The sequence below is a fragment of the Aythya fuligula genome, chromosome 3 (genome assembly GCF_009819795.1).
Source record: "Aythya fuligula isolate bAytFul2 chromosome 3, bAytFul2.pri, whole genome shotgun sequence".
NCBI lineage: Eukaryota > Metazoa > Chordata > Aves > Anseriformes > Anatidae > Aythya > Aythya fuligula.
The window spans coordinates 112,770,532-112,884,740 of record NC_045561.1 but is presented as its reverse complement, the minus strand read 5'-3'; the positions used below and the strand labels follow the sequence as shown (position 1 = coordinate 112,884,740).

Below are 114,209 nucleotides of genomic sequence, written 5' to 3'. Positions count from 1 at the left end.
CCATTTTAGCTGAAAAAAGCTGCTATTTAATTAGCTCTCCTGCTGAATGCTCCAACAGATAGAGCTGGAATTGAGCACATTCTCCAATGCAGAAGTTGTGCAGTCATAGAGCTTTCGATTGGGGAACAAGCATTGATCAATATGGTACCAAATACAAGCAGTGCATCAGGACTTACATCAGGACTGAACTTGACTCAAAGGCACTAGAAAGCAGGTGGAAATAAGAACACTCTTGAGTTTTGCATAAACTGTGTTACCCTTTATGCAATAAAAATACATAGTACTGACAGAACATAACCATAGTAATTACTTTAATTACATTACGTTTTATTAAGTATATCCAGACAAAAAAAGAAAGATATCTTTGTTCGGCTGCTAGGCCACAGATACTGACATTATAGAAAAGCAAATATGAGGCTGCATACAATTTTCGGTTGTAGATATCATTGACAGTGCTTTCACAGTGTGAATTTATTCAGTAAATTAGAAGCTGGAAAGAACTAAGATTCACTGAACACTATCTGCTCTTTGGCTAGAAACAGAGCACAGCTGGTTTGTTGTGAGAAACAAAGTTGTGTTTTTGCAATAGAAGGTGTTTTTGCAGTGGAACATTCCACTAACCTTGCATATGCAAGTGATTGTGCGGCATAGCAGTGGGGAGTATGTTAAGCAGATAAGGGGAAAGTCCCACTGTCCCAAAACAAGGAGGATAGCTAAGAAAAACAGGGTGAGCAGTTTGAAATCAGTAAAAACAAAAATCACGGGCCCTCTAGTCATGAGGGAAGAAGGAAAAAAAAAAAAAAAAAAAAAAAAAAAGAAAAGGAGCAATTAAAGGTTGGTCAAATAAAATTATACATATACAGTATAGAAGTGCATCGAGTAGGCTGTGAACCTGTAGTAGTCAGCCAGTGAGGAAACGGAAGAAATCAGGTGTTGGCTAATAGGGAATATAAGGTTATGATAAACTTTTACTGTGCGCTTCTGTTTGCAGGATGCCCGCCATTGCAATCACAAATAAAACAGCTTCACAGAAGACCCTGTCTGAAGAGAGTTATTGATATTTTTCTCACAACAGTTTATCCATTTCTAGAAAATTCCAGGCAAGGCTAGAAAAGAGAACTGATGGGTAAGAATATAACAACCTTTATATACTTTAAAAGACTTCTGGAAAGAGGAAAATAACTATTTTTCCTGTACAGTACAAAGGGGAATAAAACAATCAACCTCAATTACAGAAATTATATTTGCAGTAATGCTTTGAAGTTCCAAGTGACTGAACCATTTCAGTTTGTGTTCAGTGTAATAAATCCCAACTTATTTCACCTTAAAAATTAGCCAAAGACCTGTTCTACTATAACTGATCTGTTTACACTAAATGTTCTCTTTTCTTGGAAGTTGATCTGGCAAAAATCATTATGTTATCCTTCAAACAGTGAGTCACTGAGCTTCCTCTTTAGGAGAACAAATGAGACCAGGGTCACAATAAACTACAAATAATCCCTGCAGATCATGAGTTCTGATTGCTGAATTCCTTGCAGACAATCACTTAAAAACTTCCTTCCACTGTACAAAGGCTCCTCCTGAACAATAAGGAGGCTTACAGAACCTGGACAACCATCCATATTGCTCCTGGTGCACACATTTATTCCAGCACTCCACCATCTGCAGAAAAGCTCTTTTCTTTGAGCCTGTGTATGAGGTGGTACAAGACTTCAGGAGCAGGGGTAAGGCAGTAGTTTAGGAATCTAAAGGACTTGGCTTGCTTTCCACTGCAAGTTCCCATGACACATCTGGAAAAGCACATTTCAGCAACTGATGTTTCAAGAGCAGAATTCACAATGCCCAAATTATGTGTGATTATAGAATCATAGTATCACAGAATGGTTTGGGTTGGAAGGGACCTTAAAGTCCATCCAGTTCCAAATCCCTGCTATGGACAGGGATGCCACCCACTAGACCAGGTTGCCCAGGGCCTCATCCAACATGGTGAAGGTTCCAGATCAACACTGGGATGGTAACCACCAGGAGGACTCATAATAAGGATAAAAGCTTGAAGGCCTCTTTGCTCTTTTCCAAGTGATGGCTTTATGGATTCACATAAAACACAGCAGACAGGCTCCTAAGACCCTCCAGTCCCTAGTAAGGACTATCCTTTTAGATGGACCAGAGAGGTGATCGTCCCCTTGTATTCTGCTCTGGTGAGGCCACACCTTGAGTACTGTGTTCAGTTTTGTGCCCCTCACCAAGAACGAGATCGAGGTCCTGAACGTGTCCAGAGCAGGGCTACGAAGCTGGTGAAGGGCCTGGAGCACAAGTCCTGTGAGGAGCGGCTGAAGGAACTGGGGGTGTTTGGGCTGGATAAGAGGAGGCTCAGGGCAGACCTTATTGCTCACTGCAACTGCCATAATGGAAGGAAAGGGAGCTGGGGGACCTCTTCTCACAGTACCTAGTGATAGGACTACAGGGAATGGCTTCAAGTTGTGCCAGGGGAGGTTCAGGTTGAAAATGAGGAGACATTTCTGTTCAGAAAGAGCAGTCAGGCATTGGGACTGGTTGCCCAGGGAGGTGGTGGAGTCACCATCCCTGGAGAGGTTGGACGTGGTGCTTGGTTTAGTGGGTGACATTGGTGGTAGGGGGATTGTTGGACCAGGTGATCTTGAAGGTCTTTTCCAACCTGAATGATTCTATGATTCTCTCTTTATATATATCCATCTACCTGTTGTCTTGCCAGATGCATGCATGGTGCAGACACGTGTCCATCAGGGCCTTAGTTTAACAGAGCTGGTGGAGGAGTCTGTTGAGATGATCTACTTTAGGGCAGGGTAAGGTGGGAATTCAGAGCATTTCAGGGAAAAGCTGCACCTGGTATATGACATGTTCCTTTTGGGCATGAGATCTGGACAGTGGGGCTCTTACAAAAGGCAGATGTTGCCTTTGGCTGTGTCCTAAGGGGAACACAACATTGTCATTATGTTACATGGATGTAGAGAATTGGCCCTGCCAAGGTTGCTTATTTTCTAAATAAGCTCTTGGTGAAAAATTAGGTGCCTAGAGGTTTAATCCAGACAAGTGTTTACTGTGAAGTGTCTGAGTAATCCTGGGATCGCATGCACCAGGTTACCACTGAAAATGTGAAACACGGAGAAGCAGGCCGCATGCTTCTGCTGTCCCCTTCAGGTCCACGAATCTGCTCTTTTTTAAAACGTAATTTTTGCCCAGCTTGCTCTGGCATGGAGCTCTGGTAGGCAACTTTTGACTGTGCCACTGTGAACACAAGTGGCCTTTTGATGTGATATGTGGGCAGTGTAGATGTGAGGCAATTGACTGCTGCGGCCTGTTGCCATATCAAATATTCCTATCCCTTGGGAGGGAAATTATGTAGATTTATGACTTGCTTGAGTTCTTTGTTTTGGTTATTTTTTCCTGCCAGGTTATTTTTAGTGCAAAATTGTTCCAAATTATGTTGAGAACAGGAGAAGCTGGACTAAAACCACGACTGGAAATGCTGCTGTGTACAAGGGCTGTTTCTGTAGACAGCAAGGGTCAGTAATATGTTGTATTGCATAAACCTAGAGAAGTCTCTAGAAAGCAATGTGCTAACTTCTGTCTTCAGATAGTCCCCAGCTGAGGACCCATTCTGGGGTGAAGCAGCTCCACTGGCTGTAATTTAGCAGCTGCAGGACCAGGTGCTTTGAAGAGAAGCAACCACTTTCAAGAAGTACCAAGGCCCTGTGTAAGGACATGAGCTAGCAGACACTGTCCCATCCCTTCAGCTGCTCTTAGAGAAGGCACAATATTCAAACCCTTAAATAACTTGCAAGCTTGTGCCCTCCACCCAAGACATTCTGTGTCTCTCCAGGTTATTCACTTCCAGAGGCAGAAGCAGGTGTTTATCAGAAATTAATTACCCAATTACATCACACCCCCGTCTGGATGATGGCTTGGGATATAGCAGCATAGATGAATGCTCAGCCGATGTGGTTTTCATATTGAGCTGTCAGAGGGGAAGCAGGTACCTGACAGTTCTTGAAACCTAATTATGGAGCACAACTTTCTCTGTTGCCATCTGCCTGCTCCAGAGACAGCTGTGTTTCCTTCTCTTTAATGAAACAGTGCTGGAATAATAGCCTGCAAATATTTTATCTCTGGAAGCAATTATTAGTTTGTTTTAATAGCTGAGCTAACACTGGAGACTTGTTTATTCTCCAAGCAGACACCCTGTATTCAGGCTATCACATTTCTTCTTACTGTTTTTAAATTGGTGTTGTGCAGTTGTGAATGTAAGGTGCTTCATCTACTACAAAAAACACCCTAATTTGATAATGAATTAACAAAAGAGGAATTAAGGGAGAGGCTTCAAGCTCAGAATATTTGTGCTGGGAAATCACCTCGGTTCCAAAAAAATTAGAAGGCAAACTAAATAATTAAATTAGAATGCAAATTAAATTAGAAGGCAATTAGAAGAAGCAACATTAGAATGTTGCTAGAAAGTCCCAAAGCCACAACTGGATGTTTTTAACAGCTTTGTGTCCACTGTGGGGCAGCGATGGCAGCAGCCACAGCTGGGGCTGGGACACACCAGCCTCCGCTGGCACTTCCAGAACCTTGCTATAGCTCTGTAAACCTCACTCAGGAAGGAGCTGTACAGATTAGGGCCAAGTCTCACTTAGCTTTTGTGAGTGGCCTCAGCAGGACCCAGTCCTCAGTTAATCACCACCCTGGGCTCTAATGATGGTGATGTGATGGCTCATTTTGGGGAGACCACCCCTGTAGGCCACCACTGTCCACCAAATTCAAGGGAGATTGTTCTTTTCTGAGTGACAGCTGAGGATCATGCGAGCTGGAAAAAATAAGTTTTTTTTTTTTTTTTTTTTTTTTTTTTCCTCCCAGGCTGAAGGTTTTTTTCTTCCTTTCCCAGGGGAAAAATGGTGACAAGTTTCTTATCTAGCAATTACAAATTGCAAATCATGTGTCATATCTTCTCTCTGTGGCTATCTGCACAAGAAGTAATATCACATCTTTGCAAAGTGGCAGGATGCTGCCTTATATGTGCAATGGGTGATATTGCCTGAACTTTGTGAGGCACTATCCCTTTCCCCATCAAAAATACTGTGCTACTACCATACTCTGTGACCCTGTTAAATATGTGGGCCAGTGTGATTTTGGGTTCCTCTCTCTCATTAACATCCTCCTGTGGGAGACCCAGACTCCCAAAGGGGACTCGGGACCAGGCAGAGTAGGCTGCAGGCTGGCAGAATGTGGGATGTGTTAAAGCCACCATTATTCTAATCTTTTTTGGCATTTTGGTGGAAGGAGGAGAAAGGACATCAGAAGGGAAATGGGAATGCAGCTCCCCTCCTGTCCCTGCACCTACCTGGAGCAGAAAGCCAGCACAAGTAACACGGTCCTGGTTCTGTTTTCTTCCTTCACTGGGAGAGCCTCAAGAATCCTATCACACAACAGAACTATCAAACTGCTTCCAAAAGGCCATGTAAGAATATAAAGTCAGTTCTTGCAAGATCAAAGTCAATAAGAAATTTTCCCACTGAATTCAATGGCAGTGGGATCAAGTCTGTACAAATAAAATGGAAGATCCAACATCAAAGACAGGCAATAAAAGGGCACAGCAGGAGCTCCTGGGATTGTTTACTACATAACATGCTCTCCACATATTTTTTTTTTACCTTTTGCTTGTATCTTAATTTCCTTTGGACTCCAGACAATGTGCACACTTAAGGGCTAAACCCATTCCCACTAAAATGAGTGGATGTTTTCTTAATAACTACAATGCAGATTAGAACAACTTTTTATCTCGCAGATTTTCCTCTTGAATATTATAATCAGCCATTTTATGCTTAGTTGGATATAAAATTCACTCAGGCAAATTATCTTTATTTCAGAGTGATGTGTATTCTGAACTACCTAATTTTGCTGGGAATACATCCAGGCCTTCTGGCTGCTTTGCCTCATCAATAAGGGTGAACATAACCCAGGCCTAAATGGAAAAACTGCAACGCTGCTTTACTGTGAAAATGTTGAGTGAGGTGGGTGCATAAACCATTTTGATAAAGACAGTCACACACACTTCTGCCCTGTGACAAGCCTATAGCACAGAACATGCATGCTAGTGACATCATCAGGAGACATACCTGTACAAGAAAACATTTTAAAGATCTGAAAACAAACAAGCAAACAAACAAGCAAAAAACAGCCTTGATGATATGAATTGATTACAGTCATCATTTTAATTACTCTCTGCCTCTTAGTCTCTGTGTCAGTCTTCTTGCATCTGCAATGTTTTCTTTGTGCACATGTGCAGCGTATGGTAACAGAGCTCTTCTAACTTGTGAAATAAAGGTCTCAAAAGGAATGGGAAGCATGTGAGTAGGTCCTCATGATACTGGAAGGGAGATAGGCAAATTACGTAATTTACAGGAAGTGCTTTTGGCAGCTTTGCGCCTATGATTTCTATAAATATCTGTTGTAGAAAAAACACAGGGGCACAAAAGAAACTTTGTCAGTATAACAATGATATGCGCTGTCACAGGGAAATAGCATTACTAGAGTTTGCGGGTAAACTACACTCTGGGGCTGTTGTTTTGTGTTTTGAAGGAGGAAATTACAACCTCTAGGTCTTACTGGGCTAAACTGCTCTACTTTTCTAAACTATGTCTGCAGCTGGCTCCCTCTTTTACATAAATTCCGTTGAGTTCTGTACCCGGGCTGAATTAGGACTGGTTTGTTGTACTTCTTGGAATGAAGAATTGCTGCCCCATGCCATTTCCCAGTGTTTGGATGCAAAGTTTTGTGGGGACAGGTGTTACTTTCATGGGGTTTAGCACAGCCTTTTGCCTACAGCCAAGTAAATATATGGTATAAAAGTATTATGAGCTTTTCTGCAGTGCTTCTGGAATGACCTAAGTGGCAGCCATGAGGTCTGGCTTTGATGATCTCTGAGGCTCAGTTTGAGCTCCAGCCCAGACACCTGGAAAAAATTCCTTTCCTATCACAATAATGAATTGCAGCGTTGAAGGAGATAGTAATTTATTAAAGGTGGAGAAGAAAAGAAAAACAAAATGGCATGTTTTACCTTTCCCAAAGTCAAACAATCAACAAAGTCAAACAATTTAAAGTCTTCCTATCTGATTTCACAGCAAGGAAACAGGGTTCCCCTTCTTCCTTAAGCCTCATGCATCAGGGTTATAGATCAGTGGCTTATGTCAGATATAACTGGTACAAAGACCATGTGTGGGGTAAGTCTCCTCTTGAATACTTGTGCTCATTTCCTGGAAAAGGCATTTGTTTGCCCCCCCCTGCGCTTGCTGTATCGGCTATAACTCCTCACCAGCTTCTTCTCCTCCTTCTGACCTGTCTTTTTACCTTCTCACAGGTTTCCCTTTGTGCCTGGAGCTCCTTTCCCTTCCCAGACCGTGGATTTTCTACCCTTCTACTCTAGTACTGCCCTTCTATTGCAGTGATCAGATCCAATATCTGCAGTATCTGAAGTAGGCTGCTGAAGTTAGGATATGAAAACTAGGTGATTTATAAAGTAACCAGTTAGGTGGCCAAAACCAGAGGCTACTAAGCTATGTTTGTGACTGTTATAACCTCTTCAGGGAAATGACTTCAGTGGGTTTTTAAAGCAAGAGGAACATAACCAGTCCTTCAAAACCAACTAACAACTTAAGGCATTTTACAAAGGTTATAGCCATCCCCTACAAATAAGCAAGACACACAGAATAATCCTGTGGATTAAATACCATCTCTTTGGCAAACTGATCCCTTTGAATGGTTTCATGGAGTTAATAAAATGATTACACAATTTAAACAAAATCAAATAGTGTATGTGGAGATGAAGAGGAGGAGAGAAATTGGCATGGGCGGACAGAGAAGCTCTGTTTACAAAAACAACAAACACATGACAAGAGACATAGAGGCAAAGTTCAGGAGTAAGAAATGGTAGACTGTATAAGGCAGTGCTGTTGTAATTACAGAGATAAGAAAATGGAAGGAACAAGGAGCTTCTCCTGTTCTAAGACAAGAAGTTATCACATAAAAATGACATCACGGCTCGTGTTTTTCCTATCTCCCTCCCTGGAGATAGCAAACACAGCCTGGGAGTGGAAAAGAAAGAGATTACTACATCTAATGCATCATCATTTCTAATGAAGCTACAGTGCTGTGACATGCAGCCATGGCACTTATCCTACTACTGCTTTCTTCACGGAACTTGCAGAGCAGAACTCAAGAGCTTCCTTCAGTTCAATATATATATATTCAGTGTCTGCTGTCTGTGGTAGAGGTGAAATTCAACCCTGTGCATATTTTATGTGCCTTGTAATAATACCCACTCTTTCATTACAGAAGAGGCATTCTCTTGCCCTCCTGTGACACTTCTTCGGGACTGCAGCTGGACGATGTGTCACTGGGACTTCCCTTTGTTTCCTCTATGAACTACATGCTACTGACAGATGCTGGATTGGCAGCCTCACAGAAACAGATACTCCAGGCCACCAGCCTGCACAAGTGGTGACAGTTCAAGTGTCTGGCTTCTGTATGGCACCTATCACTTTGCTGCTAGACCACACAGGTTAATCAGCAGCTGTCAAATAGCACTGTTCAAGCATTTCTTCTGAGCTGGGGTGGTAACTCACCTGCTTCATATCATGGGAATACAGCCAAAGCTGATACAAGATTTCAGTTCTTTTATTTATTTATTTATTTATTTATTTATTTATTTATTTATTTATTTATTTTTCTTCTTTAGGGAAGAAGAGCTTCACTCCTTAGCACTGGTCTGCGTCTCTACCTGCCTCTTTAGGGATGCCTTTCTGACAGACTGAAGACTGTCCTTCCTGAAAAGGAGAAGAACAGGGTGAAAGTGGGATGACGATAACCCATTGGGGACTGCAGAGTTATCTAGCTCATTCTGATCTTTACACTGCTGCCACCAGTACTCAGATTTGGTAATGTTATGGTTGCTCAGGCATCTTTGTGCTATATTGCAGTCACTCCTGAGTATTTGGATTCATTTGTCAAAGGCTAATGTGATAGACAAGCCCATGAAGTATAAAGAAAAACATCAGCTGTACATCGACTGTACATAAACCATATTTGTCATTTTGGTGGCTGCATTATATTAGTGGGTATACCAATCACATCTCTCAGATTTTTCTTCTCATTATTTATTATTTCAAATTAGTAAATGCCCACCATTGGCTTAAATGCAGGACCTTGCACTTCAAACTATTCACTGTCACACCAAGAGGCTTAAAATAGTACGAGAGTGGTTGGATTAGGCCAGTACTTTATCATGTTCTTTCCACTTTAAGACTTCCTCTTTAAGCAGCTGTGTCTAGGTCTTGTCTCACTTCTGGGTACATGAAGCAATCTCCAAAAACTTGAACTAAATCTAAGTCTAAATTGTCCAAAATGCAGTACTAATTTTTTTGCACTGAAAATATTTTAATAGCAGAACTTAAAGGAAAAAATAATCCAGAGGTGACGTAAGAGGAATATGTATCCATCTACTCTAATAATGGCATTCATTTTATCAAACTTTAGTCATTTAAGTCTGAGCTAGTTGTGTAGGTTCCCTATACAACTGCCAGAGAGACGATGGCACCTCTCCAGGACAATGTATCACTCATGTTTTAGGCACTTGTTTTAGGATCCAGTGAAGTGTTTCCTATCAGTGCCTGCTTCTTCCTTTCCACTGATTATCAAATGAAACCACATGAGCAGAATAGCCCCAAAGGATACAGTTAAAATCAGGTGAAACGAGGCTTTCTTTACCGTGTTTCAAAATTAAAAACAATATTCCCGTCAGTGACTGAAATGGCTGGGTACTTGAAGGACGATGTGCTGCACTTTTCTGAAAATTATGCATAGATATTAGCACTTTTCTGACCATTATAACAAGAGTGGATTTCGTGTTCCTGTTTCCATTTGATCACCAGCTCTAATATAACTCATGCCATGAGACAAATTTGAGCACTGATAGAAAAACATAGGACATTTGAAACATTTTTTTTTTTTCCAGAAGCATGTGTTTTCCAGAATGTTCCTTACAAGCATTTCTGTAATTTCAAGCAGGAACAAGAGTAAGTTTTGGAATTCTGATTTCCTACAAGGGAGAGATCTGATCAACTGATGTCGAAAATGGCCCTCTGAGATGGGAAACTGCCTCTGGCCAATCCTACATTACCATCTGTCCTTATATCAGACCGATCCTGTTTTGTAACACCTCACGCTGAAAAAATATGGTCTTTTAGCATATTGGTGGGGCTAAACAATACTATTGTTTTTGTGCTTGTTTGTCACACAAGGTCATGGAGAGAGATTGGGAGTTCCTGAGAACAGGAGGAGCTCTGGAACAAATTAAAACTAGAATTTCTAAAAAGGAAGGAATTTGATGGGAAGGGCCAAGACAGAAGGATTAATTAGATTCAAGAAGGTATGCTGACTTTCAAGTAGTCTGGCCTGGAAATAAAACAGACAGGGAAGTGAGAAAGAATAGAAAACATCGTGTCTGCAGACTGCTCTCTGAGTGGGTGTTTTTGGGAGGATGCCAGCTAAAGGACTCAATTTTTGGTAGGAAGAGTATGAATTATCCTCAGCCATATCTATTCACTCACAAATTGGCTGATTAATTGGTTAAATGTTTCATTGGGGAAAAAATAATAATAATCAGTTTTGTAAGTATATCTGGTGATACATTTTTGGTGACTGAGATATTGTGGTTTGAGAATATTCCCAATTTCTGTCACACTTCCCCTTCTGCATTTTCTGATGAGCAAGTGCAATTTCAAACAATACAACAAAAATTACTCCTTATAATTCTCTCTCTCTCTATATATATATAAATATTTTTTTCTCTTACTGTGTACATAAAGTCTATAATTCTTCATGTTTTAATTGGGAAAAGCAGAAAAAAATCTCAGTTCATGGTCCTACTAAAATTGGAACTGAAAATCATTGTATTTGTCAAGACAGATCCAAACTCTTTGCTTTTGCAGCTTCACTGTCTCTGAAAGCTGAATGGGGCTGTTTTTTTCTCCTTCAGGCTGAAATGTTGATAACCGTTAAAGCCGAAATAAAGTCAACATTTTCCACTTGTAGCAAGTGAGTGAAGCAGAAAACCCATTTTCTGTTAAAACGAATAATTCCCAATGCTTATTAGGAGGGAAGATATAAAGCAATAAGGTGCTTCTGAAGTGCTCAGTCTGTTAGGCTGAGCTTGCTGTCTCACTAGAAAACCTGATGTGCATTGTTGGCAGCAGAAACCAGTGTCCCAAGGGAGAGGATAGACAAGCCTGCAGGAATGTAGATAAATACCTAAGTTCTTACTCTGCATGATAATTAAAAAAAAAAATAAATAAATAAAACAGTGAAACCCTCCAAAGCTCTAACAAGGGAACCCCACAAAATAAAGTTATTCACAGTCACAAGTACCTTACTAAGAGAAGAGTATAAGAGAATATTTTCAGACTAACTGAAAATATTTCATATTTTTTTAGATACAGTCAGAATTCTGTTTTTATTTAAACATTTGTTTGGGTTTTGACCCTTTGTTTGGTATGTTTTGGCTTGTCTGGGGATGAGAAAATGTGTGTCCCTTCTTGACCTGGTTATTCTTTCCGTGTTAATGCCCAATGGTTTTGTCAGTTGCAGTTTAGTCGATAACTTTCAGTACCAAAAAATGCAGAAAACTTTTTTTTTTGGGGGTGAAATTTCTTAACGTTCTGGAAATAGTTATAGACTCTTTCAAAAACATCTACTGCTTAAAAGAGCTCATCCCAGAGTTCATTTAGTGTAATAAGGCGAGGATGTGTAATTTTCAGGGGAAGTGGTATTTTATAATAGAATTTTCTAAACACTGTGTGTTTGGCTAATTTGGGTCATTCCATAGATGTCTCTTGGGAATGCTATTTATAAACTCAAAAGAGGCTGAAGAGCATTCACAAAAAGGCTTGTCACTTTCACGAAAATTAATGATAATCTCACATTGGTGATGAAGAGAGAAGAGGCACTGAGTTAAGCTTAAGCACGAAGCAATAGACAAGTATGTTTGCACTCCTGTGTCCTGACCTCTCTGTCACAGATTGTGATATTGATGAAAATGCACTACTCATTGCATTGTCAGCTTAGAAAAATCAATACAGAAAATGTAAACGTAGAGATAATCCCATATCCCTTTCTCCAAAAGGCTCCCTGGAGTCCTCTATAGCAGATCACTATAGAGAATATTGTTTTCATGTCCTGGAGCTTGCAGGGTGGGGCTTTTCTGCACTTCCATTAAAAACAAAACAAAAATAAAACAACAATAAGAGAACAAAACAATAATATTGAAAATAGTTCCCCTAATACAAGTAACACGTGCAGAGTTCCTGCACCTGATCCATCTTCTTGGTGATAGGCTGGTTTGATTTGTAATTTTTAAAATTATAATTGAACATAGTCTAATTGCAAGACCAACCTGCTCTGGAGGCTGACCAGTTCACAGCCTTATAAGATTCCTGCTGGGTTTTCAAGCTGAACTGGCTGAGTAAAAACCTCAGAGAGCACCAGAAGTAGCTCAAGAGCAAGAGGGACAGGAGCAGAAGTTTCATGTCAAGGAGTGACACTTGCCAATTATGGTGGCAGTGAGCTGTTCAACCCAGCTGCTCTTGGCACCACGCTTATAGCACAAAGGGGTAGTGTACGTATCACTGACCGTCATTTGAATATGAGAACACTTTCTGTTGACATTCTGTATCTTATCTGTGGCACAAAATGTACTTTAATATACAATGTGTGATATTTAATAATAATACTAATAATATTTAATGATAATGTGTCAATTACAGTTATGTAAGTCTTCATTATGATGTTTCAAATGGTTTAGTAAAACTTTTGAGTACACTTTCTCCATATCACTGCATTTAGTATTGCATTGCTACTACTGATGGAGTGAAAGAATTACATCTGTAATACTCTATGTTTTGTGTGAAGCATTCTCTGCAGAGAAAAGGCTTCTTTATCCCTTTCTCAGAGCTCATGTGAGAACTGCCACAATAACAAGCAGTTTTTCAGCTACTTTTATTTTGGTAAGACAAAATGGCTGAAGGCCACAGCTGTTGATTTATTCAAATGCCTAAGGAAACCATTAGGCCGTTGAACCCTGAAGATGAGATTTCTTTGTGCTAGTTGTTAATATAAGGAAATTGCAAGCAGTGCCTGCCAAAGGAACTTAATACAAATGCAAAATGCCAAATGTACCTGAAAGGGAAGGAGGGAAGTGGTTGCTTATTTAAAAAAAAAAAAAAAAAAAAAAAAAAAAAAAAAAAGTGAAAAGCACAGCTTTTTTTTTTTTTTTATTTTTTTCCCCCACATTTTAAGTACAGTGTGATGCGCTACCACCAAACCGTGGAGATGGAAACTCCCCTGTATTTAAATAAAAAAGAATATATTTGAAACTACATGAATGGTTATACACATGGTTACACTGTTTATGACTATGTGTCCATGTGTAATGGGTTTTATCAGGATGACTGGAGATGGAGCCTCTCCAGAAACTCCCTGCTGTTTGCAGCTTTGTATTAATTGGTTGCAATTGCCCAATGTAAATGCATCAAATCCTCCAAAGAGATATGGCAGAAAAATGTAATAGCTACCATCAGAGTAACTATTCTTTCAGTTTACTGTCATAATAGCCTTGTGGCAGAAACATGATTAATTGTTGCCCGTACTTAGCCTGTATTTCAAGTATACCCTTGTCCTAATTCTTTTCCTTCAAGATTTCACAGTTACAAGTTCTTTACTTCATACCTGTTAAACAGAAGTGACATTTCTTAATTCAGAATTTTAAAAGTATTTAGTACCTAGATGAGCTGTCATCTACAATAATGCTTGAATCACTTTGTAGGAAGCATTTTTGCACCAACAAATTGAAACAAAGGAATAAGACAGTTAAAAACCGTACTTACTAGTAAAGACTACAACTGATTACAGAGAAGAGAATGGGATTGACTCATGACTTTAATAATAATGGAGGAAATAAGTTAGAAGTTAAATTTCAAACCAAGGACAGAAGAGTTTGTTTACACCTTCTGATGTTCCACAACCTTTTTCAACCAAGAATTTGACCAATAACAAACAAACCATTTTTGTGGTATTGCCACAACAAATTCCACTAAAGACAAATAGAATTAGGATAATCTTCCAGTAGTCGTATTATTTCCTCCAGTTTGGTTGCTTGCTTATTCAGTGTGTGACGATGTGATTGCAGATAGCTCACAAAGCTATTTTCAATTATTTACCACACCAGTTCCTGAGCTCTCATAGATCATCAATTATCCACAAGGTTTGAAAAATACAGTTCTACTGAATAATTTTTTATTTACAATTGCGGGGGAAATGCCACCCAAAATTCCTTAATATCACCAGCTCTCTGCATTAACACAGTATTTTTACCCCCCCTTAGCAATGTTCCACACAAGATAGACTGTGACTAGTTGCTCTTTTCCTGGATGGAGGGAGCTGTGCCATAGCTGCAAAGCTTCCAGCCTTTCTAGGGGCCCTACATAACTGTTAAGATTCCACATAAGGGAGTATCTGTTAGGGGGGTAAGAAGAAAAGAAAGAGAAAGTTGGTTTGCTTCTTTAGTGAAAAAAGAGAAACACAAACACATGCAAAAGTAAATGAAATAATAGAATTAATAGGCTTAAATGTTACTGCGCAACCTTAAATTTTACCCTCTTTGAAAATAGAACTTGTTACAGTTTTTATGTACAAAGCAAATGCTTCCTTCCTTCCTTCTTTTGTTTTTCTTTCTTTCTCTCTCTCTCTTCCTCTTTCTCTCTTTTTCTTTCTTCCTTTCTCTCTTTCTTTCCTTTATTTCTCTCTCTCTCTCTCTCTCTTTCAAAACAGGCAGATTGAACAGGCAAATTCAATCTCTAATGAGTATGAAATGAAGGGAAAGTACTGTGTGCATGCTGAATGAGTATTTCCCACAATTTGTATTTTTGGAAATGAAATGCATCTGCTTCTTCTTCAAACCAGCAGAGGGAGTTTTCTCATCTAAATAGCAGAAAACTGCTTTTTTTTTTTTTTTTTTTCTTCTTTTTCTTTTCGTTTTGTAGTAATGTTATCTTACCTCATAAAAACTGTTACGGAAGATGAAAGGTGAAATTTTACAGTCAAGACTGTTTAACTCCTTAGTGCTAAAGGCTGTATGCTCCCATGCAATTTTTATGGGTATAGTTATGCAAGAAGTTGTTGTTACGATAAACACAATAGTGTTAAAAGCATAAATCTGGACTGTTTGGGAACAAACTATTTGGTTAAAGGACAGTGCACAATTATTGCAGTACATGTGCTATTCATATGGACATAGGACATTAACTTGATAGCAACTGACATGATTTTGTTCACAAAACAAACAAACAAAACAAAACTAAACAAAATAACAACAACAAGAACAACAACAAACAGTTCCTATAATTCCTTGCCCTTTAGGGAGAAGTTTTGAAAGTTTTAAGTTCAGGTTTCTTAATCTGGAAGCAATGGAGTAATTTTACGATTCCCACAGTGGCACAAAATATTTCAAGTGAAACGTTCACTGTAGCACTAGGAAGGAAGCCTATCATTATATATTCCTAGTTGTTTTTTGTTTGTTTGTTTGTTTTCTGTGAGGGAAAAAATAAACATCTCTAGTGATGACAGACCGTATCATTCTTATTTTATTTCATAAGTTTACATAACAACCTCTATGCAATGATCTCCCTTGTAAAATAAAATTATAGTAGTTACTATGTGTGTAACTAAATATTTTATTGATCTGTGAATGTCACTACAATTCATCTCTCAAATGCAAGCAATACATTCTGTTATTCCACTAAACTCAACCACAAAGAATTTAAAATGCTCATCTTTCATTTGTTTCAAAAGTTTTGTTGACTAAATTCCACCTAGGATGAAAATAAGTGCAGTTATTTTGAGGAAACTTATTGCATTGGAAAATAATGTGAAACAAATATGTGTTTTTATGCATATTGAATTCCCCAGAGGCAGAATACTGGGGCTCTACATTCATCTTGAACTGAAAGAAACGACTGAATAAAAAGCAAAAACTAGCTCTAGGTCTATCAATTTAACACCAAGACTGACAGCATAAATACCAATCATTTCATAATATCCATATGAAAATGGCTAATTATCTGTTTTCAGCCTTTGTAAAAGTGGAAAGTGAGGAAATAAATTCAGCTTAGGTGAATTAGGAGGTAATTACTGGTACATAAACACTGCTTAACAGTTGAACCGTGATAACAGTTACTAGCTTAGCACAGATGTGTTTTCCTCACATGTACCATAATTGCCAACTCACATAGGAACACTAAATATAGGCTCCTAATGCTGCTTTAAGTTACACGTGAGCAGACTCCTGTGTTTTTGAAAAACTCACAGCTATGAAGTGTTGACAAACTCAGCGGAGCATGACCAGACACGTGCGAAGGGCCAGCTGTAGGCACTGGTGAAATAGAAAACTGCACCAGGCATTGGTGGATTGGGCAGAAAAGGAGACTTTTGGGCTCAGCAACCACAGCAGCTCCTTCAGCAGCCATCCCATTTCCTTCTCAGTGCTACTGGAAAGGAGACAGTCTGGAAACACAGGGCTGGCTAGATGCTGGTGCAGTATGGTCAGAGTAGCTGGGCTCCAAGTAAAATTCGGTTTTGTAGTCAAGCAGCTAAGAGTATTCAGGGTGATCCAAAGGAAAAAGTGACCCTTAAATTATTTGGAAAGAGCTTCCAGAAAGAAGGTTACACAGAGCTTCTTCAACTCTGCAGAAGTGTACATTGCAAATATTTTATTTATCACCTCTTGTACAGTCACACTGAGCCTTGAGGCAGGTCTGAAAAAGTTAGAGATGGGATCAAATATGGGATCAAATTTACAATTCATCTTGTCCTTTATCCTTATTTAGCATGTAGTTCTTCAGAAGTGGAAAACAAACGTCCACCTAAAGAGAAGACAGATGAGGATAATTTGCCACCATGAAAGTTATTTTCTAAATTTTTGTTGGAATTGACTTCAGACTCTAAGGATGACAACACTGCAACTTCTTCAGGGAAAATCTCACAATGACTTGTACATTTCCATTTCTGCTGTTGGAAGAAATGGAAGCACAATCTGCATCAAAATAGGGTGAAGGAGATCAGACATCCTACTATGATATGGTACAGGCTTGTTTACACCCATATACTCCACATTGTGCTTCAGTACTCATCTGACTCACTTTCTACTTGTATGCCATGAGGAAGATGCTAAGCAAGGGCTGACTCCTGGAAATACTTGGCATTCTTTTTAGGCTAATTTTGGCACCAGCTTGGCTCCAAGTGCTCTTGAGCCGTTCACACAAGGATGTCTGTGGCAGGGAAGATGGAGAATATCAATTTCGGAGAGCCCTGCTGTGTTCTACTCCCTGATTTTCACCAAAACCACACCGTGTTTACTTGTCCTTTTGGCCTTGGGGTCACTGGTTTTTCTTTAAATCAGCTTAGCTCTAAGTAGTCGTTTTCACCCTTCCTGCACTTCCCGCAAAAAAAACCCTAAACAGTGGCAGCCTGATGATGTCGTGAATACTTCTTTCTAGAAATACATCTTCCCTCCTTTCTACAAATACATCTTATTAAAACAAACCACCCTAAACCACTGCAAACCAATGCCCAATCCTACACACGCTCCAAGCTAAAAAAGGGGACTTTCACCCCCAAAAAGTGAGGAGCAGCCTGGGGTGGGAGCGGGTGTACCCCCAGGGGGCTTGGAGGAAAGACCTCAGCGCTACGACCCCACAGCCTGCCCCTCGCTGTGTGTGTGGGTTGCCCAAAACCGCTGTTTTTTGGGGTAAGAATTGAAGGTGGTGGTGGGGGGTGCGGGGGGAGAGTCTGTGTGGAGGGGACGGCGGCGGTGACGTCACCCTGCCTGGCAACAGCGAGGAGGGCGGCGGTGACGTCACCCTGCCTGGCAACCGCAGCAAGCGTGGGGAGGAGATCTCGCGAGATTTGCCCCCCCCTCCCGTCGCGGGTGGGAGGGGGTGAGGGGGGGGGGGCGGTGCCGCCGGTGGCGGAGCTCGCCTGAGGCGGGCAGCGGGGAAAGGGGGGGTGAAAGGCGGCGACGGGACGGGACGGGACGGGACGGGACGGGTCTGATTCGCCCCCCCCGGCCCCGCAGCAGCCCCACAGCGCCCTCAGCGGCCCGCATGGAGCCTCAGTGCCCGGTTTGAGCGAGTACGGCGGGACCCGCAGCCGCCGAGCCCCGCCGGGCGGGCGGGCGGGTGCAGCATGGGTGAGCGAGGCTGAGGGGGTAAGGGGGGGGGGGGGGGACACACGCACCGGGTGCCTGCCCCGCTTTGTCTGGGGAGGTTTTGGGATTTACAACCCCCAAAAAAGGGGAGAGGAGCTCGCTGGAGATGGGTGAGGTGCAAACGTGTTGGGGCGGGGGGCGAGTGCCGGCGGAGAGGTGGGTTTGTGTGGGGCTGGGTCGGCGGCAGGTGGGAGAAGGAGCGGCTTTTGGGGTGTGGGGGGGCTCTGAGGGAGTCCTGGGGGGGTCTTGAGGGGAGTAAGGGGGTCCTGAGGGGTCCTAAGGGGGTCCTGAGGGAACGGGGGTGTCTTGAGGCGTCTTAGGGGGGCTCTGAGGGAAACGGGGGGGGTCCTGAGGGGAGTCTGGGGTCCGGGGGGCTCTGAGGGGAACGGGAGGGTTCTGGGGGGGATCTGAGGGGAGCAGGGGGTCCTGAGGGGACCCTGAGGGGAACGGGGGAGCCTCTGAGGGGAACAGGGGACCCTGAGGGGAATAGGAGGCCTCTGAGGGGAGCGAAGGGGCCCTGAGGGGAGCCTGGGGTCCTGGGGGGCTCCTCAGGAGGACTCTGAGGGGAATGGGGGGCCCAGAAGAAATCATGAGGGAAATGGGGTTTCCTGAGATTTATGGGGGACTCTGGAGCCACAGAGTCCCGCATTGCCACTGGCTGCTCGGTGGAGGAAGCAGGCGAAGAGTAAAAGCGGCTCTGGTCAAACCCAGCCCCTCCGAGGTGGTAGGGTTTTGTTGTTCTTTTTCCCCTCCCCAGCTAGGTTTCAGCTTCACCCATTTTTCCACTAAAGTGTTCGTTAAAAAAAAAAAAAAAAACAACAAAGCTGCAGCTGCTTGAGATAGCTGTATTTTTATAATGTGCCAGATCAGGTTTGTGCTGGAAACAATCGGCTGCGCTCGGCCGAACCCATAACTTAACAGTGTTTGCACAGGGACAAATGAAGGGGTGTTTTAAATGCTGCTCATCAGGCTCCTGTATTTTTATTCCGACACCCCCCAATTTCCATTGTGCATCGTCTCTGTCTCGGTTACCCTCACTTATATGACGTTAATTGCTCACTGCACTGCCCTGTACGATTTTAGCCGCTGAATGTACTTGTGGGGGGTGTGCACGGTGGTAGCTTGCTTGTTTTGTGCCAGAGGCGTGTGTGTACGTCGGCTGCTGTGTGCAAGTCTGCCACATTGACGAGCACGGTTTAAGCTTTTTTAAGTGGAAGCAAAGTTGTTTTTGCGTAGCTTTTCTTCCTCCTCCTTATGTATAAATAGAGGGGAAGAAGTGCATGGCATGCGAATCAAATGCGCGGTTAGTGAAGCGATACGTGCTCCTCCTGACTTGTGTTTCTTGGGATTATAAGGAAGTGATTTCATTTATTTTCTATTGCAAAGTAATTTGTATTGAAAGCATGCTTAAAATGAGGTCTGAAAATATAAAATGAGATCGGTATTGCAGGCTCTGACATAAGCAGAGCTTTAATAAATCACTTTTTCATGGTTCAGAATAGGTAGGAGTTATTATTTTGTACTTTCTGAGCTGCATTGTCATACTCGCAAGAAGTGTTTACATCAGTCATTGCAGCAGACAGCGCTGGCACTGCCTATAATGTAAAGGTTTAGTATGCTAATTAAACGTTTTCAGCCCTGTGTAATGTTGCAATGTGAAATATCTGGGGGTTTCCATAGAGTAGGTCCGAATTATTAAAAGTATTAGTGTGCAGTTGGGAATATTGTCCAAGACTTTTAATAAAGGTCTTGGTCTGGTTTTCAGGCTATGATCACTGTTAAACCATGTTTGATGTAGTTTTTTTTTTCTTTACTCTTCCTTAAGTATGTCTTCTCTCTCTGTCTTTTCTGATTACAGTAGCGAGCACGTTATTACTGCTCCATAGGTGGCTGAATTGAGTGGGTCCATAAACTGTGTCAAGTATTGTTACTGCGTGGATTATTATAACCATAACAATTTGTGTGCCTGTGCAATTACGTTAGAAGTGCTTCTGCCAGAACGCTGGCAAATGTCTGCAAATGATTATAGCAGGATCCCAGAGCCTTTTAAATAGGGTTTTCTATCAAGGTCTAATCCTTTATTCAAAATATTCAGAATTTTCAATTCTTCTGACTGAAAAATGGGGAAGAATATACAGTAAAACATCTCCAAAAATTAGAGTGAAAAAAGACCTAACTTTAGTTGGCACTACACTAGCTGTATTTAGTGATGGCTTTGCATTTATTCTGAGAAGCCATTATTTAATTACTTTATTACTGACGTCATGGTAGAGCTGGCTCTTGATAAGAGATGGTTTGTCTTTTATGCCAGCCTCTGAAGGAGGTTTTGTATGTCAGGGATGGCTTGGAGGAAATCGTGGAGGTATTTGACAAATGCATGGTTTTCTAAGATTCATGGGGAACCAGAGGAGGAATATGATTCGGGGGAAACCAAAAGTGGAAGGACAGAAATACCAAGTGCCTTGAAACAGGGACTTTAATGTTCTTATAATGTTGGAAATGAATGTTGCAGGAGCATGTGAATGATGGCGAGGAGGAGGAAGTTATCGGTGGTGACAAACACAGACTCTGTAAAGCCACCGATGATGCCCTGTTATGTGATTACTCTGTCATTATAATTCTTTGCCTTCTGTACTGCATTAATCATGGGGATTTGATACGTGGTTCTACAAATAGATGGAAAGTAGATGAATTTAAGGGAAAAATGTTCAGATGTTCTAGGGAAAGATCTTTTTATTGATTGAATCATATGTTTGCTACCCATGGTTGACAACCATTTTAGAGGGAAGTAGAGTTGCATTATGACATCTTTCCTGTTTATTTCTATGGCTGGATAGCAGGTAATTTTCCTAATTATAGTTGATAAATTATACGATTATATAATTTGGGCATTATCAAGGAGATTGAGCTGAATTTGCAGTGTACAAATAATTTCTGTGTCTCTTCACAACTAAGAATGAAATATTGTAGCAACAGTTGATACTCTACCGCAGTGATACATTGAAATTTCATGGACTTTTGCTACATGCAGTTTTACCCTTTTTTTCCTTTACTTCATTGGCAAAAATCAGTGCTGACAGATTTGTGGTTCCCAAGAGTTAATATATCTGAATTTGGTGCACTTCATCTTTGGAAAACTGTGTGTAATACTTAAAGAAGCTGGACACGCTTCTTCACTGCTAACAGAATGAGTACAAATATGAAACAGTTTCTGTAGACCAAATATATTTTAAATTTCATTGAGCATTAAACTTGCATGAGGTCTTTTGCTTTCTTTACCTTCCTATTGCAACAAAAAAAAAATCTAGGTCTTTTTTTTTTTTAAGTAGACTGAATGCTTTTAATGTATTATCACAGGGACAGTGAGAGGTTGAATATTCACTAGCAGCATTACAAAAACTAATGAAACATTACTACAATGCTTGTTCTTGTAACTGGTGAAGATAAAAGAGGTATGAGTCCTTCAGTGAGTATTTTTACTGAGAAATGTGTCAGATGCAGTGTGCAGTTGAACTTTATTTACAGTAAGCTACTGAAGAATAAAATGACTTAATCAGAAGTCCAAGATATTGCTAAATGAAGCAGCTTGTCTGTATTACGGTTGTTGCTGCATGTAATGTTGACAGGCTGGCTGGCAATGTTGAGCAAAGTGCTTTCTTATCATTTTTTTTGTATTCTAGACAAAACTGTAAGGGAAAATAAGGGAAAGATGACCTCTGGAAGAGAAATGTCTAAGCTGCTACAGTCTGCTGCCCTGTGGCTGGAAGGAGTTGGTGGTTACAGGGTTTGTGTCATGGTGGAGGAGAAATCCCATGAAAGCCTGCTAGAGGCTGTTGGCTTGGCTCATGCCTGCTTCCCTCCATCCCCAAAAGAAAGAAAACGAAAGAGCTGATGCACTGTCTGTGGTAGGTTTATGAAAAGGATATGTAAAGCAGGTCAGCCGCGGGATCTTCTCCATTTTCTGGCATCACCCATTGCCTGGCTATTACTAATTTATGGACTTTCTCAAAGGTGTTGGCAAGCAATTGGTAACTTTGGGACTTTTTGAAAGGTGTTTGGAGTTTGACTGAATCTTGTAACCCATAGTGACAGACCATCAGGGACTTGTACAAGTGGGGCTGGGAGGAATGTGGCTCCTGCCCTCCACAGCTTCCTGCGGCAGTGAGAGTATTTAACATGAATGGGGTGTGTGTGTGAGGGAATGCTTCCTGTCTGTGTGCATTTTTCCCCTCTCTCCCCTAAAGCTGCTTTCTCAGCCTGAAGTCTCTGTATTTCTTAGAAATTGCAGATTGCTTGCTTGCTGACCTCCTTATAGTTACCTTGCAGGTTTGGTTTTGATCCCCTGGAGCCATTTGTCTTTCAGACTGAGAAATCTTCATGCCTTTATTTTCCTCCTGTGTGAGGAAACACACACATGCTGGTCATCTTTGTGAGTTTTTTAATTTTAATTTTTAAGTTTTGATGCCACTTTAATCTTGTGAAGAGATGTTAGAGATGTTTTGTTCGAGACTAACTCCACACAGGGACGTAATTATATTTGCTTCCTCGGTTTTCTTTTGTTTTCCTAGCAGTTCTTAGTGTTTTGTTTCAGTTAGATAGCATCTTGCCTTTGAAGTCTCTTCACCTTTGCTGACCTCCTTGGCTCTGTTGTCTCCCTGTGTTAGCTTTTTAGTGTCTTTTGGCTGCATGCACACACAAAATACGTGGTTGGGTATGCCGTGCTGTCTGGGGCTAAGCTGGGTGATTGCTCCAGTCTGTCCCTGTCTGGCTGTTGGTGCTGAGCTCTTCTGTCAGTTCTATTTCCGCAGATATGCTATCACATGTGACTGCTTGCACAGTAGTTCTCTAACCCAGTTTCATAAAAGTGACTTATTAGGAAAGAAGAGCAGTAGAAGTGCCTAAAGTGACTCAGGTCAACTTGACAGAAGTAGGTATGATGATCAAATGATTTTTTTTTTTTTTTTGCTAGTGGATCTGGATTATAGCTATTTCTAGCAGAAAGCTGGTGGCTGAGAATGGCTGACCTGTAGCTAATAGAGGGTGTCTGATCTGTGTTTGCAACCTGGGCACTTAAAACAAGTCTGAGCTGTCTCTGTTCCTTTTTAAAGGATTTGAAATAGCCTCCTGTAGTGTAGTTAAATTACATTCAGCTTTTCCTTTCCTGTCTGTAAGCATTGATTTTTCTCTTCTACTCCAAGCTGTCAGACTGTGAGTGATCTGAAAAGTTCCACGTGCCCCACAAATGTTAACTTTGTGCCTTTGCAGTCTCCCTAGACACACAGTAATGAGAAATAGCTCTGTGCAACTTTGTCCCTGTGATGGGGTGAGCTTAAACCTGCTTCTGCATTGCCCTCAGCTTCTTGTCACAAGGATTTTTAGCAGGGCTGAAGTACTAGAACTATCTGCTCGGTCACCTACTTTCTCGAGTGATTGCTTGCTCTGTTAAATAAAAGTGTACCATAATTTCAAAGCTAGCCTTGCTTTCAGCAGGATGTTCACCTAGGTGACCTCCATAGGTTCCTGTCGGCCTAATTTTTTCTGTGATTCTTGGCATAAACTGTAATTTATTTGAATAATATTGTGGCGCCAGCACAAATATTTACTTTCTCTGACTAATAGTAACAACTATTTTGGGCTTGGATCTCATTTTATTGCTCTAGCCGTATGCACAATTGATTTCATATAAAGTCAGTACGAAATGTTGCTTTTTCAGGAAACCTGAATGACTAAAATAATGTATTGTAGATGTTTTTGAGCAGCATATCTGCATTTCCTGAAATAGCTAGGGCCTGTGACTGCCAAGTCCTAAATCAGACTGAAGGAAGCATCACAGTATGTGTCTTCCAAATGAGTTAAATCTTTCCACTTCTGGATAATAGACACTGAAGTAAATATCATGCAAGGTCACCTAGAATATTAAGTTAACTTTTCTTAAAGGAACATTTATTACCTATAATGCAATCAAGGTATAACAAGCTGTTAGGCAAGTTTGCTTTCAGTGCAATCATTTCAAATCTAATATTAATGTTGAAATATTAAACAAATCTCTGCAACCTGATATTTGGAAAATGATAAATATATTTTTTCTGTTGTTGCTAAAAATCTTTGGCTTGAGAATATTTAAAACCAGAATAAGGCATTTTGCTGTTATTTCATGAGTTTGGACAGCACTGACTTGTGATGTTACAGGAGAAGCTTGCAGCTGGAGCTCTGTTGACTGGAGGACGAAGCAGGGATCTGTATGTTCATGTGTCATGGTACCAAATAGCTTTGTGAACGTAGAACTTTGAGTTTAAATTTGACGTTATTTTTTAAGAAACTCAGAATCAATTTTATCACCTTTGTTGGTTCAACCAGATAAAATATACTTTTAAGTTATTGGAATAGCTTAAGCTCGTGCTATTTTCTGAACAGGACTGAAATCACCATGAACGTGATACCTTCTGATAGCAGAGAAATATGCAAATGGCTTTGGAATGAAGCGGCACTGAGCACTCTCTGTATTCTTTTTGTTGCTGCTTCTGCAGCAGCCACATCTCAGCAGCCGTAAATAGATTTTTTTTCTGGACTGGAATTATTATTATTTTAAATTAAGAAAGCAGTTTTTCCAGAGTTCCTGGAAATTTGCCTGACTTACCATCTAAAGAAGACTCTAAGTCATCAATTTTTACCTTTTGGAGAAAATTATTAAGTGGTCAGCCTTAGTCACATGTTTTTGACTGTATATGAAGCTTGAGCATTTTAAACTGGTGCTGAAATTAAGTCTCACCCTTCACTTAGCTCCGGCCAGTGATCATTGTCCTCTTTCCTTGTTTATACAAGCTGAATCATCTGAAACTTCCCTGTCTTCCTGAAATAGCTTTCAGCTAGGCTGGCTCTGCAGGAATTGAGAGGAAGCTCATGGCTGCAAAAAAGAAAAAAAAAAAAAAAAAAGGGATGGAAGCAAGAGGAAGGTGAGGTAGTTACTTAAAGCAGAGTCAGCTGGCGTTCATTTATAGCATTAGCTGAAATAAAGCCTGGTGGAAAGGATTCTTATAACTTGAGTTCAGTTGTATTTATTGGAAACGTATTGATATACCCTAATTTAGCCTATTTTTCTTTTTCCTAAGCCGCATTGTTTCTGCTTTTTTTTTTTTTCAGGAAAAATGCAAAAATAGAACAATGAGCAAACTTGTCAGAATGGTTTGAGTCATTCCCATGCAATGTGTTTTTTTTGGGACCGGGGAGAGAAAAGTCTTCATCTTTGCTGCTCTGAGAAATGAAACCGCTGGTTTCATAAAGCTTTCACTCTTAGTAAAGGCAAATCACATCATTTAACTCTGAAGCTGTATCTCTAGTTGGGAAGGGCTTTGTTGTAGGGCTGACTGGCACGTAATTGGACTTGCTCTGAAAGTCATCCTGTGGGTACAGTTTCGTGCTGTGCCTTGTTGGAGATAACTCCAGGCTGCTGCCACAAAGGGCCGAAGCTTTGCGGTTACTCTCCCTGTCTTGCTTTTGGCTCTGGAGGTTATGAGGCCGTGGTGAGAGCTGATAAGCTGCCTGATGTGGGGGAAACTGCTCTGCCTGGTTTACCGCCCTGTCGGCAGGCCGAATGGCCTTGCTCCGACTGCGCAGTCATTACCTCCTGTGCGAGAGAGGGGGTGGGAATACATTTCAGGGGCCAGGGAAGGGAGAGAATCTCACCTTGTACAGTGTAGCCTGCGGTTACTTTGCACTCGATTCAAGCTGAAACATTTAATTTCTCCTCAGAGTCTATCTTAATCACTCTCCGTAATGTCCATGATCCAGCAAACTGATAATTTCATAGCTCTCTTGTACTTGATTTTAGAAGGCTATTCTAAAACTTCTAGTCATTTTCCTCTATCCATGTTAGCCATTTTTAAGCTATGCCCGTGTCTTTATCGACTTCATAATGGCTTTAAAGGGAAAATACTTCATAAACAACTGGAACTTGTTGTTGAGGTATTTTTTGTTTCTGTGGGTTTGGTTTTTGTTGTTCTCAGTAGTCTGTCTGTATTGAGAAGCAGCCTGAGTATGGCTTGTGAAAGTATACCTCTGTCCTTCTGTGTCTCCTCAGCTGGGCTAAACTCTCATTATTTGAACGTTTTCTGAACTCTCATTGTTTGAACATCCCCATTATTTGAATGCTTTTGTGGAAGTTGGCTTATTTAGCACTGTCAAAAATAGATAAATGTAATATTAACTACCTAAAACTTAAAACATGTGCAAACAGCAGTATAATTTATCTTACCGATATCTACCGATATCTTATCTATCAGTGAAGCTATTAACCACTAGAACAAGTTGCCAAGGGAAGTGCTGGATCCATCACTTCTAGACATGGTCATTCCCTGCCTGAGGACTTTATCAATGCTTTCTTTAATCTTCCCTTCTGGCAGATTTAGTGATCATGTGTCCCTGGGATGATCTAGTAGAAGAAACTGGCCAGAGCTGAATCCAACTGGAAGAGAACCAGCTGGCTGGTTTGGCAGCAAATTAAACCGGCACACCCTCCAACAGCGTGAGACCAGTGCAAGGGAAGAGGCAGTGGTGTGAGAAGTAGGGAGAGAAAGCATGCAGGGTCACTCTATCATCATCAGATATTGTTGGTCTAGTTGTAAGAGTCTATGCTCTCTAAAAAAAATGGCTAAAGCAACTGTTCCTGAAAAGCAGACCCCCATCTGTTTGGTCTTGTAACTGGTTAAGTCTCTTGTTGGGGGATTTTAAAGTACAACTTCACAAATTTAGCTATACTTCCAAGCTGCCTGGGAGTGTCTGCAGCTTCAGATAATCATTGGGAGAGTGGGCCATGGACTGTTGGGAACTTCAGTGTCCCAGGCAAATTAGAGCTTTTCTGAAGTGAGGTAAAAATGGGATTCTGTTTGGAAATAAAAATGCTGTAGGGCGTAAGTACACATTAGGAAGAAGGTGAGTGTGTTAATCCCATACTGTCATAGTTATGGTAGATAAGGAGACCGCAGATCTTCTCCAAAAGTGTTTGCAAACAGCAGAATAAAGTATTTGTGTTAAGCATAAATTATAAACTATGCTCTTTTGCTCTCAAAAAGCAAATATGGTGCTTTATAGGCTTGAGCCAAATTACACGTGATTCTGAAAATACACTGCCTCCTTCAGCACGGGGAGGGAGAGTCTGAAGTGGAAAAATCTTTCAGTCTTAGTGCTGTATTTTTATGAAAGAAAATCATGAAATACATGGATATAATGTAAATGGCTTGTAATGTATGTATTAGAAGAAAACATGTCCCAGTAGGTAACTAGTAACAGGAAGACTCAGGCTTGATGAATAGGAGGTGAAGTAAATCTATTTATAAAACACAAAATGTGCTGTCAGAGTAAGACAGCCTGCCATCTCCATGCAGCGAGAAGCCCATACTGATTTCTTACCTCGTGTCTTGCTGTATTGCAGTTCTACGTAGTGGCTGAAGTGGTAAATCCTGACCTAATTAAAAAAAAAAAAAAAAAAAAAAAGCTGAAGTTATATTGTTCATTGTCTCCACGTGCATTATTATTATTATTATTATTACTATTATTATTTATTGTCTGCATGTGTAATTGGGTCACCAGGGTTGTGCTCGGTAGTTATGAAACACATGGGGACAGTCTAAAGGGATTTCCTGTGGTTTTTGGAATCGGAACTGCTTCTTCAGGAGAATGTGGTGAGGAGAGTGGAGATGATGATAAGCTTTCTATGAACTTGTGCTTAGTTCTCTCCTGACTGCAATGAGCACTATCCTGAGCCCCAGACAGTTTTTCATAACCTTCTGTAATGTCTCTGTTCCCTCCCTAAATTCCTTAAATACCTGCAGTTCTGTGTTACTATCAATTAGCTACGCAAGACACAGCACATGCTGTAGCTGTTTCCAGGCTGCATATTTGATGGTTAGCCAACCAGCAGGTTAAAGGAGTAGGAGTGTTAGGGTAGGGGGGGAAAAAAAAGGTATAACACTTATTTTAAGACATTAATCTGACATGTCTCAACCAAACAGGTATACAAGGGGGAAAACTGGCTGACAGGCATGCTCATGTGAGCTTGATTTTCTCCAAGGTGTACAAGATGATATTCAAGTATGGAAAGCCTGGGGGCAGACCTAACTTCTCCATTCTGAGTGCCTAGCAGAAGACTGGATATAATAACAGCAAGATGAAACTTGTGTTCCACAAAACACATCCTGTGGATACCTAGCAAGATTCTGTATTTATTTTCTAGTTCAATTTCATGTCTTCGTCACATTCTGGGGTTACTCCTCCTTTCTTGATCAGAGGTGAGGAGGAGGACCTGGGGGTATGGGCAGTCAGCCTCACCTCAGTCCTTGGCAAAGCGAGGGAGCAGACCCTCAGGAAAACTGCTTCCAGGTACACGAAGGGTAAGGAGGTGACAGGGCAGCCACCATGGATTTCCAGAAGACAAATGACTTAAACAGCGTGGTTCCTTTCTATGATAACCCAACTGGTTCTGTGGACAAAGGGAGAATGAGCTCTTATATACAGGCAAGGCTTTTGACATTGTTGCCCGTGGCATTTTGCCAAATGGAAGAGAAATAGTCTAGATGACTGCAAGGAGGGAGGGAGGCTGGGACCCAAGCCAACCAGTCAACAGTTCAAGGCCAAACTGGTAGCCGTTGACTTGGTGTTCCTCGGGCTGGTACGGGGCTGGTGATGATATCCAGCTGCCCAGATGATAGGATGGTGTGTCCTCCCCGCACGCTGAGCAAGGAGGGGATGGTTGGTGTGCCCTGGGGGCACTGAGCCAACAGGAGCCTCCTGTAAGTCCTAGAAATGAGTGAAAGAGAAAATCCAGCACCAAGGGGTCAAAGGGAAAATCTGGGACTGGCCTTGCTGGCAGGTGGCTTTGACCGGGGAGTAGCTGGCAGTCCCTGCTGATAGTGCTTGGGGCGCTAAGGGACACCAGTTAGTGGTGGGACTTGGAGGTTCAAGTTGGTGCTTGGATGGCATGATCATAGAGGTCTTTTCCAACCTAGGATTCTATTACCTGGCATTTGCAAAGCTGTATCTAAAATACCACGTCCAGTTTTGGTCCCCTTTCTATTGAAATGCAAGAGGAATGCCAACACACTCATCTCAGAAAGGTACCTGGGTGTGATTGTGTTACCTCCATCCTTTGAAGACTTTCAAGATTGAGCTGGGCAAAGCCTTGAGTGACTTGCTTGGACTCTGAGGTCTGCCTTGCTGTGACAAGTTTGGAGTTAGTGACTTCCAGGGGTCCTTTCAGACCTTTTTTATTCCCCCTGTGATTCCCAATATTGCAAACCATGCTGACTTAAATCATAATCTTAATAAGATATGGTTAAATCCCTTCAAAATTCAAGTTACAAATGAGTGTTTAAATGACTTGATTTCCTGAATTTTAGAACCTAATTGAGCTAACGAAGCAACTTCATCTTTAAAAAATATCTGATTAGGGCTGTAGGGTGCCCTTGAGCGTTTGTGGTTTTGACTGGCTTTTGTAAAAATCCATTGCATAAGGATTTGTAACTGTGCTTTTCAATCAACAATTCAATTTTTATATTGACTGAAATGTTCGCACTAGAAAGTAAATTAACTTCATTAATGCAATAATTAGTGTGGGCCATCCTGACAGTGTGAAGTCAGATAGGAGCACTTGCCTCTGTTCTAATGCTAAGCATATTTTGTGGTTTTTGAAAGATCCCAGTCTGGGACCACTCAGACTATTGCATCATTCCTGTTTTTAAAGCTGAAGAGAACACTTTATGCATGCTCCGAATGATGCTTTTAAGTTTCCATAAGTTTATTTCAAAGCCAGCTTCTTGCCATGTTTGCAGAAATACAAATTGTCATTCTGAATGAGATATGTTCCAAGTTGTAGACTGTGTATTAAAGCATTTTTGCATTTTTTTGGGGTAGTGTGAAAGAAGTTTTCTTTTGGTTTAAACCCAGAAAGCTTTCAGAGACTTTCTTGTTTTTGTCATTTATGCATTTGTAACCTGGAGCTCTGATCATTCTGTCCTTTTTGGCCAGAGGAGTCCTCACAACAGTCTGCAGGAGGAGCTGAAGCTTTTGTAGTATCATGGAGCCCTGATACAGAAGGAAGGAAACGTTTATGTAACAAATACAGATATTTTTTGGTAACTTTGTGAAAAGATTTCTAGCTAAGACAAGCAACTGAACTTTCACATGTATTTTTAAGTGCTAATTAACTATTTAGTGGAGGTTTGGAGGGAAAAATGCTAACAAACCTGGAAATGTGGCGTGACCCCTTTGCTGACCCTGTAGCACTTCTGCTTATTTGGTGCTTAGGATTTGAACTAGATCCGAGTGAGATATGTTTATCTTCTTGCTCAGAGCTTCTTGGCAGTTTTTCTGTAGGCAGATTTTCTGTGACTCACCTTGGATGTTGAATGTTTTACTAAATAGATATTATAAAATTCAGGGAAGGGATAGAGGAAGAGGTGTAAGTCTATATACAGAACAGTATCTGAGTCATGGCTTGAGGATTTTTTTTTATTTCTCAGCACATTTCCCTGTGCCCTTTGAGATCCTTGGTTTTCTGTGCTTATCAGCTTAGCAGCAATTCTTCAGCTGTACTTGTAAAGACGTTTGCTGCCTTTCCTGCAGGTGTCACCTCTCTCATTTCCATGCTGCTTCCTTACAGCGAGCTCTACTCGGACACAGTGAAAGAAACAGCAGGTAACATAAAACATCACTTTCTGTTTAAAGTATTTTTTTTCCCCAGGTAAAACACTTTGTGTGTTTTCACAGGCAGTCCGTGATACCTGCAGTTAGTGCTGGTTTTCCTCTGATGCTTCCTGTCTCCTGTCTTCTCTTGACACATTCCTGTAATGAGGGGTGGGGAGAGCCTGGTAATTCTTGCTCAGAGAGCTTAAGGGAATTGAGAGGGAAACAAACATACAAAACTAAACTCTTATTTTTAAAACTTGTTTTATCTGCTCATACGCAGTGGTAGACACTTCAGAAGCTAAGGGAGAATAGAGTAGGAAAATGAGGCGTGCGGTGTTTGCATCTTTGGTGCTTTGGGGCAGGCTGCTAGGCAGGATTTCTGCTGCAGTGTTTGTATTTAATTTCCTTCACAAAGTTTCTTGCTAATTGTACTGGAGCCAGCTTGAGAAGCTGTCATTTGAGATTTACTGTTAGAATGCAAATGAGCTTCTCGTTACCGTTTTCAGTAGTGCATTTTCCTAATTCCTTCAATATTTATGGTCTGTAAAAATAGATAGAATCTCTTGTTAGATACGTGTCAAGTCGTTTCTTGAAGAACCTACCATTGACTTACCAGACCTGTGCCAAATGCCAGGTGAATCCAGGGTGACTTCTAGATGGAGCAGCTCTGCACAGGCAGAACCAAGGCTCCTGGCTTTCAGCTGTCTCACAGGCAGACTGCTGGTTTTGTTTTCCTGCTTTTTAGGGAAGCTATTGCAGTAGCAGGATTACTGGTCTACACAGAAAGTGTTTCTGGTGGTGGTGCAGCATAGGGCAAGTTGCAGAGAGTAATGAAGACTATCAGACACTTGTGGGGGGTGTGGAAAGGAAAGAAGAAGAAAAAAGCAAAACTACTCAAATTTTGCTTTGTCACTGGCTTCAGCAGTGACTAGAGCTGTCTGGGAATCAGGTTGTCTAGAGATAATGACTGGGGTGTCAGTGGCATAGCACTGGGAATGTATGGGAGAAGTCGATTTGCATTCAGCTTGGCCAACTTCTGCAGAGTTGCACGTCTGTTGTAGAAGTAAAATTGGGAGTGTGAGAAACTTCGTTAAGGGCTCTGACAGATTGTGTGGGTCTCCTATCAGGATGTCTCTGAAAGAGGGTGTGATAAAGCCAGTTGCTGATACATACTTCTCTTTGTGTATATCTAACATTCAGGTAAAATCACAGTACAAAAATTTTCTGTGTTTACCGTTAGAGTGAAACGTTTTGGGACTCCATGCTTTAGAAAAAGAACAGAACAGCTTTTTAGTCTGGCTCTTTCCTTCCCCTCCTTTATTTTTATTTTTTGCCTTGAAGCTCGAAGTATTTAATCAAAATGGGAAGCTGACAGTAGCTGGACTGCTGATGCTGAGATTTGGGCAAATAAAGGCCCAGAGGCAATACTGGATAATGTGAGACTTGCACAGTATGATTGAAAGCCTTTTTTTTTTTTTTTTTTTTTTTTTTTTTACTCTTGTGTGTTTAGTTTGATTTATTTTCATCCTAAAAAAACAGAACAGCATAAAATACCCTTAGCAGTGAAACTCATTGGGTTTCTAACTGGTCTTGCAAACCACCTCATACATTCAGTGACTTCTGATAGTAAAAAGATGCTGTATACTTTAAGAATGATACGTTTTTTATGACATTTACCATGGTTTTTGATTGAAAGGACTTGATTTTTAAGTTCCTCTCTAAGTTAAAGACTTCTTAAAATCTGATAGAAGCAGGGATGGAGCTGGAAGACTGAGGTGTCCAGGCACTGAGCTGTGTGAACGGGAGCTCAGGCTGGGGCCATGCTCTGTCTGAGCTCCTGCACTGGAGGATCTCCTGGGGCTTGTTGAGAATTTGGCCTGGCCCTGCAGCGTGGTGGCTGCGTGCTCGTCTAATGCTGCGCCGAACCTAATTAGCCTGCCCAGCTGCGGGCTGTGTTGGAGTGAGTAAAAAGGCTGTCTCTCCAAATGGAGCAGGCTCTGTCAGATGGCAGCAGGGTGTTTGTGATGCTCCCAGAGTCTGGGTGGTTGTGGCTGAGCTGGTGTTATATGGAATCTGTTTGGATCCAACAGTGTGTATTTATTTGTATGGAGGGGACCTGTGTTGCTGGAAAGCAGTATTTGTTTGTCAGGCATATAGGCTAATAAATGCTACAGATTTAGGTTATCTACCTAGGAAATAAGCCACAAATGCAATAATTATTTGACAGCTAATTGAGGTTCAGTTGTATATACTTAAAAGAAAATGTATGCAGAGTGGCACAGATATCTTTCAATTCCATTGGCATGGTGTTTCTTATTATAAATTAATAAAGAATCCTGATAGCTGAGAGCACTTTGCTTTAAACAAAACTTGAAGTGAATATTTAAACATGAGGCCAGCATCACCTTGAACTGAATACCATCTCCTCTGCCACATCCCTTCCTTGTGGTGGGTAGGTGTGGGTGAGGAGAGCTGCAGCAGCAGGAAGCAGCGTAGGGATGCTGATGGGGAACAAAGTGATGTGGCTGGGATAGCTCATCTGGGAGCAGGCACAGTTGGCAATGGCTCTGCGATGTGTCACCGGTACTTCTGAGGCTGTACACAAGGTGCCCAACTTCCTTCTGGGCTGGTTTGAAGGCAGAAGATCTTGCTTGTGATGCTTAGCACTGAGGTAGGTTGCGGTGACGCAGCTGTTTTGCAAGTCCTTCATGTGGAGCGTGAATGCAGTGGCTGCACAGCTGAGCTTGCTGGAACCAGCTGTGGTTCCACGTGCCATTGCTTAAACCTGTTGGCTTCTTGAAGGCTGCCGTGAGCTGGCCTGGAAAGTGAGGGTCGGCTGCATGGTCTCTTAGCTAAATGTGCTCTTTCCGTGTTCAGTTCTTACCAGCTCGGAACCACATCCCTAGCGTAAGAGCTGGCAGGAATCCAGTGGCTTTGCTCACTTATGCATTATGCTGAGGTGTCGTTTCAGGGCAGCTTTTGGCAATGTGTGAAGCAGTAAGCGGGGAGGGGCAAGAAAAGTGGACCTGTAGGGGAAAACCCCTGGTTTTAGGGACCTGCATGCTTTCAACACCTCCATGTCATCCTGGTTTCGGTCTCACCCCATGGATTTAGTGCTTATTAGTGATTAAAGTTCAATGAGGCTACTCCTGTGATGCCTGTCTCTAATTTAAGTTTCAGTGTGAAGACATCTGAGTTGCTTGCTGTGAGATGGCTTCATGCTGTGAGCTGAAGCATGGTCAGTGAAGGGGTTGGAATTTCGCTGAGAAGCATGCCCCTGATCTGGACATAGCAATGATTAGACATGGATCTAAGTTGGCTGTGATGCAGTCTTGCTCCTCTGACCCTGCAGTGAGCCATCTTAGGGAGATTAACTTGTGGAAAGCTGGGAGTCTTTGCTTGGGCTGTTTACTTCTGCTAAATCAGATAAAGAAATAAATAAGTACTGATTTCAGCACTAAGCAGGAGGAAAGGACCATGTGGATGAGCATGGAAGAGGATGGGATCACAGCATCCATGCATTCAGATGCCTTGAAAGCACAACTTTGCAGTTTTCTCTCTTTCCATGAATGGGCACCATGAGAAGGAAAGAAGGAAGTTCTGTGTTTCCATCTCTCCAAGCTTCAGTCTGCCTGGGCTTCTCATGCTGATGCTTATTGGAGCATAAGAGGAAAGGAAGTACCTGCCTCCTTGCACATGATCCGTGGGCAGAGACATCTCCCTGACAGTGGGAAACTTGGGCTGCTTACCTACTCAGTGTGAGGAAGACTGAACCCACATCTGTACCCCAAGAGGATACTTTAACCTTTGGGGAACTGGTTATCGTGGTCTTTTAGGGTCACTGTTTAAAGAGGACAGTGAATCATGGGGTAGATTCAGAGCACAGAAGAGGGAGCCTGGCTATAGCATGGGGAGGATTTGGGCTGGGGCTCTCCAAAGCCAGGTGCTCACTTTGTGAATGTCTTACCGGGAGAGCTTTGTTGGACAAAATTCATAGAGTTTTGAAAGCAGGGGCTAGAACTTCATGGGCGATGGAGAGTCTGCCGGGTTTCTTTATTCGAGCATATGGGTAGTCGTGTGACTCAAGTCAGCGTGACAGTCAGTTGTGTTATTCTGAGGTAGGGAAAACACTCTTAGAGCACTGCTTGTGTTCAGTGTTTATGGGTAGGTTTTCAGTGTTCAGCATCTGAAGAGCTTTTTCAGTGTAAAGCTTTGTCTTTGGTGGCTGATTGTACGCTATGTTATTACTATACTTGTTTCATAGACCCTTCACCAGCTTTGTATTTTTTTGTTTGGACACAGAGGTCTTCAACTCATTGTAGTCACCTTAGAAACTGTAGGAATGCTTCTGAGGAAAAGCAGCTGTAAAGGAACGTTCTCCTTCAGATTAACACCTGATTTTGAGATAGTTGTGAAGAAATGTGGGATAGTAAAAGGGTTTATCTTTGGTCTGCAGCATAAGCTTTGTCTGTTATAAAAGTGAGTACCTTTGTAACTTTGCGTGTATGTATTCATAGTTTATTAGAGACTAAACTTTGTTTTCTGAGACAGTGTTTTCTGAGATAAACAGCACTATCCTGACTTATACAGCTAACAAGGTTGATTTCGAGCTTCTAGCAACTCTCTGTTCTGCCTTAACTGCAGCTTGGCAAGGCTCTTCTGGAGGCCAGACAACTTTCCAGGCTCGAGGTTCCAATAAATGACTTTTCAGCTGAACTGACCTAAACTCTGCCTGAGGAGACCTCGATGGAGCGTGGCACAAAACTCGAGTTCTCCTTGCAGCTCAATGCTGGGTTTGCCCCTCTAGGCCTGCAGCAGCTTTCAGCAAGGCTTCCTGAATAGCTCAGGACGATTTCAGTTATCCTACCAATGTTGCTGTTGTTTTATCAGCTATTATGTGTTTTGCAAGGGATTTACTTTGTCTGGTTTCTGTCATCTTCTGGCTACTACAGAAAAGTCTCCAAATTCTGACGGTACTGTAATATCCTAAAAAAAGGACCAGGAATGTGAAAACGTGCTTTTTTGCTGCATGTGTGGGACTCTTGGCTATTTCTAATCAAGACACAGACAGGCTCAAATGTCAGTGTATTTTTCAGTCTTTCCCATTATTTATTTGTTGATATTTGTAGGTTCCCAGAGGGACCTATGCTGTAGGCTCCTGGAACAGGTGACTCCAGGAAGAGCCTGTGCAGCTGAAGGCTCCCTTTGTTTAGAAGCAGTGAAGATGGGCGTTAAGCGGTTGTGCTTATCAGGAGGCTTGCCTTCTGCCACGTCCTGGTGCCAGCAGAGGAGAACTGGTTGTGTAAGTTTTAGAGAAGTGAAGGGGTCACCTGTGCCAGCAGAATTGGGATGCTTTGTTTGGGTAATGCAGCTGTGCTGGCCAGTAATGCTCACTATTTTATCCAAAAGGCAGTGCTGTTAAACAGGACGCTTTTCTCCTCTGCCACAGGGAAATTATGTAGTCGGTTGTTGATGGGGCTGACTGGCTTTGAGATATTTGGTCTGTTTTATTAGCAAGCTGTCATCTTACTGGAAATGAAGACCTGAACAGACAAGTCCCACAAAGCCTGCTATAACCATATTTCCCCAAAAGATGTCCAATTGATTATATTTTTTAACTTAGCACTGTTGGTTTAAATTTGAGCCCAACTCAGGTCAAACTCCTCAATGCTCTCTGAGAAAGTTCTGCAGTGACATTGAAGGCTGTCATGGTTGGCTGATGTGGTTGGATGACCGAAAGCTGCCAACAGAGGTGAAACTTGAGTCGACCACAGAATGGTTGAGGCTGGAAGGCACCTCTGGTTGTCTGGTCCAGCTCACACCTGCTCAGCTTCAGCACATGACCACATCCAACTGGGCCCTTAGCACCTCCAAAGAGACACTACTGCTTCCCAGAGAGGTTGATCACCCCCATGGCAGCTGGTGTGTGTGTATTTATAGGTTTGAAGGGAATTTGTTTGGCTTCAGGTGGTGCCCGTTGCCTCTTGTTCCTTTGAAAGAGTGTTGTCTCCCTTCTTGGGGAGCTTTGGTCCTGCTGGTTGTGCAAGAAAAGTGTGTAAGACCTCACCGTGTTCATGCTGCAGCTTGAGAAGACCATTTTGAATCTAAGAGTTGGTCACTGTGGACTCAACTACAAATCATGGATTTGAGTTGAGTTTGAAATTGAGAAAGCTGTGTAAAAAGCAAAAGGAAGGCAGGATAGGTATTTTTGGTGGTTTATAGAGATATTCTGCTCATTGGCACTTTTTGATATTTTTTTTGAAAGCTTTGACCAGCTTCTATTACTACACTTGTTGCTGACACTTTCAGTATCAGGTCTATTCTTGAGTAAAGCTTTTAAATTTTAGAAATTAATTTTGAATTAATTTTTTTAAAGCTTTTAAAAAGCTTTCAAGCGCAGTGTTTGAAACAGGAGTACATTCCATGGATTGATACAACTCCTCATTATTCTAAGGAGCTGTGACTTCTTAAAACATTTTCTGTCACTACTGAGCAGTGTTTTGCTTGGGAAAATAGAATAATTCCAAGAGCTTTCAGCAGACTATGTCTTTCAGTAACTGGACTCTTTTGGCAGTAGAAGGCTTTTCTGCCCACTGTGCTGCAGACTGAAACACCTAAACAGTTCACCTAATGCTACTTGCTAACGTTGAAAAGCAAAACTGGTAAATCTTCCTGATGAAGACTAAGCAGTAAAGAGATTCGTAACTTGTTCCTGTTACTGTGTCATCACTTGAAAAATACATGGGATGAAACTGTCTTGACATTCTTCATGTCATCCCTCCTGCTTAACCAGGCAGGGGAATAGAATTTAGATCTGACTTGTCTACGTATGAGAAAGAGGATGGCATTAAATATCATTGACAAATACAAGAGGAAATTCAACATGTAAATTCCAAGAATAAAAAACTGCTATTTGTGTTTGCTGCAATTTTGCTTTGGAACTCCTGGATGATGACTGGGAGGTTCTCAAGATCCAACTTCAGCTGTTGGCACGACAGTGTCCATGTTTTTACAGTCTGGGGAGGTGACCAAAATGAATGTGCTGTGTATTTCAAGAGCAAATACAGAAAATTCCCCCAAGGAAATAAGAGGCTTTCAAAGGAATTAGTTCATATTGACATAGTGTGTCTATGATTTCCTTCTTCAGACTCTCCTGGGGAAAAAGGACCATGTGTTTGGCAGGTCAAGTCGCAGACAGTGATGTTGTATGCAGTTACAATGCCTGACTTTGTGTTCTGATCCATTTTGCATATTTAACTTTGCAAACTGGTCCTATATTGTGTATTTTGAGATATAATACCTGCTGATGTGCTTCAAAATAGAGTTTGTCCCAAGACAAATACAAAACACAGCTATTTCTTACATTTTTATCTATTTTGGTTTCCCCAGTGGCCGAGTTGAGTTGGTTGGAAGGTGACGTTATTTCCAAACTGCAGGTGATGAATAGCTATTGTCTTTATGATCCATGATTTATTTGCAGCTGTCTCCTTTGTTAGTTGGTGTGTTCAGAACAGTTTGCCAGACAGATCATCCTAGCTTCTCGTGGATTTGTGATACAATCCTGTAGTTTTGATTTTTACCAGGCTGGTTTTCTGACTTCATCTATAGGCAGCAGAGGGACAAAGGCTGCGTTTCAAAACATGCAGCAGCGCTCTTGATAAAAGCTGCCCATGGATAAGAACTGTGCATTGATTTAATGGAGCTGGAAGTTCAATGCTGGGGTGGGGATGGGACACATGACATGACTTTTGCCAATTTGATTCCTTAATTGTGAAGTAATTCTTGTATATTATCATGCATTGATAAAATAAGGGCTAATCTGTTTTTTTTTTTTTTTTTTTAAAAAAAAAAAAGGACAAAAAAAAACCCTCTACAGCTGTTCAAGATTTATCTTTTCAACACTCCTGTGGTCTTGTCTTTGCATGTATATGTTGTGATCTGCAGATTAGAGGGAGGTTTTGGTGAGCGTAGTGTTATGTCTTGTAGCACCTGATTGTCCTTGCTGGATTTATGAGAGGGAAAATTATTTGATTACTGCGGGTTTGTGAAAAGTCCTGGCATAAACAGAATTTCTTGATGAACAAATGAGCTCGTATTGCCAAACAAGCCTTCAGCTGCCAGTAAGCAACTCCAGTGGATATTGTGCAGCAGATGGACAAGTACATAAATATAATGCTAGGCTCCTCTGAGTAAACTTAATTATGTCAAAATTAGAGCTTGCTTGCTTATTCATCTTTTGTACAAAACTAGATGATTCTGAAGGAGGGTGTCTCTTAAATATCTCTGCATATTAAGTTGTTTGGTGCTGTCAGTCGTGCTCTTTCTGGTTTGCTTGTATTAAATTTCTTGGCTCAAACTTGCAAAAGTATTGAATCTTTTTCTTTTGTAGGCATAATAGCAGATATAAGCATGAAAATTAGGAAAGCATTGCCATACTGCACAATTTGAAACCTTCTGTTTGACCCCCAAATATGCATTGAATAACAAATGCCTTCCCTGTGGGCAGTGGTTTGTGGTTGCAAAGTCTTAGGCTGGGACTTGAATTTTGGACAGCTTCCCCCCAGCCCCTTTTACCACATGTGCACACAAAAAAAAAAACCAACCTACCGCCACCAAAATATGCCATATTCCTGGTTTTCCTTGAATAAGTGACGCTTCTATTTTTCCTTTCCAAAATGTATGGGGACACTACAACTCTCAAACAAGCATTTGTTGTTAGGTCTGCCTTTTTGTTCGTGCATAGCTTTAACGTTTCATTTCTGAGTTGCACTCACTGTTGTTTTTTTTTTTCCTTCAGTGGACTATATCGTGGAGTATGACTATGACGCAGTGCATGACGACGAGTTAACGATTCAAGTTGGGGAAATAATCAGGAATGTGAAAAAACTGGAAGAAGAAGGATGGCTAGAAGGGGAGCTAAATGGCAAGAGGGGCATGTTCCCTGACAACTTTGTGAAGGTGAGTTTTCTGCATTGACTTGTTTCTGCTGTGATCATACAGCAGCCTACTTATTACCGAAATGTTAGGAGTTACGTACCAGTTACATTTCTAATGAGATGAATTTTTAATTGGAAGACCTTTCAGCAGATTAAAATTTTTTGGAATGTTCTTGAAAGTCTTTTTTTCTTCTTGGTAACTTCTGCTGTTGTTCTTGCTCACTTCAGCATTGGTCTGTGCCCTTGCACTGTGTATCTTGTCTCCTTGCTACTGCTCAGTTGCCTGCAGTGCTGGTGACCTGCTTTAGTGATACAGATTGACTTTAAAATCAAAATTACCCCTATGGAAGACATCAGGTCAAGAGAGACTTGGGAAATTAGGGTCATGGCCCAGTCAGCTCAGCTGTAATGAAAAACTGCATCCTCAGGCTGTGGTTATGTGGATGCTTCAGCCTGGATTACAAGCAGTTCTGTTTGAAGGACACTCCTGCGCTTGCTACCCTGAACTCCCTCCTTCTGGTACTGCCTTTTTGTGGCTGTGCAAAGGGTGAGGGCAAAGATGGGTCCTGCTAAAGGGTAACTGAAACTGTGAAATCATACAACTTTTTGCATTTACTGTGTGTGTGTCCTGGTTTTCACTGAAATTCTTGTTTGCAGACGTGTTTTCTGTTTTCTCTGGAAGTTTTCTAAACCTGTTACTGAGTATGCAGCTATCTATTAATCAGTTACAATGAAGAAACCTGCAGAGAATCGAGGTGTGCTGTTCCATGTGTCACATCTGAAACTTAGCATCTGGCAGCTCAGCAAACTCTTTCTTAACTACTCACCTGTTACTGAGGTGTTATATACTTCGCTTCCTTATGCTTTCTTCTCCCTTTGAATAACTTTCACAGATTCCGAGGTGTAACTTCAATACCATAAAATATAATCAAAGAGAATTTAGGTATTCCTGTCTTTCTGAAATGAAATTATTATTTGCAAAGCAGGAATTCTCTAATATATCTTATTAACTGTGATATTTTCATGTTAAACCATAAGAGGGAATTTGTCCAGTGTTATAGACACTTTACACTTGCTTACGGTAAATTTGACAATACTTCTGTTTGACTTTATGAAAAAGTGAAGTCATTCCTTTTTATATATTGCTGAATGATTTAGATATCTATCTTTTAGTACTGGTGGAAATAATCCAGTTGCTTCTTAGTGAAGGCCTGCTACCAAGGAAAAGTTTGTAAGATTGCCTTGCACTTGTCTAATATGTTTAACCGATCTGTAGTTCAGTGCAAAAATCCATTTCAGGTTTAGGGTCCTTTATTAATAGTAACTTAAGGTAAAATCAGGCATTGTTTTGATGATTATTGTACTGATTTGTCTAGCACTTTAGTGCCACGTAGCAAGAAGGTGTCAGACACAGTGGTTCTCCAGATCATGGGTCACCAAAATCATCTTTTCACTGGACAGTACAGAGGGGTCAGAACTGGCCTGTTGGTACATTAAAAACTATTTTTTTTTTTATATTGTTTTGCCTGTCTGCAGCCGCAGACCTGTTTACCAACTTTGATTTAAATTGCTTTAATCTTTTTGCATCTCAGCTCCAATTACTTGTGATTGTACAGCTGTTCACCATGTGTATGGTGTGGTTGGATACTCTGGGTTACAGGACCTGTCTCCTGGAAAGCAGAAGAATTTGGAGAACTGAAAAGGAAACTGTAGAAGAAAACCCTCTTTGGTTTAATATTTGGTGAATGACAATGGGGACAAGTTGATTGAGGAGTTCAGTTATGAGGTTGATTTCATGATTAAATTTTTTTGTAAAGACTTTATGCATAGGCTGAAAAACCTGTCTTGCATTGATTAGATGATGGGAAAGCATAAAAATAAGTATTAAGTCATTTTTTTTTTCATTTCCCTTTTGATTATAGTTCCTTCTTAAAAATGTAATCTTAATGTACAGGTAGTGGTAGTTTGAGAGAGAACTTTGTTGGTGCAGAAAGGCTTTTTTTTCTCCATCCTCTCTTCACCTCAGCTTCCTCAGACTGTGTTTGCTGGTGCTCTAGGCTGCTGATATTGCAATACCTGTGAAATGCTGTCGTGACCAGACCACTACAAACATCAGGCCTAAAAACTAGACTTGAATGATCCAGCTTGACAGCTTGGGCTGGTGTGACACATTAAGGGGTTGATGAACTGCAGGAGGGAGGTGGAAACAAGCTGAAGCAGCACTGTACTTTGGCCTCACGAACAAGGAAGGTCCTTTGAGAAATGAGTTTGCTCATTTGCCACCTCACCCATCAGCTGTTCAAACTCTAAATGAGGTGGTGGCTTGTGTGTCTTCTGGGCTTCCTATAGAAAGGGGTGTGTTACTGCACTGAGCAGGAACACCCTGCATCTCCTGCAAGAGCCAGACCCTCTTGGCAGTGGAGAGGTGTAAGAAGTTGGTGTGGGGTAATGACAAGAGGGATGCTGGAGAGGGCCAAATGTTGCTCATGAACTCATTGCCTGTGTGAAAGGGAGAGGAGAGTGAAGCTGTGAGTGATGCAGTGAGCAGGAAACAGCAGGAAGGAAGCCAGGCTAGGAGGATTGGGGGACCTGGGATGCACCTGGTGCAGGTGTCCAAGTGTCTTTCATTCTGTGTGGGGAAGAGAGAGCATGGCGTGGATCAATCACGTCAGGTCAGTGGAAAGCACAACTGGAGGGAACAGATCAGTGTGGACAAGACTAAGATTTACATCAAGTTTTGCACATTTTAATGTGAGATTCTGGGGCTCTGAACTTGAATTTTTATTCATTTCAGAAAGGATCTCTATATTTTCCTGCCATTCATTAGGTAGGGATTTGGTGTGAACTCATTATATGCCTAATTTATTGTGCTTTTGTGTAATATCTATGTATGTCTATTCTGATTTGTTAAGAATTCAATTGAAGCCAGTGTATAACCTCTCCGTGCAGAATTTGGGTGTTAATCTCTGCTCACATGAATAAGACTAGCATTTGAAGTTGAAAGTGCGTGTGTTATCAACTAGATCTGCCTGGCCTTGTCCCATATAAAATATTTTAAAGCGTAATAAATAAATACATGACAGTTTAAATTATGCAAAAGTGGATGCACAATCTTTGATTTCAAATCCTAGATGTTTTTTGGGAAGGTAAGTTAGCTCTTTAAAAGAAGCCTTGGATTTTTGTCAGACAGCTGCAAGAGTGTTGAGGGGGGAAAGTGGTAACTCCAGCTCATTTGGTTTTTGCTGGTTTTACTTTTTTCTTCTTAATTGTCTGACTGCCCAAGAGCTTGTTGCCAGGTGGCAGCTGTGAAGTGTCCTTGGCTGCCAGGCAGCATGCAACTGCCTCTAGCCTGTTTGAAGGACAACCCAAATGTCAGTAGGAGGAGTAGGGCTGTGTGCCTTCTTCGTGTGTTGGGTGCCCCAGATCCAGACTGTATCAGCTCAGCACAGCTCAGGTGGATCCCAGTCCTGTTTTGCTCCCTGCTGCTGAGCATTGCCAATGTATAGGACTTAGTGACATTTATGCCACTCCTCAGGCTTTGACTTGTGTGTTGGACAAACGCATCTTCTTTGAGAGCATGACTAAGTGCTGTCAGCTTCATTTTGAGTTATGGTAGTCTTGCAGGAAAACAGCTTTTTCACTTGACAGAAAATGAAGACATAATCTTTTAAATGTTGCCAAGTATTGATTTTGCTTGCTTGCTTGTTTTTTTTCTTTTGGCTTCTACACCTTTTTTTTTTTTAACATGTTTATGTAGCATCCATAGAAGAATTGGAGGTTGGTGGTGCCTGGCTCCTGGTACCAGTTGAGACAGGGCATTTGTTGCAGGTCCACTGCTCAACAGGTCAAACTGCAGTCTGAGGCACTGTGCGAAATGCTGCAGTTCTTCGTGCTGACTGAAAGCCAAGGGATTTTGTGTTAAGAGCAAGAGAAGAGGTGGGGCATCTGGCTCTCTTCAATGGAGCCTGTAAAGCCTGCGTGGTGTCCTCGGGTGACAGTGTTGGCAAGCGTTTGAACGGAAAGTGGAAGGTAACAGTAAAGGTTGGGAGGGAAGTCGGGGGTGGTTGGGTTTGTCCAAAGCAGTCCTGAAATGAGAACTCAGAGCTGGTGGAGGAGCTTGCAGTGAGTGGATAGTTGCAAACAAATGTCTATAAAAGGTATAAACAATTATATTGCCTGCTTGTGAAGCTAATTTCCTTGAATTCATTTTTTAGTAATAGGTCTTCAGAAAAATGTTCTTTCTGTATTGCGGTGTTGGATTTTAGAGTGCTTTGAGAAAGAAATTTGTTTTTCCTGCTTGCCTGATAACAAAATACACATTTTCAGTTTTGTTTCTTACTCGTGGTTTATACATGCTTTGTTAAAATAAACTGCCTTTTTCTCTTGATGTTGTGTAGTTCTGTAGGCATGTGGGTTTCCAATTTAATCAACAAATTCTGATTTAAAATTCCAGCTTGGATTGTGTGCATATACTCCTGTAGTGAGGTTATAATATTTGAATTGGAGGTCTTGTTCCTGACATCATTTCTCTTCTTTCTTCCTATAAGGACCACTTAAAATAAACAACTTTATAAATTCCTGAAAGGAGTTAGCAGTGGAAATCTAGCAGCCTTCTGTTGTTTTCCTTGACGGTGGCTTATCCTTCCTAAAATTTATCAGAGTGAAATGTGCACACAGCCATTCAAAACCAGTATGGGTTAGAGCAGTGCGTAATGCTGCTAAATTGAGTAACTGCACCTGTGTGCTTTGAGATATTAACATTTGTAGTGTGTGGTGTGCTTTGTGTGTTATTTTTTATTAGTTGTATTCACTTTCCAACCAACTATCGGGACAGCTGAAAGTGATGATTTATATTCATTCTACTTGATTTAGATTTTGTTTTTTGTCGGTACATAGCTAAAAGGTATTTAGTGTCTTAAAGATTGCTTAATTATTGCTATTATTTCAATTATTGCTATCTTAGCTCTATAATGTGCTAGGCTGTGAGCCTGCTTTTCATGGTAGTAAAACTAGTTCTATCATAAACTTCAGGCAGTAAGTCAGAGGAGGGAGGAGCAGCAGATAGATTAATTAGGACTTTTCATCAGTTAAGGGCTTGCCGATGATCTTTGGGACATTCAGAAAGCACATTTGGGATATGCACCGCCTCAGTCACTTGCTCAGTAGAAGCTGTCTCTGCCATAGAGCTGGTTCAGAGAAAACTTTTTGCCTGCACAGGTGTGTGCAGCTGCTCTTGCTTCGCTTAGCAATGAGCCAGAATCCTTTTCAGGTTAACTTGTGAACTTTGCTCGCTACGACATTTTTTTCTTCCTCCCCTTAAATAAAAAAAAAAAAAAAAAAAAGCACAACACAGGGTGTGTTCAAGCAAATATGTCCGTGGAAGTGGTAAGCTTGCTTTATTTTCTGTCCGTTCTTAAAATCAAACGTTGTATTGTAAACTGACTTTGTTTCGGGGTAATGAGCATGAACGGCAACTTTAGAAAGTTGTGGTTCTTGTATGATTTTTTTTTTCAATTTTAGTTAATATACTTCGTAAATTCTTGGTCTTAGAGCTGTTCGTGCAACAAAATGATTTGGTTTTGATTTATGTTAACTCCTTCATTGTATGGAGGCAGGTAAGAATTTTAGTCAGCTACAGTGCTTGTGTGAAGGATTTATTTTAAACCACGGTGATTTGGTTTTAGGGATTACTTTCAAGTTCAACTTCCTGGTCCGTGTGTTTGCCTATGTAAAGAAAACAAAACCCAAGCCCCTTTCCTTCCCCTAAAAGCACCCCAGACCTAAACGTTTTCATTGAAAAAGTTGCAATATTAGCACAGCTGACCTAGTAGTTCCCAGCTGTATTCCTGCTGCCTCCTTCCTCCCTTCTTGCTCATGTGATGTTGTTGAGTCCTGAGCATGCTGTGAACCGATGAGAGAAACTTTGGCTGAAGCTCTTTCAAACGTAGCATCTTCTGTAATTCCTCTTCAAAAATAGCAAATTGACCTCGCCCAGAACTCTAAACAGGAATTGTGGCGTCGGGAGGGGACTGCAGGCGTGATCAGCTTGTCTGCTAGCTCATTTTGAATCCTAACTCCGTTACAATTAGTGTAATAACAGTTGAAACAATTAATAACCAGTAAGTATCAAAGTTTATAGTCCCATGATAAGCTGTGCTGGTTGTTGGGAAGTAGATCTGTCTTCATTTCTGTAATGGAATAAAATGCCTGTCTATTTCCAGAGTTTTCAGATTTGTGCTTATGCGAGGTGTTGTACCAGGCTGTGTGTTTTGACACCTGTTCTGTCCAAATTCTTTGCATTCATGCTTGGAGAAAGTTAGCTATAAATGAATCCTGTCGGTCAATGGATATTCATTTCTATATGGCTTCTTCCTTACTTTTCTGGTTCTTTTCTGGTTGTTTGGAGGAAATCGTCACAGACTTGGTTTGCTAGGGGATGAGGGACATTGGAGCATGGAGATTTCTTTAGCTTCCCAGTGAGTCAGCCCTTCTGATCGGAAAGCAATTCTTGCTTTTTTTTCTTCTTTTTTTTTTTTTTTTTTTTTTTTTTCCCTCAGAAATTAAGGAAATAGGTACAATTGAAAGTCATTTTATGTGTATGTGAACAGTGATGGGTAGAAGCTGACTCCTTTTGCCCTGACAAGAAGTGGAGCTGAGAGTTCATGCTGATACCGTGGTGCAATCCATCATCCCTGCTGGTTTTCTTCTGGCTTTTGGAGTAAATGGTGCAGAGGGCACCTTTCACAGCAGTGCTGTTATTTGCTCTTGGGGAGTGCCCGTGTGTGGTTGCCCAAGCTGCTCGCATTAATCCCCTCTATCAGCATGGGAAAGGTGATAGTGATTCCCATGTTTATGGGGTGAGAGAGTTCTCGACTATCCAGCTATTTTGTCCTGCCTGCAAAAACAGTGAAACAGGTTTCTTCCAACCCAAATATCAGGATAAATGGCTCAGTTGCACCTTGCTTTATAAGGGGAGGGAACCTTTCTTTCATAAAATGAGTTAAAAATCTGAAAGCATTGACAGATAATGCTAATGACATTCTTAGGTAGTCATGTGTAGTGGTTGTTTATGCTAGGATTTGGAACTTGATTATTCTCATTTCTGTGGAGATATAAATAATAAATATTAAAGTGGAATCCCTGAATTAACTGCTTGGGTTTATACCAATTAGGTCTTGACCTCACAAGTTCCCTTTTTAACCTGTCTGATGTGGAGTGAAAAAGCAGAGTCTTGAGGTTGATTTGGGTTTACAGATAGGAGCTCCACAGTGCAGTTTCAGCCTGCTGCCTCTGCCAACACTGCTGCTTGTGGGCGATGTGTATTAGCAGGGTATCTCCTGGAGCTCTCATGCTGTGATCACGACTGGGGAGAAGCTCAGCAGATGTTGTCTCTTAACACCATCACTGTGTCCGCACTGGGATTTTATTGCCTTATTGGTATCAGTCAAAGATGTGTGAATTATTTCACATTACAATGCAGTGAAGCTATGCTGACTGCACAGATACAGGATGACAAATTTATATGACTGTAGTACTCTGTCATAGTAAATAAAAGTAATTTATAGATCTGAAATGTCATAGATACTTTCCTCGAACATTTTGCACTGTTGAAGTGCAGAAGATTTGGTGGAATGAGTTGTCAATTTCCCCATTCTAGACAAGCGCTCATGCTCTAAATTTTTTTTTTGGGGGTAGGGAATCACCTCTCAAGAAGGTTTCAGTTTACATTTGCAGATTGTTGTTCCATTCTAAGAGTAAATCTGTAGAATTATGAAGTTTTCTGTGGCTGAATGTGAATATTTAGTATTTTAAAGTACTGCTTGAGCATGTGAGGAAATGGAGAGAGCTCCTGAATTTTGCATCAGCAGCAGGACTGCTGTAGAAGGGATCTTGGGGTATTGTTCCCAAGGATGGCAGGAGAAAATGTGATTATTGACTTGAGTACTGCTAAAGCCGCCAATTATTCTGCCTGGCGTGCTTTCCTAAAAGGTCTATCTGCTTGCAGTGTTATTCTGTTGCAACCATGTACTCCAGGATATCTGTAGTGCTGCTCCACTCGAGTGTAACTTTTTGTTGCTCAACAGAGTCCAGAAAGGAAAAGCGGTATCTACAAATAGTTACTCCTTTAGCCACGTGAAACACTTTGCACTTTTGCCCTTCCTTATTTAGTTTTTAAACTTCATTGTGCATAATTTCGTAACTTCCTTTCCCGGCAGTGGAGAAGGGTAACAGGTCTCTCACTGGAAGTTTGCAGAGTAGGTTGCATCAGGTGGTGTTTGCAACTGTAATTAAGGAAACTCCACAAAATATAACTGGTGACTTGGTCAGAAATAATTGACAGGACATGTACATAAACTTAAGTTTAGACCTTTTCGTTATACAGAAATCCAAAGTACTGCCATTATCATACGTTATATATTATAGCAATTATCATGTGTAATAACATCAGAGATAATATCCAGATAATGTATGTAATGCTTGTTACATCCTGGGAGACTCTGGGTATGCATCCCAGCACTGTATTTTTAGGACTTCGTCACATGTCTAATAAATCAAGGTGCGTATACACCCAACGGTGTCACTAATAAATCTTTTCTTTTGCGTTTTTCATGAGGTTGAATCGTACTTGTGAACTTGAAAACTTGCATGAGACTACTTCTTCTGGCCTGTCATTTTGTAACATTTAGAGTGCTTGTGATTTTTTTGGATATATAGGTATTTTGGACGGGCAGTTAGCTGTGCTCTACTGTAGTGTTTTCGGCATTATGTTTATTTTTTTTAATATACATTTTGCTTCCTTGAGTGTTTGAGTTCTTCCTTGAGTTCCGTCTACTGATAGGAAATGGTCTCAAAATGAATGTGGGGTTTTTGATCCTTAGTAATCATTTTGGATACTTCTCAGTTCCTAAAAATGTGATTTGGGTGTAAGTATGTGTGTTAGTTAGCTTTGTACTTAGTGTAATAAGCTTTCAAACTGCCAGAAAGTGATGACGATGCTGATTAAGCATCCTGTCATCTCTAGCCACTTGTGAAAAAGGATCAGAAGTGCAAGAGTCATCTTAAATTAAAAATCTTGATTAATTTACTGAACTTTTATGGAACTTGGTTAAAATGTAATCTTCAAACATCTTTTAATCTCTCTGAAATTTGGGGGTTTACTTTTTTTTTTTTCTTAGCCCTGATTCAGCAAAGCTCTTAAATATTTAGTGTTGTGTCATGGACAGCAGTTGTGGTGGGACTTAAAGGTGCTGTTGAGTGTTAACTTTTTTGTAACCTTTGAGGAAGTGGCCCTGAGTGAAGTGCTGAAGGTTTTACAGGGAATGGGAAGAGCTGGGTGCTTTGGAAAAGGGATGCACGGAAGAAGACAAAAGTACTGCTAACAGGTACAGGAAGCCTGGATGACGGTGAGAAGGAACAAAGGATGTTCCCAGTTAACATCAAAGTGGGCCTGTGGTGGTTAATGGATCACACATTGCCCTGGGCCAGCAATTCAGGCACTTAATCCTGGCACGGAAAAGAAATGTGTCTTCCTGTCTTCCCTCCTGGGGAGCTTGGTAAAGCATGGAGTTCTGTGGAAGCCAGATCCAGGTCTTGCCACGTGTGATTCCTGGCTTCATTGATCTAAAGCACTATTCTGTGGCTGGTGGTTTACAGGACATTAACTGTTAGTCTGTAAGAGCAATTACAAGAAATACAATTAAATTTGCATCTGCATAAGCAAGTGGAATAGAAAAGGAATTCAGTTAACGTTTTAAGATGTTTTTATTTGTCTGCAAATGTGGCAACACCATAAAATACTTCTAAAACCAATACCTAAATAATATTTGAAGATTATTTTTTTTAATTAAATGTTTGGGAAATTAATGTAAACATCTGTGCTTCCTCTAATTACTCCTATTAGTTTGGGGTTCTCTATTCTGCTATTGTTAGGGCTGGTGATTGTACTGCCATGCTTTTCTGGGCCTGTCTTTGGTCTTTGAAAGTGGCTGGAGCAGTTTTAACACCTGTAAAAACCTATGCTGAGACATGACAAATGTTTAGGTCTCTTGTTCTTTGCAAATATTACAAAGACCTGAGATCAGAATCTGTTCTGACATGTATGTTTTGTGCATACTTTGCAGACAACCAGTTCTCCAAAATAGTATAGTTCAGATTTTGACGCATATATATAGATAACTGTATCTATATATGAAACTCCAAGCCTTCTTCTGTACTTCCTCTGTAGAGTTGAGCTTTCCTTATTTCGGAAAATCCAGATATTTGCTTGTTCTTCAGTTTTAAACGTTGAATTTATTCAGCTGCTCCCAGTGACTCGGTAATTTGTTATGCTTTCCAGAGATCCTGTTTGTTCTACATGTCAGGTATTGTGAGAAAGAAGCGATACCTTTCCTGATTAATGCTTCCTTTCTTCCTAGCAGGGAGGCACTCTGACTGCACAGTCTATATTTAGCACAGATTATAGCAGAGGCAAAAACATTGATGTAATCTTAAAATAGGTGCTCACTGACTTGATATAGGTGTGTCTTAGTAGAAGGAAATCTTGGGGTTCTGTTTGAAAACTGCAGAGATGTGAGCCTGTACTCGCGGAGTCACCTCTGTAGCTAATTATATTTTATTTTTTGCGGAAAAGTTACAAATTGCAACCTGAATCTGCAGTGAGCACAAACACTAATAATTCAGCTTTCTGGAAATACTTCTCAAACCATTTTGTGAAACTGATACACTGAGAGAGGCAGCAAATGTGTTCTGGTATCACTCGACAGTGGATATGTTTCTCTACCAGGACTTTGTATCCTTTCTTCCTGTACTCTCTTCTTTGAAGCACAGGGAAGCTTTAGATGTAAGTGGATAGCTCTGTGTAAACTTGCTATAAGAAATGTGACTTTCCAAAGCCATGCCCAGCTGATAATGGCCTTTAAACAAGCAGTTTGCTACCTGCTAGGGAATCGGTGTGCACTGGAGTTGAGAACCTACAGCACTGTTTGCTCATGCAGCAATGTTTCTGTAACTGCTGTGAAAATCATTGGAGATTAGTGTCAGCTAGAAACTTCTAACTTTACAGTCTTGAACTGAAATGCATGGACAGGGGTGTACGAATTTCAGTGTATGAAGCGATTTCAATCTTGCAAGAGGTGAAGACGAAGAGTTGACGCTGCCTTACAGTTGGTTCAGCCTAATCTTGGGTCAGTATTTAAAGTGTTAAGCAGTTCCTGTTTCAGCCATAAATTAAGGGGAAAAAAGTCAACACCAGTGACATATATTAAACTGCCCATGAGGTAATTTTTCTGAGAAAACAAAGGTTATGGACTTTGTGCATTCCTCAGTGCTTCAGGGGACTCTAACCACTTTCATCTTTAAAGTGGTTGGTTTCTATTTTCAGGAATAACTTTTAATTCTCTGGGGAGTTGCAGGGCTGCTTGTGACATCTGCCAGTTGAGCTCCTCTGCTGGGTGATGGAAATTGCTCCAGGGACAGAGTTCAGGCAGCTTCTCTGCTATTTTGGTTCATAAATTGTCTAGATCTGTCCTTTTAGTAAATGGCAAGTATGACAAGATTGGGGTAGGTTATTCATCCACTTCTGCTTTCTGTGGATGCCTGCATTTAGGATGAGAAAACGTTCCTTATTCAAGGAGGAGACACTGGCTGACCAAATGAAAGTACCTGGGATATCTTTGACTTAGGAGGCTGAAAGTGTCACAGCTGCCCTGTGCCTGCCTGTCTGCTGCTGTAATTAAGACCATAAATGCAGGAGGTAATGGGTTCTTAAATAGTTACGTATGTAAAAATTTCTGTATTCTAGAAATGATCACATTTCACAGTACTTAAACAGAGGTTTTGGCTGACTTTCACAGCTCTATATGTTATATATGTTTATATACATAGTCACACATGTATGTATGCATTATTTTTCAATGGAGGAGTTTTGCAGGCTGTAAGGCAAAGAGATTAGCTTGTGTAACAAAACTATTGCCTTTAGGTTTACCGTAAGCTTCCAATTCCTCCCTTTTCCATAAAATAAGCAGCAAGTTCAATTCTTATCTCCTTATTTTCTGCCCAGTAAAATATGGATCAAACTTAATTTGCAAAAATACTGATAGATAATACCGTTATTGCTGTTCTGATGGGGGAGAAAAAGGCTGAGACTTCCCTCTGTGGAGGCCCTGATTTCTAGGTCTGTGTGCTTTTCACCTCTGTCTTTTTAGGTGCTGAGACCATATGCTGCTGCCTAAGCTCTCACTTGGAAAATGCACCCAGCCAAGGACAGAAATGCATGTGGCTTTTGCACAAGCTGATGTTTCTTAGTTTACAATGGAAACAATACGAAAGAGAATTGTTCTTGATATAATGGCATGTATAGAAGGAGGTTGGGTATAAAAATATTCTAATATTTATGCTTGAAGGATCTAGCTAAGATTTTAGGTTTGCTGGATATGGAACTTCTCTTTGTCTTGTTATTCAGGAATAGACTTCAAATTTATAACCATCCATCCCTCATGTCCCTTCAGATGTTCTGACCTGGTTTCTCTATCCTCAGTGCCCCAGTGACTGTAGTGCTGTCTGCTTCTGGTGATGGAATTGGGGAGGATCCTGCTGTCCTTGTTTGAGCAATGTGTGGTTAAGCAGCTGATAGTGGGAAGGCTGCTTACTTGCTTAAAAGTAGATCAAAACTGCCTGGTTATTTGCTCATTTGCATGGGCATCATGGAGGCTACACGGAACTTCAGGCATGTTGGATTTTTGTCCATGTATAAAGCACAATGACTTGTTTCACACGTTGATCTATGCAGATGACTTTGAAATTATTTTATTTATATAAAATATCTTTTTTTTCCCCTTAAGGAATTGTTAAACTGTGGCAGGTGCAATGAAAACAAAGACATAGAATCATAGAATCATAGAATATCCTGAGTTGGAAGGGACCCTTAAGGATCATCAAGTCCAACTCTTGACACCGCACAGGTCTACCCAAAAGTTCAGACCATGTGACTAAGTGCACAGTCCAATCTCTTCTTAAATTCAGACAGGCTCGGTGCAGTGACTACTTCCCTGGGGAGCCTGTTCCATTGTGCAACCACCCTCTCTTAGGACGTCTTAAGATTACCCAGATCTATTTTTGCTATTGAGTTAGACTTGTACACAATGTCACATATCAGCCTGTAGTGATATCAGCAGTTTGTAAGTGATGTGACATATGTGTTTAAGAGAGATTATGAAAGCCTGAAACCTTTATGACTAGGGCTGTGGCTTGCCCCAGAAAGAGTGGGTGGTTGCTTCCAAGTTGAACATTTTATGCCAAGAGAGTCTGTACTGAACTTGCACTGCCAAGTCATAAATGCATAAAATATGTGTTGCTAATGGAAACACTGACAAGGCTCGAACTGTAGTGGACTGGCATAATAAAAATATTAAAATTTCCAGCTGCAGCTAATGTCTGACTCTTCTTCCTTTTTTTTTTTTTTTTTTTTTTCCTGGTTGGCAGCAAGTAGTGGTCTCATCTCAGAACAAGCTGAAGTGTCCTGGAAAGTTTTTGTTGGTATTGTGCTAATGTGGACCCTATTTAAATATACAGGTCTGATTTAAAAAAGCAACAATAAAAACAAAACTCCCTTTCTCTCAAGCCACTGATTAAGTGTTGCACATTCAGATTAGATTTAACAGTAACTGGTATGTTTTATTTTGCTTTGAGTGAAGAAATCAGACCTGCATGCAGTGTTGTTTTCTGACCGCTGAAGCTCGGGCCAGTTGTTTTGGCAGAGATGTAAGTATCGCAGACTTCACAGGGGTATTTATTAGTGTTTGGCTCAATTAGTGTCAGTTTTCAGCGATCTGAATTGATGTGTGTCATGGTTAGGAATTTTCCTTTGTAAAATCTTTGTATGTCCCAAAGGTCAGAGTCGTAACGATTTATGTTCGGGATGAAATTGCTCGAAGTGGTGAGTGGTAGGTGAGAGAGGATCCCAACAAGCTTTTGAAAATGCATCTAGAGCAGTTTCCTGCTGTCGGAGGAGTGATAAGAAATACAGGTTTGTGGTGTGGTGGACTGCACGCAGGTGTGGAAACCAGGTATTCCAGAATTTGCTTTACCTTGGTTTGATTTCAGTGTGTTTTTAATGCCCTGGGGAAGGATAATTAATGCTCCACTTCCTTGTCACTGCCAACAGTCAAGTCCTTGCTTTACAAGGATGTTCTAAAGGTTAGTAGGTAAAATACTGAGAAAGCTGTTGTCGGCTTATCCATGTGCTGCTTACTAGCCCCTTCTGTTGTTGTTTTTTTGTCTGAACGAGATTATCAGTAGCTGCTGGAGTGATAGGCCCCTGTGTGGTGGTTGTTCCTCCCCTTGATGCAAAGCAGCTTTAGATGATGCTGTGTTTACATTGTGCTTTCTGACACACAGACACACCACTACCCACTCTCGGAATCACATGTCACTGACATCAGTTTTTGACTTCCATCTGTTCATTGCAAATCTTTTCTGATTGTTTCATACCACTCTGCTCTTGTTTTTACCCCATAATCTTTTTGCTCTTCTCCTTGCACCTTAGATCAGGAAGCATTCTAACTGCATGCTCAACCTGCAGAGCTTGGTTGCATTAGGAAGGTCCCATGGTACCAGTCTGTACGTGCCTCGTACAGCAGAAACCAGGCAGAATGATGAAGTCTTCTTCAGTAATCTTCAATAAACTTGCAGCCTTTGAACCTGCCTTGTAATTATTTTTGATCTTATTGTTTAAAAAAAATCTCATTCAACTATATTTTGTTAAATTTGCCATTGCTGGTTTTGTATTAGACTCTGAGTATTTCCTGCCTGTGACCATATCAATTACTGACTCAGCCCAGGCAAGAAAAGTCTCTCAAATTTTCCTCCTTTCATTTTAGAGTTCTTGGTTTTCTGTTGTGGTCTCTGCTTTTGTCTCAGTCTTTCTCTTGTTTGTGATCTATCAATTACTCTGCTGCCTGTGATGCTACCTTTTGACTTGTTGTCTGCCTTCAGTTACTGATAAAGCTGGTGCCTACCTTAAAATTTCAAAATGGTTCTGTCTGTAGTTTTTAATTTTATTTCTTAAAAGTGGCTGATCTTACTTTTGCCCATATATACAAGCTGCCTGTATGAGTCTTCCCCACTTCTCTTTCTCATCTCTGTGCATTTCACAAAATCCCTGCAGCTTCTGAAGCTCTGTGCAAGGTGCAGCATTAGTGCAAACCTGGAGAGCGAGCCTGCAGCTGACTCCTTAGTGGGGAGTGTTATGGCAGAGAAACAGCTTACCTGGAGAAACATTCATTCCTGGGACAGCTGGCAGCGTTGGATGTTGTAAAAGTTCAGTAGTAAAAGACTTATTTTAAAATCCAGGGATATAGCCACGACAGGCAAGTTTTCAAGTGCCAGCCTGTTTCTTTGTTGAGCAGAGTGCCCTTGTCAGGAAGGCAACTAGAAACAGGTTTTAGGGGGAGGCAAACTATTTAGCTATAGCCAACTTGGATTCTTTATGGTTTATCAGACTTGCGAGTGACTGGCCAAAAAACTGATGATAGACTGAAAATGACATCGTCTTTGTTTGGAACGCCTACTTATAGGGAGGAGATGGTCACGATGCTTTGCTTTTCTGGAGCCCTCTTTTTTTTTTTTCTTTTTTCTTTGGCTTGGAATATAGGATCTCTGCAGAGCTCGAGATCTCCAGGGCTGAATTCCCTGCGGATGAAGGAGACTAAAAGCAAGAATAGCTTGCCTGTTTGCTGAAAAGCCTCTTTATGTAATGGAAATGAGTGGGAGGAAAAATTGTGCTGTCTGTAGTCTTGCTTATTCTACTTCCTCTGTCCTTTGGGGAAATTGGAAGGTGCCTTGAAGTGTTTGACATGAGGTTCGTGGCATGTTTGAAAGCATCAGGAGCTTTCCAGACATGTTTAGTTTTCCAGCTGGACAGCTGCAGTAAGTAGCTTTAAGAGCTTTAATGTTCCAAAAAGCACCAGATACATTCTACTGAATACATTTCTCATACTTTTTTGTTGTTGTTGTTTTATCCGTGCGTGGGTTTTACTGCCTTAAAGCTCTTTTTAAGTCCTCGAATTATAAGTATAAATGTAGTGAAACCATTGTTTTCATATATTAAGTGTTCTATTGCAATTGTAGCTGAAATAACAACTGGATCACAAAAAGCTGCAAATTACATATGTTTGCATTCCTCAGAAAAGGAGCAGCCAGTGGCAGTGCTGAGGAGCTTCGAGGCTCTTGCTAAGTACACAGGTGAATAAGACCCAGTGGATGCAATACATTTAGATTTTCAGAGAATCTTGGAAAATATTTTGCATCAAGTCATTGAAGAAATGCAGCTGCTTTGATACAGAAGGAAAAATTATTTTATGGGCTGAAATTTGGTTTAAGAATAAGAAACAAAGAACTTAGTGGTGACATGCCAGGGTGATGTGTCAGAGGGATCTCCTAGGAGTTGGTTGTGATGCCAGCTTTATTCAGTATCTCCAGTGGTGGGGAGCAGAGACCTAACAGTGGAAACTCCCATTTTGCAAGAGCTGTTAGTTTTTAAATGTCACGCTGATGGTGTGGAGTTGAGCGTTGAAAAAGGTGGCAGCTGAGCTTGATGGTAGGTAAATGTCAAGTCGTGTATATAAATAAATAAAACAATAATAATCTGTACTGCGGCGATGTGAAAATGCCAGCTGAGTTGGTTGTCAGCTCAGGAATATTTGGTGGTGTCACTCTCAGTTCTCCAAAATCCTCAGCTCTGGGGGCAGTAACAGCCAAAACACCAACAGGGTGCCAGGGCTCATCGGGAAAGCTGGGGAAAGGCAGCGAGATAGGTGGTCAAGGGGATGGAGCAGCTGCCCTGTGATGTGGGGGCTGACAAAACTGGGGCTCCAGCTGAGGGGATGTGATCAAGGTTTATGTGAGCATGAAGGCAGTGGTAAATGTGATTGTAGGAGCATGTATTGGGAGTGTGAAGGTGTCAGTTTAAAACAGATGAGAGAGAAAGGGGCTTCTTTGCATTAGCAAAAAGTATCTGGTATTTATCACCAAGCAAGCAGTGGCAGGCAGGATCATGGATTCGGAAAGGAATTAGACAAATTCATCTGCAGACATCAAAGGGACTGCAGGGAACCTTCCTAATGAAACCCTGATGGGTGATCGGGGAATGTGGGAGATCAGACAGCAGAAAGCGTGCGGGGTTGCATGCTAGCCCTGGATTGCTGCTGTTGTGAGCTGTGTTCTGCACGAGAGGGGCTGCTGACCACACCTAATGGGTTTCTTCTTACGTTGAGTGATTGCCTTCTTGTCTTGGAGTATTCATTCTCAGGTAGAGTTTCATTAAATGAGCTGATGCAGTGGAATAACTGCTTAAATACACGGCTTTTTCCATCAACAGCAGATTCTTTCTTCTTTATACGTTTCTTTATTTCATTTGGCATATCTTTCCTAAGTTAAGGTGTTAACTGTTGTCTGCCTTCCTGTCAATTCCAGTGCTATTGGCAAAATGCTCTCTGTTACTCTCAGTATCTTGCTTTCTTTTCTATTTGTTTTTTTCAGCAGTACCATTACACCTTGTCTGTAAGCAACTTCTGAGCTGTAAGGCTGAGACGATCACCCAATACAGCTTCTTATACTTGAATATTGATTTTCTTTAGTGTCCTATGCTATGGCTCTGTCATTATTTATTTGTCTCATATTTTGCTTGGGTTTTCAATATGAGCTTAAGACTTGTGTGGGACTTCTCTGGCCTTGAAGCTACTTTCCATAGAGTTTGAATAGATGTCTACAATACTGCTCTTGTTTCTGAGTTTTCTTGGCACATCAACTCACCTGACTTCTAATTTTATGGAAGGGTCATGTTTATAAAGGCCTTCAGTGAGTTTAGATGCAGAAGGCCATGTTTTTTGGGTATAGTACATAATTACAAACCAAATGGTAAGTATCCCAAATCTATTAGTCTGTACAGTGCCTTGCTAACAGTACTGACCTCTTGGGTAATTTAACCTCTTGTTTCAGGAAGTTAAGAAGGATGTAGAGCCCAAGGATGATGCCCTACCAGCCAAGAAGGAGAAACCTGGCAATGTAGCAAGCCTTGTGCAGCGTATGAATATCTGTGGGCTTCCAGCAGGAGGATTCCAGCCTCATCCACCACCCAAAACCTTCAAGAAGAGTATGGAGCGTTTACAATTCTTTCACTTGCATAAACTGCTGTTGAGCATTTTAATAAACATTAATTATCAGTTTGTCAGTTTTAATTATCAGCCTGTCAGTTTTAAGGATGTACAGAAAACTAGAGATACAGGAGCCAAAACTTTTTAATCTAAGCCAAACTGTGCTCCTGGATGATCCAGTTCTTAGCAGCAGTAGGGCTGAATTCTGATGAGAACAGAATTTAGACCTCTTCCAGATTCCAGAGAATATTGCCTTTCTTTTTTGATCGGCATTGAAGGCAATGGAAAGGAACTGTTGCTGTTCAATTTTATGTCAGCTCTGCTTGTATTGCAAAGTACCTGAATGAGAACTGCAGGCCTGTTCCTGGTAATTAAAAAGTTTTCCTGCAGTCACTTCTTCCATCTAGAAAAGTTTTGCTTTCTAGACAACTAATGATACTATTCGCAAAATGACTTTTGAATGACTGAATCTGAATACAGTTCTTGACGATGGCATGTGTGCCCATTAGGTGCTTTCATCATCAAGCATTTGAAAATCTAGTCCAGAAAGTTAGTCTTTTTCCCTAGATTAACACAACCAGGCTCTGGAAAGGAATCAACTTCATCTGATACCAGTTCGTATACAGACTGCCTCTTCTGATGTCCCTAATCTTGGAATAATTCTGTGTTCAACAGGGCTCGTTGCCTCATGCTGATTGTTGTGTAGCCATGATCAGTATGGTGCATACAATTTGATCTCAAAATTAGTGTTATGGCTAGACTCATTTTTCTAGTACAAAACGGTGTTCAGGAACCTTCCTTGAAACGCACAAATGTTTATTTGGCATAACAGCAGTGTCTGTATTTCCACTTTGCTTGCTGTTCCCTCTTTCTGGGAAGGCTGTTTAAACAGCTTCTGCAGATTCTGTTTGCTGTTTTCTTTTGCCTTTGCCTGGGCAATCGCTCATTCCCTTCAGAAGGTTTTTGGACTATTTAGTCATCTTTCAGTTTCTAGTTCCTAACCTGGCAAAATGAGGTTTACAACTTCAAAAACAAAAGTTAAGCTTCTTTAAAACTAATAGCAAGTTTCCCATGCGTGACAAGGCAGGTTTTCTCTGTCTAGAAAGCCCCATGTGTTGGTCTCATGCACCTCTCACTGAACACGTGTATATTCTATCAGGTGGGAAAGCTACAGGCGATATTCCTATCAGTTAGATTGCTGCGTTTATTCAGGAAAATGAAAATACAGGAGGTGTACTAAATTGTGTAACAAAGGGCTAAATTTAGTTTACCCTGTAGAAAACAAAATGTAATGAGAGACAGATTTTTTTTTATTTTTTTTGGAAATGGACAGAATTGTCTGGCAGCTGCCATCCCAACAGTCCCAGCATTGTGTGAGGCTGGAATATTGTTTTCTGAACTGATCAGTTAGCTTCTTAGGTTAATCTAGGGATTTTCAAAACTGGAACTTTTGAAAGTAGATAGCATTGAAAACAGCTTGCTGGTGAGGGAGAGTTCTAGATGCAAAATGCATCTGTTTTTTAACCCTATTTTAGAGAAAATTACAATATGAAAAGTGGAAATCAGATGTATACCAAATGGCCGTGTGACTCCTTAATTCACATTTTTGGTATTAATCTCGTTCAAAGGAGGAACCCTAAAAGCATTGTAGGTGGTAGTAGAGGCCAGTGAACTGTTTATTTCAATTAGTGTTTACATAATAGTCCTTCTTGGCTGCTGTATAAACTTCTGTAGACTTGAAAGAAGGCTGTATTATGTGAGCAATTACATGTTATTAGAAACAACCTCTAGAGCTTCATGTTTTTGCATCTTGACTTTAAGCTCTCCAAAGCAGAGGCCATATAGCAGTATGTAGAAAACTCTTAATTTAGTGATCGCTCTCAGAAATTTTAGATGCTGCATATTACTCAGATGTCTGGCTTGTTCCGTACTGAGGATGCTGGGTGTAGCGATCTTCTTAACTTCTGACTTTGGAATTTCAATACTGCTGTAAGAAGACAAGGATCAATCTGTATCTATGTTTGCATTATTTTTACACAGCTAATCTTATCTGTTGAAGCTTGAGTATGGATGGAGTGCACAATGTAAGAGGGAGTACAGAAATTACATAAGTATAGCTCCTGTAAGACCACTCTAAGAAAACAGTGTGATGTACGTCAAGCTTTTGATACATATTTTTGCTTAAACAGGGGCAGGGTTGCTTAAAGACTGGAGGCTGAAACTTGCAGATTTTCTTCCAAGCAAGTGCTAACACTGCAGCCAGCAGCTACTGTCATCTTTGCAGGTTTCAGTCAGGAAGTAGCTTGAAAATTATTGTACTGGGGACTTGCTTGAGTCAACATGTCTTTTTTTTTTTTTTTTTTTAATAGCAGTTAGTAATTGTCTGTGCAGTGTTTGCTTATTTGTAACTCACAGTGTGAGACGCTCAAGGGCTTTCAAGCTACATTTAAGGTATAACTTGTTAGGCTGAAGTGACACAAACAAACCGGAAAAACAGAAGCAGAAGCTTATGTAGCTTTTTGGGGTGGTTTACCGGTGTTCTGGTCAGATTTGATACTTGGAAGCTGAGGAAAAATGAGTTTTCATTTTAAAATATTATTTTTCAATTTCCTTTGTATCAGAGTCCAAGAAGAGGCAATGTAAGGTGCTCTTTGAATATGTCCCACAGAATGAGGATGAGCTGGAACTCAAGGTGGGGGATGTGATCGACATCAGTGAAGAGGTAAGCTATTTCACAGAGCTGGTTTTGTCTTCGTGTGGTCAAAAGTGACTTTTTTATTATTTTTTTTAATTTATTTTGTAATATTTTAAATACAAGGATGTTGGAAAATAGCAAAGGAGTTGGTATAGCAGAGGATAAAGCTAATATTTTAGGAGTTCTTTCTCTCAGGTTCTTACCCTAAATCAACAAATACTAGGGGAAGTATTTCATCTTCACAGCAATAAATTGTAATTCAGCACGCTCATTTCTTTTTCAAAAGACTTCCACAGTTCTTTGGCTCTGTCAATGTGATCCTTGCTTTTAGGATGCTTATGCTAAAATTCTTTGACCATTTGCCTTTAACATGACATACCCTAACTCGGTTTAGATGAAAAATGCTATTTGACCTGATTTTCCAGTTTGGTGCTTTTGTACAAAGTCTTTCATCGCTTAAACTTTGAACTAATAGTAACAGCATTTGTTACAACAAACTGTGCTTGTTGTACGATGCACTTCTACCCACTTGCACAGAAATAGGGGACTTACAAATGCAGTTAGTAATGTGTTGGTAATTTCCATTTCATTTTCCACTGAGTAAGAAAACAATTAAAGCTTGGTATTGATGTTCAGAACTTGATGGCAGTCACCCTGTGCATCTGAGAGGGGTTTTGTGGGGGAGTTATTTTCTTTTTCCTTGTCTCCTTGCTACCTGTTCCATTCAATATCAACTAGTGTTGTGGGAGGCTTGATTATATGGGAAGAGCATCTCTTACAAGAGCTAAGTCTGTCAGAGAACCTGTGGAAAAGACCAGAGTGATCACGGAAGGATCCTTTCAGAACTGGATGGAAAACTGCACAGCATACTCTGGCCTCCATTGGTACAGCCCCTCCTTGTTGTTTCCTTGAGAATCCAAGAAAGGAAAAAGACTTAATATTTCTTTCTAGCCATGAGTCTGTTGGTGCTCTTGAAGTAGCTTTGAGATTGCATCTTTCACTTGGATGACTTCATTTGAAGAGAATGCTAACTCTCCAGGATTCTGATAATTGCCAGGAATGACTTGTCCATTTTCATAGCAAGGAAATAATTGTGCTTTTAGATGCAATTGAGCTAATGATTTCTAGAATTTGTTTTGTTAGCTTTGAATAAAACCAAGTGACTTGTTAAACCTGCTCACCAAAATCAGTCTCATAAATTCCATTGTGTGAGAGTGTTTTTTTTTTTTTTTAAAGGAGTGCTCCTGGGTAACCTCATCAGTTTAATTTGTGGATAGTGCTTGTGTGCAGCAGTCCTGGCTTCATAAATGCTTGCACTGTACCATTCAGTAGACAGAACAATATCACTGGAAACCATTCAAGCAGTAAACTGCTTTGGGAGCTGCTGTTTTGAGTCTCACATGTTAACTTTCAGAATTATTTTGGGAGGGGTGCTCAGTATGATGTATCACAAGACCAAATAGCTAATGAAAACAAAAAGATCAAGGTAATTATTCATCTGGTTTCCTAGATAGAAATGATTTTTTTGGAGGCATAGTTTGTTGTTTCTGTTCTCATGTTTATTTCTGTGCCCGTGCTCCTTCCTTTCATATACCTCACCTGGCTTTCAAGAAAGATTAAACTTCTTGAAATTGATGTGTTTCCACAGAACTTTGTAAAAATAGCTGGCCTAGGACAATTTTGTGCTGTTATGTCTCTCACAGAATGGGTGCAAGGAACACATCTATTTTAAAAACAACAAAGACAACAAAAACACTTTAAAATAATGAAATGAAAATATGTATTTGTAGTATTTGTAGTTCCAGACTGGAACTGGATGGGTTTAAGGTGCTTTCAAACCCAAACTATTCTGTGATTCTATGGCCAGAAATGTGAAGAATCATAGAAAATAATACTATTAATTGTGGCTAACTTGTCTTCATTACTGTGAAATGATTCTTGCTTTCATTTATATATAAAAGGTGCTATTTATATAACAAGTAACTTAAATTTACAGATAACTTAAGATTATTACTTTGAGAGAGCATTTGGTCACTTCTTTGGAGAAAATAATAAAGCAAAATCACCTGCTCAGGGGAATAAGCTCTAACAGCCACACCTGATAACAGAGCAGTGTTATCAGGTGTAGCACTTGCAATTGTTTTCCTAAATTGAATGGTTAGTCATTTACAGGAATGATCATGAAATTAAAAGTGGAGGTCATGGCTTTGGAAGGTAAATGACTAATTTTGAAGAGAGCAGGTTACAAGGTTCAGGAGCAGGGAAGAAGGCCTTTGTGCTATGTGGCTGAATCATCGGGGCCTTTTGTTTACAGAACTTGTGAGTTATGCATACAGTATACACAAAGTACATGTGGTAATTGTATAATTTATCTAAACTTTTTGTATCTCCTTCATATCTTTTCTCACATTCCTGTCAGATGCAGCACTAAAGACTAGGTTTAAAAGAAACTTTTTTTGTAGTATTGTATTTGTATTGCATAATACAAGTTCATAAGGCTCAACTACTGGATTTTTTTTTTTTTTGAAGTTCAGACTGGTAAAACTGTTTCAGTCATTTTTTCCCCCTTTGTTCAGAAGTCTTGAGAGTTCATCTTTTTATAGCAGCAACTTGATGGTATTCAAAAAAAGTACCGATGCTGTACCAGAGCTGTATCTCCCTCTTGTGGAAATTGGATCCTGTAGTAGGGTTTTAAAATGGAAGATGTCCTGAAATTGTCATCATTAGTATTAGCACCCAGAAATACACAGTTGCTCTTCACCAAGCCACATAGAACCTTTTTTATTTTCTTCATCTGTTCTTTAATGTTGATTAAAGATGCATTCTCTGGTAACACTGGTTTGTATGTCATCAGGTTTTTTAAGGACATCATGGTGAGGGTATTGACTCAGATAACGTTTAATCTATTCCTGCCTGTCTCTGAATCTGGCATTGCTTTGCCTTGCAAGTCTGTAGAGTGCTTTGCTGACCTTTTCTAATGGCAGAAAATAAAGGGATGCTTCAATCTCTTTCTATATCCTAAGCATGAAAAGACCCTTTCTCATGGCTCTTTGGTAGTATGTGTGATTCAGGGCATTTTAATTTGTTTTCTGTCATGTATTATGTAAAGCATGAGGAGCTGGAGTGTGATCAGCATCTGTCAGGAATCTGCTTGAAATTTGATTTGCTGGACCAGTCTCCGTATTTAAACCATCCACAACGAAGCTATATTCGGTAACTAGGATGTCTTTTAAAAGAAAGGCGTTCTTTTTCCACTGCCTGTCTGTCTCTGTAGCTGCCAGGCTTTGCGTGCATTCTGCCTGCCTGGAGGTAAGCTAGGGTTTAAAAATTATGTCTGTGTGTCAGGCGCAGTGTCCTACAAAGCAAGGCTATAAAAAGATTACATAAACAGATGCTGTTTTATTCTGTTGTTTTTCTTTCTCTTCTAAAAACAGCTTTCCAGCCTTAAAGCAGAAAAACTTCAAAATATTTTGTTTTAGTTGATCTCATCTCAGTTTTACATATTGTTCATTGGGCAAATTACCTTCACATAATTTCAGATATCTTCAAATGTGTTCATAAAAAAAAGAACACAATTCTTATTCAGTTTTCTGGCATCATATTTTACACCATTACCTACGTGCGCCCTGCTTTTCCTTGTGTTTTGAATGGTGTCATATTCATGATGAGCCTTCCATTAAATATTTTAGAGTGAATAACACCAGGAATCCAAGCACTTAACAGATCATCACAGGTTTGTCCTTAAAACAAACCGAAACAGGTTTGTTTCTAGTACAAAAATGAGATGGTTTGTGAATAGCAAAGCTAACAAAATTTCATCTCATTTCATATTCAGTGGACTTGTACCCTTAGTCACAAAACTCAGGCATCTTGGCTGCCTACGTTGGTTGGCCAACTCAGATGGGAAGGGATCCATATCTTCTAACTGATCTAGAGCTAGGCATCTGCTCTTCAGCCAGCTGTTTCCTGCCAGAAGGAATGGATGACAGAGTAGTGGAAAACTAAGCTGTGATGTCCCTAAGGACTTTTTTCTACTGAACGTCATCTGTAGAAATTATCTTTGATCAGAAGACACAAGCATTGAAGTTGGTCAACGGATACAGGGCCAATGGAAATGGGACTGGTGGGAACTGGACTGGCAACAAGACTGCATAAAGATTGCCTTAAGTGAAGTATGAATTCAATTGATATACATTTTTTTAGATTGCTTAAATTGCTGTACTTAAATGTTGCAACAGGTGTTGTATTTTAGTTTTCTTTTGCTTAATTAATGTGCAAAATATTTCTGTACAGGTAGAAGAAGGCTGGTGGAGTGGAACACTAAATGGCAAGTCAGGGCTGTTTCCTTCCAACTTTGTGAAAGAATTGGAATCGACGGATGATGGAGAAACACAGGACTCTCTGGATGACGCAGGTGGTATTCTGTTTTCTTGTAAGCTCATAGCAAAATTATTTTAAATCTCATACAATTAAGAACATTGTGGTTGTTGTGCAATCTTATTATATTTGATTCTAAGAATAAAGTATTTTTCATGTCTAACAAATACTAAAATGGACACTGGATCAAACATATTCCTTGGATTGTTTTTAAGGCAGCTTTTAAATTTAGCCATTCCTTTTTGGCTCTGACTGTATAGCTAAGACAGAAGCAGACCGTCTGTAGCTGAACAGTAGTTTAAATGCTGAGGGGTGCCAGGCAGGTACATGCTTTCCAGACAATTATTTAGTCTGTTGCCTTGAAACTGTATTTCTGAGGCCTTATGTTTTTGAAGACCTGTTTGAAGGCTGGGGAACTTTGATATGATATTGCTGAAATGGGAGCAATCTTTGGGAGTAGTGTCCTGAAGGGAGTTAATGCTTAAAAAAAAAAAAAATGTATAATGTTCAAGGGCAAAAAGTGTGTGTTTTTAATATTTTTCTGTCCACATTTACAAGATGTTAAGTAATAATAGTTTCTAATAACGGTTTGCTCAGAAAGAAAAAATAATTGATTTTTTGTAAATTCTGGAAATAATTTCAGTAGTGTAAGCCAAGAGTTGTTTGATTTGAGCAGTCCCAAATAGATCAACACCTATTTAGAGCTTAGTTTTGCTGAGACTAGTGATATCTGGTGAGATGAGTGTACAAATGGGTATGTGTCCATCTTATTTCATGAATACTGAGATTCAGAGAAACTGAACAGTAATCTGAAATGATTGTATTTTCTGTTAGTATCTTAGAAGCTATGATTTTCAGCACCACCACCACCCACCCTCCTGCATGGGGGTTACATTTAATGCTCAGTACTTTGACAGTCAGGTTCTCAAGTATCTGCTATATTTCTTTACTCCTGAGAAAAAGTAAATTCTCTGAGCTGTGATTTTTTGGAATTTTCTCATTAATGAAATTTGTAGCTATCCATTTAGAGAACTAAAAGGAAAACAACCAAGTGAAGAGTAATATAGTTCAGAAACTGAAGTGGCAACACAACTTCACAGTGTTACCAAAACATAAATAAATTCACAAGAAACTGTTTTCAGGTATTTTTTTTGGTATTTTGAGCTGTAGGAAAACTTCACTTGCTGCCTTGAGAGGCATCAGTCTCTGCTACTGCACCACAGTTTTCTTTGTTGTGGTTGTTGAAACAAGTGCACTCATTTTGGCATCATGATGGCCCTTTATTGATCATAGCCTTTGGCAGCTATAGCTCTGCTGCATGTGATAAGCTTTTAAGTGTTGGAAAAAAACCATGCCTTGCACTACTCAGCAGTGCTTCATAAAATCTAATGCTGATGATTACAGACTGTGGAGCCTCGATGTTTGAAATGGCAAGGAATATTAATAATCTAATGACTGAGTTGCCAGACTATTCAATGTGTGTTGTTTCAGATGATCTTATGTTAAACATACAGCTAGACAAAAAAGGGAGGTATTGTAGCTGCAATAAGCTGTAAGAGCAATACATACAGCTGTGTCTCTTCCTTTTTTTTTTTTTCCTCTGAAGAGCAAAGAAATAATTTCAGCTATTAAAACAACTGTGTTTTTTTTATCCTTTCACTTTCAGAGTCTGTTTTCAGTGGTCCTACCTCACCTGTGGCTTCTCCAGGGAATGGAGCTGAACCTGGATCTGGACCAGCACAGCCAAAGAAAATACGAGGTGTTGGGTTTGGTGATATCTTTAAAGAAGGCTCAGTTAAACTTAAGACAAGATTATCCAGTGGTGAATCAGAAGACAAAAAGCAAGATAAGGTATGTAGGGGTTTCGTGTTGTTATTTTGGGGTTTCCTGTATTTAAAAAAGAAAGTGTGGAAACTGAAAACATAATCCCGTAGATGCTGGCAGGTTATAAGATTTGTCAGTATTGTTCAGTAATCAGGCTGTAACCGTCGGATACCAAAGGCAAGGCAAGAAGAGGGTCTTGCCTATAAAACAAAGCAAAACACCTCAAACTTCTTTCACGGTAAGTTATCTACCATGGATTCCAAAAGGTCTAGTCAAATGTTTTGACTTTTTTTTAAAGAGGGAAATTCAAACTAACATGAAAATTGTCCTTTCAAAAGCCAGGGGTTTAAAATATAGCAGGATATGTACCTACTGTAGTCTTTGGTAGTTCTTTTCTCTGTAACAGATTTTGTATCTAATCAGGGGCAGGACTGCTGAGTTTCTATACAAGTTTAAGAAGCGTTTGGACTATGTACTTAGTCACATGGTCTAAAATTTTGTGTAGGCCTGTGTGGTACCAGGATTTTGACTCGATGATACTTATGGGTCCCTTCCAACTCGGGGTATTCTATGATTCTAAGTTGAATGTAGCCTTTAAATCAAGGAATATTTGGGGTGTTTCTTTTTTTTCCTTCACGTTTTGGTGGATGTTGAAATTGTTGTACTGTGTGTCATGTGTTATTACCAATGGGAATGTCCTTCAGTGAATGCTGCCAAATTTTGGCTTCATTGGTGTCTCCATAACCTTCAGATTGGGTGAGCTTGAAAAGTACAACTTAAAAATTTTATATCCTCTTTGTTTTCCCTTTTTGTTTGAGTGAATGGTGAAAGGGGTACTTTTGATCTCCAAATCTAACTTAGAAGTTAGGAAGTATTATAGAACATCACATTATTTACTTACTTTAATTTGGTTTTGGTATATCTGAACTCAAGGAAGCTCTTACCCCTCATAAGTACAACAGCAATGCATTTATCTTGAAATTATGCATAGAATTATACCAAGAACTTTTTTATGTTTTTCAAGCTTTTGACAGCTGAGGTCATTCAGTGTTTAAGTTTTATTTTTCAAGTGATCAATTCAAGAAAGCTTCTAAATCTTTGTCCAAATTCTTTTTTTTTTTTTTTTTTTTTTTTTTCATCTGTGGTTGTGACTGTTTTTTGGAAAACGTAATTCTGACTGATTTGTTTTCCTTTGCCTGCCCAGAAATAATTGTGCTGGGGGGCAAAATGCAACATGAGGGCAGGAAGAGAGTCCTCAGGAAGAGGGCAGGGGCAGATACTTCTTTTAATGTGTTGTTTTCCCCCCCCAGCCCCAGTAACAAAGCTGAGAGATGCTTATCCAATAGTATATGTTGCTGCACATCCTTTTTTTCCTGATTCAATCAAAACTTCATATGAGTCAGAGAACCAAAGTTATCAAAGTGTTGTCATTTGTAGCTGGGGTATTGATTGTGAAGTCCCAGGGAGGGCACATGCATTTTCCTCCATTCTCTCCAGGTTTATACCTCAGTACAGGAATCCATGGGAGCCACTACATTGTTGTGTGACTGCTGTTAGAGGAGGCTTTCAGGAGCTAGCTTTCTCAATTTGCCTTCTTGTTATAAGATTGCTTGTCCGAAGGCATGCTTCCTCACTTTCCAGCTTATAACTTGGGAGCGGTAAGATCCTGTCTAAAATATACTGAGTTGACAGGAAGCCTGCTCAGTCATTTTGAACTGTTCTTCGTGCAGAAATACTAAGATACGTTGGCGCTGTATTTGGTTTGTTGGCCAGTCTGCTAAGTTGTTGTAGGCAGCTTCTCAGCAAGATGGGAAATGAAGTGAGAAAACAAACTTCTCGTAGTTTGAAGACAATGAAATAAACAATTGAGGTTTGCATTTAATATTCCACTTATGCTTATTGCCAAAGTCATCCCAAAGGCAGATAGGCTTAGAGAACAGCGTAAAGAGCCCTATGGGGAAAATTCTTATGAAGGTTTTGCTAAAACAGTTTCTTCAGGTACATGCTCAACTCACTTTGGGTTTAAATGGAGGGATGCTGGAAGGGCATTCTCCATCCTTAAGCTAGTAAAGAAATAAAAGCTGTCCTCAGGAAGCTCTAGAGCAGAGAGAGCTTCTTTGTTTTTCCCCTATGGGAATTCAAGAACTGCTCAGCACAGGAAGACTGAGCACTTAGACTCGTGAGCAATTCAAATGTTTATTTGCTTTTGTAAGATAGATTTCAGTCAGCTCCAGCATCCTGCATGGGTTCAGGTTATTTATACCCTGCCTGCCTAAACTTCCTCTCACACTAATTGCATCCTTTTTTTTGGAAGGGGAGAACGTAGAAAACTTTCCATACTGGCCTTCTTTAATCTCCTAGGTGGGTTATTTTAGTGCTTCCTTTATGTTCTGGAGTGAATTAAATTGCATATGCACTCTGAGAACATCCCAAATGACCGTAGCTTCCTCTATGGTATGTCAGAGGTACCAAACACCAGCCCACAGACACCATCTGTTCTTAAAGAGACTCAGGCTGGTTTCTGTGGCATCAGTAGGTCTGCAAAGTCTAGTTATAAAGGGAAATGAACAGAATAAGTAAAAGCAATGGGAATTTTCTCGTCAGTAACACTGCTAGGGTTGCTCAGGTAAGCACTGACTAATGTTTGTAGCTCTTATGACTGTGAAGAAAAGAATGCAGCTGAAGCTGTCGCAGTCCTCCTGACAGCTCAGTAAATGTCTTGAAATGAAAACTAGAGCAATTATTTTGGTTAGGTGTTAACTCTGAAACTTCATACCAGTTGTGATGCCTCTGTGTTTTTTTTGGTGTAGGAGAAAATGTCTGGTGAGAAAGTGTGTGTTTGGGTTCTGTGCTGTTTGAATCTCCAAGAGCAAAGGGAAGCTGGGACGGGCTTTCACATGCTTTTATGTTTGCCTAAGTAATGAAAAACTGATTACCTCTTCAGCTGAGATGGTTTATGGTCACTGAATATTCCTGTGTCATTCCAGTGTCAAGTAACTATGGTCAGAGTTACTTTCAGCAGAGCTGTTAAATGACCACTTCTGTGCCAGAGAAGGCAATTTCAGAGTAATGGAACAGTGACGCTTGGGAAGATTGAAATATGATTGCAAAAATTGAGCTGGACATTGCCAGATATAAAGCAGTGTGCTTTGTCTTTGGTCAGTAGACAAAATTCTTGTTGTGGTGGCCATAATGAAGTAACTGCAGTAAATTAAGTACTTAAAAGAAAAACGCAGTGAATCTCTTGGAGATAATTTCACATCATCTCAGCTACTGAAAACATGAGTTTCTGTTAATAAAGTTCTCTTTTGTTTCTGTAGTCCTCACCTCACCATCCCCCTGGATCAAAGCCAATTCATTTTCCTTGCGTAACGAAAATGGAAAACTCGTCAGAAGGAGCAAAATCAGAAGGTGAAAGTAAACCAAAAGGTAAGGCTAATGGAAATGTGCATCTGTTGCTTGATAGTCTTTGGTGAAGAAGTATTTGGTTGTCAAAACTGATCTGTTCTCCCCTTGTTGGCGTTATACTTCTGTGTATACTGCTTTTTGTGCATAATGTTCTTTATCTTTGAGAAGTTATTCAAATGCAAAAGTGTCTGAAGGAGTTTTTGTTTGCATTTCAGTGAGAAATCAGTTGTAGGGTTGTCTCCCAGAAGCAAATAAGGCAGGGGTATTAAGTTTGTGTTAATTTGTGTTGACGTGCTAAAGCTGGCTTTCATTCTGCCTAGCTTTCAGTGGTCAGCTGGGATGCTGGAAATCTGTTGTTGCAGAGCAGCCCCCCAGTTTGGTTTCTTTTCCTGGATGATAGGAATGATGCTGTGTTTACTCTGGAGTTGCTCGTGTGCGTGCTGTCCATGGTTGTATGCTGGGTTTCTTGCATCAGAAAGTTGTTGTTCCCTTGAAGTCTATTCTCCAGGTAGCCTGGTTCCATTTATAGTAATAAAAAAGAAAAAAGATTTTTTTCTCTGAGAATTTATGACTTTGTTTAACTACTAAATTGCCTAGCTTTATCTAGAGAGCTACTTTTTTTTTTTTTTTTTTTTTTTTTTTTAAAGTCAACTCAAAACTTCTTTTGGGAGTGCCAACCCCCATAAAAAAAATGTGATGTGTTGACAGCTCATTTTGCCTAGTTCCAGGGACAATGCTTTTCAGCTCCTGTATTGGAATTTCAAGTGTACTTTTCTTTTATGTAGAAATCAGTTATTTTTGCATAAATGGGTTATTTTACATGGAATGCATCATTTGCAGAATTACGAAAACTTCAACAAACAGCTGGCTTTTCGCCTGTCTTTAGGGGTTGTGTAATCTAGCAGAACAGCGCACTTGAAACGGTGGGTTTGTACAGCCAAACCAGGGCTTTGGCCGAGTTCTAACAGCAAATAGGACATCTGTGCCACTTGAGCAGTGTTGCTTTATTTCGTGGGATAGATGTATGCACGGCCATGTTTATAAACAGCCTATTACAGTTTAGGAGTGTTTAATGTAGTGGGGGTAAGAGTAGTTAACACTTCAGTTTTGCCATTCCAAAGCATATATTGAAATAAGTTTGTGTATGATTTTATGGAAATCAATGCTTACTTGGACTTTATCCTGATTTTGAAGTCTATCAGGGATTTTACTTTTAGTAGATTAAAATTTTCAGCTTTTAAACCGTTTCAGTGCTATTGCTGGAAGTGCTCTTCTTGCAGAGCCAGCAAGACAGTGTGCAGCCCAGAGCATTGCGAAATTTGGCCTGTCTTAAACTTTGCATAAAAATTAACCCAAGTCTGTCTGAAAAATCTGGGTGTTCAATACCAAACATTCAAAGCATTCAGTACGTAGCTCCTTTCATAATTTCAAGTGCATTTCATGCTACAAGTATAGAAATTGGACTAATCCAGTTAGCCATGCTGAGTCTCTGCTCCCCAGATAAATTTTGTAGGAGATTATTAGTAGAAAATACCTATAGAATAATTTGAAAGTATCTTGTAACTTTTGAAAGAGCTAGGTTTTTTTTCTTAATGTTTTTATTTTAATACAGACTGCACTGTTTATGCATCCTCAGTTTTGAGAGAGTTTAAAATAATCTGTGTTCAGTATGTTAACAACAGAGGTCTCCTAAAATATTTAGACTTGTGTGCCTTATTTTGGTACGCCTCAGCTATTTCTGGGAAGCTTGTTTTGGCCTCTGGTGCAAATATGTAAAATATTTTGTTTAAAAAATAAAATAGAAATCTCTACTTGGTGATTTCTCCTTCCCCCTTTATGTCAGAGGACATCATCTGTGATTCCTGCTACTGCACGGTCACCCCTGAGTTCTTGGAAAGGAGAAAACTTAGTAAATGTTTTAATAAAAGGTAGTTCAAAGTTCAGATTTATTACTTTGTAAGCACCATATGAAAGTGTTAGAAAGTGAAACAGGGCTTCTTTATCTCCATGACTTAGAGAATATCAGGCTCACAAAGTAAGACGGTGAAGTGGCAAATTGTATGTGCTCTTAATGAAGGTGGGTGGATTTTTTGGGTGGAGCTGACCACCTGGATGGGCAGAAAGATGCAGCCTGCAGGGTTTCAGCACTTGCTGCCTCCTGCCTTCTGTGCAGCTGGTGCAGAGGAAAGTCCTTCCTGACATGGTTTTTGTGTGCTGTGGGACTTGGTGTATCCAGGGCATGAGGAGAAGTGCTTGGAGAAGGAAAGAAGCAAAGGTTTGCGTAGTACAGTGGTGCTGACCGACTCTCCCAGCAGCAAGGAAATGCGTGCCTTGTTACAGAATCGGGCTGTGTACAGGAGATGGCTTAGGGTTGTGCTGCCCTCTGAGCAGGGGTGTATGCTGCTGCTCACCTGTGTGTGTTGTCCAAGTCCTGGTATGTTGTGGCCACACGATAGAGTCCTTATTGCCCTATACCAAGTAGAAAGACAGGAATTATTCTTTCTGCTTTTACAGAAGGGGCTGTGATTGTCAGTTTAGTCATTCAGTTGAGCTGTGGTTTCAGGTGGTTATATCCAAGGACTTCGTTTGCTTCAATTACTTGTTCTCATTGCAGAATTTCAGCAAATGTGCTGCTTGGGTATTTGAAGTTCCTGTAATTTTAAGTCACCATGAAACAATTGTGTATATTTAATTAGGCTTATTATAAAAATCTCATATAAACTCACAATAAAAATCATGAATCAGTCTTTCGTCTAAAGCAGCAGAACTGAATATATATAAGGCAGTGGGGATTAGATATGTCAGATAAGCCATTATAGTTTTAAGTGAGCAGTCTGCTGTGGATAAAAATATTTTAGGGCATTATCCCCTGACTCCATGAGGATTTATCTCCCGTTCTCTGTAAATATTGCTATGAACTTGATTTTCTCATGAGGTGAATGACACAGTGAACACTTTGTAGAGCAGCGTCAGATGGCTGGTCCGGAAGGGAAGGATGATTATAGTATTAATTTCTGAGCTCTCCTTTTGGATAGCACAAGTAAGCTTTTATGTACTTTACTACCCATGGTATGCAAGTGTAGTAATTATGCTGTGTCGTTCCAGCCAAGGAATATTGCAGGACAGTATTTTCCTACGAAGGCACAAATGACGAACTGAGTTTTAAAGAAGGCGAGATTATTCAAATTATCACTAAGGTAAGATGTTCAGTCCACTTTAACCATTTGTAGCTTTTGTAAGTTATGCACAGGTAAGTAGAATATAGACAGGAGAGTTTATTGGGTTGAGTAAAGTATTTGCTAAAATATGTAAATAATTTCAGATGTTAACACACATACTTCTGTTATAAATAAACTAAAGTTTCTATCCAGTTAGATCGTGTGATGGATTTCTATGACACAGAATTAATAATTTGTTTTTTCCCCTTATGTTATTGTTATGTTATTATTACTTGGTTATTTTCTCCTCAGAAGTGTATCCATCCTGTCTTACTTCTTCATGCTTTTCAGACTAGTGAGCCTGATCAGTTGCATCAGAATCACTTTTATGTAGTAGAATTGTGTGTTATTCCAACTACAGAAAGTATTTACTGAAAGTGTTTCTAGTAGAGGAAGTTGAGAACATTAAATCTAGTGGAGGAAGTCGAGAACGTTAAATACTGTGCATTGAATCATAGATGGTTTTATGTACTTTTCTTCCACTTGCAGATGTTAGCCTTGTATAAATGAGGAAATATAATTTCATATCCTGTATTTTAGAAAACAAAGTGACCAAACATAGTCTGATCTTTAGCTGTTTCCCCTTGCTAAGGTAGCTAAAGTATTCTTCTAAGTAATGCAATATTTTGGAAAAACAATTATATTGTGAGAAACAGCTACAGGAACAGCACTTTCAATCTATCGGTTCTGGGAAAAATAAGGATTGATCGAAATATCCTATTGTTTGTTTTAGGACACTGGAGAGCCAGGCTGGTGGAGAGGAGAACTCAATGGTAAAGAAGGAGTCTTCCCTGATAATTTTGCTGTTCAAATACACGAACATGATAAAGACTTCCCTGTAAGTTCCTATATATTTCATCTAGTGTCACAAAACCGAATTGACAGAAATGCAAGGAATAAAAGACTTCAGCACATACTGCTGCTTCAAATATTAATACAATTGTGTCAGCTTTTAACTCTGTCTCGAAGTAGCTATAACCAAGAAGATCTAAAGGTTAAACTTATTTTTAAATATTTAATTGAAATCTGCCTTTTCAGATTAACTGTAATTAAAGAGGATGATTAGGTCATATAGAAAAACGTATAGTTCTGATACTGTGGTGATATGTGTAACTGATGATTGAATTAAACCCTAAACGTTTTGAAAGGAAGCAAGCAGTCAGTTCTGTTTCATCCTGTTCTGTAAGTAAATATAAGAACAAAATACTGAATAACCCCTGGGGGACTGACTGGGATTTTTCTGTGTTAAGACCTGCTAGTAGGTTGCAGTGTATAATCTTTGATTGGGATTTAGAAATAGTTTTTTTTTTTTTTTTTTTTTCTCCATTATCTCTTGTGTTGACTTAAAGAAATTCATATTTTCATGTGGTACTCCTTGTTCTTGTAATTCTTAGTCCATGTTTTGTCAAGATTAGTATGATGTTTTGGTTCTGACAAGTTTGTGTAGCAAAGATGGTCAAGTTAACACATGTACTTTAGTGGGAGTGCATTGGACTGAGCCCATACAACTTCGGCAATGTTTTTATAAACATCTGAGGGTTAGTAGGCTTTTGTGACCGTTTTATCAGTGAGCATTGTCCTTGGTGCAACCACGTAGATAGGTGTTCTAGAGCATTTTCATTAGCTGGACTCTGGGGGTGAGGTGGTTTGAGATGTGTCCCTTGAGGTAAGCCGTACTCCGTGATGGGGGAAATTCAAACTTATTTTTAACAGATCAAGGAAAGCAATAAGTAGCTGCCTAGTACAGTAGGGTTATTGTCAACGTACAAACTGTGACACCTTAATATTTTGCAAGTTTTTAATGGCTGGAGTAGTTCATGCATCTTTCTCCAGTATAAGATGAAGAAGCTCAGACAAATGTTTTTCATATAAATGAAGTGCTTGTTGCAAAATTAAATAGTTTTCATGATACTCAGTTTAGAACTCTTGTTCAGTGAAAGTGACCTTTTTTGATTTTAAAACTTACCTGATTACTTTTTGATACTTCCGTTGTACTAACTAACGTTGTGGGGTTTACTTACTGAAACTGAAATTAAAATGGGTGTGACTGGAGCAATTCCTTGGACGAAATAAGATGTAATTCTTAATTTTTGTTTGCACCTCTTCTGCTTACTCTTGCTGCTGAAATGCTGATCTGAGACTTGAAGAAACTGTGCATTTTGTTCACATTTTTTTTTATCAGGTTGGCTGGGAAATACCAGATGAATTTTTCCAGTTCTATGTCTTTGCTTCCTGTCTGGGATTGCCATTTATGAAATGCTTTGAAAAGAGCTGTAAATAAGCTGGACACTACCATATGCAAAACAGAAAGCAAATGTGTTTCTGTGTTTTGATAATCTGTTTTGTTTATGTACTTATTTTTCAGAAGCCAAAGAAACCTCCTCCTCCAGTTAAAGGTCCAGGTACGTAAAATATGCCTGCTGATAGGTGTCTGAAGAAGTATTGAACTTCAGAAACAGTGCATGTTTTCAAAAAAAAATTTAAATTCAGAAGTAGCTTTGTATTTCCTAGTAATGCAGCTGCCCTTAGTTAAAGGTTACCTTTTTATGCCTTATGTATTTTGCTGCTGCTATATATTTTCCCAAATTATGATGGAGACTACTTCAGACATTTTAATACGAGCCTGCAGTTTGCTGGGCTCAAATGAATGTTTATAAATGGCATTACACTCCTTGCAAAGGGAAAAAAAATACAAACACGAATTGGTGTATATCATATTTTTAGATAGTGACTAAGATAATTAAAGCTCTTTCAGAAATACCTATGATGTGGTTTTACACACAGCTCCTAAACCTGAATTGCCAACTGGAGAGAAGAAATTCCCTTTGAGGACTGAAGAAAAAGGTGAGACCTGTTTACTTTATAGTGAATTTCAGGATATATTCCTAAAAGTAAGGTAATAAGTTTTAGTTTAGCTCCTCTATGTAATAGGTATCGTGCTTTGGAACATGAAAGCTTCTGAAAACTTGTGTGATAAAGAACAGTCCTTTTCTGTGGTAGAAGAAATGATGCAGGAAAATGTTCTCTTGAAAATGTTCTCTTGAATTCTGTTGAAGGTCAGGCTGAATAATTAATTATATGTGGTCTCCTCTGGCCTTAACAGTTACGTATTTAGATAGTAGTAGCATTTTACTAGAAAAAATGTCCGTCTATCGGTGCAGTGCTTTACTGGTGGAAAATAACCATGTTGATACTAGCAATCAAACTGATTAAGAAATTTTAATGTAATTATTTTTTTAATTCAATAAATGAGCAGCTCTAATCTCAACCTACCAAACCATATATTTTTTAATGCATGTTAATCTTGCCTTTAATTGCAATCAAAAATTGGCTAATCAAAAGGTAAAAGCAATACTCCCATAACTATTTTTGTGTTTTCAGTGAAGGGTGCTTGTTGGTATCATGTAGTAATTTTGTCTAATATCAATGGCTAAGACTGGTATTTTTATTACAATTACTAAATGCTTATCTTTAGTCAACCCTTATTTCATTGTATAATAAAAGCTGAAAAAATTGCATGCTATTTTTACAGCAAAATTGGCTGATTTCTGTGTTCATAAGGAACCTTGGCTTTGAGTATTACATTCATCCACTTAACTCTGAACAGTTTTTATATTCAGATTTGAGTGGGAGCAACTGAAGGGAAACCTGACTGATGATAATTCAGGAATATAATTTGATGGCAGCATTTTTTGTCCTTCTTATGAACTTGCATGTTCTTACAAGTAATAATGCATAATTCTTGAATTCTTTCTCCTCTAAAATGTAAAGAACTGATCTCCAGTAATACTGCCACTGGGCATTTAGGAATGTAAGCCTTGTATATAGGATCAGTAGACAGAAGTGAGCCCCATGAACAGGGTGTTTTACACAGGAGAGTCAGCACCACCAAGCGGCAAAATCATGTACTGTCCTGCTACATCAGAGCTTTATTAATTTTGTAACACTGTACTGAGAGACTGCAAAGGACTGACTAGTAACTCTGTACTAAGAGAGACTGCCAGCTACATAGTATTGGTTTTGTTTCGTTTGCACATCCTAATGTTTGAAGGTCCCAAATCAAGAATACAATTCTGTTTTGGATGATGCTTTTTTGTTGAAACCTCTATGACCTGTTTTTCAGAGTATTCCTGGGAAAGAAAATCAGGATTTCCCTATTTTACAGTTGGGCAGGTGACACACAAGGGTTGCAGAAGTTTTCCAAAGGGAGTTAGTTGTATACAGGCAGTATTTAAAACAAAAGCCCTCTGACTTTTTAGGGGGAGATATGATGAATTCACAGTAAGGGCAAAGCAGTAGCAGTACAGAGAGATTCTTGTTTATTAGGTGTTATTTGCAGTGCAATAATGTCAATCTAGAATTTTTTTTTTACTCGGGTGGGCAGCTGAACTCCACCACATCCGCTCTCTCACTCCCCCTATTCTCAAAGAGGAAGGGGAAGAAAGTATAAAAATAGAAGTGACTACTATTTAATGTCAATATATCCATTTTTCACTGTTCATCTGAACTTTAGAGAAAGTAGTTCTAACAGCAGTCACTTTCTAATTGATCAGCATTGAAAGAAACCTAGGCAATGTGTTTCTTAATGTTTTGTGACTTACTTTGTCAGATGAAAAAGGAGCTTTGGATCAGAAGCCTTTGAAGCCACAAGCTCCTCAAGTACCACCCAAGAAGCCCATTCCTCCAAGCAAGACTAACAGCCTTTTGAGAGCAGGGTTTCAGCACCCAAAACGTCCAGAAAAACCTGCTTTGCCATCATCTGCATCCAGGTCAGTATAACTTTATATAATGTTATATACAATATATTACATATATTTAGTGTGGTTTGTTTTTCTGTCTTCCTTCACAACTGAGGTGGGAAAAGATGTATGTTTTGAAGCCAAAGAGGATATAAGGATAAGTTTGCACTGCACCTACCAGTTTTTCTTTTCTTCAAGTGTTATCAATATGAACTTAAAACTTCCTAATTCTTTAAGATGCTGAATCCATCTTGGAGAAAATATTACAAGATAACCATAAAGCAGATCAATTTATGAATCTAGTCTGCTTTGCTTTAAACCTGCCCCCAAAATAAAGAAGTTAAAGTAGCAATATGGTATAAAAGAATCTCGGGATGTTGTACTTGAGAAAAATATCATTGTGTTGGAAAATATTTGAGTAGAGTCAAAGTCCAGTGTTTCAGAGTAAACTAGAAGAAGAGGAAGAGTTGAGCATAGTTAGTATCCATGCTAAAGGTACTCAGCATGGCTCATGTCCTCTTTCATGGGGAAGAAAACAGTGCAGAGACTGGAGGTGGTTCTTGGATCTGTCTCGAGTATTCTCAGTTGAGTTTACTGGACAAGTAGGGAACAGAATAGCAAGCAGTTGCTCACTCTTAGTTTCACTTCTCTAAATTTCTTTCTCACAAGTGTGAATTTTTTTTAGTGTTTCACCAGCTTTGCATCAATACAATCCCTCCTTGTACCCAACCCCTGCTGCGGTTTCCCTCCTTTTTGCCTCCATCCAAGAATTTGCCAGATTCTTACTGACAACAGCAGACCCATGTTGACAAGTAACTGTCCCTTTGAGATATTCAGCTGACTTGAAAGAACCACAAGAAAGTGAGATCATGATGAACTTGGCCTTCTACCAATAAAAGAGCAGACAGCTGCTACGTCAAAGAGCTTGCACCCTAAATACCTGCAAATATACAGTGGCAACAAACATTCTTTGAGTTTTATCTTTTCCCTCCAGCGAGTCCTGTATATTGTGAGCCAAAAGGAGTGAAGGGAGAAAACAGGAGGGCAGGGAGGAAAGGTTCAGACTTTGGAGGGTTGACTCCAACAGCCATATATCTGGTCGCACCCTGCACAGCCCTGGAAAATTTGGGTGCTTGACTGAAGGGTTAGACTGTTGCAGCTTTCATTCTGTGTAGGTTTCCAGTTTGTAATCATGTTTCATCACTTGACATTTTGGAATGTTTCCCAAGTAGAGATTTTCCCATCTTTAACCAAAACAGGGTTCCCCCTCCCTCATAGGTAAGGATATGAAGGGGTACATGTGTGCAGCTAAAAGAGAGGCTGTAGTAAACTGTGGTCATTTAATAATTGCAAACTTAAAAAAATATAGAGGGTTTTTAAAATAGGTTTAAACGTCTGGAAGTTTAACATTGCTGTAGGGAGATTAGGCTGTTAGCGCTTTTTGCTGTAATGGATTTTGAAAAAAGAATATGGGCGATGAGTTTATGAAAGGGACACATTGAAGCTGACAACTGGCCTGTCTACATACTGCGTTTTTTTTACAGTGACATAAATGATGGCACGAATTGTAAAGGAAAAGGTCAGCTCTTTATTTTTTTTGGTCCTTGGATGATGTGACTAGGCATGAAGGACGCATGGTAGAAGCATAGCCAGGCATACCAGACATACAAGACACTTTATTCTGTACCCAGAAAAAAATAACTTGTTCTTGATAGCTTTTTTTCTTTACAGAAAAAAAAAAAAAGATTTGAAGGAATTTGACGATTTGTTTCTGAAATATTTCAGGAGAGATTACGGAAGGTGCTATTCAGCTATCTTGTTTTCTCTTGCAGTGAAGTGTGATATTTTAGGTTAAGTGCCAAAATAAGCTCTGTAGTAAATGCACTAAAAATTTTGGATGCTTTTCTAAGGGGATTGTACATGTCTGACAGCTCTATAAAAGCTGCAACAGAAGAGCTGACTTCTATAGTACTAGAATTTCTCTCTGAAAAACTTTTAAGCAAAGATTTAAAAAAACGTAAAAGCTGTTCCTGGGGGGGTTGTGTCTTTTTCCTTTTAATTCTTATTCTTGGTGTGTTTTGTTTTTTGATGAACTATTTAATGTTACTATACATTACTAGGTGTATTTTTGCACTTTTCTTGTTACAGATCTAATGGAGAAGTTGTTTCTCTTCGACCAAAATCTGAAATTGAGCCAGTAGCAAAACCAAAGTTAGACTCTGAACATTTACCACTTAGACCAAAATCAGTAGAGGTAGATTCGCTTGTGGTAAAGAGCTCTCGAGAATCAGGTAAGAAAAGAACAAACAGTTTTTTTCTGGGTCTTTCTGTTTGGATTGCAGTATCTTACAGGGTTAGAATAAGGTCATCAATTTATACAAAATACCATGGAGTGTAATTATGCCTGTTAGTAGAAAATCCTTTTTTTTTTTTTTTTTTTTTTAAAGGTTAGTTGTAGATAGCTCAGGGTGAGAGTTAGCAAAGGGTGTGCAGGTGTCAGTAGGCTATTTGGAGGTGGTTAAGCTCAGAGGTAATAACAGCTGATAGGAAGGAACATAGGTAATAGCTTGTTCTTCTAATTTGAAAGCATGTTTTTTGCTATCAATTTTATCTTGCGTTTTTATGAAATTGTTTTCCTTACCGATTGGTTCTGTTTGTTCTTCTGCTCTTGCATTTTAGATAACTTTTGCATTTTTAGCTAACTTGCCTATTTTCAGTAATGCCATTAACTTCAGCATTCTGTAATTAAATTCATAGCTACAATAGATTGCACCTTTACCATACCTTAAATTTGGGCCAGAGTAGTATATTCTATGTTTGAATTTCATATTTATGGCTTTGCGTAATGCACCTTGAACCAAATCTGGTATCTTTTTAAATCTGAATTTGTCTAGTTAAAACACTGATAGCAGATGGAGTACCAACATTAATAATTCATGTAGCCTGATTGTAATATAGTTGTATTTTGTCCTTTTCTGACAGTACAACTGATTTCTCTCATCTGTGTCCATCTTGTGCAGAGTGTGTCTGCTGTGGACATTTTTTTTAAGCTCTGAATTGTTTTTATTGTGTGATTAAGCACTGCAGAAGAAGCTTTATTGTATTGTACCTGCAGTGTTTGGCTTGCATATTTCAACACAACCTTTATTCTCCAAAAAAAAAAAAAAAAAAGTTTTATTAATAATACATTTAAAATTTTAGTGTAAGTTGATCTTCTAAGGACAACTATGATATACAGGATGTAGAATAGCTTGACCTAAATGATAATTAAGTTCACCAATGAAATAAATCATTCATCAAACAAATGAAGCAATTTATTAATAGGAAGGAGTTTCTCTGACTTGTTCATTTAAGACTCATGGCATTTAAAATATGCTTCCAAGCCGAAGTGCCCTATGTGAGGAAATGCTAATTCAGGTATGCTTTCAATTGCTATGGGTTGAGCCCACGTGATTAATAATTAACGATACATTAATTAAAACAGATTTCATTAATTAAAAATAAAGTTATATTTTCCTGAGCCACAGAAAGTTGCACTTCAGTATGTATATCAGTATTACCATTGAATATTCCCGGAAGTATTTATAAGGTCCTTTGTTTTTTCACTAGTCAAACACATAAATGTTGTGCTATACCTTGTTTTAGAAGTTTTTACTTGGCAGTTTAATTACTGCCGCTGTTACTCAAATATGGAGTTTGAGTGAGGGTACAGAGTAAACACTTTCAGGCCACAGTAAACTTTGGGATGAAAGATTGATGCCCCACCTAGCCTTAAAAACATAAACTTTGCCCTGTTGCTCAGAGGTTTAGCCCTAGGATTATGCTAGCTGTATTACCATGTTGCATAGTACCATTTATCCCCAGAAGAAAGCTCTGTGAAAAAAGATGGAATGTCTTTTTTCCCCAGGTGCAGTTATCTTGACACCTTTAATAACCAGCTTGGGAATGTAGTAGACATCGTACTAGGTATTCATGTATATAAAAGCAACATTTTTTTTTTTTTTTACAGATTTAAAAAAACAAAAAAAGGAATGGGGGCAAAACAAAACACAAAATTGTTTGATCTTTTTTGCTGACATAAGTTTTCACAAGCTCAAAGAGAAATTTTTAATATTTATATGCGTAGATAGAAGGGGGGAAAAAACAGTATCCAGTGGCTGACAGGAAATAGCCTGTGATTTGCAGTCATCAGCACTGTGTTTCTAATAATCTGAGAAGTTTAAATTCAAAACGGGTTAATTCTAGATCTGGGATAAATTACAGTGAATATTAAGTACTTTACTATCAGACTAGCTTTGGCAGCATTTAACAAGGATGGAGGATGGAAACTACCAAAATCCAGAGATGCTGGGCAGAGTTCGCAGCATCAGGCCTGCAGCACCCTCTGTGCAGACTCTGATACTTTGGCAGGGGATTACTTGCAAAGCAGCAAATAACAAGGCCTGCTTTTACTGTTGAAGTTTATCTGAAGTAGTGATAATTCCCTGCAATTTGTATGTTCTAGGAAAGACCTACAGATGCATTCAGTTTGCTTGAAGCAAAGGGTGAGGTCTGTTCCACTCCTTGGTTGGTGCAGAGCGCGAGCACAGGAGGTTTGGGCAGCCCACCTGGGGATGCAGCACTGACAAAGTCAAGGAGCTGCTATTTGAGGAAAGTTTCAAAAGTAAAACCACCCTTGTTTAAAATGATCTGCGTAAGTTGATTTAGGTTTTATTGCTCTTGTGAAAAGGGACTAAGCTCCCATCAGTAAAACGTGAGGAACCTCATGCTTTGTCTCTGCATCCACTGTTCTGCTAAAGACATAATGCTCAGTGCAGTAGCTCATGGCACGCAAAGCTCTGAAGGTATTTGTGATATTAAATTTAAGACTTCTAGTTCTTGTAAGACATTAAAATATGGGGGAAAACACATGGCTGGCATTGGTGCTTTTGGATATTGTTGAAGGTGTAGAAGTTACCAACAGGCTTTCTTTTTCTTCTGAAATGGATGAATTTTTAGTAGATCAGTTTTTTAAGTGTGCTTTTTTTTTTTCCAGTTTATTTTGACAATTAAGTTTGTTCATCACTTCAAATTTAGGTTAAGGAGCAGCTGTAGATATTCTTTATATTTAAGAGAGGGAGGAAAATGTGGAAAAAAAGGCAATAAAAAGACAACAAATAACCTAGGTTCCAGCCATCAGATAGGGAAGGACAAATACTCTAAAATACTCAAACTTTGATCATGTTTAAATTCCTTCTCTTGAAGCTTTATTTCAAAAATTGCGTAAATGTTTCTTTGTTTTATTAGAATTAAAGTTCTGTAAACGACCTAAAGCTGTAATACTAGCATGCTGAACATTTAAAGCAATTCTGTTTCTTCTACAAATGTTTCTTTTTCCTGCTTTGTAAAATAATTTTTTTGTTCAGAATCTTTTTCTAGACATTCCTCTCCTTGACTTTTCTTTCCAGATTTTGTTTCCTATCCTGTTTGCCATGTTTCCCTTCTTACGTGTCAGGAAATTACCCTACCCTTCTCCATTTTGGTAAGATAACAATCTCTAAGGCAATCCAAATGCTTTATGCCATACGCCTAGCCTCTTCTTAACTTCATAAGCGTAATTTTCAGTTGCAGTTATTTGGGTTTCAATTTAAAATGCTTTTTCGTTTATTTGAATGCTTGTTTTCCTTAGCTGTTAAACAAGAAGTTACTTCAAATATATTTTACAATGAGGAGTGTGTGTATAGGTGAGAAGGAACAAAAAAGACAAAAACAAAACACCCTTTTCTCAGTCTAACTTCTATCAGTCTACTGATGAGCCAAGTATAGTATTTATAGTATGATGTATTCAATATTTATAGCACTTAGATTTAGGTTGAATGTCTCTGTCTTTCTGTGCACACAAAGTATGTTACTGTGATTTTTTTTTTTTGGCACTGAATTCTCTAGTGTTGGATATTTATCATTATGAGTCTTGTAAAATAGCATTTATGAGAGTTACATATTGGGCAAATAAATGCTTAATTATAGCAAATACTTTATTATTGCTTGACTTCAAATGTCAATATTCTAAAGCTTATATCTTTCCCCTAAGTTTTGGGGGTTCAATCTCTGGAGGATGAGTAATAGGAAAAAGGGCTGCCAGCTTTTTCACTCTGCAGATTAACATGAGTATTGTCTTCTGAAATACTGGGTACATTTTGCTTTTACCATGGGTTTTTAAATTCCAGCAAGATGAGGTATATGAACCCCTTCAGCTTTGCTTCTTTTTGTGAAGGCTTTTTAAGAGAAACTGATACAAATACACTAAAACATTGACAAATTTTAACAAAGCCTCTCACCTAACTTTATCTCTTAAAGCACCTAACAATTCTATAATGCGTTTATCCAGGTTAAGCTTGCAGAAAAAATGTTTCTAGTAGTCTTTCCTAAGTAACTGTTCCAGGTTAGTTTATCCTGCTCATGAAAAAGGTGTTCTAGCTCAGCCTTAAAATAATGTGTGGACTCAAATTATCTCCAGATGTATGGTATTGCTCTTCTGTCACAATGACGAGGTTCCCTGTAACGATTAATCGCAGACAGTCTTTAAGAAAGTTAATTGATACATCACTTTGTTCATTGAAGTGGGTGTAAATTGTGAAAATGAGGTGTGTTTTATCAGTATCCATATTGGTTTCAGTTGGGCCAAGATTCCTCCTAAGATACTTAGGAAAGTTGTTTTAAAAAATAATAATAAACACCTGCTTCCACCCCTTATTTCACTAATGTACTGGTAACATTTTAGGGCTGAGCTGTTGAGTGAGGTAGAAGAAACTGGTGAGAACCTTGGCTTTTGTGTCATCCCACTATCTATAATTTAAATTATTTACTGCTACAGCCTTGAATATCTATATACTCAAGGTTTGTGAAGTTCTGGCGGTACATGTTATCCTTAAGGTGTCAGTTACTGATGTTTACTTTGCTCATGGAGACAGGGCTAGCAATTGTAACAGTAATTCAATTTACAATTCTTATTTAAATTTGTTTGCTATTCCTGCAGAAAGAGGATCACAGAAATGCAAAAATTGTTGTGATGTTGGGGAAGAGGGGAGGAATGTGTCTATATTTTTCCTGTCTTGTTACCTTTATATTAAATACCTAACCTACATACATCAAAATCTGAATCAGGACTTCGGTTAGTGCTTTGAGCTTACTGAAGATTGAGTAAAAAACATTAATATACACTCCTAGATCACTGCTGCATGATTTCTAACAAGCTAAATGCTTCATTGGCCAAGACTGTAAGATAAATACCTTAATAGTCATTTCTCCGTCATCCTCTCTTCCGTCAGCCCCTTGCCATTCATCACTCTTCTGTTTCTTCCTACTTTGTTCTTCCCTGTTTTTTGTTAAATTGCAAATATGGTTACATATTTACAAAAGACCACCTTTACATTTTCTTTAATAAAACTGAAAAGCAGCAAAACTGATTGGTAAGTGATAAAGTTGCAAATTCTTGTATTTCAACACGGCAACAGATAATGAAGTACATAAGTCCAGATAGGTTTGAAAGATGTAAATGTTTTAAGGGCTTAAAAGACAGTAATATACAGTAGTAGACATTAAAACTAGTTAAAACTTTCAGTAGAAAGCTTCTACTGAATTTATTTCTACAGGTATAAATTAGCTTTGACAATGAATGAATAAAACTTGACTTAATCAGTTGATTTTAATTCATGTTAACTTTGAAGTGGAATGAAAGCTCTGGACGAGTATTTCTATGGCCTTTTCCTGTACTGACCTCTTGCTGTAGTGTCAAAATGAGTGAGAAAGTAGGGGAAGAAGTGTTACGGTTTCTGCTTGAAATGATGCAATGCAAAACTAAGAGGTTGCAAAACAAACAAACAAAACCAACTAACCACCCCCCCCTCCCCAAGTTTGAATGTTACTTCTGGTATCTATAGTAATGCTTTGTGGCATTTTAGTTAAACATTTAGTCTGAAGAACAAGTTAATGATTTTGCGTTATAAAACCATATGTAATATCTGTAATTTATGTCACTGCTTTAATAATAAAAATAGATAAATTTTATTGTATAGCTCTTGGTAGGTAAGTATTGGTTTTATTTTTTTTTTTTGTGGTAAGAAATCCAGTTGTTAACTAGATGAATTACTTATGTTCTGCTCTACACATTAATAGATTTTTTATAAGGTTGTATCTTCCCATAGGGTGTAAAGAACTTCTTCTGATCAGGGGTCATAAGGAGGAAATAGATTGTGGAATAAAGCAAGACTTCATCTAAGAGAGTTTACCTGGACTAGAGTTAAGAGTGTAAAGAGAATAATCAGCAAAGAGATCTGTGTGCCTTAAGAAAGTATACAAATAGGGTTCTAAATTCTAAAATATTTTATTATAGACTTGATGGAGTCGTGTATTTTTTGCAGACAAAAAGTATTGCATATGAAAAACTGCACTGTACAAAAATATTTGCAGTTAATGTCTTGTTAACATACATAAACCTCTGGACGCACTTTACCATATTTATTTTCCTCTCAGTTGCTAAACTCGGATTTTGATGTTTTTCATGAGTTGGGCAGTAAAAAAAAAAAAAAGCCATTTTCAACTCAAAATTGGTTTTAAGTCCTCTCTGAAAACAGTTTAAACTGCATTTTTTTCTCCAAATACACTAGGTCTCTTTTATGCTGCCATGTTGACACTACTTCTGTTGAGAACTTGAATTCAAGTGCTAGTTGAATCAACTCTTATTTTTTTCAAGGGGGAAGATGTGACTTCCCAGATAGGCCAAAGTCATGTAGTTTTACATGGCTTGTTGTCGTATATGCTGAAAAATTTTTGAAATGATAAGAATTCCGAAAATTATTATTTTTTATTTTTTCTCCATTAAAAAAAAAAAGTGACAAAAAGGAGCATAGTAAAACTCCTAGTCTTGATGGTGGTTTGTGTTTTCATCTTTCTCTAGATCTATTAAGCTTTGATGACGTAATAGCTACCTCAGATAATCTATCTCACCCTACTGCAAGTCGACCCAAGATGCCTGGTAGGAGGCTGCCTGCACGTTTCAGTGGTTGTATTTCTGTGAGTATATTGGTGTGTTTTTTCCAGACGTGAACTAAGAACTAAATTCCCAGGAAACAGAGTTGCACTCAGAAGCAGTCTTATGAACCATTTATCAGAGAGTGAAATGCAAAATGCTCAGAGGTTGTTTGTATAGATTGTCTATAGGGATATCTGTTTGCAAGTAGAAGAAAGTGTACGTAAGAAAAACAACACAACTGTATTGCACCTGAGGGAGTCTCTCTGTTCTGTGAGGTATTACTGTGATAAATCCCCAAATCTTCCAGTAGCACCAATGATATACTAATGGTATGTAGTCTTTCACTTCAACAAAGTTGTAATTTAATGTTACGTTGGAGAAGTGATCATATGTGCAAAGGCACGAGACAGAACGAGGTAGTGCAGAATCTTTGTTTATTTTACATATAAATATATATTTTATATATATAAATCATGTGTTTTATAGTTCAGTCATGTCAATTACTATAGACTGTTACTGCCTTGTCTTTGTATTATGGAGGTACCTAAAGGTTCCCAAAAGCATCAAGTATTTGTTCTATTAAGTACTGTAGAGATAATGGCAAATCCTGCCCAAACTTACTATCTGATTTAAATTCAGATAAATTAAAACTGTAGGGTAGAAAGGTCCGAGTAGCAAGGAAAGAAACCCATAGTAGTCTAGCAGTTCAAGCTTTTATCTATCACGTTTTTAAAAATACATAACTCTTTTCTTTCTTGTTCTGAAAACCTTTTTTGTTTTTGGTATTTTTGAATTGTTTATTTACCAGTCAAGTGAAGTTGACAGTGCAGAAAAAAAACTGAAGGTGCAGAAGGAAGAAGAAGAAAGTGCCAAACCAAAGCCAGTTGAAACAAAAAAGGTATGTCACCAAGGAGCTAGGTACCAGGCAGCTAGTTCTCTGTTCATCTTGCTTGTGTTTCCGCTTTTGATTGATGAAACCATCTAAATACAACTGATTGTATTTAAATGTGAGCGAACCATGTCATTTGGTATAGAGTTCATATTAGAATTTGTAATATAAAGTTAATGTATACCTCAGTATAAAGTTTTGTTTTTCAGTTCTGATAATCAGGTAGCATGAAACTATGGTATTGTTTCTCACATAAGTTTAATGTCTGATTTTTAATCTTCTGACATGTAAAACAAACAAGCAGATCAGAAGGGCACATGAATGATTGTTTATAGTAAACTAAGGTTTTTGATTAAATCAAAGTTTTGTTTTTTTTTTTTAAGTGTATAGAACTGCAGTGTGTTTCGTTTAATGGCTACAGGAAGTTCAGTGCAGTGCTAAATAAACAGCTTTTAAAATAACCGTATATTACATACTACGGTAGTCCATTTGAACTGGGCATTCCTTTTAATCTTCGGGGTAGAAAATAATGGAAAGTTGTATATGTATAGTTAATTGTTAATAGCTAAAAAGTATATACAAGAAGATACTATACTAGTACAACTTATATACTGTAAGTGGTTAGTTCATAAAGATTGCACTTCTTAGCCTTCTACTGACTTATTTTTTCAGCCATCTGTGTTGAGTCCACCAATTACATCTTCATCTCAGAGACCAAGTTCTGCTATACTCAACTTTTTTCCGGGAGAAGTCCAACTTAAAGGAGAAACAGAGAATACGCAAATACAGACATCTGTGGAAGAGCTCAGGACTCAGATTCATGATTTGATGAGTTTAGTAGACACACTGAAAAAAGAACACGGGTAAATATTTTTCTTCTCAATCTGCAAATGGATATACACTAACATCTTTAATGACAAAGATAAAGTGTATTAATACTAATGTTCAGAACTTATTCCTTCAGAAGTTGATCCAACTAAATGACCTAAATATATACCAATTTGATGTCAGAGTATTTTTGGAATTTGTAAACACTTTCTATTCTACCTTGTGCTCCTTCATTCATTACTGCTTTTTGAAAATATTTCTTAAGCTGTTGGTACTATTATTGTAAGGAAAATTAGATAATTCTTGTGGTGTTTAGTGTAAGTACATGTGCTAGCATTGTATAATAATTGCAGCACTGACGTGACTGGTAGGAGGGAAAAGATTACTGAGCCTTTTAAATTCAGTCATGATGGCCCCATCATGTGTGTGTGTGGGCAGGGTTGTGTTTGGCAGACGATGTAAAAGAAAATTGGTCTTTACTGTGTTTAGGCAAATACAAATCTGCAGAAATTGTATTTTTCTCTCTTTAGTTGGAGAACACAGGCATTCATTCTTGTCCTATCAGAATGATGAGTACTAACTAAACCAGTTGAGAGGCTGTAAAGCATCTGGATCAGTTGGCTTCCGAAGTAAACTAGTAAATTATGAGTTCAGGAGATTAATGAATTACTTTTTCAGTGATGTGATGATCATTTTTAATATTTTCTTATCTGACTCCAGTTATGAAGTAAAACAGAACAGGAAATTCCTATTCTAAAGAATAGGAATTGATTGACAGGTTACTTTAAGTTACTTTAAATTTCTCTCTCCAAGGAGGGGATAACTGTAAAAACATTTCTTAACTACACTACTAAAAATTGCGATTAAAAGTTAGGGATAGTTGCATGGTGATTGCTAAGAGGCGTTGAGAGTTGTTGGAAGCTTCTGGTCCAACAAAATTAAATACCAGTCCACTAGTGGGCCTGTAATTTTATGTTTTATTTATAAGATATAGTATCAGATTTACGTTCGTCCCTCTTGTAAAATTTTAAGAAGGCCTATGCTTACTGTTCTCAGTAATATTTTCTTCTCTAACTTGGATTTCTGCTATCTTAAAAACTGTCAGGAGAGAACTGGAAAAAATAAGGAAGGATTTGGAAGAAGAAAAGCTGAAGCGAAGTATTCTGGAGGTAATATTAATAACTTAAAAGGAGAAAAAAATTAGAAGCACATACAGAGTGTTCAAGAACTTGATGCTGAAGGAAAGTCTTAATGGACATGCTCAATCTTTTTTGTACTGCTTTTCTATTGTGTAGTTGAATGAATGCCTCATAAGGCAAGTATTAAGAACATTCACAGTTCATCTTAGTTCAGTTTTGCTTACCTGCAATGCAAAATAATTACTTTTAGTTATATGTGTGTTGGGATGTCAGTTTAGTGTTGTTAGATTCTACATTGTACTAGAAATATGTCACAACTGGATTTACTCCAAGAGAGATGATGAATATTTTGCTTTTGTGGATTTTAAAGGACAAATTTAGTTTTTGTAATCAAATGAAAAATAGGAAGAAAGTCATCTTTCTTTAATTCTCTATTATCTGTCTAAATAGAGTCAAAAAGAATAGAGCGTATCTGAAAAATTCCCCTTCATGATGAGTGCCACCCCCTTAGTTTCTTCATGAAGGCTGCCTGCATTATTGTATAATGCTGTTAAGTGGTTAATAAGTTGAATTCATTATAGAAAAATATTCCAGTTGGATACAAAAGTGCATTATATTTGTTAAAAAGTACTTTTTACTGACTTTAAAGCTACTTTAAAAACTTGAGAAGAACTTCTGGCAAGTTCTCTTTTTAAGGAATCTCTAAAGCAATCTATGAAGTTGCCTGGAATATGTGATGGGAATGAAAAGGAACCAACTTCCTAGTATCTTCTAAATTCATTTGAAGAAATAAAGATTAACCATGTCATCATATTTTGCATGAAGGATGCCTCAGGAAGTTAGGCTGAGATGATGCATTGTTATGCAGAGACTTGTTAAATGATTTCTCAACTCAGTTTTGTTAAATGACTATTCAGAGTGAGATTATCCAATAAATTCTTGTTTGTTAAGCAACGTAATATAAAATCAGCTGTAAATATTAAGCTGTCAAATGCTTCTGTTTTGTTTGCTTAAACATTTGAGATTTCAAGGTTGTTATTTTGGTGAAAGCTCTGGAAACTTTAGGTTATTGCTACTCTACTGACTTTTCAAAATATCTGTTTTCCAGGTTGAAATAGAAAAATTGAAGAAATCAGTGATGTCTACATGAGACACCCATGGACTTGCTATCTTTAACTTGCCAGGAATTCAAGCTGAACACAAGCAGAACTGACTCTTATTTTGTAATAACGGATGCTGGTGTTCTACAGTCTTAAAGAAAAATATAGTAAAGAGGAATATAGTCTTTTATTCAGAGATAAGAAAACAAAAGAGAATAATGGTGTAATTTTTTTGCCAATATAAAAGAGGCCTTATTTCTTACTGTGCTGGAATTGCAGACCTTTATTTTTTGGTTTGCTTGAAAATACTACTGAATCTGTATAAAAAGAAGAGGGAATTCTTAATAGATTTTTATTGAATACCTGTAGCTTAATTTTTAAAGAGATCTATACTATAAATAGGGTGATCTATCTTTACAAGTAATCTGTAAAATAATCTACTGGGAGGGACGGAATAGCTGTATCGTAATTGTAGTCACTATTTTTCCCCTACATGCAAAAAGGGAATATTTGTATATTTTTTAATTTTGGCAGTCTTATCCAGGGTTATGCTGTTGTGCCTGTCTGCAGTGAGAATATTAATAATATGCTGTTTATAAGTTGAGCAGTGAGATAGGAATTTGTTAATGCAATGAATTGGATGACACGCCTATGCATTGCAGTAAGAATGGATGACCTAATCAGAGTAATTTAGCAGAACATTTTGTCACTTGCACTATTGGATTAAAAAGGGATTTAGGACTGCATCACAAAGTTACAACAAAAGTAACTTTTAATACTACAAAATGCAAGAAATACAGAAACAAGGCTAGAATCCAGTCTTAACAGAACCTGTTGTGCCTAAAATACTACAGCACGCAATGTGAAAAAGTAAACCTTAACTCACAATGTCTGTGCTTGTGTGTATCTAAACTGAAGTCATCAGTCTTTCTAGTGGTTAAGTATGCATTTTGATCTGTTATTACAGTAGTCAGTTTTTGTTTATAATATGGCTCAAAATAAATCACTTTGGAACTTTACTACTCTCAAAATGTCTCAATATTTATATATTTATGCCATAAACTTTCTCAGTGTATTGTGTACTTCTAAATTTAATTACATCTTTGTATTTAACGAGTGATTGGAATGATTGCTTTGACAGCACTGTGCTGGCATCCAAGACAGCATCTTTCACTTTTGTTTTTATATAGAAAATCATTGAAATCTTGTGGACTGCCATTATCTTTAACCCCTGAGCTCAACACTGTGCACCAGAATAATATACAGATAATATTCAAAGTTGTGGGAGACAATTATATGTATTGCTCTATTCACTTGATAAAAAATGAAAAACAATTTTAAAAAGCCAATCAAATGTGTTACTTCTGTTAGTAACAAACTTATCTCCTTTTGGTCTACTGAAATTTAAATGACAAAAACATACCATATTAGTAGACAACTTAACCAATAAGAGAAATAACTTTCTATTCATGGGAATAGCCATAAATATAGTAATTATTTACTATGTCACTTGAGCAAGAGATATGGAAGTGAGATATATTCTTGAGAATATGGTTTCTCAACAGTTGATGCATCATAAAAAAACAAACATCAAAAATTCAATTGGATTCTGTGTCTTGGTTGCTGATCAAAGTTTCTGTAAAATTTGATTAATATACTATGCAGGTATTAGGTAATATTTGCTAGTCATATCACTAATAAGCTGATTTGATATTAATGCGTTTAACTTTTAATTGCCTAGATGCATCACAAATGAAGACTTGAGCCAGATCTTTATATTGAGGAGTAATGTGCAGTAGTGCTTCTTGTCAGACACTAAGCTCGTACTTAGAATTCATACCTCTAAGTTAGATGATGAAGAGCAAGAATTGAGCCTAATGGAATAGCAAATTTCATTATACAAGCTCTTCATCATGATTAGAGCATGAAACAAACCTTGTAATGGATTGCTCTACAGAAATAGTCTGCATATAAGCTCGTAGCAGACAAACAGAACAAGACAATCAGTTAAAACCATAAATGAAAGGTGTTAATTATTTAATGGCCTTTGTTCGCTATAGCAATAAATGACCCAAGTGCAATGACTTGATTTAATAAAACCTTCTTTTAAAAGTCGCTGCTATGAGTGTTTATAGCCATAAGGAAGTTGCCCTAATAAATGTCTGTCTTATCTTCAGCTAGTGTTACATACTAGAGTGGATGAGAAGAGAGTAATGGTTTTGAAGACATTCCATAGTACAAGTTCCTAAAAGCAGTATGCTTCTCTGACTTGTTTACTGGTGCTGTAAAATGACGCATGCTATCCAAACTCAGTAAATAAAATAATTTAAAACTGTTGAAATGTCTTCTGGGTTATGTTCAGAAATGTATATGCCATAAAAAAACAAACAAACAAAACAACAACAACAACAAAAAAACACTTTGCAGGAGGAGATTGGGTGAAAAACAAGTGTATTATTCATTATCATTCATATAGCTCACCACTGGAGACTTTCATCTTTCATATTTGAATTTACTCAGTAGGATACTCTGGTTCCTGACTTACAGGATAGTTATCCCAACAGCTGAAAATCTTCCTGTTGGTGTTTTTTTTTTTTTTTTTTTGATTGTGACTGGAAGTCTCAACTTTTTAGTAACTCTTGTTCCTTTCTTTTTTCTTTTTTTTTTTTTTGTTGGTCCAAATTGACCTTTCTGTGTATCTTAAGTTTATTTTAAAGATCCTGATGCCACCCAGTAATATGTGTGCTTGAATCACTCTTAAATACATAGTGAAGAACTGAAGACTGAGATTACAACATTTAAAAAGGGTATGGATGAAGGAAAAAGGCAAATGAAGAACAGAACAACAGAAGAGCATTTTAAAAATGCAATACTGTATTCAATTTTCATATTCTCCAGAAAGCTTTTGTCTGCATACAAAGTACAGTTTTAGAAAAATAAAACTTACACATCTCTTCATCTCTCAGCTCTTTCAGACGGAAATGATGAAAACAGGTTTTTGTAGCTGCCTTGTCTGTTACTGAAATTCTTTAAGATGTTCCTGATTGCTTTCTCAGAGCAGTGTCAAAACAGCTGCTCATCTATCTTGGGAAATTGGATTTTGCAAGAGCTGAAAAGACAAACCACTCCCTTTGGGATGCCCAGGGACATACCTCCCATCTTGAAAATCCAAACAGCCTCAACCAACTTGTGAAGCACGAGACTGATGCGGCTCGTTCAACATCTGGAGCAGTTATCCTGGTTATGGGAAGTCATGATGTGAGTGTCTTTCTAAGCCCCAAGGAGCACAGATCTACACCTCTTTGTTTCTGGGAGAAGTGTGTGTGTGTCTGTGCTGAAATGTCCTCTGAAGGATACGAAGGCTGACAGTTGTTTAGGTTGAGGGGGGAGGGGGTTGAGAACGGAGTAGGGGGTATTCATTTGTCATCACAGCAAATGTTCCGTGTGTGTGTAGAACAACAACTCCATGTACTAATAAAAATGGTCTTTTAAAACTTCTGTCCATACTTTGACATGATCTGGTATTCACCCCTTAATTCACGACTTAAAGGTGAGCTAAGGAGCCACTTTTAATTCTTCTCTACCTGGTACTGTATTGAATGCAAATCATTTAACCTCCCCAGGTCGGTGATGTTGGCTGTTTAATTGTGCTTGGCTTAATTCCCGCTTGATACCGATGTGAGATGCGATGCTGTCTGTATCAAAACAGCACAGTAAATCATGCGTACCTCTGGGCTAAAACGAGATCTGTCTTCTGGCTGATGATTGGCTTTAAATTGTGGTTGCAAACAAAATGACTTGGAAACCCTATAAATTCATAACAAACACATTGCAGGATTGTAGAACTTTTTCTTTGACCAAAGTTCATCTGAAACAGTCTTGTGGATAGAGCAGTGGGAATTGGTCTTCTGTTATGAGAAACTGCATGCTGTACGGTACTGGCTCCTGCAATCCTCAGAAAAGCAGGAATGATGGTGAGCCAACATTAAAAAAGCTAACGCTGAACATGGCACAAGCTTCAGCAGGCAAATGTAGCCCCCCTTCTGTGCAGTCCATAAGGAAAATATCACTTGGTCACAGAGCTTTTTAGCTGCAGAGGGTATTATCAGTAGTCTCATTTTTGATTTATGAAGCACGATGCATTAACTTGGCTAAGTTTTGGTTGTGAATTCTTTTCGTCTTTGAAGACTGAACATCTGAAGACCTAAATACAGCAGAGCAGACGGTGCCTCCTCCACGAGGGTGGAAGGTGCAAACCACACAGGCATGACTCACTCGTGAGGACTCCCGACCAAGGTGGCAATCCAGCAGTTTTGTGGGCGTGTTTGCAACTTGTTTTGGCATTTTTCAGTGCAATGCCTTTATCATCACCTGCAGGTTCCTTGCTGTTGATCCAGTCGGACAAGAAAAAAAGGCAGGCTGATGCCAAAGGTTATTTCCTCATGGGAAAACTGAATGAATCAGAGCACAGAAGCAAGGCTGGGTAAGACCATAATAGCGAGACTGGGGCAAGATGGCAGCAGATGAGTGGTTGGAGTCTAACCCGTCATATCTGGAGGATCTTTGGCTCTGTTAATTTTGCTTACAGTTTATCCCAGACTTCCGAAAACGGTGAGTACCATCACGAAACATTTTTGCCAGGACTGTTTGAAAATTATCAGTAAGGGAACTGAAGTAATCTGTGAGATCAGATGACTAAACTAAATCTAGCTGCTTTAGGCTATTTTTACTTTGCACTTGTTTGCTCAGTTTTATATTTGCTCCTTATGTCTGTGGAAGTAATTAGACATCTTAATCAACCTCTGCTTTTTGCTTGGAGTTTTGTAATTGGTCTCTAGTCACAATGTTGTCAGTTCTCAGAAAAATTCAGATTTTCTTAGGAAGTTATTGTAAAGATCCCTCTCCTTGTGCAACTTGCTTTACTTATATTCACCTTTTCTGTATCCCTTTAAAAAAGTAATTAATACCAATCAATCAAGCCTTTGTATAAATAAGGGCCTTAATTTTTTTCCTGAAATGACCACGTTGAGGACTCTTGCTGTAGCCTTTTTAACTTACCGTGCAGCAGTTAGCTGTATGAGTGATCATATGGTTGTTTGTGAACTGCTTGGATTTTAAGCTAAACATGTAGGCATTCAAGCCCTAAATAAATAAATCAGTTCCATAACTAAGGATTTTCATAACTTTCTTCTTCAGATATTACATACACATAGCACAAGTTTGCAGTGAAAGTTTGGGGGAATAAAATTGTATAGCTGAATAGAAAAGTCCGATGTAAACTTTCTTTTTGCACAATATGTGCTTAGAATTTCTGTGCTGGATACCTATTCCTATAAAGGAATGGGTATCTCTTTCTAGTTCTGCTTCTGGGGTAGTGGAGAGGGGAAAGCTGTAACCTAAGGTGATGGAGAACCCTTAGGCCAGAAACCTTGGGTCCCCCAGTTTGAGGGTGTAGTTCCCACTGTTGTTTCTTGAGCAGGGTCCTTTTGTAGCTGTGCTTGTGCAAGGTCAGACTGCCTTTTACTTTTAAATCAATTTACTTTTTTTTTTTATTATTTTTTTTTTTTTATTTTTTTACTATTTTAAAAGTGTTATTTGTTTCCTCTCCTTTAACCATTGTCTAGCCACTCGTTCCTTGCTCCTCTTTTCCTTCTGCTGGGACCTTTGCTTTTCCTTCTGCTGGGACCTTTGCCCTCCTGGGGTGCTACGACCAAATGAAATTAGTTGGAGGAGGAGATGCAACATCTGGTGACCATCTCCTGAATTGGGCAGGAGACACCTGCAAGTCTATATACTTTTAATATGAGCTTCTATAAGTGTATCCATATTCTTTCCCAAAAGTGACTGACTTCTTGCTGTATTACTTGCTTTAAGTTTCTACTGATGCGTAGTAGTAACTGTGGCATGTTCTTGCAGTGCTGAGGCTGGGTAGTTTCCATGATGAGTCAAGCAATGAGACTGAACGAGATCTGTGTTTCACCGGTAACACGGCTCATTATCTCGATGAGCCTCAGATACCTGGAGCTGTCCCAGGCTGTTACCTCACCTAGAGGTAACAGCCCTAGGTGGAGTTACATCAGTGTATAAATACAAAGTGGATATGAATTAATAATGGAACATGACGAGGTCAAGGATTCCCAAATGTGAAATGGAATTCAGGCTAAAAGCATACAATAAATATCATTTAATGACTGCAGAAATTGGAAAAGAAGTTGGTACAATCCTTTACCTAATATCCTTAGGTGCTTCCTGGTCATCTCCTGTTCCTCAGCAGTGTTGATCTGAGTCCTGTGGTTCACTTATCTTTATCAGTTTTGGTCCTTAGAAGGGCTAATGGTTGCTAGCTTTAAACCTAACTTTAAAATTGTTCAATATATATTTCAACATCCTATGATGTTGATGATAAAGGCTGGGTGCTCTGCCAGGGCTGGCTGCCAACTCTGGACAGTTTGCCATGTGCTGAATCAAAGGTAGCACCTGCTGAAGGCAGCATATGCTCTCAGCTCTTATGGTTGGATATCTGAGCTCTGAGGGCCCGAGTTGCCCATCTCACATGGCAATTCTCATCAGGGACTGCCTGAGGCGAGTAGCAAAAGTTAAACCCTGTGGAGATGAGGTTGTGTGAAATCACTTCATAAAGCACCCACAGGCTGAAATGCTTTAAGCTCTTCACCTTGCATTTTACACTAAATTATTAATGCAGTAACTTCTAATATTGCGCAGGTTGTTTGTTTTATTTAAAAGTGCACAAATCATTTTCAGTAAAAAGTTGATAAATGTCTGAAAATCACTTTGCATGCCCAGTGAGAACAGTGTTTGGAATGGGTTTAGCTGCTCACTTACTAGCAACTGGACAATGTTCAAGAAGAGAAAACAGATGATGTCATCTTCAACATGTTTTTCTTTCAGGAGAAAGGCAGTAAATGCGAGGTGATGGATGTGAGGGTGGCCCACTGCCTGCTCCTTTGGGCTATGCACTTCTTCCCGGTTGCACCACGCATTGCTCCCAGGGTGAGTTGGTGAGCCAAGCTGAACCTTGCATCCCTGAGAGGCCGTGGACTCCAGAGTTTTCTGGCACAGAAGCCAGCAACATTTGATTTTAATGGGTTTGGGGAACTGCCAGTTCACTCGAGTTCATTCAGAATTCAGTTTTACCTACTAATGAAAGGAAAAGATCTCTTCTTTCATATCAGGACTGCTACAGCTTATATTTATCACAGAATCACAGAATTGTCTAGGTTGGAAGAGACGTCAAGATCATCAAGTCCAACCTCTGACCTAACAAAGGTTATCACAGAATCACAGAATTTCTAGGTTGGAAGAGACCTCAAGATCATCGAGTCCAACCTCTGACCTAACGCTAGCAGTCCCCACTAAACCATATCCCTAAGCTCTACATCTAAACGTCTTTTAAAGACCTCCAGGGATGGTGACTCCACCACTTCCCTGGGCAGCCTGTTCCAATGCCTCACAACCCTTTCGGTAAAGAAGTTCTTCCTAACATCCAACCTAAAACTCCCCTGGCACAACTTAAGCCCATTCCCCCTCGTCCTGTCACCAGGCACATGGGAGAACAGACCAACCCCCACCTCGCTACAGCCTTCTTTAAGGTATCTGTATCTTATTATAAGGTATCTGTTATCTTATTTATCACCAGAATTCCCATGGATCTACTAGGCACCCTGGATAATGCATCCAGAATTGTTCTGGTCTGGTTGTACTGTGCTTATTCAAAGTAGATCTGAGCCAGTGAGATACAAATCTCTTCCAAGGATTTATGATGGAGACATAAAATATGTTCCTCCCCACTTTTTTTTTTTTTTTTTTTTTTTATGGGTTTTTCTTTCTGTACAGCCACTTGTAGGCAATGAACATGGTTGTTGCTTTGGGACCTCAAAGCATGAGATGACAAGAGATGCCTTTCCCTGAGGACTGGAGGCTGCAAGGTCTTGCAGAGATCTCTTGGTAAAAGTTCCTCACTGGCTTTCAGGGTTGCAAGGAAGAGGTGCCTGCAGTGAGAGAATTAGTCAAATCAGTAGGTCTGGGAGGAAAACTTTACACTATTCAATACGCTCAATGTGCCAAGCAGCCCCCTGCACAACTCTGAGACTGTTAAAAGCTGCTATTCCGCCTACTCTACCCAGCAATAGCAGTGCGATTTCTAATGCATCGCCAGCCAAGCTTTGTCTCCAGACAGAGTTTGGCTGACGGCAGATAAGCCATTTGACCAAGAAGTGAAAGCCATGTGTGAGCAGTTGCTCTGGATTGAGTCTGCCTGTACAACACGCAGTCCCAGCAAGTGTCCTTCAGCTGAGCATGGCACATCTGCCTCGTTGTTGCTTCCCATTCAGGACTGGAACAAAGAGGCTTTGTTGGTGGTGTTCTGTAGAGCTGTAGCTGCGTCTTATGGCACAAATCACGCAGATCCTTGTACATCAGTGTGAGAATACTGGAGACCTTAAGACTAATATGGGCTTTTTGACTCAGAGATAACTACTGGAGGCATGTATGATCCTGTCCCCTAGCTCAGTATTGTCACTTTAGTAGTACAACTGTGAAGGCTTCACGTAGAGACAAAGCATTAGTAGAAAGTTCTGAATTGTTCTGTATGGGTGATGGGCCATAAACACTCTATTTTGTACCTTAAAAAGTCTTCTGCACCTCAGAAGGACTATTTTGCCCTTGAAGTCACCTTTCTAGTTTGTTCCAGGTAGTCATCTTTTATTTATTTTCATATTCAATATACATTCCACTTTACTTTATTTTTCAGGTCCTCAGCAAGGAATCAAAGACTGGTAATCTGCAAGGTACAGTGAATAGCTACATGTCTTCTAATTTTTTTGAAATGTTATCCATTACCAGTATTTATGCCCCCCCAAATACTCACCTCATGGATTGTAGTATGCCGTCTTGCACATTAGAACAATATTTGCTTGATTTGTTTTCCAGATGGGTGTATAAATCGGATTCCCTGTGAACATAGTGGAGCTATTTGTATTCAGCCTTGTTCTCCCTCCTTCCATGGAGAGATGAGCTTTGTCTGCAAAGACAGAAAGTGGCAAATGTTCATAGATGCCTGTGCAAATCTGGATGTTCAGTCGCTTTTTCAGGTAATGTAACTGTTACACATATACTTTCCCCTACGGTCATAATTTGTTGTGAAGACACATTCCCCTCCCACCCAAACTTTAAATTTTGAGCAAAGGGAAGAAAATGGAATCCTAGAAATCAAATTACAGTGCAGCTTTGACTTCATCTTAAATTAAGTAATTGGAATTTCCCAAATTCACTTCCTATGTTGAAACAGTTCAGAAATGAACTTGTCTTCTTCACCTGGTTTTTCACACAGATCTAAACCAAGACAATGATACTCTAGGATGAACCTGAGAGAACAACTGTGTTCTCAAAAGCTCTTTTAAATTCGAATTACTACAAAGGTCTGTAATAATTAGATGATTTGTAGTAAATTCTTCCCCAACTACAAAATAAAAAACTGTTTTTTTTTTCCAAGTCGCTTGAAGAGTAAGGTAATACATTCAGATCTTGCCCCTTCCTTCAAATGTGTTGCACAAGGAAGAAATTTTTCTCAGTGGAGCTTCGGTCCTGGGTTTCAGGCCTTGCAGCACGTTAATTACACTCCCCAGCACTGTACAAATTTGCAGGTTGTAGTAGTAGCATCATTTTGATTCTGTTTGTTAATCCTGCAAAACGTATTTTTCTCCCTCCAGAGGATTTCTGAACGTGAACCTCTTCCAAGTTCTGGAGGCCACATTAGTGTTGCTGGAGGACACCTGCCCTTTGTAGGGCCAGGAAAGCCAGTGCACGGGAAGCCAGAAAATGAAGCAAAACATTTTGGTGCTGATGACCATGGGAATAGTAACTGCCAAGCTGATTTTTCATGCATCATCCCAGATATCCTGTCCTCACCAGCAATTCCAGGAAACATTGCTGATATAGTGGAATTGCTAAAGAATATCTCCCTGATGTTGTCAGAAAATGTCAATAGAGAAAAAATGCAGGTATTTATTTCTATGGGCTTGAAGAGTTGGATCTGAGCTTGCCAGAGCAGCCGTGCAGTTTCTTGCTTTGCCAGGGACTCTCCAATGAAGGGGTAGCTGCAAGTCACACAGAGATCACCTGGAACGAGTTCCCAAAGGGGGGCATGTTGTGCTGTCAGAGAAACTGTTTGACCTATTCACATATGGCAGAAATCCTCCGGTTCCCATTGGTGGAATTTGTTTCCTTTAAAAGCAAATGTTTGCAGCATTTATAGACTTGGGAGAACACTACAAGGAAGACTTCATTTTTAAAGTATTACATGGCAGAAAAGGCAGTGTTGGATATGCTGATCACAATTGTGTTTTGACATGTCGCATGATAAAAACTGAAATCGTTCCCTGATGAACACAGAAATCAGAGAGGTGGAGGAAGAATTGTGCAGAGGGAGATGTAAACAGAGGGTGCACATTGCAGGTCAAAGTCTGAAACAGAACTGGTATCATATATATATATTTTTTTAAATTTATACTGTTCTTCCCAGTACCTTTTGAGCTTTGATGTGACGAGGACAGTACAATTCTGTTGGTGACTCATGCCAGTGAGATGTTTGGGTTTGACTGAGATGGGTCATGTGAACCTGTTCATTGACAAAGAAGTATATTGACTTTATAGAAACTAACCTTGAGTTTAAATTAGCTTTTTTTTTTTTTTTTTTTCCTCCCTTGGAGACTGTTTTATTTTAACATAAAAAATAACTTATTTTTCTTCTTTGTTTCAGAGTTACAGCAGGATAGCAAACCATATTCTGAACAGCTCTGTCATTTCCAACTGGGCTTTTGTCAGGGACAGAAATGCCAGTTCAACATTACTGGACTCAGTGAACTTATTTGCTGGGAATCTTCTTCTAAGGAATGGGTCGGAAAACATACAGGAACACTTCATCTCTACTAAAGGCTACAGCATATATAAGAATACTTCAGGGAAGAGCTTTGATTTTTCTATGGAGTTGAATAAGACAAGCAACATAAGTGGGCGTGTGGTCATTCCAGAAGAAGAACTTTTGAAGTTACCCAGGACTTCTAAAGCAATCAGCATTGCATTTCCCACGCTTGGAGCTATTATAGAAACCAGCCACTTGGACCCTGTTTTTGTGAACGGAATGGTTTTATCTGTGTCTCTTCCAGAAGAGCTTCAGCATATTTTGCTTACTTTTGAAAAAGTGAATAAACTGGAGAACATCAAGGCTCAGTGTGTTGGATGGCACTCAGCTGAGAGGAGATGGGATAGCAAGGCATGCAAAATGAAGTCAGACAACATCAGCAGTGTTGTTTGTATGTGCAAGCACCACCGCCGGACGTTCAAATCCTTCTCCATTTTGATGTCCCCCACCATGCTGCGAAACGTGGTGTTGGATTACATTACATGTGTGGGGTTAGGCCTTTCTATTTTCAGCCTGGTTCTGTGCCTTACCATCGAGACTGTCGTCTGGCATCATGTTACAAAAACCAAGATAACCTACATGCGCCATTTTTGTTTGGTGAACATAGCTACGTCACTTCTCATTGCTGATATTTTATTCATTGTAGCAGCTATTGTGCACAACACAGCTCTAAACTACCGGCTGTGTGTGGCAGCCACTTTTTTCCTTCACTTTTTCTATCTTGCCCTGTTTTTTTGGATGTTTACCCTGGGTCTCTTGATTCTCTATGGATTGTTATTAGTTTTTTTTAAGATAACAAGATCTGCATTCATAGCTGCAGCATTCTCTATTGGATATGGATGTCCATTAGTCATATCTATCCTCACTGTTGCTATTACTGAACCTAAAAATGGATATTTAAGGAGTGGAGCCTGCTGGCTTAACTGGTATGAGACGAAAGCCCTTTTGGCCTTTGTTGTACCTGCTCTGAGCATCATTGTTGTCAATTTGGCAGTGGTGGTAGTGGTTGTGGTGAAGATGGGAAGACCCTCTATTGGAGATGGCTGCAAGTCACAAGATTTGAGCAACATGATCCGAATTAGCAAAAACATTGCCCTTTTGACACCTCTTCTGGGCCTCACCTGGGGGTTTGGATTAGCAACAATCATTGATAGTCACTCTCTGGCATTCCATGTTACATTCGCACTACTAAACGCCTTCCAGGTAAACCCAGCAAATCTAGGCGTAGTGCCTTCTCAAACTTTGACCTTGGGAAAAGGTAGCAGATAGAAGAGGGGCTGGCAGCATGTACTGTGCTTGAAAAGTAGGCTTTCCTTGCATCTTATCTATTTAACGCAGTAGCTGCACTAGATATTCTGCATTGACATGGATGGAGATGGGCAATAGAACAAACCAGTTGGTACAAAGTCTAATGAAGAATTAAGAAGAATTTATATTAAAATACATGGGTTAATGTCGAGTAACTGCAAAAATGTCTAATCCATATCACCCAACAAATACCCAGAAAATCTTACTTGCCATTAAGGATGATTTTATTTAATTCACCAGTGTCAAAGTCCAATGTTACCTGACATACCATTGTATATCCATACTACCTTAGTTCTTCTTGGCTAATGCTGCTATTAAGTATGTTGAAAAAATTCTGGTATGTAACCCATCAGTCCAGTTTGTAATGAGAATGAACAAGAATTGTGTATCCATTCTTGGCATTCCTGGATAGTCCATGTGACCTGGGTAGGTAAACTCATTTGGGGCATTGCTGTTACTGTCATAGGTGATGAGATGTTTTACACTGATAAAAGCATTATTTTATCTATGCTAGAAGAAATATTTAAGAAACTTCATGTGGTTATGGTGTTTTGTAACTGTTTTTTTATCTCCAATGTTTTTAGGGATTCTTCATCCTATTGTTTGGGACACTTCTGGACAGAAAGGTACTTGGGTCATTTCAACTCTAATCCTGGATTATATGAATATTTTCTACACTTAGAAACTGTAACCTCTAATTCTGGGGGTCTGTTTTTAATCTACAGACCAGAGAAGCCTTGAAGAAAAACTGCCTTTCATCAAAGCGGAAGTGTAGTCTAGCAAAGGTAATTTTTTTTTTCACCCCTTAGTGGTTTTATTTAGGATTTATGCCAATTCTAAAAGTAGAATTTATATCACCTGCTCATTTATACATGGAAGGTATTTTGCAGGTAAAGGTATTAAACAGTAGAAGTGGCAATCTGTGACCTCTACATAACCTGCTGTTATTTTGTACAAAATTAAAAGTAGTTCTTCGGTCTTCTCTCATCACACGTGCTACCAAAGTGCTTTAGAAAGAGAATATGTATGACTTTTCCCTTCAGTAGAATGGATCTATCTTGAGGTTACTAAGTAAGATATAGAATTTGGAATCCAAAATCCTTATGTAATGACCTGTTTGCTTTCTTCACAAAAATATCTCTATGACAGCATCTCTAGTGTGTCAAGAGGGTTTTTCTGCTTCCAGCTGAATGTCAGTTCAAGAAACCACTCAGAGCTCAGCCAGCATATCTGGTGCTAATTAATGTTGTTAATATCAAGGCAATTTATTTAAAGGAAATGTTTAAACCCAAAGGAAACAAATGTGTTTCAGCAGCTTCCTAAGAAAATGTTGACAGCATAGATGTGTTGACATCATTGAGTTAGTGTTTCCTACCTCTGGTGGAAAACCTTTGTCTGATGTTAAATAGATACCTTCCGTTATGAAGGCTTTAGAGGCACTAAAGATAATAATTCCTTTATGCTACTAGCATTGCTGGTGTGCTTTGGGTCATTTGGTGTTAGAGAAGCCGATTGTGCAACTTTGGACTTCACTGCATCCTTCCTCTCCAATGTAGTCTTTGCTTGCATCCAGCTTTGCTGTTATGTGCTAAGTTTAAATGCAGTGCAGAAGGTCCTCTTTTAAAAAGAAAAAATAAAATAGCCCTGCTAAAGTTAACTATTTCCCTGTCTAACAAGAAAAAGAAGGGAAGTTTCTGATTTGCTCCTTGTTTAATAAACTCAGATTACAACTCCTGCTTTTCAGTACTAGGATCCAAATAACAGTGAGGATGTAAATCCTCATATGAGGCTTTAGGTCAGGCTTGAAAGTTAAAATTTCACTCAAGTCACCACCAACAATATTCTGGAAAAAAGAGGTGGAAATAACACTAAACCAGTGACTGAGCAACACTTTCTAAAGGTGTTACCTCGCTGAGCAAAACTGGTTGTGGAAGCCATAACTGCATTTGGCTAAGCACTTGGTTTGATTCTGGCACTCACTTTGGTGGAAGAGACCACATGTAAATATTTACCATTGCATAACAGAGAGGGGTGGAAAATGTTAGTTACTCACTTGTAAAGTTGTTTGTGAATATGGAGCTTGACTCACCAGAGCTGGAAAAGTTTGTCACGGTACATTTTTTATTTTATTTTTGTCTTCTGAGATGCTTCAGAGAGGGACTACATATCTGGAGTCTTAGTGGTGAATATTTAAAACATCTAGGGCTATGCAGACTCGTGTAGAATCAAAGAATATGGCAAGTTGGAAGGGACCCTCAAGGATCATGGAGTCCAGCTCCTGGCTCCGTGCAGGACCACCCAAAACCAGACCCTATATCTGAGAGCGTTGTCCCAATGCTTCTTGAACTCTGGCAGCTTGGTGCTGTGACCACTGCCCTGGGGAGCCTGTCCCAGTGCCTGACCACCTCTGGGTGCAGAACCTTTACCTAACCCCCAGCCTGACCCTGCCCTGTCCCAGCTCCATGCCGTTCCCTCGGGTCCTGTCGCTGTCCCCAGAGAGCAGAGCTCAGCACCTGCCCCTCCGCTCCCCTCGTGAGGGAGCTGCAGGCCACCATGAGGCCTCCCCTCGGCCTGCTCTGCTCTGGGCTGAACAAACCAAGGCACCTCAGCTGCTCCTCATACATCTTCCCCTCCACACCCTTCACCATCTTTGTAACCCTCCCTTGGACACTCCCTAATAGTTTTATGTCTTCCTTTTATTGTGGTGCCCAGAACTGTCAAAGTACTCGAGTTGAGGCCACACCAGTGCAGACTGAGTTAGTCACTTCCATCAGCCGACTAGCAGTGCTGGGCTTGATGCACCCCAGACTTACTTCAGGTCTTCTAGCTTCTCCTTTCTTTTGGTTCAGATTTAAAGATGACTGTGGTGTTTCTCAGAGGATTTTATGGAAGTAGATTTTAAGTGTTTGAAGTGGAACCTCTACCTATATGGAAGATGTATCTAATCTGAGCTGCTGATTTTTCTCCTAGTCCTAGCAATGGACAGTTGTCTTCAGTGGATCTGACCAGTGAAAGGACAAGGAGCAACTCTTGCAGAGAAATTCTGGTTGGAGATGAGCCTTAGTGGTGACCAGTTCAGAGTGTGGACAGCACTGTCTTGGAGCATGACCACAGGAAGCATCGTGAAAACCAGAAGAGAAAAGGTCCTGAACCTGCTGTCAGGAGCAAGAAACCATCAGCGTTTCTGCAACCCTCAGAGGAAGCACAGTGACATGTAAAAGTTGTTTCTCACCGTTGTGAAAACTGCTGTGAGGAGAGTTTGTCCTCATTTGCCATTTCAGTGCTTCAAGTTCTTCCTGTTTTTGTTTTTCCACATCAGTGCAATAAGGAGCTGTACAGCATATGGGACTGTTCTAACATTTGTACATCACATTAAAAATGAAATAACTTTGAGTGTTATCTAGCTATTTTTGTCTGTCCTTGACCACAAATAATTCTATTAGGTGGGCATTGTATTCATCAGATGTCTCTACTCTCAGGCTGAGGGACAGCATAACTCTGTTTCTGTGTTACAGCTCTGTTCTCCATCTCAGTATCCCTATGTCAGAGGAAATGTAGAAAACACTTTTCTAGTCTTTCAGGAACAGAATTGTCATTCTTTTTCCAGTCCTGCAACGAACAGGCAGATGAAGGAAAAGCCCTCCACAAATAGGGCTTCCCTTCCCTCTTTAGATGTGGGAAAGCAAGCTTTGAATATGATTCAGAGTTGAATCAGGTGTAGATGGAGATCTCCTATATCACTTGTGGTGTACTAACCAAGGAAACAGTTCATCCACAGATGATTGTATATCTGGTTTTATTAGAAAGAAATAAAAGTCCTTGGAAAGAAACCCTTAGTAATGAAGACTTGGATAGAAATGTGTTGTCTCTTGTCAGGACAAGTTGATGCTTTCAAATAAATAAAGTTGAAATGTTGTCTTTGTTTCTAGTAAGTGGTCCTTATCATCCTCTATCAAAAGCTGTAGACAAACACCTTTTATAATTAGCTAGTATTACTCAGGCCAAAAATGTCTCTTCCTATTCTGGCTATATGTTTGAAATATAGTCAATTTAATCAGTGTACTGCTGGCCTATGTCATCAGCACCCTTTTACTGAAGAAGGATTAAAATATCCTGGCAGATGAACTGTGGGTTGTGGGGCATGTGATAAAATACTATACAAAACCCACAGCTAGTGTTGCGGAGAAGCTGGGACAGTGGAGATGATCTGTAGGGCAGATCCTCTTGTCCCCAGGAATCAGTTGCTGCCTTGCATTTTCCACTCCTGTCTTGTCTCTACAAAGACTCATTATAAGAGGCTACCCCTGCTCCTTTTTTTTTTTTTTTTTTTTTTTTTTTATGGTGTGTCTGCATGCCTGAGAGCTTTGATTAAATTGAGATAAAATTGGGATCCTGTGTAACATAAATTTAAAAAGACTATTGCCCTCAAAGTCCACTTCTTAGTGTCAAACAGCATCTTCTGTGCTTGACATTTCTCTTCTCGAAGCAATTATAGAGCTTACTCCTTGCCTACCTCCCTGCAAGTTGCATGTGTCATAGAGTTGTGCAATATATTTAAAAACACCTCTCTTTCCTGCCAGCTTTCCAGGGCTGCATTTAAGTCAGATTTTTGTTGTTTGTTTTGTTTTGTTTTCCTGTTAACAGTGAAATTTTATTAATGAAACATTGGGATTTTTATAGTACCTGCAAACACAACAGGACTTGCCTTAACTGAACACTTTGCCCTTCCCTCATATGTACATCCAGGTGTGTGTCAGACCCCAGTTCTTTATAGCTGTGGATTTGCAGAAGCTGGCACAAACCACAGTATTTTGCCCTGTTTTTTATGATCATTTAGCTAATTAAGAATATCTGGGGTTTTACAGAGAACCAGTTAATGGTACAGGATGAGGGTAAGGACTGGAGATTTATTTTTATATCCCCAAATTAAACTGACCAAGGACGTTTCATGAATGTTTTTTGAGAGGTGAAAGCTGTAGCTGTCCTCTAAGCATTGTGAAATGGTAATTTTTTTGTAAGTGTTGTGATTGATGGCTAAATTCTAATCCTAGCTAGAGGGGGAAGAAGGGGAAGAAAAATCACTAGAGTTGAAATTCTGTTGTAACAGATTAATGTCAATGCCAATTATTATGAGATGGACCCATTAACGTGCAGGGGTTTATTTTGAAGCTGTTCCACCATGTCTGCCAGTGTGATCAGACTTGAAAACCTGAAGTGCTCTTCTTCACCAGGTGTTGCAATTAATAGGAAAACCATATTTTTCCCCGGACTTAGTGTTGGTTGCACGGCCAAGAGTAGACAGATATCAGAACCCATTGGTTGGGTAGGTAAAATTGAATTATCTTGAATCAAGCTCGAAGCCAAAACAAGTTCTTGGGCAGAATATTAATTTATCCATGTTGTGAAGTCCCTCTGCTGCCTACAAAAGCATCTAGGCAGTCATGCTCTGCAGGGCATCAGGAAGTGATTTAATTGTGAAAATGTTACTTGGCAAAGAAGCATTCTGGTGCTGCCTTGTGGTTAGTCTGCTTGGATTTTGGTGTCAACAGTATGCTTTGCTAGACAAGTAGGGATAGTAAGGTAATATCCTTCCCTAAGTCAATCCATGCTTTAGGCTATGGAAAAGAAGCACAGTTTTGGATGTGCAGCACCAATTGGAGTTTCCTCTCACAACTTTCATTCTACTGCAAAATTTTTCACAACTGGAAAAAGTCATCATCTGCCAATTTATTTATTTAGCTACAGCTGATTTTTCACTTTTATTTTCAGCAGTGCTAAACTTGAGAAGCCCAAGTGCTCTCCTGCTTGCTTAAGCATCAGTGTTTACTTACAGTCCTTCAACCCTCATGAAAGATGTACGTGTATCCTTCGAATACTTTTGTTTCAGGTTGAGACCAATAACACATCATCTATTTGGGCTCTTTGAAGATTGTGTTGAACAATGGTTTGATCAGAAAGAACATTCCGACCCTTGGGAATGCAAGTCGAGGTTTTTAATTTACTTATTCATGCTGCAGCGTCCCTGGTTAGGGAACAGGCAGACTGTTCCAATTAGTGGGCTACTGGAAGATCAAGCTATATTTAGCTTGAATTTATCTGTCTTCAACTAGTCTTCTGTGGCTTTAATGTTTGGTAATCATCCCAGGACCTTTTCTCCTTTGAATTGTTGTTTTCAGTAGCCAGATGTGAATACCTGGTATTGTAGGTATCCCCAGGCAGAGCAATCTGATTTAGCTGGCTCTTTGATGGCAGTTCCAAGAAAAATAAGAGGGGAAAATTGCATCAATGGACTCATATCTGTGCCAACCTCCTTAATAAACCCTGCTATTCATTAGTAATAGTTTTGGTCCACATCACATCTTGGAGTGTTTTCCTTCCAGAAATACTCCCCTGACATCGGTAGTTAATCCAGACTCCCAACGGTCTGAGAAAGCAGAGGTGGACCTGGTGTACCCCATGCCTGTCTAAATCGCGTTAGATCCATGACACTGATGAGTGTCTCTGAGTGATTACAGTTTCCACCACTGAGGATTTATTTATTCTAGTTAATGATGCTTACTCATGCAACCTTTGATTCTGTTATGGGGTGGCTGAAAATCTCTTGCATTGCTGGGATGGTTGGCTTGGGAGCTCTGGGGCAGCCTGGATTTCCAGCTTAGCTTCTGCATTATTACAAAATGTTATGTTAATCTCTGGCAGTCAGAAAGATATGGCAGAAAATCTCCCTTTATCTCCTGTACCGCAAGCTAAGTGCTGCTGTGCATAACAGGAATAGGACAGTAGAACAGAGGATTTTGACCTTTTTATCAAAATGCTGTCAAGCTACTTGAGCATAATATGTCAGGATCTGCTCAAAGATCTGCTGAAGACAAGATTTGAAGGCTGACTTGGCAGCGTGCTCATTAGTAGTAAAATTCTCACTGACTTAAAATGAGCTGCCAAGCAATAAATGTCTTGGAAGTACCTGTTCTTGGGACAAGTTTCACTGATATATATATATATATATATATATAAATATCACTGATATATATATATATCAGTTTTACTGATCAGTGTATATATATCAGTATATATGTATATATGATAAGATCAGATGTATATATATCAGTATATATATCAGTTTTACTATATCAGTGAGATATATATTTATCAGTTTTTATTAATATTTTTAATCTAGAAGAAACTGTTGAGACTAACTAGAACTTTCCCTCAGGTGATCAAATAAGCTTTCAGCCTTATTTTGTGCAAACAAGATAGATTAGCCTGCCTTTTTCTTTTCAGAAGAGGAATCATAGTATTAAATTTGTATTGATTTCTTTTTTGTTTGCTAGTAGGTGGAAGAACTAATTTAGTACAGAGATGCATCCTTAAAGTTACAAGCTGTGTTGAAGTAACAGTTATTTGGGTCTGCTTCCCTAAATGAATGTGTGAAAACACACCAAAAAAAAAAAAAAAAAAAAAAAAAATTGAGAGATTTTTGGTTACTGAGACTTAAGCTGCAAATACAGAAATTAAATCTGTAAAAAAAAATAGTGGCTGGCATCTGAAACAGATACAAGACAACTTAATTGTGATGGTGACAAAGAAAAAGGCTGCAAAACTTTTATTACTATTATTTATTTATCTATGTACTAACTCATTGGAGACAGTGCTTACCAGCCCTTAAAGCCCCATCTGGGACATGCTAATAGCCAGATAGTAGCTGGACACAAGGCTTTAGCCATCAGGCTTCTTCACATGAGTACATGCCATCGTGCAGCTCCCCACTGGGCTGTTCATGTTGTGTGGCTCCTCCTACAGCATTGCAGTTCTTGCTGCACCAGACCTGTTTTATAGTGAGACCCATAGGGGTTGTGATGGTGTGAAGATGTGGGAGCATGGTATGGGGCCCACAGGAAGCCCATTAACAGGTACTGCCATGGAGACCTTCACATGGTCTTTGTCCCAAGGTGTCTGGGACATCAAGAGTTTGGTATGTGGCAATGGGAGATAATAGCTGCCAAAAGCATAGAGCAGAAGTTGATGAGATGTCCAAGATTGCTCTCCCAGTTATCTGGAGCTCTGTGGTTGTTTATCGGCAGCAGAAGGCAGTCTGTTTGTAGGCCACTTTACCACTGAGGGTTTGCAAGGAATTATGGAATTTATTTCCTTGAGGGCATTTTTGCAATTAAGTGTCATTTGTATATGCAAGATAGGATGTGCCCGATGCATGCACGATTGCTTCCATCTAAAGGAATGTTAGTTGCCCTTCTTGCTGGACGCAGTCCTGGATTATGTAAATTATAAAGCTGAATAAATAGCTGGCATGTGTTCCTGATCATGTGAGCTACCACAAGATTCTTAAAAATAATGTGCTTTATGGCAATGGAAATGGAAATTGAGCCAGAGGGGAGAAAGGAGATGTGTTATGTGAGAAGCACTGTTGTTGCTTCTAGCTCTTCTATGACTACTAGTTCATAGGGAGATGAAAAATATACAGGAAAGTTGTGTAAGTACAATCAGTGTGACTTTCAGCTGAAATATGCTCCAAATATAATTGACCCAGTGATGGAATAGTCACCTCTCTCCATAGATTACCTGAACTGCTGTCAGTCAGTCCTAATTTCTCCCAGTGCATAAATTCTCTTGGGCCACCTCAAGAAGTGAGTGGGATGTAAACCTGAATCCTCCTTTTCTAAAAGTATTACTGATAAAAGAACAACAGCCACAGAGTGCTATGGGGAAGGTCCAATGCTGGTTTGAAAGTCGAGTCATGCTGTGTAGCTCCCTGGTCAGGAGACAGTGTTTCAGAAAGAAGACAAAACATTTTACTGATTGTAAAAACGTCACATCAGGCTAAGTGTAACTAGCGCTGGGACAATCCATAGCTCATACTAACTTCATTCAGACTTTAATTGCTCTTTTAAAATTGTTTTTGTAGAAAGACATTAATGCTTTCAAGTGTGTATCTGCCTAAATGTTTTTTTACAGGCATTTACATGTGATCAATTTTTTTTTCTTCTGTTGAAAATAAAATCCACACATGCTATTTATATTATACATTAGTGAAAGTTGGTGATAACTTGATTTTCATAAAAGTTGGTCGGTCCAATCACTGATGCTGGTGATTACTTGAGGCATGCCATACCTAACCTTGCCTTTTCTTTCCTGAAAGTCTCAACACTGGGAACCGTATTTTCTGACCTTGGTTAAATTCTCCCTTCATGAAACTGTGCAACACAACCCTGACCCAAGTACCAAATCTGAATATTGAGAATATGATCTATTCATTTTTCTTTCCAGCTATTTTTGCACAGAGTGCAGCATGCTGGAGAGATGGGCTATGGCTCAAGATCCTGCAAGATGCCAGAAAACAGGTGAATAACAATAGTGCCTGAACACTGAAGGCTTCCCCTTGAATATTTTTTGTTATGCATGTGTTTATGAAATTACACTCTGAAATATGTTAGTGACAGGTAAGACATAGATATTTTTAAATATGTACCTGCTAATAAAAAGTCTTTGCCTTGTGCAGTTCTAAGTAGAAGTCATATGGTTTAGTACCATAAGGTAGTCATCTCTCACTGCAGGAAATCAGGTAATTAATGATCACTTACCAAAATTCTTCATTCTTAGGAAGGTGTTAGTTTTGCTGATGCAAGCAGAAAAGGCCTCTGAAATCATGCATTTTTATGAAAGAAACTGTTAAAACTGTATTATTTTCAACTGGTAAAATCTGGGCTTGAATTCAGGTTAACTCGATAAGATTTGACATAACTAACTCATTGTTTCCAGTGTATAAAAACAAGTCATGTAGTCCAAAACTGATCTTATTATGATGTAAAGAAAAGCAGATAGTATGCAATGAATTCTTGGATTAATTCTTAAGGGTAAACTCATTATTTCCAAAATATATTCCTATCATAATTAGAAGACACATTGTAAGGCAATAGCCTTACCACAGTTTGCAGCAGAAATACTTTCCCAATATTTTCTGTTCATCAAAATTCCTACATATTAAAAGAAAAAAAAAAATGTTAACAGCAGAAGAGAAACATAAAGGGAGACATTTGAAATACAGCTAGCATCTGCAAGTTTTTTTTTTTTTTTTTTTTTTTTTTTTTTTTAATTATTTTCTGGAGATCTGACTCCAGAAGGCTGAACTGTTAAGACTTTCTAAAAGAGGCACTGCTAGAGGTATGCTTTGGTGAACATCTAGAAAAGAAGTCAATTTTCATCAGTGTGCCTACAAATGTTGGGACAAAATGAGATCAGTGATACTTGTTTACAGTTTTTAAAACAAGGTTATTTTTATTGGTGCAATCAATATAAACCATGTAAACATCAGAAATAGAAAGAGAAATGTAATGGATTTTTCTCAGTTCTCTTATTTGCACACAGGTGTGACCATCCTAGTAGTAAATAAAAACTCTAAATTTGAAGGAACAACTTGGGCACTTGTAGAAAACTTTCTTTGCCCTGCTAAAGTCTGAAATTTCAGTCATCTTGCTTTTATTATCGAGATCATCTCGGCATGTATTCAACTCAGTTTCTGTGTAAGTTAAAAATAAAGACAATTTCAGTGTAACAAATTATTGATTTGGAAAATAGTATTTGAGGCAAGTTCCTTCTGAATTTCATCATCTTTTT

General features: G+C 39.3%; 2 protein-coding genes across 5 annotated transcripts; both read left to right on the top strand.

Annotated features, from left to right (window-relative positions):
* The first annotated feature begins 18,179 nt into the window (after positions 1-18,179).
* Positions 18,180-92,352, top strand: CD2AP (CD2 associated protein). Of its 4 annotated transcripts, none has more exons than XM_032184447.1 (18): positions 18,180-18,325; positions 39,819-39,979; positions 57,952-58,105; positions 60,728-60,828; positions 65,095-65,215; positions 66,845-67,029; positions 70,323-70,431; positions 73,516-73,607; positions 74,362-74,466; positions 75,994-76,030; positions 76,413-76,472; positions 78,238-78,397; positions 80,516-80,658; positions 87,303-87,418; positions 88,186-88,275; positions 88,939-89,129; positions 90,200-90,263; positions 91,342-92,352. In XM_032184447.1, the coding sequence occupies exons 1-18, from the start codon at positions 18,322-18,324 to the stop codon at positions 91,381-91,383; spliced, it is 1,935 nt and encodes a 644-aa protein (XP_032040338.1). In that variant the 5' UTR covers positions 18,180-18,321; the 3' UTR covers positions 91,384-92,352. The 4 variants fall into 4 exon arrangements, with proteins under 4 accessions (XP_032040338.1, XP_032040337.1, XP_032040339.1 ...); XM_032184446.1 differs by lacking the exon at positions 18,180-18,325 and adding an exon at positions 20,648-20,705; XM_032184448.1 differs by lacking the exons at positions 18,180-18,325; positions 90,200-90,263; positions 91,342-92,352 and adding an exon at positions 20,648-20,705 and having other exon boundaries at positions 88,186-88,274; positions 88,937-89,093.
* A 5,914-nt stretch (positions 92,353-98,266) lies between these two features.
* Positions 98,267-106,653, top strand: LOC116487460 (adhesion G protein-coupled receptor F4-like). Its single transcript, XM_032184450.1, has 8 exons — positions 98,267-98,344; positions 100,104-100,140; positions 100,283-100,443; positions 101,062-101,352; positions 102,111-103,475; positions 104,165-104,206; positions 104,306-104,365; positions 106,551-106,653. The coding sequence occupies exons 1-8, from the start codon at positions 98,267-98,269 to the stop codon at positions 106,554-106,556; spliced, it is 2,040 nt and encodes a 679-aa protein (XP_032040341.1). The 3' UTR covers positions 106,557-106,653.
* The last annotated feature ends 7,556 nt before the right edge of the window (positions 106,654-114,209 follow it).

Coding starts and splice junctions, on each gene's coding strand:
- CD2AP (XM_032184446.1), top strand. CDS start 20,648: ATGCCAGCCTCTGAAGGAGGTTTTGTATGTCAGGGATGGCTTGGAGGA. Junction 20,706..39,818: donor GCTTGGAGGAAATCGTGGAG/GTATTTGACAAA, acceptor TTTTTCCTTCAG/TGGACTATATCGTGGAGTAT. Junction 76,031..76,412: donor TCCTCCAGTTAAAGGTCCAG/GTACGTAAAATA, acceptor TTTTACACACAG/CTCCTAAACCTGAATTGCCA.
- LOC116487460 (XM_032184450.1), top strand. CDS start 98,267: ATGGATGTGAGGGTGGCCCACTGCCTGCTCCTTTGGGCTATGCACTTC. Junction 98,345..100,103: donor CACCACGCATTGCTCCCAGG/GTGAGTTGGTGA, acceptor TTTATTTTTCAG/GTCCTCAGCAAGGAATCAAA. Junction 103,476..104,164: donor CACTACTAAACGCCTTCCAG/GTAAACCCAGCA, acceptor CAATGTTTTTAG/GGATTCTTCATCCTATTGTT.